At 40.4% G+C, this 144,179-nt stretch overlaps 1 protein-coding gene and 1 non-coding gene across 2 annotated transcripts; both read right to left on the bottom strand.

The window, feature by feature from the left end:
* Positions 1 to 9,232: 9,232 nt before the first annotated feature.
* Trnas-cga (transfer RNA serine (anticodon CGA)) lies at positions 9,233 to 9,309 on the bottom strand. The gene has a single exon. It is a non-coding gene; the product is annotated as a tRNA-Ser (tRNA).
* Positions 9,310 to 39,521: 30,212 nt separating this feature from the next.
* Positions 39,522 to 136,295, bottom strand: LOC126459326 (uncharacterized). The gene is made up of 6 exons (XM_050095853.1): positions 136,219 to 136,295; positions 118,190 to 118,264; positions 86,810 to 86,847; positions 78,584 to 78,722; positions 72,594 to 73,045; positions 39,522 to 39,962 (listed from the first exon to the last, which is right to left on the bottom strand). Exons 2-6 carry the CDS (start codon positions 118,245 to 118,247, stop codon positions 39,804 to 39,806), a joined length of 846 nt encoding a protein of 281 aa, XP_049951810.1. The 5' UTR covers positions 118,248 to 118,264; positions 136,219 to 136,295; the 3' UTR covers positions 39,522 to 39,803.
* Positions 136,296 to 144,179: the final 7,884 nt, after the last annotated feature.

The raw sequence follows: 144,179 nt of genomic DNA, 5'->3' as shown, positions 1-144,179 counted from the left end.
TCGACTCCCCCATTGATATAAATCAATGCCCACTGGCAGGTTGTTTCCTGGTCTGATAGACTGCAAGTGTCCTATATCAAATTGTTCGCCCGCCTTGATTCTCTCAACATACTGTGGTACAATGTAAAGAGTTATCATTTGCAGCCTATACAGAAAAGACTGGCAACCTTTGTGAATATAAATGGCAAACAAATGAAAACAGGACAGATGGTAAAAAGTAAGTGTCTTCATCTACATCTACATGGATACTCTACAACTCACATTTAAATGACTGGCAGAGGGATCATCGAACCACCTTCACACTAATTCTCTATTATTCCAATCTCGAATAGCGCGCGGAAAAAACGAACACCTATATCTTTCAGTGCGAACTCTGATTTCCCTTATTTTATTATGATTATCGTTTCTCCCTATGCAGGTCGGCGTTATCAAAATATTTTCGCATTCGGAGGAGAAAGTTGGTGCTTGTAATTTCGTAAGAAGATTTCGCCGCAACGAAAAAATTTGTTTTAATTATATTCACCACAAATCCTGTATCATTTCAGTGACACTCTCTCCCCAGTTTCGCGATAATACAAAACGTGCTGCCCTTCTTTGAACTTTCTCGGTGTAATATGTCAGTCCTATCTGGTAAGGAACCCACACCGCGCAGCAGTATTCTAAAAGAAGACGGACTAGGGTAATATAGGCAGTCTCTTTAGTAGAGCTGTTTCTCGTACATTTTCTAAGTGTCCCACCAATAAAACGTCGTCTTTGTTTTGCCTTCCCCACAACATTTTCTGTGTGTTCTTTCCCATTTAAGTTGTTTGTAATTGTAATTCCTAGGTATTTAGTTGAATTTACAGGTTTTGTATTTGACCGATTTATCGTGTAACCGAAGTTAATCGGATTCATTTTAGCACTCATGTGGATGACCTCACACTTTCCGTATTTGGGGTCAATTACCAATTTTTGCCCCATATCGATATCTTCTCTAAATCGTTTTGCAAATTATTTTGACTTTCTGATGAGTTTGCTAGTCGATATACGACAGAATCATCTGCAAACAACCTAAGACAGCTGCCCAGATTATCTCCTAAACCGTTTATACAGATAAGGGACAGCAAGGGTCTATAACACTACCTTGGGGAACGCCAGAAATCACTTCTCTTTTACTCGATGACTGTCCGTCAGTTACTAAGAACTGTGACCTCTCTGACAGGAAATCACGAATCCAGTCATATAACTGAGACGATGTTCCATAACTACGGAATTTCACTACAAGCTGCTTGTGTGGTACAGTGTGAAAAATCCTTCCGCAAATCTAGAAATACGGAATCAATTTTAAATTCCTTGTCAACATCACTCAACACTTACCGCGGGTAAAGAGCTAGTTGTGTTTCATAAGAACGATGTTTCCTAAATCCGTGTTGACTTCGTGTCAATAGATGCTGAGAGTGTAAATGTTGTGTCGGCTACTGTTAGAGTTAACATTGACACTAATAAGGAAGGACAGAAGTTGCGATGGCCGATAGTAGAAATCCAAAATGATCTGCACATTAAAATTTAAGATTAATATCACTTTAATTCTACAGAGAAGAGAACGATTATTTAACTCTGTTGTATGTGCTTCCGTGCCTCCTACCTGCAGTTATGTATACTGACTGTTACTACTCGCAGAACGCAGGGTAAGGAACGTCTTCCTATTACTGAGTACTGATGCTCTTGAAGAATGCGACCGAGCTGGCCGACCAGCGATGGGCTGCTGGTTATGTCAGAGTTGACAGGGGTCTCTGGACTCTGTCTTCCTGGAGGTATGGGCGGCCCGCTCTTTCCATTGGCGCGTGGGTTAGTGGGGTGCGCAATCGATGCTTTAGGACTGCACAGTAAGACCGTTGTAATCTCCATTCGGCGCAGTTGGATTATAAGTGACCGTGTAAACTAGTTTTGTAAACCACCACAAAGGTAATTCCTAGAATTAAAAATGGTTTCCCTTCTACAACCGTACGCGCTATTATTCGATCACTAATTCCTGTCAAAATTCACATCTTTCTACACCGGTGCAGCCATTCGTCCACATTCTGAGTCCAGAGAATCTACGACCAGCGCTTTTACAGAGCAGCGGGAACATCACATCTGAAATATGCAGATCAGTGTATTTCGGGTGCCTACATTGAGATACGATGGACGTGCGTTTCTCCATTAGCAGCCTCGTCGAATACACACCAGTAGGTTTGTGATCTGGCTTGCTAACGCAATTTCAGTTATATTTAGTTATAAGGGGAAATCAAATGAAAACGATACAGGAAAGAATTGGCCAGATGCGAGTAGAACTCGCAAACTTAGGATTCGGTAAAAACTTAATTATGTACGCAGAAAGTACATCCATCCCAGGAATCGAGAATCTCGACGATTTTTGCCTTTATCGACATTGATACTAGCAAGATATCGGTCCTGGGAAAGCTACGACCTTCGAGAATGTTCTCTGATAACCAGTTCAGTCATGATAGAACAAATCCGAAATGATATATTTGAACGATATGTGACAGCAGTAAGCTCAAAATTGTATTACAAAGATAAAATAACACAATATTATCTTTTCCGATGTGTAACTTTGAGCCATATCCTGTTGGAAAATCCACTGCACATCGGGGAAAACATCAACACCAGAGCGCGCCGAATCACAACTTCGTATTGATCAGTGTTCATTGTTTCCTGAATTAAATACAACCTTCCAACATCTTGATTCTCATTGCTCCTCACTCCATTATCAAAAAATGGTTTAAATGGCTCTGAGAACTACGGGACTTAACATCTGAGATTATCAGTCTCCTAGAACTTAGAGCTACTTAAACCTAACTAACATAAGGACATCACACACATCCATGCCCGAGGCAGGATTCGAACCTGCGACCGTAGCGGTCGCTCGGTTCCAGACTGAAGCGCCTAGAACCGCTCGGCCACACCGGACGGCCATTCCATTATCGATGGAACATGTTTCATGGTTCGCACAATGCAGTCAGGATACATCCTTTCATTGGGTTCACAACTGACGAACTATGGTCTGTCACTCATCATGGAAAATCGGCTTTCATCTGCAAATACCCCAATTGACCACTGCTCTTTTGTCCCGTTTACGTTTAGTCTGGCCCCTGCCGGTCTCTTTTCTTCATTTCAGCAGTTAAAAATTGATTCTTCTTGGCAACTCAGCCTTCATTCCCACTGCAGAGGCTTTTTCTAACAATTGATGCGTTGGAATCAGCTCCCGTTGCCTCTTGCCATGCCTTTACCAGTTCAGCTGAAGTAGAACTCCTGTTCTTTCAGCTTAGCCGACGACGTATTTTGTTCTCCCGGGGCGAAGAAATGCAAGGGCGCCCGCTTCGTGGTAAGTTTTCCATATTCCTTTTGATCATCAGCTTCTGTAGGTTTCGACTCGCAGCTAACCTCGAACAGTTTAATCTCTTCGCAATTTCAGGGTTAATTAGGCCTTCATTGTGTAAAACCTCGGTGCACCTTTTCTTTCTAGGGGTCAGTTCATGAGTTTTCACCATGACGGTAAATTCACAAACGCACAGTAGGAAGAAAATTTTAAAAATCCAGCGATACTTTCAGATCAGAGTTAGCGAACGCCAAACTACGGTTAAGACAGGAGTACATTCCGAAGCAGTATGAGATAACATTGTTGCTAGGAATTGTCGCTTTGTGGCAAGGAACCGCTCCCCCACCCCTTTTGCCTCAAAAATAAATACATTTACAGTTCTGGGGGAAGAGACAGAACAACGTTATTGCAGGCAAGTGCGTGCAGTACTTTGGAATAGTAGTGTATCCCCTGCCTTCCTAACTGTTCAGAAGTTCTGGTGCAAACCTTACTCGACTGGCACTCCTGAAGTAAAGGTTTTGCAAGTTACTTGTTTCTCTATTGCGAATATAAAACTAAAATTGAAACAAACCGACGATTCGTTCTGAAGATATACAAATCATCCAAAACCCACAAGCAAATTGACAGCATGTAACGTTACCTTTGCGTTCTTACTGTATTTCTGGCTTCTATGTAATGAAGTTGGCCAACAGTGTACAGGCTATGCAGCAGCATCAACTGAAACAAAAAACAAGCGTTTCACGTTACGACTGGCGTATGACAAACATCTACAAGGCGTCGGTTTCTGTTAACATAACGGAGAGATATTCACTCAGCTTTATTTAAACACACAAACTACACTACTGGCCATTAAAATTGCTACACTAAGAAGAAATGCAGATGATAAACAAGTATTCATTGGATAAATATATTAAACTAGAACTGACATGTGATTACATTTTCACGTAATTTGGGTGCATAGATCCTGAGAAATCGAACAACCACCTCTGGCCGTAATAACGGCCTTGTTACGCCTGGGCATTGAGTCAAACAGAGCTTGGATGGCGTGTACAAGTACAGCTGCCCATGTAGCTTCAACAAGATACCACAGTTCCTCAAGAGTAGTGACGCGTATTGTGAGAGACCTGGAGAATGTGCTGGTCAGGGCAGCAGTCGAACATTTTCTGTATGCAGAAACGCCCGTACAACACCTGCAACATGCGGTCGTGCACTATCCTGCTGAAATGTAGGATTTCGCAGGGATCGAATGAAGGGTAGAGCCACGGGTCGTAGCACATATGAAATGTAACGTCCACTGTTCAAAGTTCCGTCAATGCGAAGAAGAGGTGACTGAGACGTGTAACCAATGGCACCCCATACCATCACGCCAAGTGATACGCCAGTATGGCGATGACGAATACACGCTTCCAATGTGCGTTCACCGCGATGTCGCCAAACACGGATGCCACCATCATGATGCTGTAAACAGAACCTGGATTTATCCGAAAATATGACGTTTTGGCATTCGTGCACCCAGGTTCGTCGTTGAGTACACCATCGCAGGCGCTCTTGTCTGTGATGCAGCGTCAAGAGTAACCGCAGCCATGGTCTCCGAGCTGATAGTCCATGCTGCTGCAAACGTCGGCGAACTGTTCGTGCAGATGGTTGTTGTCTTGCAAACGTCCCCAGCTGTTGACTCAGGGATCGAGACGTGGCTGCACGGTCCGTTACAGTCATGCGGATAAGATGCCTGTCATCTCGACTGTTAGTGATACGAAACCGTTGGGATCCAGCACGGCGTTCCGTATTATCCTCCTGAACCCACCGATTCCACATTCTGCTAACAGTCATTGGATCTCGACCAACGCGAGCAACAATGTCGCGATACGATAAACCGCAATCGCGCTAGGCTACAATCCGACCTTTATCAAAGTTGGAAACGTGGTGGTACGCATTTCTCCTCCTTACACGAGGCATCACAACAACGTTTCACCAGGCAACGCCGGTCAAGTGCTGTTTGTGTATGAGAAATCGGTTGGAAACTTTCCTCACGTCAGCACGTTGTAGGTGTCGCCACCGGCACCAACCTTGTGTGAATGCTCTGAAAAGCTAATCATTTGCATATCTCAGTATGTTCTTCTTGCCGGTTAAATTTCGCGTCTATAGCACGTCATCTTCGTGGTGTAGCAATTTTAATGGCCAGTAGTATAATAACAATTATCAAGTGGATATATGTGTCCTTAAGACATTACCTATCGAAGGTAAGTGACTGAGTCCTGGCCAGTACATATTCTATGATTATGTTAAGAGGGGCTACTCAAAGAGTGATACCTAACTCACACAGTTGCCACTGGATTGAGAGAGAGAGACAGAGTGTGGTGCTGGGGGGGGGGGGGGGGGGGGAATAAACTGGTGGATGGTGGTGGACAGAAGAGAGCGTCTGCATAGCGTCCCTGGTGATGTGGCATTACATTCTACAGATAGGTACGTGCCAGGCGCTACAGTCTGGAACCGCGCGATCGCTACGCGTGCAGGTTCAAATCCTGCCTCGGGCATAGATGTGTGTGATGTCCTTAGGTTAGTTCTAAGTTCTAGGGGACTGATGACCTCAGAAGTTAAGTCCCATAGTGCTCAGAGCCATTTGAACCATTTGATAGGTACGTACCGTGGACATATTTCATTGAATTAAAATATTAGAAACCATATTGTCCTTCATTATAATGTTACTTCTCACTAATAGACAATCCTTCTGTAACAAATGTCTGAAATTTAATAGGCGAATGGATTTTGAATAAATTGTGTAGCAAAATTGTCAAAATTCTGTAGTTACGCGCAAGACTTTATAACAGTAATGTACGTGCCGATAAATGAAAACTTTGAGTCGTGTCGCAACTGAAGCTTAATTTCCAAACCAGCAGTCGGGCTTATAAATTAAGGATGCGAGAAGTTATGTGACACTGTACAGCGAATGTGGCGAGGTATTATTGTTCGAAGATTTCCCGCAGCAGGGCGCACGTCCCTTTGACGCGCACTGTCTGCGGTCGCGGGCGGGGCTTTGCCGGTCTTGCCGCCCGTGTACTGCGCAGCTGCAAAGACAATAAAAAGCGCGCACACCGCCGGCTGCCCGGCCGGGTGCACGCATCTCGGCGTCATCGAGGCACGGCGCGCGCTACCCGCGCCGTCATATTTTTCCTTTTTTGTTGCGACCCGCTTTTCTCTTTCCTTTTCTTTTCATTTTTGTGGACGGCGGTGCGGCAGACAGGGGGCGCAGTGCGAACCAGCGCTGCAAAAGGCTCAGCGTGACGCAGGCCGGGCGGAGGTGGCGCCGAATCTCATATTTAATCTCCTGTCGTCATAGGAGACATTATGGCCGCGAGTATTTATACTCTCAGTCCTGGCAGCAGACACAATGTGACTTTTTGAGGCCAAATCCGGAGAAAATAATCCGAATATACACTGGATGATAAGCGAGTTGTGGTCTCATGTCTTTGTGTGTGTGTGTGTGTGTGTGTGTGTGTGTGTGTGTGTTCGTCGCAGCTACGTAAGGGCTACGAGCCGATTTCAGTATCCATCTATTTGCCGTTCGTTGTGCATCAATATTGTTCCAGCACTCCACCTCGTCTGTTTTTCTTTCTTCTTTTTGTTACAAGTTCACCCGCGGCCCTTTTCTCTTTTTACCATAGAGTCGTATTTTTAGCACAATCGTCATGAAATTTTTTTCTTCTTAGTAAAGTATTCGAAGGTTTTTCTTTAATTCTCTGACAATTGTCGTTCGTTTTTATTCACAGAGTTGCCACAGTATCTGTTTTTTTTTTCGTTCTTTGCCAACTTAACCACACATAATCTTTGCGATACTAAAGCTTCCTGTCGAAATAAAACTGTATGCCTGACCTGCACTGCAAGCCGATTCACTGCCTAGGTCGCGGACCCACCCACACTTTTAATCTGATGGTCAGTTTCAAAACATTCCGCTTCAAAGTGAAATATTCACCATGAAATCATTTCTTCTGCTACATTTCATATTTTTACGTTCTTTAACTTCTCTGATTCCCATTCGTTCGTGTTGTGCTTTTTTCCCGAGCTGCTGAAGATCTGTTTCATTCGTCCTTTGTCATCCTTTCCATCCAATTTTAGCAGAATCAGTTGGGCATTATTTCTGCTTTTATTAGGTTGCTGCGTAAGTTCGTAACGTTTTTGTTTCACGTGTTGCTATTCCCGATGCTATGGGTTTATTTATCGACAGTCACTTTTTATTCTTACATGTACCTCTATATCTACATCGATACTATGCAGTCCACTTTACAGCGCGTTGCGGAGAGTACTCTGTACCACTCCTAGTCATTTCCATTCCTGCTCCACTCGCAAAGAGAACGAGGGAAAAACGACTATCTATATGCCTCCGTATGTTCCCTAATTTCTCGTACCTTATCTTCGTGGTCCTTACATGCAATGAACTGCTTCGATGTCTTCTTTTAATCCGACCTGTTACGGATCCCAAACACCCGAGCAGCACTCACGAATAGGTTGCACTAGCGACCTATGAGTGGACTCCTTTACAAATGGACCACAAATTCCTAGAATTCACCCAACAAACGGAAGTCGACCATTTGCCTTTCCTATCACAATACTCACACGCTGGTTCCATTTCATACCGCTTCGGAACGTTACTCCGAGATGTTTAAAGGACGTGACTGTGTCAAGTAGGACACTGCAAGTGCTGTAATCGAGCATTACATGTTTGTTTACTCTACACATCCGAGTGTAGTTCACAGTTGCTAATTGGTGATAGTGAGTGCAGCTGCAGACGCTAGAAAATGGAATGCCAAGTGGATAAATCGGAACATGCATGACGCTTTAATTTATTACTTCTTTACTACTGTAGTCGCAAAACATTTCTCAGTGTCCACATATATCACAGGACACACCTACAAAATTATTTCATTGTACGACATACAGTTCAGGAGATACAGTATGATAATCATCTGCGTGAAAACAGAACTGCAGATCGAAATTCGCTAGAGGTTTATGCGAAATACGTATAGACCTACAAATATATGCACAATATGTATTACATATAAGTGAAATGTATGAGACATGTGCGTACGCAGGCAAAGCTGTGGTTAAAAAGTTCGTCCCAAACCCTGGATCAATTTCAATCAGCCTTGCTACACATATTACTTGTTGTTGTTGTGGTCTTCAGTCCTGAGACTGGTTTGATGCAGCTCTCCATGCTACCCTATCCTGTGCAAGTTTCTTCATCTCACAGTACCTACTGCAACCTACGTCCTTCTGAATCTGCTTAGTGTATTCATCTCTTGGTCTCCCTCTACGAGTTTTACCCTCCACGCTGCCCTCCAATGCTAAATTAGTGATCCCTTGATGCCTCAGAACATGTCCTACCAACCGGTCTCTTCTTCTTGTCAGGTTGTGCCACAAACTCGTCTTCTCCCCAATTCTGTTCAATACCTCCTCATTAGTTCTGTGATCTACCCACATAATCTTCAGCATTCTTCTGTAGCACCACATTTCGAAAGCTTCTATTCTCTTACTGTCCAAACTATTTATTGTCCATGTTTCACTTCCATACATGGCTACACTCCATACAAACACCGTCAGAAACGACTTCCTGACACTTAAATCTATACTCGATGTTAACAAATTTCTCTTCTTCAGAAATGCTTTCCTTGCCATTGCCAGTCTACGTTTTATACCTCTCTACTTCGGCCATCATCAGTTATTCTGCTCCCAAAATAGCAAAACTCCTTTACTACTTTAAGTGTCTCATTTCCTAATCTAATTCCCTCAGCATCACCCGACTTAATTCGACTACATTCCATTATCCTCGTTTTGCTTGATGTTCATCTTATATCCTGAAACTTCCTGGCAGATTAAAACTGCGTGCCCGACCGAGACTCGAACTCGGGACCTTTGCCTTTCGCGGGCAAGTGCTCTACCAACTGAGCTACCGAAGCACGACTCACGCCCGGTACTCACAGCTTTACTTCTGCCAGTACCTCGTCTCCTACCTTCCAAACTTTGCAGAAGCTCTCCTGCGAACCTTGCAGAACTAGCACTCCTGAAAGAAAGGATATTGCGGAGACATGGCTTAGCCACAGCCTGGGGGATGTTTCCAGAATGAGATTTTCACTCTGCAGCGGAGTGTGCGCTGATATGAAACTTCCTGGCTTTGCTCACCAGATGGTAGAGTTTTGTCAGGACTGGCTCTCCCAAGGCCGTCAGTAGTTCTAATGGAATGTTGTCTACTCCCGGGGCCTTGTTTCGGCTCAGGTCTTTCAGTGCTCTGTCAAACTCTTCACGCAGTATCGTATCTCCCATTTCCTCTTGATCTACATTCTCTTGCATTTCTATAATATTGTCCTCAAGTACATCGCCCTTGTGTAGACCCTCTATATACTCCTTCCATCTTTCTGCTTTCCCTTCTTTGGTTAGAACTGGGTTTCCATCTGAGCTCTTGATATTCATACAAGTGGTTCTCTTACTTACTCTGTGGAAAGAAATGCGTGGTGGTAAGAAGCAGCAGTGTGCTGTTGTTGTGATGAGGAAGGGGGTGGGGAAGAGAGAGGCGTGAGGAGGAAAACATGGGTGGACAGAGAAGAGGAAGGAGCAGTGGGACAGAGAGAGGGCGAGGGATAAATGGGGCCGGTCGGGGTGGCCGAGCGGTTCTAGGCGCTACAGTCTGGAACCACGCGACCGCTACGGTCGCAGGTTCGAATCCTGCCTTGGACATGGATGTGCGTTATGTCCTTAGGTTTGTTAGGTTTAAGTGGTTCTAAGTTCTAGGGGACTGATGACACGTCAACAGTTACGTCCCATAGTGCTCAGAACCATTTGAACCTTTTTTTTTTCTTATAAATGAGCAAAGAAGATGGGGATGGAGAGAGGGATCGGAGTAGGAGGTGGGCAGAGAGAAGTGGATGATGAACGGATCTAGAGGGAGTGAGGAAGAGAAAGAGGGGCAGGAGGAGATGGACATAGGAAGGGAGAGAGGAGGAGGACTCACAGAATTATGCATAAGTACACACCTTGGTAATGGCAGTTAGCCAGCTAGTTTCTACACACTCAGAGAACATATGGTAGTAACTTTTCTTGTTTTAGTCAGCACTTGAGACTGGTTACATATTGTCCTCCACATTTTTCTTGTGCTGTTGTATTCATCTCTACATGACTGCTATACCCAACACCCATTATGATCTGTAAGAATTTCTATAGGGACAGAAAAGTTGAAGATGATTTACTCCTTCCTCGACTTAGATTAAGGAGCATGATGCGATGGTAAGACATTCAAATCCCCGTAGGGCCACAGAGATTACTTTTTCTGTTGTTACCTATAATTGAGTTGGGCAGTGTTGGAGTGGTTCTTTTGAAAGGTACGTTACTGATTTCCTTTCCTATACTTCGACAATACGAGTTTTTTTCCGCTTCTAGTAACCTCGTCGCCAACTGGACGTTGAACTTTGATCTACCTTTCTTTGCCGTCGGCCTAGAAGCAACTTCCCTGTGCACAGCGCGGCACCCCGCCCCAGTAACTGGTTGGGACGCGCCACGTGTTTGCGCCCGGCACTTGCTGGGAAGGCAAATCTAGGACACCGCAGGATGAGGCCGATGTTTCGGCGCAACTTCTCGCATTATGCCGCGCCAGGCCGTCCTGCCGACAAGAATCGACACAAGAAAGCACTCCGGTCGCCCGGCGGAGGCAGCTACCGCCTCCTTACCAAGTGCGCCGCCAGGGGCGCGCGTGGCGACACTTGGCGGCGGCTGCACCACGGCAGCACAGACTTCTGCCAGTTCTCTCAGTGGGCCACCTACTTGCGCGTCATAATTTTGGATTCTTACTTCGCGAGAAATGCAACACCACGTTTCAACAAGTTTGTACTCTGCGACTTCTGAAAACTTCTGCCCTTCCTTCGTGTCTGTCACGTTTACAAAAAAGCGTCAAAGGTGAAAGAGACAATGTTACCTCCTTCTTTCGAAGGTATTGCATACAGATTAATAAAAAATAAATAAAGGAGAATCATACAAATAGATGGAAGACATAGAACGAAGAACTAAAGAAGATCGATCCCAATTTCAGGATATATGCTCCTTTGCAGGCAACGAACATGAGACAGAGATTCAGAATATAACAACACCTGACCTACAGGATACAGTTAAGTAGTTCAAAATGGCAGAGCACCAGAACTTGGAGCTGTATATGTATATGGAGTTGTTGAAGGCTAATGGATGCTTGCAGCTCAGTGCACCCGATGGGATTTTTTGTGATCCATCAAAGGCTTTTGATTCTGTAAATCACGGAATACTTCTAGATAAGCTGAAGTACTGTGGTATGAATGGTACAGTGCACAAATGGTTTAAATCGCACCTAACTGGAAGAGTGCAGAAAGTTGAAATAAACAGTTCACATAATATGCAAAAAACTGGTGATTTCTCAAACTGGGGAACAATCAAGAATGGGGTGCCACAAGGTTCGGTCTTGGGTCCTCTGCTGTTCTTAATATATATTAATGACTTGCCATTCTGTATCCACGAAGATGCAAAGCTGGTACTTTTTTGCCGATGATACAAGTATACCTATCACACCCGACAGACAAGAATTAACTGGTGAAATTGTAAATGATGTTTTTCAGAAAATCATTAAGTGGTTTTCTGCAAATGGGCTCTCATTAAACTTTGACAAAACACAGTATATACAGTTCCACACAATAAACGGAATGATCCCATTAATAAAATAGACTTCGATCAGAAATCGGTAGCTAAGGTAGAATATTCAAAATTTCTAGGTGTATGCATTGATGAGGGGTTGAACTGGAAAAAACACACTGAGGATCTGCTGAAACGTTTGGGTTCAGCTACTTATGCTATTAGGGTCACTGCAAATTTTGGCGATATACATCTGAGTAAATTAGCTTACCACCCCTATTTTCATTCTCTGCTTTCGTATGGCATCATATTCTGGGGTAACTCATCTTCGAGTAAAAGAGTGTTCATTGCACAAAAGCGTGTAATCAGAATAATTGCTGGAGCTCATTCAAGATCATCCTCCAGACACTTACTTAAAGAGCTAGAAATCTTCACTGTAGCCTCACAATATATATATTCACTTATGAAATTTGTTATTAACAATCCGAATGAATTCAAAGGTAATAGCAGTGTACATGGCTACAACACTAGTAGAAAGGATAATCTTCACTACTCAAGGTTAAATGTAACTTTGGCTCAGAAGGGGGTAAATTATGCTGCCACAAAAGTCTTTGGTCACTTACCTAATAGCATCAAAAGTCTGACAGATAGCCATATAGCATTTAAAAGGAAATTAAAAGAATTTCTTAATGGCAACTCCTTCTACTCATTAGATGAATTTTTGGATATAGTAAGTGGGTAATTTCCCAACCCCACAAAAAAATAAAAAATATTCAGTGTCTTATGTAATACCTTGTATAGACACCTTTTATTAACCTGACACGTTCCACATCATTACGAAGTGTCGTATTCATGATCTATGGAACAAGTACTAATCTAATCTAATGTAATATAATGTAATCTGCAAGAGCTGCACGTTGGTGAAGTATTACTCAGTAACGACTGTCATGTCAGGCATGTTTTTAATGTTATGTAAGTGAAATTTTATACAGGGTGTATCAAAGAGTATTAACCGATTTGGCACGTCTATATTTCTGAAACTAATAAACATAAATAATGAATTTTGTTTTATGATGAACGGGAAACTCAAATAGTTTTTTTTCATAACTTTTCATAGGTGTTCAATATGTCGCCCCCCCCCCCCCCCCCCGATATGCACGGCATATATCAACGCGGTATTCAAAATGTTCCCACACTGTAGCGAGCATGTCTTAAGTTACAGCTTCCACAGATGCTATTATACGATGTCGCAGACAGTTCATTCATTGTTGTTGGTAATGGAGGCACATAAATATAGTCTTTTATAAACCTCCACAAGAAATAATCACATACAGTAAGGTCCGGTGACCTTGGAGGCCAGTAACGCAAGGCTGAATCATTCGGTCCAGCGCGACCGATCCATCGCTCAGTAATCCTTTGATTTAAAAATTCCCACACTTCCAGATATCAGTGTGGTGATGCCCCATCCTGTTGGTAGTTGATGTCGTTCGAATCAGTCTCCAACTGTGAGAAAAGAAAGTTCTCAAGCATATCGAGATATGTGCTTCCTGTAACAGTTTCCCGAAAAAAAAAAATGGACCATACACCTTTTCCCTTGAAACTTCGCAAAACACATTAAATTTTGGAGAGACCCTCTCATGTTGTACAACTTCATGTGGTTGTTCTGCACCCCATATTCTCACATTAAGTCGGTTCACCTTGCCAGCCGTAGTGGCCATGCGGTTCTATGCGCTACAGTCTGGATCCGCGCGACCGATATGGTCGCAAGTTCGAATCCTGCCTCGGGCATGGATGTGTGTGATGTCCTTAGGTTAGTTAGGTTTAAGTAGTTCTAAGTTCTAGGGGACTGATGACCAAAGAAGCTAAGTGGCATAGTGCTCAGAGCCATTTGAACCATTCGGTTCACGTTTCCGTTTAAATGGAATATTTCCTCGTCACTAAAGACCAAGCGTGGAAGAAAACTGTCATCCTCCATTTTGCCTAGGACTAAATTACAGAACTTCACACGTTGTTCTTTGGCACCTTCACGAAGAGCTTGCAGTAGCTGAATTTTTTATGGTTTCATGAGTAAACGTCGACGCAACACACGCCAGACGGACATTGGGGACATATTGAGCTGTCGAGCTGCACGGCAAAAGGATTTCAGCGGACTTGTGAAACTGTGGCGGATGCGTTCGATGTCTGTGTCAGACACTCGGAGATGGCCCGGCGATTTGCCTTTACACAAACAACCTGCTTTTCGGAATTGTTCATGCCATGGTCTAATGCTCTGTGCTTAGGAGAATCCACACCATACCTAGTATGAAAGTCATGCTGAACAGTTATTACTGACCGGCACTGCGCAAAACATAGAAAACAAAATGCTTGCTATTGTCCCGAGACTAGTTTTACTAGAACTGAAGTGGGCGCACACTGCTGCTATCTAGAGGAAACCATGTAGAACTCAAGAGTTTGCTCTTTCCAATAGTAGTTCTTCACGCACATATCTCAAATAACATAATAGTTATGATTTTTTTTTAAATCGGGTGATTCTTTTTGATAGAGCCTTTATTTTACTGTCGCCTCTCCGCTACTTTTTAACCTACCTCCGCTACGACAAATAACCAACTTGTCACTAATATCCTTCTCAATATGTTTTTATAAACGCTGAAAAAGCATGATCAAGGAGTTTGAATATACCTTCGATTTTGCAACTATTTGGCTGCTTATTATTTCTTCACGAAGACTATTTTCTTCTTTTACAAGTAGGCGTTTAATGTGCATATTTGTTCCTTAAACACTGTAAAGCTGAGCTATACTAATACAATTCAAATTTTATGTTAAAATATTGTGTGTTATACGAATATACAGGGTGTAGCAGCTGCGACAGGCCACTCTAAATATAAACAGAACGAATAAATCTACCGAGGTGCAGTTTCCACCAAGTTACAGCGGGCAATATGGCGAATTTCCTAACGTTAGCAATTCGTTTTACAATGCCGATATTGTTTTATTTCTGGGGCATTTGAAAAACGCTTCTAGGAGAACTTCAACGACATTAAATAGATGGGACCTGGTCAAATGGTATCAAGATAACAATGCCGCAAATTATTCTTCTGCTGTCAGGGCAAGGGGTTCCACGAATGTCTGCCCTATTATAACCAGTTGTAAGCTAACACGTAACTCAGGTACGGCATCTGTGCACCCGAAGCCTATCAGTCTGTGTCCTGCTATTGCAGCAATCAGATAACTTGATCGTAAAGGTATTGAGATATTTACAATGCATAAAACAATCGAGAAGTGAATATCCTTAATGGCGAATGCCGCTGTAAAACAGTGGTGCGGTAGTATGCCGAAGAGTATCCACATCGCGCAAATCACTCTTTGTCTTTGCAAACATTATAAAAATAGGAAGGACAAATAGATCAATTGATGAAAGAGATGGAGCTAAAATTTTAGCAGCAGTAACACACAGTGCTAAAATCACTAAGAGGCATCTCGGAAGTACTAGAGTGATCAAGCAAATGACTGCTTTGCGAACATTTCGTTCTATCGCATTTCATCTCTTCACATGTCGCTGCATATACAGCTACATAGTTATGACTTCCAGAAGTGGTTACAGTTCTTCGAATGCTATCTACGAAAATTACAAAGTTATGTGGTACACCTAAGCCAAATTTTCCCTCATTTTGCTTTCACCATTGACAACAAGACTGCACTTTTACCTTTTTTAGCCTTTTACCTTTTATCGTTTTCACTTTCCTGAGATGTCAATTAGTCTGAAAGGACCACATTCGAAACAAGATACTGATGACCTTGCTATTTGGTCCCTTCAACCCCAATCAACAAACCAACCAACCAAATTTTGTTTGGGGTAGAAGCATTGTTTACAAACGAGGTACAAGTCAATCTTCGGAATATGCACTAATCGTCAGTTGAAAATCCATGTTGACTCAAAGAAGTGGACAGAAACAATGCTCTTGGTCTGTCTACGTTTGGTTCGTGTTTTTCAAGACCCACATCATTGGTCTCTGTTTTATTGACAGGAATCTAAATAAACTCACGTGTCGAGCTCCTAAGATATACAGATGCCACAGGTATTGGAATACATCCCACTGGACATAAGGCAATCACTGTGGTACCAACACGACGAATGTCCATCCCATGTCGTCCATGTAATGACACATCCTCTTAGGAGAACATTTGGAGAGCATTGGAATGGTCGTTCAGGAAACGCAAAATGGTATGGAACTCCGTACTTAGATGCATTTGGTATAATAGGGCAGACGTTCGTGGAACCTCTTCTCCTGATTTGCGGCGCTTTTATATTGATAGTATTTGATCTAGACGCATACTTGTCATGTCGTTGAAGTTCTCTTAGAAGCTTCTTTAAAATGCCACAGAAAAAGTATTATTTCCATTAGAAAAAAATGTCGGTGTCATAAGTAGGTGACTACAAACCACGAAAATTACTCACGAATGTCAGAAAATTCGTCATATTGTCCGCTATAACTGGGCGAAAACAGCAACTCGAGATATCTCTTTATTCTGAATGATGAAACGACTCTATAGTCTGGGCATCCGCTGTAGTGGTAGTACATTTTGTAGCAATAACTCCCTAAACAGCTGTATTTAAACCAATTTTAATTAGTGTAAGAATATGAAGATGGTATCTGTTCTTTCGGACATGTCCGAAAGAACAGATACTATTGGTGATCTTGCAGCGCTCGAAGAATGAAATTACAATGAAATCCAGACCATTAGCTGCTTACCGGCGTTGATAAATATCAACGGGGACAGTTGAAAATATGTGCCCCGACCGGGACTCAAGTCCGGGAGCTACTGTTTAGATGTCAGAGGCTCTATCTACATCTACATCTACATTTATACTCCGCAAGCCACCCAACGGTGTGTGGCGGAGGGCACTTTACGTGCCACTGTCATTACCTCCCTTTTCTATTCCAGTCGCGTATGGTTCGTGGGAAGAACGACTGTCTGAAAGCCTCCGTGCCCGCTCAAATCTCTCTAATTTTACATTCGTGATCTCCTCGGGAGGTATAAGTAGGGGGAAGCAATATGTTCAATACCTCATCCAGAAACGCACCCTCTCGAAACCTGGCGAGCACGCTACACCGCGATGCAGAGCGCCTCTCTTGCAGAGTCTGCCACTTGAGTTTGCTAAACATCTCCGTAACCCTGTGACGAAACGCGCCGCTCTTCTTTGGATCTTCTCTATCTCCTCCGTCAACCCGATCTGATACGGATCCCACACTGATGAGCAATACTCAAGTATAGGTCGAATGAGTGTTTTGTAAGCCACCTCCTTTGTTGATGGACTACATTTTCTAAGGACTCTCCCAATGAATTTCAACCTGGTACCCACATTACCAACAATTAATTTTATACGATCATTCCACTTCAAATCGTTCTGCACGCATACTCCCAGATATTTTATAGAAGTAACTGCTACCAGTGTTTGTTTCGCTATCATATAATCATACAATAAAGGATCCTTCTTTCTATGTATTCGCAATACATTACATTTGTCTATGTTAAGAGTCAGTTGCCACTCCCTGTACCAAGTGCCTATCCGCTGCAGATCTTCCTGCATTTCGCTACAATTTTCTAATGCTGCAACTTCTCTGTATACTACAGCATCATCCGCGAAAAGCCGCATGGAACTTCCGACACTACCTACTAGGTCATTTATATACATATAAACATATACATATATACATATACATATATACATATAAACATATATACAACTGAACCATCGAGGACACAAGAGGATGGTGCGACTGCAGGGACTTATCTCTGGCACGCTCCCCGTGAGACCCACATTTCCAACCTAACGTCCACACACTACATTTGTAGTGCCCCTGCCAACTATACTCATTACTCGCGGCTCTGTCCTCAACGGCTCAGTCGGACGCCGGCACGGTAGTTCGGCGTGTTCGGCCTCTGTAATAAAAAACTGAATGAAAGGATCAACAACGAACTTCAACGGATATCGTGTGACGTCCGCAACTAATAAACACAACGACCGCCGCGCGGGATTAGCCGAGCGGTCTCAGGCGCTACAGTCGTGCACTGTGGGGCTGATCCCAGCGGAGGTTCGAGTCCTGCCTCGGGCATGGGTGTGTGTGTTTGTCCATAATTTAGGTTAGGTAGTGTGGAAGCTTAGGGACTGATGACCTTAGCAGTTAAGTCCCATAAAGTTTCACACACATTTGAACATTTGAAGTTTTACCAGTTGTCAGCGTTGTTTTTGTTTATTATAAAAAAGAGCGTCTGCCTTCTAAACAGAAGATTCCAGGTTCGCGTCCCGGTTGGGGCACACATTTTCAACTCTCCCTCCTTGATATTTATCAACGCCTGTAAGCAGCTAATGGTCTGTATTTCATTGTAATTACAATTTCAATTAGATTCAACCGGTTTCGTGTCTTATAACCACATTATCAGGTGCGTATTAACGTTAAAACATGTTACACAACGAGTCGAATAATGTAACAAGCGAGGGAAAAATTCTGAAGTAAGGATTAAAACAATGTTGGTTACGTTGTTTTGATGTTTATATGCAGAAGTTATCCCTCGACTAACATTTTAGTTATTGTCTATCAGCCCTAAGGGCATTATAGTCTTAATTAAGATCGTTGGCCCTTCTACATTCTTTGCCATGTTGCGTACCACAATTTAATGTTTATGTGCATCTGATGATGTGGCTACAAGCCACGAAACCGGTTGTCCTTATTAAATTTGGATTAAGTACAATCGTTTGTGGAGTTTTTATTTTAAAAAAAACATTCTGGATACCTTTTGGGTGGCCTGTCTTAGCTGCCTTATCGTTTATACCAATTCATGTGGAACTTACAGTCTCTTCTTCTGTCTAGATAGCGGACTAAAGGAAATTTAATACCAGCAAAGACGTGTTTCATCGTAGCAGTGCTATAGCTAACCTATATTTTTTTTATAACTCTTACCAAGACATAAAACAAGTTCCACTCGCTTCGAACATATATTTTTAAGTATTGCCCTTTACGTAGCGATATCATAACATAACTGCGCGAGTAGGGCTTAGTAAAATCCATTATAGGACTCAGTAGCACACGACGCCGTTTCCTTCGGTAAAACCCTTAGACAGTTTACAGATAATATTTCCTCTATCTTATATTCGACAGAAGCATGAATCTCTTTCATTTAGCACACGACACCGTTTTCTTCGATAAAACCCTTAGACAGTTTATAGATAATATTTCCTCTATCTCATATTCGACAGAAGCGTGAATTGCTGTCATTTAGTGCGAAACCAATCTGAGTAAGATGGGTTGCGGAGCAGAACGAGAGCCTCAGGGAGTTTCTCGTAGACCCTGGGGAACAATTAAGGCCTAACTGCGGAAAAGATTGTGGGGGAAGGAGTCTTCACCGGCTCCCTGGGCCGCAGTTAACTGAACGGCTATCACGTCGCAGCAACTTAACGTCACGTGACTAATTACCAGCGGGAAAGAAAAGTTGCGGTCCCGGCGCGACCATCTGTGCCGGACGCGGTTCTGATTAAAAACGGGCTCCCAGACGAGGGCGGCTGGACGCCAGGGATGTCTGGAGCACAACTTGGTCTCGGCTCACTAACAGAGGAACAATTTATTTCGGGAGCACGCTCCCAGTGAACCATTTATTTAATTACGCTTTTCGTCCACCAAACGCCTAACGTGTTTTACAGAAAAAGAAAAATAAAAGCTGTCCTGAGGGACATGATCACCCGGAATTGTGCACTCCATTTCCATTTACGAGGTCAAACAAAAGCATTCTCGGCATTAAACATAGATAGTGGTTATATTGAAAGGGTACAGTACCGCCCGACATTGAAAATAGGTACAACATTCTTCGTTATTCTTGTCAGTACAACATATTTTTTCTAATAATAACTCAATTTCAATTAATACAGCGAAGCCGGATACCAGGGTGGGAAAGAATGGCAATTTATTTATTTAATTGATCACATGTGCACTCTCACAAAATAAATCCCTACATCCAGTTTGGTGAGATCTGTGAAATGAATTGTATGGTCGTCTGCTAACCGCAGATAGTGAATGTGAATATATGATCATCTTTGAAACGATCTTTTGGTCACCTTTGGTGGAACCAAAGAGATGAAATTTACCGGAGCTTTGAGTGCCTGAAATGTGGCTGACCAATGGGTAGCATGGTCTTCCCCCACCTCGACGGAGGTGCGAGATGACCTGAAGAACGGCCATGTTTCAGCACTCTGCCGCTGGATCTAGTGTTGATAAGACCTGTCTTAGGTGTGCCCCGTAAAGACAAAAGAGTGGAGACATGGTATGGATGTGAAATACTTAAGAGTAGGTTAGAATAATAATTTCTCTATTTCAGGAACTTTTGTGGGTAGAATTAAATGTCAGGCAGGTAATATTAAGGGGATCGTATTAATCTTCGGAAGTGACCAACGGTCACAATGAAACCACGTGTAGCAATAAGTTGAAATACATCCGAGTGCTTAAGTTAAGCTGAATTACTAGCGTGTGCACTATAAGTTGGAAATATTTAAGAAATGGCGCGTGCAGGACTTGAAATTAGAGACGAGTACTTCCACGTTGAGAGTACTGTGTGAGTCTCAATCTGTGTATGAGACAAGGGATAAAGAGAAGTACTCGTCCATGGTATCAGTTGAGGACTCACGTGTGTGATGAATATGTTCTTGATATTACTTTGCGTGTTATGTTTCCGTGTGACGCTTGATTCAAACTATAATACTCTGAGAGAGAAGCAAGGTGAGTCAGCCGTGTATCCAGCAACGCCACGTGCATATATCCTCCAGAGTTCGTAGTAGGAAAGAAAAGTTACGAAGTGGGGCAGTGTCGTGTGAAACTGGGATGAATACTAATTGAAGTGGGAAAGCTGAAAGTGATGTGAATATAATGTTGTGACTATTCCTTGTGTTGTATTCCATGTTGCAGTGTGGTGTATGTCATGTAATTTAAGTATGTGTGGTTTGCATGGGAGAGTAGCAAGGTAGTTTCAGAGGTAGTGGGTTATGCATGTTCCTTTTGTACCGCTCGGTCTGGAGGAAAGTTTCGTGATGATGGTTGTGAGAGTCGAAGTGTGAGATATAGCAAAAGATCGACCATCCTATCCAGAAAGTGCACTGTAGCGTTAAATAATTACGAGACCATAAGATAGAGAATCACCAATGTAAAGCCATCCCCTCTGGGCGGAATTTCTCATGTGTTATTGCTGTAGGTTATAGAATTTGTGTGTTTAGGTTATAGAATTTATCGGAATAAATAAGATAGTGAAAAGAAAAAGATTGGTGGCCTTTTCCTTCGAATTGTATGTTGTCATGATATCAAGAATTTATAATGTGTGCGCCATTCATATTCAGTGCGATGGCCACGTGTTGATCAAAGCCGTTAAATAAAAAAGAAAATGTGGTATTTCCAGTGCGTAGTGAACATTCAGAGTTGTGTAAATTACTAATAGTCATATGTGCGTTTCCGTTGCGTAATATTAAAACAGGAGAATAACTTGTAACTTAATTGTGAGTACTAGAGTTCATGTTACTTGATAAATAAGAATGAGTCCGCTCGCTTGGCAGACCACTCATCTTGCAAGCCTGACTGCTTGATGCCACAGTATGAGCAAGGCATGTGGTTACCTCTCAATATCAATGAAAATCTGTTTATATTTTGGTAAATGCTGAGCAGTAAGGGAGTTACATGTCATTAAGATATGTTGAGTTGTTTTCTTTTCTTTTTTAAAATGTAATCATACTGTGTTTTGAAACGAAATAACATATTCGGAAGACACACAGATGTCTCCCCTTTTCGTCACTAGAAAGCAGTATCGGGTGACGGTGGAGCTCGATCGAGTGGGAAGCATAGATTAATCGAGATGGAACGAGAGATCGGGAGGAGAAGCGATAGTCGAGTATGAAGAGTCGCATGACAGGCTGAGTGTGGTAGAGAGTCGTTGTGTAATGAAACGGAAAAGGCCACGAGCCGAAATTTTTTGTACATGTATTTTGATACTTTGCGCAGTTTACAAATAGTATGGTTTTCCCATATGTTTCTTATGGAGGAGTGAAGTCGGAAATGAAACTGACAATTAAGACTTGTCGCCTGGCGTACCGAAAATGCATAAGTTATTATAACACGAAGTTACTTTTAGTTAATTGTAGCAGCTTACGAAATTCTGATTTTGTAAGAGACTCGAATATAGTGATTGCATCAACTGTAAAAAAAGAGTGTTCTATATAAATTTACATTTTCCGTATTATTATCAAGATCCTGACAAATTTCCAGTTTTGTCAAAGTTAAGCAATTAGCATACTAAAAACGTACCGACTGAGCCTGTTCAACACTGACTGCAAACAGAAAATGACTCTTATTTTGTCTTGTGTTGCCGGTAATTTTAAACATTACTTAGATCGCATTTCCCAAGCTACATATATTTTCCTCCAGTGTAAGAATTTAAAATCTGTATGTTCATCTGTGTTAATGCCAATAACTATGTTATGACCTATTTTAAAACCAGAAGGTAAACGTTCCCAGAAAAGGTAAATTTTCTGTTATATATTACTGTCGATTGTCTGGAGAGAAACTTTAGTTCACTTTGGAGTGTTCGGGTGAGAGCATTGTGTAGTTTGGTTGAGTCTAACTACTACCAAACTCCAAGTGATGGTGATCGTTCTGTAGGACTAGATGTTTATCAAATTTAGTTTACAATCAGCACCTGACTTTGGATTAATATTATTTGAGTATTAGTGATTGTAAAGTGAATTAATTATGGAGCCATCTGCGGAGAGTATGGCACTTACGATGCAAACGATGAAGCTGATTCATAAGGAAATGTAGGAAAACTGTAAGGAAGTACTATAACTAGTAGTAGTGTCAAATGAGAACATCGTTAAGAAAAAGAACAAAATATATGAAACTAATAAATGACTCGATGAAATGATGAAACAGAAAGATGATATAGTAAATAAAGACAGTGTGAGTACAAAATAGTAGTTCTGAGGCAAGTGAACTGAAAGAAAGTTCAAAAATGGTTCAAATGGCTCTGAGCACTATGGGATTTAACATCTATGGTCATCAGTCCCCTAGAACTTAGAACTACTTAAACCTAACTAACATCACACAACACCCAGTCATCACGAGGCAGAGAAAATCCCTGACCCCGCCGGGAAAGAAAGTAAAAGGCCGATTAGCATAAGTAAAGTGGGTAAGAGTAGATCTTATACTTAAAGTTTCCTAAAGACATTTAAGTCTCATCTTTTCTACAATAATGATGGAGGCTGAAGAAATGAATTAAAATTTGTACCACAGTCGGGACGTGAACGCAGGTCTCCTTGCTAACTGTGCAGGAATGCTAACGATTATGCCACAACGGCACTATGGCTACAATTGCAGCACAGACGCCCCAGTTCTGTTTCTGTTGTCAACCATATCCCCCCTAATTTAGATTGGCGTGCTGTTCAAGGATGAAGGAACCAATATTCACATATCGGATTCACGGTCATTAATGATTATGGTGATGAGCACATTTTTTTATTCCAATAAAATTTGTGTACAAGAATTTGTTTGATGTATGAGATAAAAATAATAAGGGACTGGATATATTAGAAGCTATCAGTTTAACTGAAGATGGTGATGTGAATAATTAAGTGGCAAAGCAGTCGTTTTACATGAGGAGAGAAGCGATTTGCCTGCAGCAGAAAATGAAATATTTTGTGACCATATTGAGAACAAAGTTTCAAGTAACGATGCATTAGAGACAAATACACTCCTGGAAATTGAAATAAGAACACCGTGAATTCATTGTCCAAGGAAGGGGAAACTTTATTGACACATTCCTGGGGTCAGATACATCACATGATCACACTGACAGAACCACAGGCACACAGGCACAGGCAACAGAGCATGCACAATGTCGGCACTAGTACAGTGTATATCCACCTTTCGCAGCAATGCAGGCTGCTATTCTCCCATGGAGACGATCGTAGAGATGCTGGATGTAGTCCTGTGGAATGGCTTGCCATGCCATTTCCACCTGGTGCCTCAGTTGGACCAGCGTTCGTGCTGGACGTGCAGACCGCGTGAGACGACGCTTCATCCAGTCCCAAACATGCTAAATGGGGGACAGATCCGGAGATCTTGCTGGCCAGGGTAGTTGACGTACACCTTCTAGAGCACGTTGGGTGGCACGGGATACATGCGGACGTGCATTGTCCTGTTGGAACAGCAAGTTCCCTTGCCGGTCTAGGAATGGTAGAACGATGGGTTCGATGATGGTTTGGATGTACCGTGCACTATTCAGTGTCCCCTCGACGATCACCAGTGGTGTACGGCCAGTGTAGGAGATCGCTCCCCACACCATGATGCCGGGTGTTGGCCCTGTGTGCCTCGGTCGTATGCAGTCCTGATTGTGGCGCTCACCTGCACGGCGCCAAACACGCATACGACCATCATTGGCACCAAGGCAGAAGCGACTCTCATCGCTGAAGACGACACGTCTCCATTCGTCCCTCCATTCACGCCTGTCGCGATACCACTGGAGGCGGGCTGCACGATGTTGGGGCGTGAGCGGAAGACGGCCTAACGGTGTGCGGGACCGTAGCCCAGCTTCATGGAGACGGTTGCCAATGGTCCTCGCCGATACCCCAGGAGCAACAGTGTCCCTAATTTGCTGGGAAGTGGCGGTGCGGTCCCCTACGGCACTGCGTAGGATCCTACGGTCTTGGCGTGCATCCGTGCGTCGCTGCGGTCCGGTCCCAGGTCGACGGGCACGTGCACCTTCCGCCGACCACTGGCGACAACATCGATGTACTGTGGAGACCTCACGCCCCACGTGTTGAGCAATTCGGCGGTACGTCCACCCGGCCTCCCGCATGCCCACTATACGCCCTCGCTCAAAGTCCGTCAACTGCACATACGGTTCACGTCCACGCTGTCGCGGCATGCTACCAGTGTTAAAGACTGCGATGGAGCTCCGTATGCCACGGCAAACTGGCTGACACTGACGGCGGCGGTGCACAAATGCAGCGCAGCTAGCGCCATTCGACGGCCAACACCGCGGTTCCTGGTGCGTCCGCTGTGCCGTGCGTGTGATCATTGCTTGTACAGCCCTCTCGCAGTGTCCGGAGCAAGTATGGTGGGTCTGACACACCGGTGTCAATGTGTTCTTTTTTCCATTTCCAGGAGTGTATTTTTGTTCTCAGTCACATGCCACGTAATTTAGATTGGCATGCTGTTCAAGAATGAAGGAACCTACGTTCATATATCGGTTTCACAGCCATTAGTGATTTTGGTGATGAGCACTTTTTTTTATTCCAATAAAATTTGCGTACAGTGCATTAAGTTATGATTGTACTTCATTCATAGTTCGTATCAGGCCACGTGCTATCAGCATGTCCATTTTGACGTAGTTCTATGTATCCCGTGGGTATAATAGTTAATGCACCCAGAGTGCAGTTTCTGCTGGAGTGAGTAATATCATTAGAATTTCTTGCAAATGGTTCAAATGGTTCTGAGCACTATGGGACTTAAAATCTGTGGTCATCAGTCCCCTAGAACTTAGAACTACTTAAACCTAACTAACCTAAAGACATCACACACATCCATGCCCGAGGCAGGATTCGAACCTGCGACCGTAGCAGTCGCGCGGTTCCGGACTGCGCGCCTAGAACCGCTAGACCACCGCGGCCGGCAATTTCTTGCATCTTCCAGATTGAACTTGTGCTTTGTACATCACCAACCACCATTTGTAACTTCATCCAGGAAACATTTCTAGTCGCTTTGGCTAAACTTACTGAATGAAACAAACCCTTCCACTATCACTATGGTAATATTTACATGAACTGAGTTCCAAAAAATTATTTTATTTTTACAGCTTGGTTCCGAACTCCATTTCTAACATCAGTTACCGTCACTGGTCACATCGTACTAACTTTCCGGAATAATACGAATCCCTATATGTACAGGGTGGTCCATTGATCGTGACCGGGCCAAATATTTCACGAAATAAGCGTCTAACGAAAAAACTACAAAGAAAGAAACTCGTCGAGATTGAAGGAGGAAACCAGATGGCGCTATGGTTGGCCCGCTAGATAGTGCTGCCATAGGTCAAACGGATATCAACTGCGTTTTTTTAAATAGAAACCCCCATTTTTAATTACATATTCGTGTAGTACGTAAAGAAATATGAATGTTTTAGTTGGACCACTTTTTTCGCTTTGGCGCTGTAAAAGTCACAAACATATGGCTCACAATTTTAGACGAACAGTTGGTAATAGCTAGGTTTTTTTAATTTAAAATACAGAAAGTAGGTACGTTTGAACATTTTACAAAAACTGAAACACCAGCGCAAGCTCTACGAAAATTTTGCAATTCCCTAGGATGATTTCAACAATCTACTATCCAACTATCCACTTCTGGTGTCGTGCAAATTGACGGAGTTTTCTTTCACTGAGATAGGACGCCTTTTCGCACAGTTTCACACATGCTAAGAACTTACATATTTGACGTACAAGAGACACAACAATGAAGTAGCATGGCCAACCGTTCTGCATGCTGGGGGCCACACCTGATTGTCGCTGTAACTACTGGGAGCGCTGCCGCCATTTGAGCTGTACATCTGAAACAGTATAAAACCTCCTAGCAGGCACACTCGCACAGTGCATGTTGTGGAAGTTAATTAAAATAGTCAATTCCACTCTCTGTACGCTTTCATCACGAACTTCAATAGTTAAATCACAATCTACTGGACAGTGAGTGGTGCTTCACAGTTGTGGACGAAAAGATCCTCCAATGCCAAAAAGAGATCCGTCTAATACATATAATTTATACTTTGTTATTTCTATTTGTGTAAATAAAAGTTTACAGGTATCCTAACAAAGAATTTGCTTTCAGAACAATCTATGTAGGCCGCACATTATTTTATTTTATTAATTTATTTATTTAACCTAATCTGAGTACGGCCATTAGATCTTCTCTTACATCGGCCAAGGAATCACACATACCGTACCTTTTTACAACATTGTTACCTAAGACCTATCAATTTTAATAAGACAGTGTTAAAATGATTTGAGTGTCTATAGTGACAATGTAAGTAATATTGACTATGAACTAATAAAGTTATTACTGGCAGAACTTAACTGCTGCTATTGCTGTCACTAACAGTGACTATATTAGTAGTAGTAGTAGTAGTGGTGGTGGTAGTAGTGGCAGTAATAATAATAATAATAATAATAGGGGCAGACACAAAAAGAATTTTTTTCTGCTATAACGAGTGAAATTTAAGGGCCGCACCAGCCAAGAACACCGGGAAATGAGGAAGATTTAGCTGGAGATCTACAAAGGTGCATACAGCGACGATGGTAATCATAATTGTTGCTTTACTAGGTATGTCATTAACTTTCTTCAGGAGCTGGAGATGTTATTCAGCTCTCTAACATACTGCAGGAGGTTATTCCACAGTTGAGTTCCTGCTACGGAGAAGGATTTCGAGGGATTTGCTGAACGATGAAACAGGACAGAAAAGATTTTGCTCTGATGGGAATAGGTGTTTCAGCAATGTTGTTCAGAATGTTGCTCAGACAAAAGCGTAAAGGTCGATGAGAGGCATTGGGACAGTGTATGCTGAAAAGACAGTAGACAAGACTGTTGTTGTTGTTGTTGTCTTCAGTCCTGAGACTGGTTTGATGCAGCTCTCCATGCTACTCTGTCCTGTGCAACCTTCTTCATCTCCCAGTACCTACTGCAGCCTACATCCTTCTGAATCTGCTTAGCGTATTCATCTCTTGGTCTCCCTCTACGATTTTTACCCGCCACGCTGCCCTCCAATGCTAAATTTGTGATCCATTCATGCCTCAGAACATGTCCTACCAACCGATCCCTTCTTCTTGTCAAGTTGTGCCACAAACTCCTCTTCTCCCCAATTCTATTCAATACTTCCTCATTAGTTATGTGATCTACCCATCTAATCTTCACCATTCTTCTGTAGCACCACATTTCAAAAGCTTCTATTCTCTTCTTGTCCAAACAATCTATCGACCATGTTTCACCTCCATGCATGGCTACACTCCATACAATACTTTCAGAAACAATTCCTGACACTTAAATCTATACTCGATGTTAACAAATTTCTCTTCTTCAGAAACGCTTTCCTTGCCATTGCCAGTCTACATTTTATATCCTCTCTACTTCGACCATCATCAGTTATTTTACTCCCTAAATAGCAAAACTCCTTTACTACTTTAAGTGTCTCATTTCCCAATCTAATTCCCTCAGCATCACCCGACTTAATTTGACTACATTCCATTATCCCCGTTTTGCTTTTGTTGATGTTCATCTTATATCCTCCTTTCAAGACACTGTCCATTACGTTCAGCTGCTCTTCCAAGTTCTTTGCTGTCTCTGACAGAATTACAATGTCATCGGCGAACCTCAACGTTTTTATTTCTTCTCCATGGATTTTAATACCTACTCCGAACTTTTCTTTTGTTTCCTTTACTGCTTGCTCAATATACAGATTGAATAACATCGGGGACAGGCTACAACCCTGTCTCACTCCCTTCCCAATCGCTGCTTCCCTTCCATGCCCCTCGACTCTTATAACTGCCATCTGGTTTCTGTACAAATTGTAAATAGCCTTTCGCTCCCTGTATTTTACCCCTGTCATCTTTAGAATTTGAAAGAGAGTATTCCAGTCAACATTGTCGAAAGCTTTCTCTAAGTCTACAAATGCTAGAAACGTAGGTTTGCCTTTCCTTAATCTATTTTCTAAGATAAGTCGTAGGGTCAGTATTGCCTCACGTGTTCCCACATTTCTACGGAATCCAAACTGATCTTCCCCGAGGTCGGCTTCTACCAGATTTTCCATTCGTCTGTAAAGAATTCGCGTTAGTATTTTGCAGCAGTGACTTATTAAACTGATAGTTCGGTAATTTTTACATCTGTCAACGCCTGCTTTCTTTGGAATTGGAATTATTATATTCTTCTTGAAGTCTGAGGGTATTTCGCCTGTCTCATACATTTTGCTCACCAGATGGTAGAGTTTTGTTAGGACTGGCTCTCCTAAGGCCGTCAGTAGTTCTAATGGAATGTTGTCTACTCCCGGAGCCTTGTTTCGACTCAGGTCTTTCGGTGCTCTGTCAAACTCTTCACGCAGTATCATATCTCCCATTTCATCTTCATCTACATCCTCTTCCATTTCCATAATATTGTCCTCAAATACATCATCCTTGTATAGACCCTCTATATACTCCTTCCACCTTCCTACTTTCCCTTCTTTGCTTAGAACAGGGCTTCCATATGAGCTCTTGATATTCATACAAGTGGTGCTCTTTTCTCCAAAGGTCTCATTAATTTTCCTGTAGGCAGTATCTATCTTATTCCTAGTGAGATAATCCTCTACATCCTTACATTTGTCCTCTAGCCATCCCGGCTTAGCCATTTTGTATTTCCTATCTATCTCATTTATGAGACGTTTGTATTCCTTTTCACCTGCTTCATTTACTGCGTTTTTATATTTTCTCCTTTCATCAATTAAATTCAATATTTCTTCTGTTATCCAAGGATTTCTACTAGCCCTTGTCTTTTTACCTACTTGATCTTCTGCTGTCTTCACTACTTCATCCCTCAGAGCTACCCATTCCTCTTCTACTGTATTTCTTTCCCCCATTCCTGTCAATTGTTCTCTTATGCTCTCCCTGAAACTCTGTACAACTTCTGGTTCTTTCAGTTTAGAGAAGACAAGGTATGGATATCACTGCCCTTGTCTGCAACCAACCAGGATGGCTGTGCATAAGACGATGAAATATTATGAAAGATATCCAAAGAACACAGACATTCGTAACCAGTTCCAGGCGCCATATGCTTTCCTTAGAAAGGCTTTACAGGGTAACATCGCTGTAATCAATAATTGGAAATTAAGTGTTTGTACACGTTTCTTCTTCAGGTCAAGAGAGCAGGGCACGGTGAGATGCTGATGCATTCTTGCTCACTGACCTTACATGATTAGTCCAGTACACAGTTTTATCTATTATTACTCTTAGACTCTTTGCTGACGAAAGGAAGTTGATAGTTGTCCCCTTGAAGGATAAAGATGGTAGGGCTTCTCGTTGATTCGGGCTAATGAGTCTAGAATGACCAACTAGAACCACCACGGTTTTGGATGGGGTGAGCTTAACCCTATATCCTGGACCCGTTTTGATAGTACTTGTAGATCGGTTTTGAGATTTTCGATAGATGTCTCCAGGTTTATTGGCTTTGCATTTCGATAAAACTGGAGGTCATCAGCCTATATACACTGTTTGCAGTAGGACAAACTGATGACACATTATTTACATACAATGAGAAGGGTGCAGAACTTGATGCCGAAACCTGGGTCACCTGTTACTACCTGCCTCCATTGTGACTTTATGGGCCGGACATGACGGATTAATGGCGAGGCACGAAGTATGAGCGAAATCGTTCCACTGAACGTGGCGAAAAAGTGAGGTTGATAAGTCTGAGAGTAAAATTTCGAAGTCGACAAACGCTTCCCTGAAGTCTAAGAAAAATATGGTAGTCGCATCTTGTGCATCCATCGCAAGTTTCAGGTCTTCTATTACTTTATTGGGGCAGACGCTGCACTGTTACGCAGTAGTAATTCTGTTGTATAACTGTTTCATGTAACATGGTAACTACAAACGCCCTCAGGCTACCGTGAGACGCAACAGCCTGGCTGCTATCGTTCTGGTCGACGACCTGTCTGTTAGGAACTTGGCCACTGAGATGGCTTCCACCATAGCCAACAACGAAAGAAAGAAACTGTGACCATCCTGCTACTGAGACTGCTTTGTGTATGGTACCACGGTGACATTACATTATTTAGAGAAAAAACTGAACTAAGAAATACTTGCCTTCATTAAAAATATATAACGCTTTTATCACACACGAAGAACTAATTACAAGAACTTGAACTGCTATAGAATAAATTGTTAAGAAATTGTATCAATTTTAGAAACTCGCACATTATGACAAATTGTTTTTCGAAGAACTGCACTTACGAGTCTTCACATCCGTCAAGTAAATCGTAATTGTTTCATTTTTCGATAAACAATAACATACGTCACTTGTAAAGCGTTAACGTCTGAAGACACCGTCGCAGTTTTCTCAGGTTTCCGTCGACTACTCCCAGATGAGGGAGGAGGGGAGGGCGGGGAGGGGGGTAGGGGGGCAAATGTTTAACTAAATAGTCCTGAACACAGCTAAAATTCCAAACGTTAACACTAAGTCATGACGTTTAATATTTTGTTATTAAAGGGTTAAGGGATATGTTGTGATCCACGACCGATTTGAAACGTAGCGACAAGAAAAAATCACTTAAAGTCGTGTGCCAACTGTGCCAGACGGAGACTAGTACAGAAATATATATAAAAAAAACTTTTTGTAAATATGTAATTTGTCAGAAAGCTGCTCTTCCAGGAACACTAACTAGCTGACATTGTGTTCATGTTATATTTTATATTACATTCCTGTGTCAATGTTCTGTGATGTTTTGATTCTCGAATTCATGAAATACTCAGGCCTTACAGTGGTGTGGTCAGCGTAGATGGCTACCATGCGGAGGACTCGGGTTCGACTCCCATTACTGCCAAGGATTTTTTCCTTGGCAGGAGGACTACTGTTGGGTTGGATGCTCTCAGTCTCGTTATGCCAATTGAGAAGCTGCTTGAGCGAATACTAGTGGCTTGAGGCCTGTAAAGTCTGCAAAACGGGTAGGATAGCGGTTTGCTGACCACACGTCCCTCAAAACCGCGTCGCATGAAGCCGCAAGGCAGAGGATGACACGACGGCTGGTAGACATCCCTCAGGCCTTCATAGCCTGGACCAGAAGCTGTTTTTTTTTATATTAATTGCAGCTCAATGGCGAAAACAAATTATTGTAAAGTTTGTCTCCACCATTCTAAAGGGCACTGTAACGAATCATTATTTAAAGCCAAGGATATAATTGTCCTCCAGACAGTACGTCATGAGCGTACAGGATAAAATCTATGTGAAAATGCGTGAGTCATCTGTTTTTCAAAAACTGATGTACGACTTAACCTTGTTTCGACTCTCGTCTTTTGCTTCTTATTCGCTCACTCGAATGGACGAGCAAGGACTGAGGTTCTGTATTTAATTCTGTAATATACTTAATAACTGAAAATGCCCTTTGTTTCCTTCATTCTCTAACCATTATGATGCCATCCTACTGACTGAGAACCGTTTATATATTTCCAGCTAATTAAGCCGTTGGAAGTGGTCGGTTTAGTGACGATCGTGCGTCATCACTAAGGCGTCGAATGTACAGTTTCACCAGTGGATCCTGCAGCCTAATTTTCATTTTACGAGTCCGATTATCATTACTATTATTACGCATATCATTTGTTACATTGCAATTATATTTTATCACGGTCCTGCATCACCTGGCTTTCCCACTCGCCGACGACAGCTTCTGTGCCTAACTGTTTGAGATCTCAGGTAACGGAATTTTATTCGACACAGCAGGAGCTTCAGAAAAAGACTCTATAGTTCTATGATACTGGTATACTCCCCATATCGTCAATGTGATGTGTCCCCGGTATCGAAAAGTTCACATTTTAAAAAAATCACTTCATCGTCTTATTAATATCATTTTTCAGAGAAACATTACCAATATTAAGGTGTACTCAGGAGCAAATATAGGTTCTGATCACAGTTTAGTAATGATGAAGAATAGGCTCTAGTTTAAGAAAATCATCCGAAAGAATCACTGGCCAAGGGAAGCGCGATCCTGGGGTACTGAGAAATAATTAGGTGTGTGAAATTCTCTACGGATGTAGATGCTGCCATAATGAATCCTACAGAATGCAGTTCAGTTAAAGTGAAATGTACGTCTCTAAAAAGGTCAGTCATAAAACTTACACAGATAAATGTAGGTAAAAGGAAGGCAGCTGCGCAGATACATTGGGTAAAAGAATAAATACTACAGTTGCTCGAAGAAAGAACAAAGTACAAAAAATTTCAGGAATTCAGTAATATAAATGACTTAAAAGGAAATGCACTGAAGTTACGATGAAATGGCTACAGGAAATATGCGAAGAACTCGAATAGTACACATTAAAGTCAACATTAATAACGTAATAGTAATTGTACTGTTACGCGCAAAGAAGAGAGCAGAGAACTGGAACGAATATGCTGAAGGCCACGACGAGGGAATGGACTTGACTGATGTTGTGACTGAGGAAGAAATGGGAGTCAATATGGAAGAAATGGGAGATCCAGCGTCAGAGTTTAACAGAGTTCTGGAGACTTGAGATCAAAGAAAGTAGAAGGTATAGAGAACATTTCTTCGGAGTTTTCGAGATAATTGTGTGAACTATTCAAGTTCGTGAGTAGAATCTATGAGTTTGGGAATATATCATTATATTTACGGAAAAATATCATCCACACAATTTAGAAGGAAACATGGGTGGATAAGTGGGAGAACTATCGTACTATCAGCTGTACGGCTCACTCATCCAAGTTGCTGACGTAATAATATACAGAAGAATTGAAAATAAATCCGAAAATCTGTTTAATGACCCTCATGTTGGCTTTCGGAAGGATAAGGGTATAAGAGAGACAGTTCTGATGTTACGATTGGTGGGGGAAACAAGGCTTAAGATAACTCAAGATACGTTCATAGGATTTGTCGATCTACAAAAAGCGTTTGCCTTTGTAAAACAGTGCAAAATGTTCTAAAAATGACTCTGAGCACTGTGGGAGTTAACATCTGAGGTCATCAGTCAAAGATGTTCTAATTTCTGAGAAAACAGGTATAAGCTTTGCGATAATACGGATAATGTACAATATGTACCAGAACTTAGGAACAAGTAGAATAGAAGACGAAGAACGAAGTGCTCGGATTATAAAGGATTTAAGACGGGATTCAGCATTTCGCACCTACTAATCAATCTATACATCGAAAAAAATGGAAGGAAATAAATGAAAAAGTCCGAGAATGGTATTAAAATTCAGGGTGGAAGGATATAATTCGTTGCGATATAAAGTCTTAGCTGTACAGTATTGTCGTTCAAAAGATGTCTGAAGACTGTGCAACCAAATCTGAGAAAATTAATGATGCAGAATGACACATTGCCTTTTAAACCTTTATATTCACATTCAGGGTCCTAACCACTACAACATTTCGCTATTCTGAGGGCTCACGAATAAATCTAAGACGACCTGCTTTAGGCCTGTTGTTGGCGATTGGATGTTTGAGAAAACTGCGATTCTTTTTCTGTGTTTATAGACGACAGCACTCGCAAATCTCCAGGTTCCAACAAACCAGTGGATTCTTAGCTGCCAATTTAAGTGAAGCACTCAGTTGATTTGGACAACGGATAAGAAACAGTGAATAACAACTCTTCAGAGTCTACGTCAATGGGAGCAAAACGTACCATTATTCTTCAGTATAAACTTTTCTATGTAAGTAGTCGGAAAAGAAGGAGAACAGTCCCAGGTGAAAGAAGTACAAGGTGCTATTCGACGTCAAAAACTTCCTCAGTGCGAAGCACACAGCATGCGGAGGATATATCAAAGATGTCTGCGCGTATCTGACAATTTCGACCTCTTTCAGCTTAGATCCGCACACTAAGCCAGTGAACATTATTCTATGAGAAACGGCAGTCGTATCGAACTGTGTTGTTTAGCTGAGTTTCGTCCCTAGCCTCTTCAGGTCTTTCGGAAGGTGTATTTCATCTCACTACCAGTTGGTACTCTTGAACCTACAGCAAAATTTGGAACCTAGTTCAGCTATACATGATGCGTGGAACTTGTTCAGCGAATTAGTCACACCGAGTGGTTCTCAGTGTAGTAGGCAGTCACAAACTGTTTTATTCTTCCGTCCAACCATTGCGTGCGTTTCCCTTGAGATACTCAGCATCGTGATACGGTGACGCGTCTTGTTGCACGGCCCACCTACCAGATGTGTAAAGCGGATTGCAGCTGTGTAGGAGTCTGAAGTTAGTCACACGGTGGCATCAAACTGCGGCCCACGGGTCGAATGCGGCCCGAATCAAGCATTCGTGCGGCCCGCGGTTCTTTGACCTATTTCAGCGTTAAGGGCTTCTAAGAGGGTATCTTTCCTGGCCAGTAACAAACAAAAGTACTTACAGACCAGTAACAGTTCTTAAAATGTACGCTACTGGCCATTAAAATTGCTACACCACGAAGATGACGTGCTACAGACGCGAAATTTAACCGACAGGAAGAAGATGCTGTGAAATGCAAATTATTAGCTTTTCAGAGCATTCACACAAGTTTGGCGCCAGTGGCGACACCTACAACGTGCTGACATGAAGGACGTTTCCAACCGATTTCTCATACACAAACAGCAGCTGACTGGCGTTGTCTGGTGAAACGTTGTTGTGAAGCCTCGTGTAAGGAGGAGAAACGCGTACCATCACTTTTTCGACTTTGATAAAGGTCGGATTGTAGCCTATTGCGATTGCGGTTTATCGTATCGCGACATTGCTGCTCGCGTTGGTCGAGATCCAATGACTGTTAGCAGAATATGGAATCTGTGGATTCAGGAGAGTAATACGGAACGCCGTGCTGGATCCCAACGGCCTCGTATCTCTAGCAGTCGAGATGGCAGGCATCTTATCCGCATGGCTGTAATGGATCGTGCAGCCACGTCTCGATCCCTGAGTCAACAGATGGGGACGTGTGCAACTATAACCATCTGCACGAACAGTTCGACGACGTTTGCAGCAGCATGGACTATCAGCTCGGAGACCATGGCTGTGGTTACCATTGACGCTGCATCACAGACAGGAGCGCCTGCGATGCTGTACTCAACGACGAACCTGGGTGCACGAATGGCAAAACGTCATTTTTTCCCGAATGAAACCAGGTTCTGTTTACAGCATCATGATGGTGGCATCCGTGTTTGGCGACATTGCGGTGAACGCACATTGGAAGCGTGTATTCGTTATCGCCATACTGGCGTATCACCCGGCGTGATGCCATTGGTTACACGTCTCGGTCACCTCTTATTCGCATTGACGGCAGTTTGAACAGTGGACATTACATTTCAGATGTTTTACGAACCGTGGCTCTACCCTTCATTGGATCCCTGCGAAACCCTACATTTCAGCAGGATATTGCACGACCGCATGTTGCAGGTCCTGTACAGGCCTTTCTGGATACAGAAAATGTTCGACTGCTGCCCTGGCCAACACATTCTCCAGATCTCTCACAAAACTGAAAACGTCTGGTCAATGGTGGCCGAGCAACTGGCTCGTCACAATACGCCAGTCACTACGCTTGATGAAGTGTGGTATCGTGTTGAAGCTGCATGAGCAGCTGTACTTGTACACACGATCCAAGCTGTTTGACTCAATGCCCACGCGTATCAAGGCCGTTATTACGGCCAGAGGTAGTTGTTCTGGGTACTGATTTATCAGGATCTATGCACACAAATTGCGTGAAAATGTAATCACATGTCAGTTCTAGTATAATATATTTGTCCAATGAATACCCGTTTATCATCTGCATTTCTTCTTGGTGTAGCAATTTTAATGGCCAGTAGTGTACTTTATTTTAATTGACGTTTGTGAAATCGGTCGTGAGCTCAGTAAATTTGGCCGCTTACATGAGGGGCACAGAGGTTAGTGGTGTGGGGTTAGAAGATGTGAGAGGGGGAATGTTTTATTTTTGTCTTGCTATACTGACGACTCACAGTTATGCACGACTTATGCCAATCTGCTGCTGTGGTGTAAGTTCTGATACGTAAATTACGTAGATTCATGAATGCGCATTACAGACACTGTCGTATTCAAATGCAATACTTATTTGTAGCAAGAAACATTAAGTTAGTTAAGCCTGTTACAATAAAGCGCAGCAAGCAGAAGATAAATGGTAATTTAAATCATTGATCAAACTATTTTTGATGGTATCTTGCGTTAAATAGTGCATTTAAATAAAAGTACAAATACTATTATTAACCAAAGTCGTTCACATACATAAGGAAACCAACATAACTATAGTGTCACAATGTTGTTACATCACTGAGGTTGGCAGCAATCAGAAACAGACTAAAATCAATACGAAGCGTTCGCAATGGGCCAACCTTATAACTATCAGTGCTTGGGGTCCGGTGGCCAACTTATTGTATTCTTACTATGGCTAGTAATATAATAATTTATGTAGGTTACCAATTAGTAATGAGATCGGTACATATGCAGCCCGAGATCGCCAGACAGTGTCAGTATTGGCCCCTTAGCACACGCGTGTGACAAACACTGGTCTACCACAATGGTTCTCAATCTTTCTGAGATCATTAACCCATGAACTAAATCAGATATCAGCTAATAGTCTCCTCCACCCACCCCCTACAACTAACTAAACATTAAAAAGGAAAACAAACACCAACGCTTCTCTTTTTGTGGTGGTTATAAGAAATATTTAAAAATCAAATAAATCTCAAGGTTTTTTAAGTTTAAGTCAACAAATAATAAGTCAATGAGGAGATCAGTCCTACTTAACTCTTATTTATATTTGGTCTGGTGTCAGACAATGCACGGTCTAAGTTATGTTGCAAATTCATTTGGTTCCTCGCTTTGGTTCCCATTGCTACCGTACTTGAAAGTCTTTCTCCACATCTGTAAGTTGTGAAGAAGGTAATCGCTGTTCTTAAGAGACCTGTCAATTGTAGTAAATACTAATCAAACCTCATATGTCTTGAAAATGAAAGTCCACAGTCGGTTTGTAATACCAGTTTGCACTTACGAGACTGAGAGGTGAACTTTTTAACCCCAAGACCTTTCAACTGAGAAGGAGAGGTCCCCAGCAGTGCGATCGATTTTTTTAAACTGTCTATACGGTGATGTAGATTAGATCCCAGATTCATCCTGGTGGGTCTTCGTTTTTGAGTAATTTACGAAAACTGTTCGGAATTTTGTGTGTTACTCAATTGCGTTAAACAGTTTACATAGTATAGTCTGGTTGTGTCGTGTAACGGGTAGGATAACAGGTTCGCATGCAGAAGGTTGTGGGTACGAATCTCATCATGTGCAGTAAGCTATTTTTTTTATCTTTACCGAAATGACTTTGATCATCATTTCTATTCAGTTAATTGATTTAAATACAATTTTTATTGCTGTTCCTTTGTCACATCATTTTAATCACCGTATGATTTTTTTCATTTCTTTCATTTTTCTTTCTATCATTCTTTTCCCAATCGGAATTTATATGAATATGAATTTAATGATATGTATGTATTATAATACTCTGAAAATTCCGATCTATCGGTTAAAAAAAAAGAGACGAAATAATCTATATCTGTGCAATGGTGTTAAAAAGGCATTTTCGTTACTAGATGTGGAATGTTTTTTGCATAGTAATCGTAATAGAAACATTTAAAGTCTAACCTAACTATCTACTGCACTATGAAAAAATAACACAGATGAAAATTTAAATGGAAGACAGGTTTATAAGTAAAACGAAATTCAAGGAAAATGAGAAACAGGTATAGTGAACGCAACAATGTGGACGTAGAAACAAGATGTTAAAACAAAATAAATTGAATTGAAATTAATACACAAAATAATTAATGTTCATGTTGCATTTTCCTTTACGTAGCTCCAGCAAACCTATTTCCAAGTGAAAGCATACATTTTTGCGGCTAATTGGTACTTGCTAACGGTAAATGAAGAATGACAATACATCATTTCGTAGTATGTAATACGGTTTCTTTAAAAAATCAAATGCAGAAGTAGTGTCTCAATTAACTCATTCCCACTACATTCTTTCTTCAGCATGTATTATTCCAGCAAGAAGTGGGAAGGTTCGTAAAGTAGCTTACTATTAAGCATGACTGAATGGTACAAGAACGTTACCTGCGAAAGGTGAAGATTCATGTTTGATTCGTGTCTTCCATTAGCTTTTATTTAGTTAGGAATGTTCTTCATAAAATTTGTCCTTATGTATTTCTTTCAGTCTCGGCCATTATCAAAATCTCAGGAAGTATTGCATTGATTACACACTATAAAACAAACGTAATGAATGGCCTGGATACGTAACTCCACAACAAACGATTCGGTCGCATCTATGTGATGTGTATTACATCCCTTGACGAGTGAATCCGTACCAGATCTCTATTACCTTCCACTCATACCATCCAACTGCACAGCCCTCTTTGTTACAATTACGATTCATAGTATGCTGAATAACATTCAATTGAAACCTATAATTATTAGTGCCATTTCTGCTCTACAACATAGATACCTGAGCAGACATGCTCTACTTTGGATTATGTACATTTGGCTCTGACATGCTGAAATTAACATATTTCCTATTCATTAAAGCCCAGACGAATTACAAACGGAAATATTAATTTATTTTTGGAAATATCGCTGAAGTTCTCAGGAAACCAAAAGTAAGAATAATAAACATGTAAAACTATTTTACTTCAAGGGAAAATTTTTAAAAAAAGAAACACCGTGAAAATCAGTAACGGAAAAAATGAGCATAAAAGGAAATCATTTAAATGATTTATTCAGAGACAATTGATATATACAGAAGGAGGAATAATCCATTGTACTGTATACATTTGCAGCGATGAGACAATACTGTACTGGAACGCTTAAGCTACAGTTACAATTACGTTATAGAGACTACCACTGTCCATCACAGCAGTTTCGGAAACTATTTTATCAGTATTTAGAATCAGCAAGTGTCATTGTGTCATTTGCAGTTGGGATCCATTGTTGTCTTTGTTCGCATAACAAACGGACGAACAACGGACGAAGTTGTCAGCTACACTAGGCGGAACTTCCTCCAGGCAACCCAGGCAGCGACGGCAGCCCCTGGAATAGGTTTGGAGCGCCCTGGAAGAGGTTGGGCGCCCCCTGGAAGAGGCTAGCGCCGGCCTGCATCATGGACACCAGATCCGACGCGGACGGCATCGGCATGCGCATCAACTGCAACACAACAGCCTACGATTAATCGTCACATACCAGAGAAATCAAAACAACTACAGCAACAGCACGTAAGTCTTAATGAAGAGAAATCTCCAGCCGTAAAAGTCACTTCTTGCCTACACCCAAGGATTGTTATAGCACCATTACTGTCCACAGTGACCCGAGAGTAAGCAGCACCGTTAATTTAAGAGGGAAAAAAGAGAGAAGCTTCGAGGAGAAGAATGCATGACAAATTAATTATAAATGAAAACCACAAAATTGTGAATATTATATAGTATTAATTTATGTTACAGTGCAATCATCAGACTTTAACTGATTATCGTAGTAAGCGTTGATTCAGTATCCACGAACAATATTGAAAAATATATTACTCATCGAGAACGAGGTACAAACATGAGTAAAAGTCATCTTTTTGACGATGATGGTCAGCTGAAGTCTGATGATGGCCTTGTAAGCTGAAAGTCGATTATCAAAATAAGTTCATGGTGTAGGACATTCCAAAACTGTACTTTTTTATTTGTGATTATGAAGTTTTTCCACCAAGAAGGAAGAATTTGTTAACGTGTTTGTCGCATTGCCCATTTACAGAAACTCTTCACAATATGGTCATTTTGTATGCTGTAATGCAGGGAAATGCCACCCTTCTATTAACAGTATTCACTGATATCTCTGTACACTTCACTTCATTAACGCTATGGGTATCATCACTGTCAGTATTTTCATATTCTCCAATCATCCAGGTCATTGGATATATGACGCTTCTTCAAGCTTTTGATAACAGAATCTGGTAATAGTGTCCACTATGAAGAGAGAATCCACTGACACTTCAAGCTGATTGGTGGCTTTTTAACCTTGCCACTTGGAATAGGTGTATGTTATTCTTCTAAATGTGCATCAGAGTAGTACATTCGGAGACGGTCTTTAAAAATGGGCGTTTCGTCAGCGTTGTCGAGCTGGTTTAGAGGACGAGTGTGTTGTTGCCGCATTTGGATTACGTGCCTCTGGAAGGTGACGAATTTTTCTATAAAATCTGCCAGTATTTCTGCTACTGAAGTTCTTCATCGGATAGAAGCCTATTCTATGCATCTAGCAGCTGCAGCAACCGGTGTTCACACAGTATTCTGTGGCACAATTATTTATTCGAGTCAGAAGCAAATACAATACATGGTGATTAGCATTAAAAACAAAAGAGAGAAAGAATTGTTAATCGATGTTACCACTGCCCAAAATCTTTCAGCATCAAACGCGCTCGGAGTCACGAGCAAATATATTCTATGCAAGATGCACTGCTTAGCTGACAGACCAGTAGGTGACCAATGGTGCCTTCTTCTCCGCAGTCTCACTGGGTTGTATCCACACGGAAGTGCCATTTCTAGAGATTACGCCTGGATCTTCGAGCTCCAGATCGAAGATGGCTGAGTGCTGGCTGAGTGCCCTCCACACGATCCAACTCTGTTTTATGTTAAGGTGGAAGGGTTTCCAAAGAGGTGGGTCAGGTAGAGCTATTCTCAAGTCGAGAAATCCACAGTTGTTTCCTTGCTGCAGCAGCTGTTGTCTGCAACACTGAAGTGGTCTTGATGAAACTTCTTTTGGACCTCAACCTCGGAGCTGCTGGAATGTGTCCATGTAATGTGCCCTCCGCCACACACCGTTGGGTGGCTTGCGGAGTATCAATGTAGATGTAGATGTAGAATGGATGGTTTTCTTGATAAGCCTGATTTGTTCTCTTTGTATTGGCGCACCAACTTCAAGACGAATATATGATGGCGCTATGCCTGTGAGCTGATACAGTTTTTTACCAGTGGCTTAGGGGCTAAACAACCTATAACAATCTTTCAATGAGTGCCTTGTCAATTTTGTGCTCGGGCCAATTTCTATCAAACCAGGCGCGCGCGCTCTGCAGCACTGTGGCATGCTCCTAGTGCCGTCGTTCTCAGAGTTTGTGGTCGAGGGCCCCACGTATTACACGTGATACTGCGGAGGATGTTATTTCTGGCTTCCACCTTCATTCTCATATTCTCGAAGTGCTGCTTGTACGTCGGAGTACGATCCAGAGTGACTCCCAGCTAACTTTGATGGGCCGTATTTACTAATTGTATCCCCTGTCATGTCGTGTTAAGTTTGCAATTTGTCTGATTGTGCTTACGATGAAAAGCACATAGCTGCATATCAGGTGGCTTTGAACGAAGTTGATTTTTGGAGTAATGGACACTCAACTCTCTCAATGTCTCCGACAGGTGGATTTCGACGTGTCCAAAAGATTACCTTCGACTCGCTAATGCCAGATCATCGGCATAAAGGAAACTGCTTGTGTTTGCCGGAAGTGGTTGACCATTGGTATAGATGTTGAATTACAATGATGGAACGACACTTCATTGTTGCAAGCCATTTCTTCGACAACTCCATCGATTACGCCGACACTGGAAATCCACATAGTCTTGTAGTAAACTTTGAGAACGTTTGGTGAATCTATAATATTTTGTTATTTCGTGGATTATCTGCGACAGTGCATGGTGACTGACAGTGTCAGAAGCAGCCGTCAGATCGATAAAACCTACTCCTGTAATTTTCCGGGTATAAAAGCCATTCTCAATTAATTGCATGAGATTGAGGACGTGAGATGTGCAGCTTTTTTCCCTGGCCTGATACCTGCTTGTCCTTGAAATACATAGAACTGGTTCTACGACATGAAAGAAACGATTGAGCAACATTCGCTCAAAAATTTTGATCAGATGGCACAACAAGGATACCGGCCTGAATCTTTCTGACTGAGCTGACAATTTTCCAGGTTTTAAGATAGAAATTGCACGAGATTTTCTTCAGTTCCTGGGAAAATTGCAGATCCTTATACAGTTGTTGAAAAGTACCAAAATCCATTCTCTCGCTTCATCACCGTATTGTTTCATCTGCGCCGGCCAGAGTGGCCGTGCGGTTCTAGGCGCTATAGTCTGGAACTGCGAGACCGCTACGGTCGCAGGTTCGAATTCTGCCTCGGTCATGGATCTGTGTGATGTCCTTAGGTTCTAAGTTCTAGGGGACTGATGACCTCACAAGTTGAGTCCCATAGTGCTCAGAGCCATTTGAATCTTTTTTTTCTTTTTTTTTCATCTGCTCCATCTTGACGTCATCTGCCATTGCTGCTTTACCAAGCTTACAACTGTTTGCGGCTGCATTTAGTTCTTGCATGAAAAAAGGATGATAAAGTTCGCTAGGCTCCAGTTCCTCTCTCTACAGAGTTTTGTAATGTGACTTACGTATAGGATTGTCCGGTTTACCGTTATTTGCAAGCTGTTAGTAATCTGGTTAGCTATTATACATTTGCATGTTTCTTTGTAGGTGTTGGGTCGCAGCTCAGACGCTATAGAAGCCTCCGGGCTTTGTGGCTACCTTTGCTCTATCTATCTACATCAGTTTACACCAGACATCTTCCTTATTTTTGAATATCGTTGTCAACAGATCTTCTCCGGCCTGTAAGATCTCTTCAGTCCAAAGATCATTATCGAAGAGATCAAGATAGTTTCCCAAACGCTCCTCTGCTTCTTTATGCATTGTTGTTCGCAACCTCGTGGGACTGAGATTGGGAGCAATCCTTTACAACGTTTACGAACTCATCGTACGATTCTGGAACTAGATTTATGCTAAGAGTGCTCTCGTCCGCAACAGAGCAGAACTTCTCCCAGCCAGCTTTCTTAAAATTGTATCTCCTTCGAAAAGGAACTGTCTGAGGTCGGATTGTAGATTATATCTGGCATATAAAAGGACGGTGTTACGTGCGGGGTTTGCGTGTCCTGTTTATTTATTTGATAACGGAGATATTTGTTCGCTGGCGAAGATGAGATCTGGATTAGAACCGCGACTCAATCTTGTACTATTGAAAGATGCTGGAAGTTTGGTATTATGTACTAGGTTGAGATCATATGAAACTGCTCACTTTGCCACAGGTTTTCAACTTTTGTCGGTATTAGAGTAGCCCCACATAATATTGTGGTTATCAAAGTCGCCAGCCACAAACTTGGTATGTTGATGCCAGAAGTTGCTAAGTTCCACAAATCTAAATTTAATGCCGGAAGCTCATAGAGAGATGTTTCATAATAATTACTCAGCTGTAGTGTGGGAATTTCAGTATCGACCTTCAGTGATATTCCTGTGAAGAGAATCTCAATCTGAGGCCTAACAAAGATGGCACTACAATATTATCGGTAGGATGTTCAGTCACTAGACTCATCCCTTTGATTTTAGGCGATGAAAGATTAAGTCACTGTGGGTTTTTCGAATTCATATTAAATCACAATTTTGTTCGTGCTACAGCTTACTAATTCTTGATCATTTGGTGTAATATATTCAATATTCAATGAGGTGCAGTCATATTTGGCTCCCAAGAGCGCCGTTTTTTATTAATCATACTGAAGACTAAATTTCTTCCGAATTGCTGATCTTCAGTTCAGAACCTGAATATCTAAACCAGGGGTACCACGTGCAGAAATCATCTTCTGTAGTAGGTTCAGAGTATTTGTAATTTCCAAAGCCGTTAACTACATCCTGTGTCTTAAGACCCCTTAGTTCCTTTGTAACTTGTACAAGATATTTTCCATCTTCTGAAATGTCCAACTTTCCTCGAGGAAATGGCAGTTTGAAGCTTCTTCTCCAATAACATACAACGCTGTACATTACATTTTTTGTCCACAACATACATTTTCACAGCCTCTTTACTGAATGTACTCTTTGTATAAAGATTTACTGTAAACACAACTCACGACCCGTCCATACAGCTTTACTTCCGCCAGTACCTCGTCTCGTACTTTAAACTGCCTGGAAGTTTCATTTCACTGCACACACCCCCGCAAAGTGAAAAAATCATTCGGTAATAACAGCAAGATTGAAATTTGCATCATAACTGCCCCGAATTCCAAAGTTTGTAGATAATTTTCTTGCGACGTTACCACTCATCGGTGAAAATTGAAATTTACATTCGGTTAAAATGTTTGCCTCTCCTGTCGTTTGGAATAACGAAACAGTGAGCATGGTAACAGCCAACACGGATTTGTCACCAGTCAAAGACGGTTACATTGTCATCTCATGCACAATGCTTAATTTCCTAACTAATAGTGTTGCTCCGTTTAGAACTAACAAACAAACACTACAGTTACAGTGTCTACGATATGAAATCTAGTAGGAGTGTATAAATAAGACGCACCCTAATTTTTTGCGGCCAAATTTTGGGAAAAACATGATGTTAGCTTTCGAGCCATTACTGATTAAGTATAAATGACCTCCCAGATATCGACGGAAGCTCCTTGAGTCTGTTCGTGGATGGTGCTGTTTTACATAAAAAGTAGCTTAGGGCACGCTACTTGCGTAGACTTTAAAGTCTGCACACATTCTTTTATTAAAATGTTTACACTATTCAAAAATTGCAACGTCTTTTAAACTTTTCACGCTAACTATGGCCATAGAAACATGGTCTTTTCCCACTGCACTTCTGACAAAAAAGCGCTTCTGGCAGCTGGAGTCGGAGTGCTTTGTTAATCCTGTCTTTTCAGTTCTTTTGGTCATATTTCCATAAAAACTTTCATCCATTACCACATATTGTTTTAGAAGACAAGTACCAGTTTTTCTAGATTTTGCTGTAAATGTGTTTAAAAATCACGAAATATTTTCATAAAAATTTTCATTCCATACTTAACCCCCTTAGGGGTTGAATTTTCAAAAAACACTGAACATATACTTCCTTTTATTTCCAACCGAAAATCCAGAGTCAAATTTTCAGAGTTTTACTGTCAAAAATACTTTCGTAATTAAATATCTCCATAAAAATTTCCATCCCCTATTCCACTCCCTTCTGGTCTGAATTCCCAACAACACTGAAACGCGTATTTTTTTTTTTTTTTTTACTTCTAACCGAGAATTCAAATGCCAATTTTGATAGATGTAGCTTAAAAATTTCTGTAGTAGTACTTTAATAGTGATTTACTTACAAAATAAACTTTCACGTACTATTCCACCCTTTAGAAGTCGAATTTCCAAATTTACTGAAACATGTTTTTTTTTTCTATTTCCGACCGAGGAACTAATACGAAGTTTCATAGTTCTAGCTTGAAAATTGCCTTAATAGCGCCATATTTTGAACAAACCTTTCATCTCCTATTTCACTTCCCTTAGGGACGCAGTTTCGAAGAATCCCTTACTAAACGATATTTTCAATATAAGGTGAACACCCTCCCCAGATACCAAGTCTTTATTCGTAGCAGTTTGGGCTCGGCGGTGATGAGTTAGTGAATCAGTCAAGCCCTATTTCACCTCCTTAGGGGTTGAATTTCCAAAACACTAAAACATGTATTTTTTTATTTCCAGCCGAGAAGCAAAATTCAAATTGTCGTAAATTTAGCTTTAAAAATACTTTCATTATGAAATATTTCCATAAAACGTTTCATCCCCTTAGGGACTGAGTTTCCAAATATACTGAATCACTTATTATTTTTATGAAGTATCGGGATACCTTTTGAGGATCTGCTCTTGTTGTAGAGTTTGGCAGTTGGCCCTCAACACATTTTCACTCGTCGCCGCAGATTCCGCTGAAGTCCCGATGCTGCCGACAGCACTAGTCCCTTACCTTTCCTTTCCTTTCTCCGCTCTCTAACTTGAATTTATACATAGCATATTATTTAATTAGTAGCCGAGAAGTCAAATACCAAATTTCATAGACGTAGCTCTAAAAAAGCTATAGTAGTTCCTTACTAACAGTTAATTTTTAAAAAGTTTCACCTACTATTGGAGCTCATGAGGGTTAAATTTCCACAAAGGTTCTAGCTCCAAAATTGCCTTAATAGCGACATATCTTCAAAAAAACTTTCATCTCCTATTGTACCATCTTAGGGATGGGATATGGGAAAATCTCTTCTTAAACGACAGCTTTCAGTGGGAGAAGATGATTGAATGAGTGAGTGAGTCAGTCAGGACATTGCATTTTGTACGTATATAGAAATGTCACAGCATTAGATAATTGTAAAGAAGTACCGGGACAGCGCTGAGGATTGGTGGTTGGTGTAGAGTTTAGCAGTTGACCCTCAAAATAAGCAGATGTGATGTATTGCACATAAATGCACGGTAAGGCAAGTTATTTTTGATTACAGGGTTGCCAAAAAATCACTGCAAGCAGTGACATGCATTGAATATCTGGAAATATGTGTAAGGAGCGATTTTGAGTGTAACGACCACATGAAAAGAATCGTGGAAAAGGCAGATGTCAGACTGAGATTCATTTTAAGACTCGACTGAGAGTGTAGGCCACCCATGAAGCGTAGAACTTACAAAACTCTCTCACGTCCTATCTTTATCATTCGTCGGTCTGGGACGCTGACCAGAGAGGACTGATTGAGGAAACACAGAAGGTCTAAACGAGATCAGTGCATTTCGTCTCAGGTACGTTTAGTTTGCGCGAAAGCGTCGCGAACATGCTCAGCCAACACCGGTGGCAGACGTCAGAAGAGAGACGTTGTGCATCACGCTGCGGTTCACATTTAAAATTCCAAGAAGGTTCAACCAACATACACTGAGATGACAAAAGTCACGCAATAGCGATATGGAAACATGCAGATAGTGGTATAACGCATTCATAAGGTGTAAAAGAGTAGTGGGTTTGCAGAGCTGTCATTTGTACTCAGGTGATTCACGTGAAAAGCTTTCCGACGTGATTATATCCGCACGACAGGAATTAACAATCTTTGAATGTGGCATGGTAGTTGGAGCTAGACGCATGGGACATCTTAATTCGGAAATCATTAGGGAATTCAGTACTCGGAGGTCCATAGTTTCAAGAGTGTGCCGAGAATACCACATTTCAGGCATTACCTCCCACCACAGACAACGTAGTGGCCGACGGCTTTCACTTAACGACCGACAGCAGCGGCGTTTGTGTAGAGTTGTCAGCGTTAACAGGCAAACAACACTGCGTGACGTAAAAGCAGAAATCAATGTGGAACGTAAGACGAACGTATCTGTTAGGAAAATGCGGCGAAATGTGTCGTTTATGGGCCGTGGCAGGTGAAGACCGGCGCGAGTGCCTTTGCTAACAGCATTATATCACCTGTAGCGCCTCTGTGGTACTCGTGACCATATCATTTGGATCATAGACGACTGGAAAACAGTGGCCTCGTCAGGTGAGTCCCGGTTTCGGTTGGTAAAAGTTGATGGTAGGATTCGAGTGCGACTCAGAGGCCCTCCCTCCCCTCCTCTCCCCTCCCCTCCCCTCCCCTCCCGAAGCCCATGACATAGGGTATCAACAAGGCACTGTTAAAGCTGGTGGTGGCTCAATAATTGTGTGGGTTGGGTTATTTGGGGGAAGAGACCAAACAGCGAGGTCATCGGTCTCATTGGGTTAGGTACGGATGGGGAAGGAAGTCGGCCGTGCCCTTCCAAAGGAACCATCCTGGCATTTGCATCGAGCGATTTAGGGAAATCACGTAAAACCTAAATCAGGATAGCCGAACGCGGGATTGAACCGTCGTCCTCCGAACGCGAGTCCAGTGTGCTAACCACTGCACCACCTCGCTCGGTAATAATTGTGTGGGCTGCTGTGGGCTGCTGTGTTTACATGGAATGGGTTTGGTCCTCTGTTCCAATTGAACCGATCATTGACTGGAAATGGTTATGTTCGGCTATTTGGAAACAACATGCAGCCATTCATGGACTTCTCGTTCGCGAACAACAATGGAATTTTTAAGATTGACAATGCGCCATACCACCGGGTCACAGTTGTTCGCGATTGTATTGGACAACATTCTGGACAATTCGAGACTGATTTGGCCTCCCAGATTGCCCGACATGAATCCCATCGAACATTATCGAGAGGTTACTTCCTACAAAAAATCCTGCACCGGCAACACTGTCGCAATTACGGACAGCTACAGACGCAGCATGGCTCAATATTTCTGCAGGGGATTTCCAACGTCTTATTGATTCAATGCCACGTCGAGTTGTTGCGTTACGCTGGGCAAAAGTAGGCTTATCGGCAATCGCTCTTCAGGCGCACTGTACGGAACCTGAAAAGGAAAGGGAGGAAGTGATAGTGGTACACAAAGTACCTTCCGCTACACATCACACGGTAGTTTGCGGAGTATAGTGTCCTTTTTCCGAAATTTGAGTCCAGTTTCTGCAGCTTCAAATCATAAGCAATAAAACAGAACATTCTGTCAAAATCATGTAACAGATACGATGCTTCTATTTCATTCTACAGTATTGACACAAGAGTTTGAAGCGCTTTGATTGATGCTTTGATAGATGCTTGCGCTTGAGACGGACGGCTTAGAACAAACTATTAGTAATATACCAGAATGAAATTTTCACTCTGCAGCGGGATGTGTGCTGATATGAAACTTTCTGGCCGCTTAAGACTGTGTGCTGGACCGAGACTCGAACTCGGGACGCCGGCCGGTGTGGCCGTGCGGTTAAAGGCGCTTCAGTCTGGAACCGCGTGGCCGCTACGGTCGCAGGTTCGAATCCTGCCTCGGGCATGGATGTGTGTGATGTCCTTAGATTAGTTAGGTTTAATTAGTTCTAAGTTCTAGGGGACTGATGACCACAGATGTTAAGTCCCATAGTGCTCAGAGCCATTTGAACCATTTTGAACTCGGGACCTAGTAGAGCAATATAAACTAAAAGCCCATCAGACTTCTATTCGAAATATACAAACAGTCACTCAAAGTATGGTCAAAAAACTGGATTTTTCTGAGGTAGGTGAACGAGAGAATTTCTTAATTAATGTATCACTATAGACTACCTGCAAATTGCCAACGAAAAGTCGTCACTAACAGATGATATGAAACAAGGCATTCTTTCGATATTCCACGTTAATGTACTGTTGAATACTACGTTAGTATACTGTAGAACTTAAAACGACTTCTTCGTTAAGACAAATGGAAATAGTAGGACTGATTTTTACACACACACACGCACACACGCACAAACATATATATATATATATATATATATATATATATATATATATATATATATATGTGTGTGTGTGTGTGTGTGTGTGTAAAAATCAGTCCTACTATTTCCATTTGTCTTAACCAAGAAGTCAGCCAAAAATACTCCAAACCGACATTATTCTCACCAGCACTAAAGGAAATTTTGAGATCCACAAACTGCGAGAAAGAAGGAGAACGTGTTAATGTGACACACTTGTACTACTTCCCTCTTGGTAACGATACTGTACTTTCTGTATGTACAATGTGGTCACAATTATACTTTCGATAGCTGTGAGGGCCTGTGGGACAATGAGACTTCTTGGAAACATTTACAAGACATACGGAAGCGAAATAACGAATAAACCGTTGAAAGAAAGGCATTTTAATTTCCAGATGAGTATGTAAAATTTCTTAATTGCCTACCATCTTTAAATTCGAGGCTACAAACTTTGCTCAATGTAAAGACCATCTGCATTCACAAAAGCCTGGAAGTAAGTACGAATACCATTTCACAACAGTTTACAGCACTTTTCCAACGGTGGATCATGGAATTTTCAGCTGTATTGACACAGCTCGTGCAGTGCATGAAGATCGCACATTGCGCCCAGCATTCCCAGTCATGGAAACGGTAACTTCTTCAACAATTTGTGGCGCAATTAGCAATCGTCCTCTCCTAGGAGCAATTCCAAAATCATCAGTTTATTCAAAATTTGGAATCGTGTTCTTCAACCTCAGTGCGGAAAGAAGATATCTTTGTATTCCTTTAACCGTTCCAGACACACTGGTTACAAATGAGTACATTTACGCTGAGAGTCTATTAGCTGTAACAGAAATCTTTTTCCTCAATGGAAAGCTTACGTACACATCTGCGAATGTTCAGTCTTTCCAACATGCACAAGTGCTGCCACCTGTTGAGCATCACTGTGAAAATATCAACAAATGAACGTAGCAGTGAGCAGCAACTTGTGACCACCAGAAATCACGGAAGTTGTTGGTTAGTTATACTCCAATATATAATTGAATACCATTTTTTTACGTGGTAACTATGGAATTATCAATGTATTTATTACAACAATGAATCATTTTAGCCCATAAAAGAAGCCAAGTGTACAAAACGCCTATTGGAAACGGGTACATATATTTGTATAGATGTTGCATCTAAATTCATTGAAAGATCACCTAAGAGCATTAGAAAATGAAGAAAAATTTTCCTTTCTCCAGAAAAAAATCAGATCTGAAAGGGTTTATGCGTCGATATTCGCGAAGAGCAACAGCACCGCTGCTGTTGTTTTGGTAAAACAGCTTTACTATTAAAGCCCTGCTCATCTTGTTCACACCCATGTTGACTGCAAATGTAACGCACACTGATGTTTGTGTTTCAACACTTTTACGTTGCCGTACCAGTACCGGCACCTAACGGTAAGTGACGACACTAACACCAGTAATAACGAAAATCCTGAAGCGCAGAGTCTGAACTTTCCGCCTACATTGGCTCAAATAGCGAAAGTTTAATTAAAACCACTCTGTGGTTCAAATATGCTTAAAAACTGACGTAAAAATAATGGAAGTATATTAGCAATAATGGAAGTATGATGAGGTTTTATTGTTATTACTATTTACTGCAGCTGAATACGACGAGCGGCAAAAGGAACGAATAGGACGGTGAAAGGGACTTGGAGGGCTTTCCTCAAATCAAATTGTGTTTCTAAAAAGGAAATTTTATAACCAGTGTGTATTACGAGTTTTGATTAATGGGGAGTGAGACAAAGGTGTTTATTCAAAACCTTTGAGTTGCTCGCCAGTCAATGGGTAGATGAATGTTGGGATTTACTAGTAGGGAAGAGAAGACGGGCAAATGAACTAGGCAATGGAACGGTGTAGAAGATTTAGCGATGATGTAACAAAAATACGGATGAAGGATGATCCAGTGAACTTCTCTGATGGAATCGAAGAGATAAGGAAACGTCCAGAGAACGTCCTAATGTAAGATGGGTGGATGACATTTGGAAACGTACGGGACAACATACAGACCTACGCTGAAAACCATAATGCACTGAAAAGTCTAGAAGAGTGGGTATCGAGTGGCTGCCTCTGATGATTGCTTTCAAGAGTCGTAATAATACACTCCTCGAAATGGAAAAAAGAACACATTGACACCGGTGTGTCAGACCCACCATACTTGCTCCGGACACTGAGAGAGGGCTGTACAAGCAATGATCACACGCACGGCACAGCGGACACACCAGGAACCGCGGTGTTGGCCGTCGAATGGCGCTAGCTGCGCAGCATTTGTGCACCGCCGCCGTCAGTGTCAGCCAGTTTGCCGTGGCATACGGAGCTCCATCGCAGTCTTTAACACTGGTAGCATGCCGCAACAGCGTGGACGTGAACCGTATGTGCAGTTGACGGACTTTGAGCGAGGGCGTATAGTGGGCATGCGGGAGGCCGGGTGGACGTACCGCCGAATTGCTCAACACGTGGGGCGTGAGGTCTCCACAGTACATCGATGTTGTCGCCAGTGGTCGGCGGAAGGTGCACGTGCCCGTCGACCTGGGACCGGACCGCAGCGACGCACGGATGCACGCCAAGACCGTAGGATCCTACGCAGTGCCGTAGGGGACCGCACCGCCACTTCCCAGCAAATTAGGGACACTGTTGCTCCTGGGGTATCGGCGAGGACCATTCGCAACCGTCTCCATGAAGCTGGGCTACGGTCCCGCACACCGTTAGGCCGTCTTCCGCTCACGCCCCAACATCGTGCAGCCCGCCTCCAGTGGTGTCGCGACAGGCGTGAATGGAGGGACGAATGGAGACGTGTCGTCTTCAGCGATGAGAGTCGCTTCTGCCTTGGTGCCAATGATGGTCGTATGCGTGTTTGGCGCCTTGCAGGTGAGCGCCACAATCAGGACTGCATACGACCGAGGCACACAGAGCCAACACCCGGCATCATGGTGTGGGGAGCGATCTCCTACACTGGCCGTACACCACTGGTGATCGTCGAGGGGACACTGAATAGTGCACGGTACATCCAAACCGTCATCGAACCCATCGTTCTACCATTCCTAGACCGGCAAGGGAACTTGCTGTTCCAACAGGACAATGCATGTCCGCATGTATCCCGTGCCACCCAACGTGATCTAGAAGGTGTACGTCAACTACCCTGCCCAGCAAGATCTCCGGATCTGTCCCCCATTGAGCATGTTTGGGACTGGATGAAGCGTCGTCTCACGCGGTCTGCACGTCCAGCACGAACGCTGGTCCAACTGAGGCGCCAGGTGGAAATGGCATGGCAAGCCGTTCCACAGGACTACATCCAGCATCTCTACGATCGTCTCCATGGGAGAATAGCAGCCTGCATTGCTGCGAAAGGTGGATATACACTGTACTAGTGCCGACATTGTGCATGCTCTGTTGCCTGTGTCTATGTGCCTGTGGTTCTGTCAGTGTGATCATTTGATGTATCTGACCCCAGGAATGTGTCAATAAAGTTTCCCCTTCCTGTGACAATGAATTCACGGTGTTCTTATTTCAATTTCCAGGAGTGTATATGAGTAGCAGTTTACAGGTAAGACAACTGAATAAATAGGTAATATGTGAGGTTCAGTTCAGTTATTTCTACGTTCTGGCGCAATTTTCGATGCACAGGATAGTGACTGTAGCTATTGTTAATAACGGTGATGCAGACCAATCATTCGGTATTATTAGTAATTCGACAAGCACTATATGAACTCCAGCCACTTTCTTTAGGTAATGCCACATATAGTAGGTCATGATAAGAAAAATAATGAGTGGTACCATTGGACATTGCACTGCGTGACAAAAAAGTGAAGCGACAAGACGGAGACGGTAAAACAAAATGAAACCTCATAGGTTGAGGGGCTGTGTGACGTTATTTCAATGATAACAAACTATGACGTTTCACCCCCTCTGACCTGAATACATGCACATATTCGGCTCGGTTGGAAATGGTGCCTAAAGCCGTTTATCGGGGCTATTGGGATCTTGCTGGCCACTGGAGCACCTCAACATCATACAGTCCTCTCATAGGGACACGTGCCATGTTGGACGAGCATTGTCAATGGCACCACGATACTATTGCATTACAAGTAACACTTTAGGTCTCAGGACAGTGGCCGGCCTTGGTGGCAGAGCGGTTCTAGGCGCTTCAGTCCGGAACCGCGCGACTGCTACTGTCGCAGGTTCGAATCCTGCCTCGGGCATGGATGTGTGTGATGTCTTTAGGTTAGTTAGCTTTAAGTAGTCCTGAGTACTAGGGGACTGATGACCTCAGATGTTAAGTCCCATAGTGCTCAGATCCATTTGAACCATCGGGACAGTGACGTACCGTTGTGCCGTCAGAATTACCTTAATTACTGCCAGCCACGACCTGAAAACATACCCGATGGCCTCCCAAACCATGACACTAGGAGCAACGCGGTCTGTGTCTCTCCAAAACATCAGAGGAGTGGGACCCTTCCCCTGGTCGCGCTGTGCTCGCCGATAATGATCATGCGCGGAAGTGCAGAACCGAACCGTGATTCATCGCTGAACACAATGCAACGACATTCATCACCAGTCCATGCTCCCTGGTCATAAGCTCCACTCCAAACGAAGCCGATTGCATTGTGGTATTGTTTGGCAGCCTACCCACGAGACGGTAATTCCCTAGTCCGGCTGCTGATTGTTTCCCGCCAATGGCGCGGAGTGACACAGAAAGCTGCAGGGAGTCCGTGACGTGTTCTCGGATGGTGGGCGCAGATGTGAAGGGGCTACAGTGCGCTCACTGCACAACAGAGCGACCCTTCCTTACGTTGGTCAGACATAGTCGACGGGAACCTTGACGACAAGTATGCCTGCCCCCACGTTCCCATGCAGTTCACTATTGCGCCACTCTCACTTGCGAATCCCCCACACATCTGGATATTGGACGATTCGAGTATCCAACAAAATGGAAGCACACAATAGGCCGCTTTTACTGTCAGGTGCTGATAACGCCGTCACATACTACGGGGGTAATCCCAAAAGTAAGGTCTCCTATTTTTTTTTTATAAGTACAGAACTCTGCGTGGCAGTTCGTCACATTGTTATGAAGAGTGATTCACGCGTTGTGTGTAAACATACAAACGCCGCGCTGAGGCGCCCAGTCTTCGCTTGGTAGCCGTTGAGAATGGAGCTCCCGTTGGATGTTACCGCCAAGTGCGAATTGCGAGCATTTATTCAGTTTTTGAACGCAAAGACACTGTACCAATTGAAATCCGTCGCCAATTGACCAGAAGTGTATGGTGAGTCGTGCATGGATGTCAAAACTGTTCGAAGTGGTACGAGAGTTTGCAGCTGGTCGGACCGAAATTCACGACGAACAAAGGAGCGGGAGACCGTCAATTTCTGAGGAGACAGTGTTGAAAGTTGAGTAAATCATGCTTGAAGATCGACGGATCACCCTAGATGATCTCTGCATGTTGGTTCCTGAGGTTTCCCGAAGCACTGCTCATAGAATTTTAACGGAAACATTGAACCAGGAAGGTATGGGCAAGATGGGTGCCACGCATGCTGACTGAGGACCACATGCGGCAACAAGTTGATGCTTCCCGCGCATTTCTTCACCGCCTTGCAGCCGAACGGGAGAACTTCCTGGACTCAATTGTCACGGGTGACGAAACCTGGGTATACCACTTACACCTGAGACCAAGCAACAATCACGCCAGTTCAAAATGGCTCTGAGCACTATGGGACTTAACTTCTAAGGTGATCAGTCCCCTAGAACTTAGAACTACTTAAACCTAACTAACTTAAGGACAGCATACACATCCATGCCCGAGGCAGGATTCGAACCTGCGACCGTAGCGGTCGCGTGGTTCCAGACTGTAGCGCCTAGAACCGCTCGGCCACTCCGACCGGCAATCACGCTAGTTCTTAACTTTCTGAACAGCATGGCGGCGAGCTGGTATGACATGGACATACAAAATTCCCACAGCGTCTCTAGAAATGCATCGACAGAAATGGTGATTATGTCAAAAAGTAACAAAACGTTCAAGCTGTAAACTGATGTAAACCATTGTAGAAATAAACGGATCTATGTACCTACAAAAAATAGGGGACCTTACTTTTGGGATTACCCTCGTAGTTCGCTGCATCTCTTTGTCCTTCACAGTGATCACTCAACATTTGACATTGTTCATAACTCTTATATACCCTAAACCAGGCCTGGTACCAACACTAATCATTAGCAGTACCAATGCACTCTGGTGTCCGTTCTACCTGTTACAGGAATTGCAACTCTGATTATTTACATACCTTCTGATGGTGTTTACGTGCACGAACTTACACTGATATCCAGCCTTTCCTTATCAGTGCTTAAAGTTTTTTGTCAGTCAGTGTGTTATTAAATGTCAGATGTGTATCCTCACAAATGTTCTCAACTTAATCCTCATACCGCCAAATCTGAAGATGGGGGCCAAGTTCCCGACGCAGTGTTAATGCAACGTTCGCGCTACCTTCATCGTAAGTTGTGAGAGTGGCTATTTAATCCATATTTCATATATCATATCCTAGAGAAGCATATTTACAATAAACTCGATAAAATGTATTTCTATTGCTGTAATCTTAATTATATACTTTTTCATTACAGTATATTAGCATAATTAGCGGGCGTTCTGTGTAAAGAGAAAAACTGTATCTTTCTCTCTCTGTTTGTCCGGTTTCCTTATGAGAAGGAACGAAAGCTATTAACTGATAAAAGAAAATTACGTTTACCAGCTCATTTCCAAGAAAAGAAAAGATTCTTAGATATGGAGTCTCTCTAGCAGTGACAGTGGTCCAGAGAACTTACAAAATTCCTAACCGATGTGTAATTTTAGCGTTGTATAGCGGTGAAAGATAATTGGAAGATTACTTTCTGGCGTATTTTAGCTGTATTTATGAGTATGCGCCACTCGGCAGGTGAACATTTAGCGGATAATACTCGCTCTGTCTTGAATGTGGCAGCAAGGAGAGTAAGAGTAAATATAGCACTGCTTACTAATCAAAATTAAAGTATCTGCAGATAAATAGGAGTATACACCGCTGCATTACATCATAGACATTTTTAGGAATGATTTCATCACTAATTTTTTTAAAACTACGCGGTTTATTTTACTATGCTGGAATGACACCTTTCCAAATCAACAAAGCAAAATTTAAGAGGGTCAGATGAAATCGAACAACACAGTTTCTAATTAGTTGTTAATTGCAGTATGCATAAGATGAAAAACGGGAATCCTCATACCTAAATTAAGGAAGAGAAACATAAAAGCAATTTTTAAAGTTTATATGTATAACATAAGTTTTTAGTAAAGTTCAAGCATACCTAAGAACAAAAGAGGGAGATATTAACTGAGAATGGAATGACACGTTGTTGTAAGCAATTTCCCACGTCATTCAATCTGTACAGTGAGCGAACTGTAAATGAAACTAAGAAGAAATTTTAAAAAAAGAAATGAAATAATCTTCTGGCAGAAGAAATAAAAACTTTAAAGAGTAACGTTTAACTCTGTCAGAGACAGCAAATCACCTGGAAGATCAGTTGATGGAATTGAACAGTGGCTTAAAAAAAGGTTACAGGGTGAACGTTAACAACAGTGTAACAAAAATAGAGGAAAGGAAGGGATCAAATGAAGCGAAACTGATGGGGATTAGAGAGCTAGACGTTGAAAGTAGCAGATTAGTTTTGAAATAGAGGCAGAAAAATATCTAATGATGACAGAATATAAAATATTGACTGGTAATACGAAGAAAAATGTTTTTGAAATAGAGGAATATGTTAACATCTGACACAGGCTAACTGATAATAACAGTGAAGCGCGCAGAGGAGTTTGTCGGATGTCAATGTAACTTAGAACACGTTAACCTCATCGGCCACTACGTAAGTGATCATAAGTGCAATTCTCTGTGACTGGCACGCCAGCCACTAGAGTGCATTAGTGTTGTGCGTGCTTAGTGTTGTTACCAGGCCTGGTAGGAAATACAGGGGTTGGCCAAAAATATAGAAACACCGCCAGAAAAGGATGTTTGGCCATAAATTCAGATGCTAGACAAGTCTGCAGACTGTGCTGGTGTGTTTGACCACGAACGGCGCCTATGCTGTGTTCTCAAATACGTAGCAACTGCCATTCGCGGTCAGAAGAGTGCTCTGTGTAGTTGTGAGTGCATATGTCGGAGCTACGTGAATCCGAACTTGGGCAACGTGGTGTCGTATGGTGCGTGATTCCGTAACCGAGAGCGCCGAAATGGTTGGTGTTTCGAGAGGCACCTATACCGTATACACGGAAAGCGGAAAAACATGATCCTGTAAGTCAAAACGCAGACGAAAGTGTGTGTTGAGTGATCGTGACAGACGATCATTGAAAAGGACAACAGCTGAAAAAGTCATTTCAGAACTGAACGTCGCACTCACAATCTCAGTCAGCAAGAAAATAAGACGAAGGGAGCTCAATAAGCAGGGAACTGCAGTGCGACCTGGAATTCTAATAAAAAATTCTGAGTAGGTGCAGCTCATAGTACAGTGTTTGTTCCGTAATGATGACGCTGTGTTCCATGCCGACAGGAGCCCCGTTCAAACAGCCTCACCGTTCAGGACAGATTTTGTGTGCGCGACGAATAATTGTGGCAGCTCCCATGGCCACCACCGTTACCGGATCTCAGTATTATTCAGCCTTTGTGGGCTACTTTAGAGAGGAGGGTACGTGATCGCTGTCCTCGTCCATCATCGTTACCTAAACCTGTCGCTATTTTACGAGACTCATGGTATAACGTGCCGTTGAAAACCATGTAGGAGCTGTATTTATCCATCCCGAGACGACTGGTAGCTGCTTTCAACGACAACGGGTATCCTCTACATCTACATCTACACTCATACTCCGCCAGCTACCTGACGGTGTGTGGCGGAGTGTACCTCGAGTACCTCTATCGGTTCTCCCTTCTATTCCAGTCTCGTATTGTTCGTGGAAAGAAGGATTGTCGGAATGCCTCTGTGTGGGCTCTAATCTCTTTGATTTTATCCTCATGGTTTCTTCGCGAGATACACGTAGGAGGGAGCTATATACTGCTTGACTCTCGGTGAAGGTATGTTCTCAAAACTTCAACAAAAGCCCGTACCCAGATACTGAGCGTCTCGCCTGCAGAGTCTTCTACTGGAGTTTATCTACCATCTCCGTAACGTTTACGCGATTACTAAATGATCCTGTAACGAAGCGCGCTGCTCTCCGTTGGATCTTCTCTATCTCTTCTATCAACCCTATCTGGTACGTCTCCCACACTGCCGAGCAGTATTCAAGCAGTGGGCGAACAAGTGTACTGTAAACTACTTCCTTTGTTTTCGGACTGCATTTCCTTAGGATTCTTCCAATGAATCTCAGTCTGGCATCTGCTTTACCGAAGACTATTTTTATATGGTGATTCCATTTTGAATCACTCCTAATGCGTACTACCAGGTAATTTATGGAATTAAGTGCTTCCAGTTGCTGACCTGTTACATTGTAGCTAAATGATAAAGTATCTTTCTTTCTATGTATTCGCAGTACATTACACTTGTCTACATTGAGGTTCAATTGCCAATTCCTGCGCCGTGCGTCAATTCGTTGCAAATCCTCCTGCATTTCAGTACAATTTTCCATTGTTACAACCTCTCGATATACTACAATACCATCCGCAAAAAGCGTCGGTGAACTTCCGATGTTATCCACAAGGTCATTTATGTACGAGGCCTGTTCAGAAAGTAAGCTCCGATTGATTGCCAAATTGAAACCACAGTGAACATCAGAAATGTTTTACTTGTAACAATTAGCTACACCTTTCAGCTACTTCTCTACGTAGTCGCCGTTCTGACTTAGACTTTTGTCACAGCGTTGTACCAACTTTTCAATAGCCTCATCATAGAAGGCAGCCGCCAGTGCTTTCCACCAATTCTGCACGCTGGCCTACACCTCGTTGTCTGTGTCAAAATGTTGTCTTCAAAGACAGCGGTTCATGTGACCAGAGATGAAACTCAGGGGGAGACAATTGCGGACTGTATTGTGGGTAATCTCACATTTCCATTTGAAAACGATGCAGGAGCATCTTCATTGCCCCTGCAAATTGCGGCTGAGAATTGTCTTGAAGAAGAAACAGCACGACAGTTATGTAATGTTAGCTGCATAGCTTCAGGCGAAATTTCTCACCAGGCCCTCGTACTTAGCGGCAGGCACTATTTTCTAGACATCTTTACGCACTCACTGCGAGCTCAGAAATGAGAAGAGCGACGTGATGCTAACTGGGGTTATACTAGAGACACTACCCAACACATCTGTGCAAAGCTTTATCGGATTTTCATAGTCGTTTCCATTTCGCGACCGATCGGAGCTTACTTTCTGAACGCCCCTCGTATATTGTGAACAGCAACGGTTCTACGACTTTCCCCTGCGGAACACCTGAAATTACTCTTACTTCGGAAGACTTCTCTCCATTGAGAATGACATGCTGCGTTCTGTTATCTAGGAACTCTTCAATCCAATCACACAATTGGTCTGATAGTCCATATGCTCTTACTTTGTACATTAAACAACTGTGGGGAACTGTATCTAACGCCTTGCAGAAGTCAAGAAACCCGGCATCTACCTGGGAACCAGTGTCTACGGCCCTCTGAGTCTCGTGGACGAATAGCGCGAGCTGAGTTTCACACGATCGTCTTTTTCGAAACCCACGCTGATTCCTACAGATTAGATTTCTAGTCTCCAGAAAAGTCATTATACTCGAACATAATACGTGTTCCAAAATTCTACAACTGATCGACGTTAGAGATAAAGCTCCATAGTTCTGCACATCTGTTCGATGTGTGTTCCTACATCGTATTAGGCACGGTAATGTGTTTTTGATGTTCTCATATTTTTTTCCAGCCCGTGTATAAGGGACGTGAATAGCGTGAGATGTTCAACAATCAGTGTTAAGGACAGGGGGTTGCAACGCACTGATGTGAGACAGCGTTATCAACATCTGACAGAATCTGAAAGGGGCCTCATTGTGTGTAGGTCTCTTTTAGCCAGCGTGTTGAATCGCAAAATGTTCATATTTGTCAGGGATTCGGATTTGACAGCAACACCATGCTGGACTGCATAAATACACGAAGACAGGCGTGCTCATCACGGTTCCGGTCGACCACGTCTGACCACCAAAGTGGAGAATCGCCTTATTGTGCACCAAACACATCGTAATCCCTTCACTCTTACGCCTACCGTTCAAGAACAGGTAGTGGATTCTCTACCCCATTCTGTGTCATCCCGCACCGTTCGTCGGCGACTACGAACAGCCTAGCCGGCCGGTGTGGCCCAGTGGTTCTAGGCGCTTCAGTCTGGAACCGCGCGACCGCTACGGTCGCAGGTTCGAATCCTGCCTCGGGCATGGATGTGTGTGATGTCCTTAGGTTAGTTAGGTTTAAGTAGTTCTCAGTTCTAGGGGACTGATGACCTCAGATATTAAGTCCCGTAGAGCTCACAGCCATTTGAACCATTTGAACCAACCAACAGCCAGACTAGGGAATTGTCGTCCTGTGTGTAGGATGTCTTTAACACCACAGCACAAACGGCAGCGTTAGGGGCGCTGACGTGGCCCTGGGAGTATGTACTACGAATGAGTAGGGTCGCATTGTTTTCAGCAATGAATCGTGGTTTTGCGCTATCCCGAATGACCACCATCGCCCGTAAGGCCGGGACCTCGGGAGAGATCACATGCTTCTCATTTTCCAATGTTTTGGAGAGATGTAGCAGTGTTGGTCCTGGCGCCAAGGCATGGAGAAAAATCGGGTACGAGTTCAGGTCACGGCTGGTAGCGATTGAGGGTACTGTGGTGCCATAACGGTACGTCATGGACATCCTGCGTTCTCATGTGTCTCCTCTCATGCAATACTGTCACGGTGCCATTTTCCGTTAGGAGAATGCTCTTCTGCAGATGGCAGTTTCTCTTGGACTATTTGCGTGATACTGAGGTACTCCCAGCGAGATCCCCAAATGTGTCCCCAATAGAATATCCGTGGACCAGTTCTGACATCCTCATCTACGTCCCACACTGCCAATATAGTCACGCCAGTTAGCGGAAGGGGGGGGGGGGGAGGGGGGCAGCTTTTCTCAGGACGGAATAAAACGCCAAGACACACTTCCTAACCGAATCATTTCATGCTTCCAGGCAAGAAGGGGTGCAACGTTATCTACATCTACATCCACTGACTACTCTACAATTCACACTTAAGTGCTTGGCAGACTATTTTTCTACCGGTCGAATTTCGAACAGCGCACGGGAAAACGAACATTTAAATCTGTCGGTGGGAATCCTGATTTCTCTTATTTTAATACGAGGATCACGTTTTCCTGTTTAGGTAGTCGCCAACAAAATGTTTTTTTTTTTTTTTCATTTAGAGGAGAAAGCTGGTGATTGAAATTTAGTGAAAATATTTACCCTCAACGAAAAACGCCATTGTTTTAAAGATTGACATCTCAGTCGCGTATCATTCCCGTTATACTCTCTCCCATATGTCGCGATAATACAAAATGAGCTGCCCTTCTCTGAACTTTTTTAATGTCTTCTAGTAGTCCTATCTGGTAGGAATTCAATACTTCGCGTTTCCCACATTGTCTATTTGATTGTTCCACTATAAGTTGTTCGTGATTGCAACACCTGTGTATGTAGTTTAATTGACAGCCTTTAAATATCTGTCCTTTATGCCGTAAGCGTAATTTCACGGTTTCTTTTTTTACACTAATACTTATATTTAGTTTCATACTATCAAGTTCTTTGCAAATTTGACTGGATATTATAGCCACTGCAGTACCACCACATACCCTGTCAACCCTTGAAATTTCGGTTGTTTTCCTGCTCCCCTTCTAGGTGCATCACTTATTTTATTACCAGTGTACCTTAAATGCTAGGATGCCTTTTCTAGCATATTTGTAATGTAGTCTTATGTGTAAGACTTACATAAAAAATAAATATGAGTAGATCCAATAGCTGACGAAGAGATACTGAATCAAACTGGAGAGAAAAGAGTTTTATGGCACAACTTCACTAAAAGAACTGACAGGCTGCTAGTAGAGAGATACCAAGATTTGAAGAAATTTGCAAGATTCAGATCGATGTAGAATATAGCACCTATGTAGAAAAAAAGCTTTATTCTAGATAGACCAGCGAGGACAAATGATCCCACCAATCTTTTGAGTGATGACTACTAAACAACAACAGTTATTGGTTACATACTAAAGCAGTTTCTTTCTGAATATGTATTGCATTTAACCAGAACTGATTGCTCTGATTCCACGCTAGCGGCATATGTGTGACATGACAAAGAAAGTAAGGCATAGAAATATCAAACCGCTAATGGTACGTTTAGAAACAGGTAAAATATGTGATGAATACTAAAATTACTTCCTCTTAATAAAACGTAACAGTAGTTGAGTTGACCTTCTACAGATAACGGTTTGGGAAAAACGCAAAGCAGTTGCCATCACTGTTGTTAATCGTGTTTTCAGTAAAAATGAAAGTAAAACAAAGCACTGCGTCTCTTTAACAGCAGTATATTGGACTCAACTGAATTGCAACCTAGTGACAGTCTATAAAATAAGCATTCGACATACTGCTTCTTAAAATAACCGAAACGTATCTGTATCTTCCTCCATTTTCTTTGTCATCAATGGCTCCCTCTAGTATAATGCAAGTTATTACCCGATGGTAAACATACATCTTAGCATCTATCTCCTCTCTCCTTGTCAGTATTTTGGCCCGTGTGAGCGTGTTTTAGCGAGTAATACCCTCTTTGCCTGTATTAATCTGCTTCTCATATTCTACGTACTTCACCCGTCATATGTTATTTTACTTTTTCATCTGCCTTTGGTTTATTCTCAGTCCAGTCTACGTTTGTGATCTTTAATTTTATTCATTCTACTCATTAGGTCCCGTACCTCTTCCTCACTTTTATTGAGAATAGTAGTGTCAACAACCAATCTTATCATTGATACCGTAGCAAATTTAATTTTAATTCCACTCCTGAATCTCTCATTCACTTTTGTCATTGTTTATTCTACGACCTAACCCTCTAGGTCGGGGATGAGCATTGTGCTAACAACTTGTTTCATAGAAAGAAATCTGTTGCGAAACGCTACAGTAACAGGACAGCAGTGGCAGTAATTTCTTGTCAGCGAACTGATGACAGGTAGCTACTATAAAACTGAGAGGTAGATTCGCAAATATAAGAAAAATTGCGCTACATGCGCCAACTGAGGTACCGGAGAATGAAACGTAAGGGTAATCAGAAAGACACCAGGAAATGATATGTAGCTCAGTATTGGAGACGTCAAGTCGACAGGGAGACCATTTGCAATGGAATACCGGGGACAGAGAGCTTACACGCGGAAAGTAATGGTAATGGAGTGAGATTTCTTAGCTGTGCAAACACAGCCAGCCTAAGAATTATGAGGACATACTTTCCTCGGAAGGACATTCAAAACACAACCTTGGTATCGCCAGAAGCTGGAACAAAAAACCAAATAGACCATGTGCTGGTAGAGCAAAGGCACAAAAGCAATGAATGTAAAGACTGTAAGAGGAGCCGAGGTAGGCACAGACTACTATCTAGTCACGATAGACGCGCGACAACGAAGGGCTATAGAAAAACCAAAGGAAGGAAATAGTAAGGAAGAATGGACTACTGACGCTTACAAATTGGAAGATAATGAACAGGCGCGGGGATTTGTCACTAAGCTTCAAAACAGATTTGAGTTTTTGACAATGGAAGACAACCTCAGCATTAAAGGCCAGTGGGAAATGCTAAAAACAAATGTGGAAGAGGCAGCAGTAAAAGTTTGCGGGATGAGAAAAAGAAGGAAGAAAAATCATGGTTCTCGGAAGAATGTGAGTAAAAGTGAAAGAAAGAAGAGCAGCAAAGGACAACCACCTACAGGACTATTCCATCGAAAACAGAGAATGATATCAAAATGCTATCATGGAAACCAGACATTTTCTCAGAAAGGAAAAGAAAAGGACATATACCACGGACGTATGGCATTAAAGAAAAAAATGGCAAAACAGTTTTGGAAAGGACAATAGGTGTGGTAATTTGCAAGGAATACTTTGAGGAGCTTTTAAATGTTGAAATAAGGGAGGAACAACATAAATATCAGAATATAGGGCCGGAAGCTGAAACGCCGATATTGAAAGAGACTGTAGATACAATCAAAATACTAAAAAGCAACAAATTTCTAGGCAGAGATGTAATAACAGCTGAACAGTTTAAGAATGGGGGAGACAGAATAGCGAAACAAGTACACAAACTCGTGACCAACATTTGGAAAGAAGAAAGAATGCCATCTGAGTGGAAAGAAGCAGTCATAGTACCAGCCTACGAAAAGAGCGATAAAGAAGAATACAGAAGTTAAAGAAGCGTCTCATTGATTAGAACTGCGTACAAATTGTTCTCCAACATTCTCTAGGAAAGATTGGAAACATATTTAAAAGAGGTAGCAGATGAGAAGCAAGAGGGATTTATGAAGAATCGAGCCACCACCGATCAGATATTTGTACTGAAGGAAGCCATATTAAAATATTGGGAAGACAACAAAACAATGGCAATATTCTTTTAGCTTTTAAAAAAGCCTAACCATACCATAAACAGAGAAAAGTTGTGGGAGAAAATGCTGAAGTTTGGAATACCAAAGAAGATTACAAATCTTGTAGAAGTTACAGTCAGGGATAGTGGAAATATTCCACGGCTTTTGACATAAAAGCAGGAGTCAGCAAGGAGATGGAATATCATCACTCCTGTACACTGGCAGCAACAAGCGAAACAGAGGACTTGAGCATAGCATAAAAAATGAATGTACTGACTAAGAATTTTTAACATGTTGCAGCCCTGTCAGCAACTGTGATAAATTAATATGTCAAAAATCCTTCTCAGTTGCGAAATGTTACTGGTCTTTACCCAGGTTTCAGCTAGAGTAATGTAGCCTTCTTCAGAAGATAAAATACGTACATGCCAGAATAAGGCACGGTCATAAATACCGTGGTACCATGTCAAGCTACGTTACTTAGCTGAGGAACAGCTACGGTCCCACTTCGTGGAAAGCGGTTGGTTAGCCGCGGACGCTACGTTGGAGTTCCAAGAAGGCTAGATTACTCTAGCTGAAACCTGGGTAAAGACCAGTAACATTTCGCAACTGAGGCGGATTTTGGACATACCGTGGTACCATGTCAAGCTACGTTACTTAACTGAGGAACAGCCCCGGTCCCACTTCGTGGAAAGCGGTCGGTTAGCCGCGGACGCGGACGATGTATCAGTAATTTCCGAAAATTTATATGACCTGAAAAGACTGGCAAGAAAGCTATTGCAAAAAGCTAAGGAAGGTGGGTTACAGGTTAATGGCGAGAAAACGAAATTCATGAGGTTATAAAGAAACTACACAACAAAAAGCCGAGAAACATACAGATGACCATGTATTTAATGAAGCAGAGTAGTTAAAAAGTCTACCATTCGGAATAAATAACAGAAATGATGAGAAACAAGAAGCACAATCGAGGACACAAACGGCATCCAGAGGATCGTAATCACTCAACAAGCTACTATGATCCAAATTTCATCAAGAGTAACCAAAATAAGAATATATAAAACCATAATCCGTCCTGTGTTACTGTATGCGGCAGAAATATGGAGAGTAGATAAGTACGCACAGAGAAAGTTCAAGGTTTTTGAAAATGAAATCCCACGACCGATTTATGAGGGACGAGAACGGCGCAGAAGAAAAAATGGGGAGCTCATGGAGGTGTATAATGAACCACATATAGTTGCGGGAGCAAAGCCAGGGGGGCTGAGATGATCTGAGCGTGCGTCTATAGAAGAGAGGAGGGATCAAGTCTGAGAGAAGTGTTTTAGAAGAAACCCGAAGAGCGAAGACTTTTAGGCAGACCGAAAATAAGATGGCGAGACCAGGTGGCCAAGGATCTTTAGACACTTGGAGCAAAGTAAGATGATGCTAAAGACAGAACGCTGCGTAGGAGGCTGCTTGACGAGGCCATAAATCGACTGTGATTTGTGAGGCCAGAAGAATAGGAGTAAGTAAGTTATTTAATGTGTAGGTTTAAAAGCAAGGAAAAAACTGCAGCCCTGTCTTATATCCTTTGTAATCCGAATAAATTCCTCTTAGTCTTCCATTTTTATTATTCCCTCTTTGTTCTATTACGTACTTCGTGTTACCCATTTTCCCCTAAAGCTAATATCTAGTTTTGTGAGAATTTCAAACATCTTACAGCATTTTAACGCTGTTTCTAGTTCAATAAATCCTATACAAGATTCTCTGTTTTTCTTAAGTCTTGCTTCTATTATCGAGCGCAGTGTCAGAATAGCCTTTCTGGTGCCTGTACCTTTTCTAAAACCAAACTTATCGTCCTCTAGGTCCTCAATCTTTTTTCCCCCGTTCTTCTGTGTACTATTGTCGTGAGTCAGCTGCGTGCAGGAAATGTTATCATGATCGTGCGATGGTTATCGCACGTATCTGCACTGGCTGTCTTAGGAACTGTTTGGCTGACATTTTCCGAAAGTCTGATTTTCTCTAGGTTCATAGACTCGATACTCTGACCTGAATAGTCATTGAGTTACCAGTTCCCCTGAAGATTTTAGGGATTCAGAAGGAATGTTATCGATTGCCTGTGCCTGTTTTTATCGCTAAATTTCCAAAGCTCTTTCTAGCTCTAAGATAAATCCCCTAGATTTTCCGAATCGACTCCCATTGCTTCTTCTGTCAAGTCAGGGCAGTTTTCCTTGCCCCTCGTTAAGTCCCTCATAGTACTCTTTGCAACATCCGATCCTTCCTTTGCATTTAATAATGTGAAAAATTGCCGTTACCTCTTTCATACACATCTCGGTAGGAAAAGTTAACTGAAAGTAATTCTTTCAATTATCTAATATGTTTAATACTGTATAAACTCTAGCGAGGTAGGCTAAGTGAAACGTTACTGCTTGGTCAAGTACACATTAGAATTAATCTGAGAACTGGTTCATTACTTCTGCACTCCCCAGCACTTCAGCTTCCTGGCCTAGTGCTTTGGAAATTAGGGCAAGCAATCAGATCGCGGCCCATGTATTAATAATGTAATGTCGCGCAAAGGAAACATCTTCTAGCGAGAAGGTGCTGCAAGGTAGCGTGGAAGTGGGGGGGGGGGGGGGGGGGGGGGAGTGGTATGCTTTTGCACCAGCGACGCGATATTTGTATCAATTCCAACATATCTTTATTTCACAATTAACTAGTTGAACACGCATGACGTGCATCACACAGGTGTTCACAAACAAGGAATGACTACAAAACATTACATGGCGTAAGGAAATTGTTATGTATAAACAAGAAAAATATTATTCTCTCGCATACCTTGAAGTCACTCTCGTCTGAAACTATGCCTTACTCTATTTGGGGCTGTACTACGTCGTAAGTGCCACTCTCACATCCGAAGAGAGCGGGCAGAAGCCTGTTCAATCATTTATCATGTAGGTGAGATAGACACAATGCCGTCTTCCATTATTTTAATTTACAGGCCTTTACATGTAGCCTACCCGTGGACACAAAACGTCATGCCTGTTCCAGAATGTTTAATCGTAACACTATGTCAGTTCAGAAAACATGAAATATGATACAGACTTCGATGCATCTTGTGAGATCGAACAGCTGGATGACATGAAATTTCTCCTACAGAACAGCAAAAATTTTCAGACCGCACAATACTAACATTACTTTCGTAACACCTAACAAACTACACGTATACGAAGCAAACCACTTCGCAACGCTGCACGGACAGCCATACCACACCTCCCTTCTCAGTACAAATTTACATTCACGCCCCAGCCCACTTGGTATTTCCACTAAACGCGAACAGTACTGCAGAGGCTTTCCAAATGATACAGGTGATCCTGCCTGAAATCCAGGTACAGGTGATTTAATTAAATGAAACTATACGGTTCCAGAGACCTTTTCAAGTCTGAAACATCTGCGATCTACATAAGGAAACTGAAGCGTCGAATGAAAATTTGTAACAAGGCCAGGATTCGAAACCGGGTTTACTACTCATTAGGCAGAAGAGCTAACCACTATGCCAGCCTGGCGCTCTTGCTTTGCCCAACTGCTCGGTTATCCATAGCACGCTTTCCTTCTCAATCCGAATTCCCATTCACGCCTCATCCCTCTTGCTATTCCACCTGAATTCGAACAAAGTGTAACGGAAAACAAATCTCTGTTTATTGTCTTTCTGGAATCCTCTGGAATCTCAAATATTAGAATCAGTATGTAGTACTCGCCTATGAGCTGAGGACTTGGCAAGTAGTACATCAGTGCTGCTCGAGTTGCGATAAGATCAGTATCGGTCAGCCGCCCGCTGTGACAGAGCTGTTCTAGGCGCTTCAGTCCGGAACCGCGCTGCTGCTACGGTCGCAGGTTCGAATCCTGCCTCGAGCTTGGATACGTGTGTTGTTCTCAGGTTAGTTACGTTTAAGTAGTTCTAAGTGTAGGAGACTGATGACCTCCGATGTTAAGTCCCATAGTGCTTAGAGCCATTTTTTAGTATCGGTCGGATTTGTTCCAGAAAGGAAGAATTATACTTATTTGTTGAAAAACAGGTAATCGTTCGGAAAGATGAAGGTATCCGCATAATAACGCGAAATATTTGTTTACAGGCTCATTTTGAAGTGATTATAAAGTGAAACGATAAGTGACGTATTTTCCAAACTTTTGGCTTGAGTACGAACGTCGTTTTCTCAGTTGTATAGTGGAAAGTCTGTTTAGTGCGGTGCTTACGGCTGAATTTTTGAAACTTTCTCTTCTTTCCCTTCTTTTTTATTTTAATTTTTGCAATCTGTGACAAAATAGCGAAAGCGAGTAGTAACTATTTTTTACTTTTTGCTCTCTCTCTTGACCGAGGCTTAGAAACTTAGGTTTTGGGATGTTTTTGTTCGATCACTACATAGTTTCTGGTAAATAAATCATGCTTTTGATTTATATTATAAAAACGTGGACTCTGTATTTGTTAACTGATAGCTTCATTTAAATAACTACAGTTTTTTAGTAGAAATAGATTACGTAAATCAGGGGCTTGATTAGAATTAAAAATGGAAAAAAATGTTCTTAGGTGTAGATACATTATTTTTAAAAAAGAAAGAAAATCAAATTCTGGATAGAAATACAAATTATTATGTGTGAAATTAGCGCCAACCAGAGATAAAAATAGTAGCCTGTTGAAAAGATAATTGGTAAATTTTAACAAATAACGAAAGCTTCAAGAGGGTAAGATATTTATATCAAAAAGAACTTAATTTGATATTAGAACCACTTAACTAACCGAATACTGATGTAATTAATATTACTCGTGCATTAAAATTACACCTCGGAGCTCCTGCAATACACTTTCTTTCAGCTGAGTCGGGCGAGCGAAAAAACATACTTAAAACGCAGAATTGGTGTTACTGATTTATGATACTTCAAAGGCTTTTATGCACAGGAATTTAACAGGTAATAAAGCCAGGTTTACGCCGGAACGAATGGATATGAACACAGTCAAGCGAGCATTCGCAGAGGATACGCTAGTGTTCACTACCATATGCCTGTATCAAGCTTTTACCCTAGAGCGAGCGAAAGAAAATACGCGATAACGAGCATAGCCCGTAACGCTGCGATATTGTTTTTTGCAGCTAATAATCGGCTCATAGGATACAACATTATATAGTTGTGGGAACGATATAAAATTCTGGTAGTCAGAGTAGATTATTTAGTTTAGCGAAAGCACTGTACTTGACGAAGTAAACAAAAGAAAAGTTTAGGCATCGGAACATGAACGTAAGCGTGAAACGTTTGGATATTGTGCACGTAACACTGAACTACATACATCTACAGTTTTCCTCAGCATTTTTCCAAATCTTGTGCTTATGCTTTCCTCTGGCTTCTCATTACAATTGTGGAGGAAATTTAGAAGCAGAAACTAATTACCAACGATCAGTATTATTTGGAGAAAAGCTGGCAGTTAAAATCTGGTCGTTAACAACTTTAGTGACTGATTTTACTAAAGAACTTGTAAGGAAAGCAGTGACAGAAAATGTGATTAATGATAAATGATACATACATACGGTCTGTCCCATAGGCCACTAATAAAATCTGCTTTTTAGATGTTTAGAGAGCAAATAACGTGAACAGGGTAAAACCACTTTTATTTATCATCAGAAATCTGTAACATAACAGCGAAATATGTAATTCTAGCTACCATGAATGTACGCAGCAATAATGATCACGTGTGTTTTTTATTTTATTCATCATTATAGATGCATATTCGCACTTGCTTACTTTCCCAGAAATTTAATGCGCTTTTACTTTTTAATAAAAATAAGTACACAGCGCGTGCATATTCTCTCCGTTCGCCCCTGGTGCAAGACTCTAACAGATTTATCGTCTTTCTCATGTCCCCAGTTCGACGTTTCGGTACTTCTGCAATTTTCTGCCAATCACATTTCTTTTCCTTCGATGTCTGTGCTGTGCATCTCTTGGATCCCAAGGGCACCTATAGCATCTACAAGATATCCCAGGAGAAATTGTCAATATTCAGGGATATGACAGAAACGAACATTCGAAGCAAAATAATAAAAAAAAGTAAGTTCTAAAATGCGTACCTTAAGAGTTAGGAGCACTTTTTCATGTTCGCTACTGTGAAACAAGTCTCTTTGTTTTCCATATTCTGAGAGGACCAAATCAAGGAAAAATTTCCCAGGAAACATAGGCTCTAAAATGCATACCTTAACAGATATGAGCACTTGTTCAGTGGAAGACATGTGTTTCATATTAGCGAAGATGCTCATGCCTCTTAAGGTATTCATTTGAGAACTTTTTTTTGCTTTGAATGATCGTTCCTGTTACATCGCTGAATAACGATCACTCTTCCTGTGACACCTCGTGTATTGTTCTATCAGTTCAAAAAATAGTTCAAATGGCTCTGAGCACTATGGGATTTAACTGCTGTGGTCATCAGTCTCCTAGAACTTAGAACTACTTAAACCGAACTAACCTAAGGACATCACACACATCCATGCCCGAGGCAGGATTCGAACCTGCGACCGTAGCGGTCACTCGGTTCCAGACTGTAGCGCCTAGAACCGCTCGGCCACTGTTCTGTCAGTAACATTATCTTTTTCTTCACACCACTCCATCGCTGATGCAACTTACGTCAGCAAAACAAATTGGAACACGGAAGCTTTCCGTAAATATAGCACCAAAAGGGAAGGATGCAAGCTTGATGGTGCGCTAAAAAGCCTAATAATTATAATAGAGCAGTGGTGTACAACCTTTTTGCTTAACTGGGCACATTTGGACCGCACATAATGCCTTAAACAGTAACAATAACTGCTGGAAAAAAAGGAACGGGAAGAGCCAATGAGTGAATAGTATCGTGTGGCGGGATTATCAAATTGAAAATATTAAATTTATCATAACTTTACATAAACGCAATTTCATGATTTTTTTTACCGAGCTGTGACACATGTTCAGTTCTAGCGCCGCAATGGTCCGCTTGCGGCCCGTGGGTCACGTGTTGGACACCCCATCATTGCAGAGAATTGTCGGTCGCTCGTGTTCGCTCCGTATTAACAAGCTGATACCTGAAAACTTCCGAGGAAGAGCGTGGGCACGTTCTGCTGCACCGCACCCGCGCCGCCTGCGTTCCCGCCACCCCCGAGGGACAGTCCGGGCACGGAGGGCAGGCCCTGAGGGATGAGCCCGGAGAAGGGCAGCCCGCTGCCACCGCCCCCGCTGCTGCTGCTGCTGCCGCCCCCCGCTCTCAGGGACCCGCCACTGCCGTGCGCAGCCACCGGCGCCGGAGCGACGGCGTCCGCAGAGGACGCTTTTGCGCCGTCACGGTGTGTCTCCGCTGCTTGCAGACTCTCCTCTGCCTCCCCTGCTTGCTGGGTGGCCGTGGCGGCTGGCTCGGAGGCGGATGCCACGGCGACTGCCGATGCCGCAACTGGTGTCTCAGACGTCTCCAAGGGCTCTGCTTCCACACCGTCGGGAAATTGGACAGCCTCGCTCCCTTCTGGCGACCTTGACGTCCTAACTGAGGATAGGATAAACTCAAAATAAACAGTCGCAGTTACGATCGAATTTTTAACACACTGTCATAAATGGCTAATGTTACACTACGATCGCATTGTCTAAACGCTATCAAACTAATGCTCCAGTATTTCCATGCTACTGGATATATTGAGTAAAATTTCATCCTTTTCTGAGCTACTTTTAAGCAGTTTCAGTACAGAAAAAAGCTGTTCCTGCAGATCAAGATTTGCGTTACTATTCTACAGTCCATAGCTCCCTCTAGTACCATGGAAGCTATTCCGTGATGCCTCAACCGATATCCTATCTTGCAGTCCCTTCTTCAGGTCAGTGTTCTCCACGTATTCCTTTCCTCGACGATTCTCCTGAGAACCTCCTCATCCCGAGCTTTATCAGTCCATTTAATTTTCAACATTCTTCTGTAATCACCACATTTCAAATGCTTCGATTCTCTTCTGTCCAGGTTTTCCCAAACTCTGTGTTTCACGACCGTACGATGCTGTGCTCCAAACGTACGTTCTCAGAAATATCTTCCTCAAATTAAGGCCTATGATTGATAAAAATAAACTTCTTTTGGCCAGGTATGCCCTTTTTGCCAGTGCTAGTCTGCTTTTTATGTTCTCCCTGCTCCGTTGCTTAGGTAACAGAATTCCTTAACATCATCCACATTGTGGTCACCAATCCTGTTGTTGAGTTCTGCGTTGTTCTCATTTCTTCTATCTCTCATTAATTTCGTCTTTCTCCGATTTACTCTCAGTCCATATTCTGTACTCATTAGACTGTTCCTTTCCATTCAACAGACACCGCAATTCTTCTTCACTTTCATTGAGGACAGCAATGTCATCAGCGTATCTTATCATTGATATCCTTTCACCTTGAATCTTTCTTTTTTTGCATCATTGCTTCTTCATTGTCTCGATTGAACAGTAGGAGCGAAAAACTTTATCCCTGTCTTACATCTCATTTTTTTAAAGTCCGAGAACATCGTTCCTCGTCTTCCACTCCAGTTGTTCAAAAAACTGTTCAAATCTCTCTGAGCACTATGGGATTTAACTTCCAAGGTCATCAGTCCCCTAGAACTTAGAACTACTTAAACCTAAGGACATCACACACATCCATGACCGAGGCAGGATTCGAACCTGCGACCTTAGCGGTCGCGCGGTTCCAGACTGTAGCGCCTAGAACCGCTCGGCCACCCCGGCCGGCTCCAGTTGATCCCTCTTAGTTCTTGTTGATAAACTGAAGAACTAAAAAGACTGGAACACCTGCCTAATATCGTGCAGGGCCCCCGCGAGCACGCAGAAGTGCCGTAACACGACGTGGCATGGACTCCACTAATGTCTGAAGTAGTGCTGGAGGGAACTGTTACCATGAATCCTGCAGGGCTGCCCGTAGATCCGTAAGAGGACGAGGGGGTGGAAATCTCTTCTGATACGATCAATAATGTTCATGTCTGGGGAGGCCAGCGGAAGTGTTTAAACTCAGAAGAGTGTTACTGCAACTACTCTGTAGTAATTCTGAACGTGTGGGGTGTCGCATTGTCCTGCTGGAATTGTCCATGTCCATGTACAATGAACATGAATGGATGCAGGTGATCAGACACGATGCTTACGTAGGCTCAGCTGTCAGAGTCATGTCTATACGTATCAGGTGTCCCATATCACTCCAACTGCACACGTCCTACACCATTACAGATCGTCCACCAGCTTCAACAGTCCCCTGCTGACATGCGAGGTCTATGGATTCGTGAGGTTGTCACCATACCCGTACACGTCCATGCGCTCTATACAATTTGAAACCAGATTCGTCCTACCAGGCAACATGTTTCTACTCATCAACAGTCCAATGGCGTTGTTTACGGGTGCAGGTGATGCGTAAGCTTTGTGTCGTGCAGTCATCAAGGGTACACGCGTGGACCTTCGGCTCCGAAAGCCCATGTCGATGATGTGTCGTTGAATCGTTCGCACGCTGACACTTGTTGATGGCCCAGCATTGAAATCTGCAACAAGTTGCGAAAGTCACGTTGAATGATTCTCTTCAGTCGTCTTTGGTTCCGTTCTTGCAGCCTCTTTTTCCGGCCGTAGCGATGTCGGAGATTTGACGTTTACCGTATTCCTGAGATATCCGCGTATTGCAGAATGGCGGCAACCCTAGCATAGAAATACTTTTACGAAGTGACGTAACAAAGAATTACAACGCTTCAGTGTTTTAAAAGATTACAGGTTTGCCTGTCATTTCTACGAAATAGTAAAAGAGGAATAAAATTATGGTAACAGTAATAAATTAAAATCTTAACAAGAATTCATTCATAGTATTCCATAAGAATTGAACGTAGCTGATCTCCTGGCTGTGTCTACATAACATGCCATTATCTCCATGTAGCCCTAGAAAACGGACAAAGCGCTCTTGAACGACAGTTTTCACCCTTTCGCACTGATTATTCGACATGCCTAAATAGTGGTACGGTCGTGACATAATATGATTTTTGAGAAGTGTTTCAAAAAATTAGAATCAGTACTATAATACTGAGGATTTTTTGTAGTATTCAACGACATAAAGTAGCGTTCAAAAGTATTTTGACAAACGTATTAATTGAATTAATTAAAAGCAAATATGAAACATGAAAATCAGTACTTTATTTGATTTATCCATATTCAATGTTCTACACAGTAATGACCAAGCAACCCTTGTTCGCAACATAATAGAGTATTTTTTTTTTTAATCGGGACAATGGTGGAGAAAATGTGTTTTGACATTATTGAAGAAACATTTTTGAACACATAACTATCATCTACCGTAGTAAGAAAATCAATGTTTAGCGGAATATCCCTTGGGTTTTGTGACGGCCTCACACCGCTCCGGCATTGAGTCGACCAATTTTTGAAATCCGTCCATCGGCATTTTATAACACTCATTTCGGAGAGTTTAAAAAAAAAGCGTCTTTTTCGAATAACTTTTTATTCTTATTCTGCGATCCAACTCCTCCCACAGATGTTCTGTACGATCAAATCTGAACCTTTACTTGGAAACTCCAAAACCTTGTCTTTTTGCGTTTTAAAAAATCACTAATGTACTTGGACTTGTGCTTGGGTTAGGTTAGGTTAGTGTTTTTTAACGTCCCGTCGACGACGAGGTCATTAGAGACGGAGCACAAGCTCGGGTTAGGGAAGGATGGGGAAGGAAATCGGCCGTGCCCTTTCAAAGGAACCATCCCGGCATTTGCCTGAAACGATTTAGGGAAATCACGGAAAACCTAAATCAGGATGGCTGGAGACGGGATTGAACCGTCGTCCTCCCGAATGCGAGTCCAGTGTGCTAACCACTGTGCCACCTCGCTCGGTACTTGTGCTTTGGGTCGTTATCTTGTTGAAAATATCATCCAGCTGCCATGTGATGTTTAGCGTATGGTAACATTTAAGTCTTCAATACTTTTTCGTAAACGAATCGATCCATATTACCTTCAATTCCAACTAACGGTCCAACTCCAGAGCGTGAAAAACATCCCCAAACCATCACACTGCCACCTTCCTATTCGACCTTGGGAATTTGCTACTGAATGCCATATCTTTTTACTTACAGGAAGTCGAATATACTTGATACAATGAGATGACATTAAATTAAATTTGTTCTCGTCACTCCACAGAATTTTAGACCTGTCTGAACCTGACCATGATCCGTGCTGTTTTGCCAACGCAAGTTGGGCCTTCATGGTTTTCGTAGATACTAAAAGATTTTTCGTCGGTCTTCATCCATGTACTCCAAAGCGTTTCAAGCGTCCTTTGACAATGGAAACGTGATGTCGACTTCATATTTTTCATTCAGTTCTCTTTGTATCATTACAGCCGACTTGCGAACATCACTTGCTGATAACTTTTTTATGATATGATCGACTTTAGGAGACTTTTTTTATATCCACTGCCAGGCTTATTTTCGACAGTCTTTTGTATATTATAGAATTTTTTCTATGTACTAAGGACCTGACGACACACTTTAAAAATACTCGTACAAGCAACTTCGGCTTGTTTCAGTCCCTGCTTTAGTGCATTTATCACGGCATATCTGAAGTCACTTGAATATTCATTACGTTTTGGCATATTGGAATAATCACTGTAAGTAAATATCACTAGACATCAGAACTAAGAAGAAAGTAACGTCCACGAATTGACGGAGCTAACAGCGTGTCACAATGCTTTTGAGTTCGCTGAAAGTCGCATTCGTGCGGCAGCGCAAAGTGTAAACTAACAAGTCGCAACCTGACACATTCAAATAATCGCAGTTACACTGCTCTCCACTATACTCAAGACATTGTCCGATAATGTTTATTCTAAGAGAAATAATAACGAATTTTATGCTGTCGAAACACTTTTGAGCGCTATTGCATCACATTTCGAGAGAAGTAGCGGACAATGGACGGACTAAGCTTTCTTTTATTTGCCTATTTAGTTTATTATTTTGATTCTGAATGCTTAAAAATCAGAGAGTCAAAATTTTCACGCTTTGTTCGATTTCTACGGTTTTTACAGTAAACATTTGTAATAAAGAACCGAAAATTGGTTATTACAGAAACCGGTTATTTTGATAGGATTTAGCAGTCAAGTTAAACTGGCGTGAAAGATAATGATATAACCGAAAACCGGTTGTTTCAGCGATAACCGCCATGTCTGGATGGAACAAATCTCTACCCGACAATAATGAAAGAGATCGCTTGTAACCCATTGAGCAGATCACCTCGCCATTCACAATGAGTGATTTCGGAAGACCACGAAACCCTTCATTCTGATGGTACACGGCGGTGTGAAGTCCGCTTCCAGCAAATACAAGTCCGTTGTGTTAACCACTGCGACACTGCGGCTTCCGCGGTCTGTGCGGTGGCGTTACGTTATTTATACATACGCTCCGGTCAACACTATTTGCCGCGTGTCCTTCCTCCACACACCGTGCCCACCAATCCACTTGCAAGACACCTGCAATCGAATTCGGACGAACAGAATAAATTTAAAAAGAACAGAGGTTACAGGGGACTCCGAAACACACGTGTCGTACACCACTGTCGTACGCCAGTGGCTGCAAGAGGAGACTGAATTATTGTAAATAATGTGCTTTTTGACTTCAGTGTTGACTTACACAGATCTCTCTAGCGCTGCGATACAAAAAGAAACAGTTCTGTTCCAACAAGACGTGGAGTAGGTGATTATTTTCCTTTAAGAATATCGCACATAGTTTAAGAAACTGTCTTTTAGCTACAATGGATTGCTAATTTGTTGCACTTCAGATGTTATTGATGAACTCATTGATCTATTGACAGGGAAAACACTAGATAGAAAGAAAGATGCATATTTCATTTGTAATGAAAATAATTTTCACTAAATGGATAAATTGTAGTTTTTGTATAAGTGCTACAAACAACTGACAAGAATGAACTGTGTTGCGCATTTAGTCGCGGCAACAAATCTAAATCTTTGATGAACAAGAATAAAATCACGCATCTGATCAGATAATTTCTAGTATAATTTGTATATTATAGACAATTGAAAGCACTTACACTTGAAACGATCTGCAGCGCGGCTTGTGGGCAGCACGTGAGCACCATCTTGGTCTAACGTCCTGGAATTTTCCAAGAATTCCTCTTCCTCGATTTCTGGCAATATGGACACTGCTGCAAATTTTGGCATCTCTGTGTCCTGCGGCCAAACGAACAGAAAACTGTAGCTACCAATTTGCTGATTGCTCATTTAATCATTAATTGATCATTTCCGGTTGTTACCTCCGTCTACAATCCTCGCAGACAGAAACACTATTACACTAATGTCGTGAAACAATAACGATTTCCGAATTAAACAATAGCCACGTTTGGAACGAATGATCTCCCTACAAAGAAATTAAGACATTTTGTGTTAATATCCTAGCATCACACCTGAATGAAATTTTCTGACCAAGCGTGCCTACAAAACTGGGCTCAACTCAAAAGCACTGCTGCTTTTGTAAGAATTGACAGATACAAGTTAAAAAAGAGAACTAACTATTCATGGATTCTTTTCTCACTTCCGTTGCCAAATATTATTGTGGGTACATACGGAAACAAAATGATGAGACTCTAGTGAAATACGAGGTGCGATAAAAAAGTAACGAGACTGATGTGAAAAAAATGGTGCTTGCCGTTTTAGTTAAATTTAGTGTTGTCTCCTTCAAATTAGTTCCCATCTGGTTGCACACACGTTTTCCAGTGCTTCTGCCATTGATGGTAACATTTCTGGAACTCATCTTCTGTAATATCCTCCAAGACTCTATTTCTAAAATTTATTTGTAGTAATATTGGTTAACTGTTTGTCCAGGATTCACCCACTCTTTATGAACAATTCCCTTGGAATCAAAGAAGCACACAAGCATGCATTTCACTTTTGACTTTGACACGCGAGCTTTTTTTGGTGTGGGTGATCCCTTTGAGCGCCATTGCGAACTTTGCGTTTTGTCCCTGGATCGTATTGAAAAAAACCAACTTTCATCACCAGTGATAACTCCGATCAACAATTCTGGATTGATTTCCGTTTGCTCTAACAGATCGCCCGCCACATTTTTCCGTGTTTCTCGCCGTTGTGGTGCGACATTTTTGGAGACCATTTTTGCACAAATCTTTCTCATATCAAGATCTTCAGTTATTCTTAGACGAACCGTTTCTCGATTGATGTTCAATCTTTTGCCATCATTTTCACGGATAATCGTAGATCAGATCGTACCAGTTCACCCACCCTGGCCAATTTGACATCCGTCCATGAGGTTGATGGTCGTCCACTGCAGTCTTCATCTTCAACATTCGTTCTGTCTTCACTAAACATTTCATGCCAACGAAAAACTTGAGCTCTTTACACAGCCTCCTCTCCAAAAGCCTTCTGAAGCTTACCGTAAGTTGTCGTCGCGTTTTCACCCAATTTAACGCATAAAGAAATGGCATACCATTGCGCAATATTATGCGACTCCATTTCCGTGACGAAAGACACCAACACGTATTAACTTGTTACAGCACAACACACGACTGAGCAGTTAGATTGATGTACTGCTTGGACTAGAAGCAGCGTATAGACCAAGGTCAAAGATATTGTGCCTACGCAAACCTGCAGGGTTGCCACATCTTGCAAAGAAAATCTGTCTCATTACTTTATTGTCACACCTCGTACTCTTATGAGACAAAACAAGACTACGTGCTTAATTATCATGTTGGTCACCCTTTAAAACGCAATACAGCAACGAAACTGTGTAGCATGGAAGCGACAAATCCTTGGGGTATGCAGCTAAGCGGCACCAGATGTCTATGCACAGGTCATGCAGTTCCTGTAGCGACAAATCCTTGGGGTATGCAGCTAAGCAGCACCAGATGTCTATGCACAGGTCATGCAGTTCCTGTAAGTTGTAGGCCGGTTGTTTGTGGGCATGAGGCTAGACTGGGTAGCTCCCGATAGTGTGTAAGATTTCATTTTTCGGACTCAGGTAACGCGAATTTGAATGCATGTAGTCTACAATCACTTTGACGTAGTCGACAGCTGCCATGGTTCTTTCTACAGGGGTCACACAGAAATATGGAAACACCGCGAGAAACGCGGGCTTAATCCTTGCATCATATCTGGAATCTTTTTAGACCCCAGGCTAGTTTAACCACAAATAAACAGTTTTAATGTGAGTGTAGACTACTCATCCTCCAGATACGCTATTCACAGACTTTTTATTATAACTGGGTAAAATATTTATGACGATAATGTCACAGTTTGTATTACAACAATTTGAAATTTTTGTAGTGGGGTCAGAAAATACCCCAGATATACAATATGAGATTTTCAGTGTTATATATAAGTTTTGTTACGAAAATAAATCTTGGCAACAATGCACCTTATAAACCGACATTCATTTGGAAATTAATGTAAACAATGAATAGAAAATACATTGATGTGCATTCTTATGACAAATTCACAGTTTCGAACTGAGTTTTGTGGAAGGAAGACGTGGTGCTATAGTTAACTCGTCATGGACGGTGAAATACGTTTTACAAGGCGCTACAGTCTCGAGCAGGCTTTGGCAGATTTACAGAAGAGTGATAACGACAGTGATAATGAATCAATTTTTGGAAACTAAGATGGCAGTGATGCTGATGGAGATATGATAGAGGTAGGTATACCGGCCATAGAAGAAATGGGTATGACTGACTGTGAAGAAGATGATAATGGTATTCAGGAAAGGAGAGCACCTACTTTGTGTCTAGAAGTGAACAGATAACATACAACACAGTACCATCTGATGTGTGCAAGCAGGTTTCAAGGAATGTAATACATGAAACTGCGCATATTTCAGGTCATCTTATACCACAATTATAAGCAAGCGCAGATTGTTTCAGACTTTTTATCACCAATCACATGTAGAGTGTAATAGTAATGGATATCATTAATCATGCAAAAGATAACAAAATTCTGTACCCAACTCTTGAACGATGGATTGAACTTGATTCTTCAGAGCTGCAGTCATTCTTTGGTCTACTAATAATACCTGGCTTGGATAAGGCACGTGGGATGCCTTTGAGTTTATTTTGGTCAGAAGAGTATGGCTTACCTATTTTTCGAGCCACAATGAGCTTTTTAAGATTCGTGATATTTTGATGTGCCTCAGGTTTGATGATAAACTTGCAAGGATCAAAAGCTGAACCTATAAGGGTTGTGTTTGAAATATTCGCAGATGCATGCATTTCGTCTCATGTCCCTGGTCCTCATATTACAGTTGATGAGCATCAGTGTACGTTCAGGGGACAGTGTCAATTCAAAGGGTACATTCCTTCGAAACCTGGAAAGTATGTGATAAAAGTGTGGGCTACTGTATATTGTGAGAGCAATTATGTCATAAATGCACGAGTGTATATGGGGAAATCTGCTGAAGGAAGGGAAATAAATAAAGGGAAACGAGTGGTACATGATATAGCTGATCACCTGAAGGGAAAGAGTAGGAACATTACTACTGATAACTTTTTTACAATTTTTGATTCGGGACAAGAACTTCTTGCTAGTAAATTGACACTTGTGGTAACTCTGTGGGTCAAGCGAAAAGAGATACCAAAAGAAATGTTTCCATCAAAACAGAGGGTATGCACAGAATACTGTTTTAGCTTTGTATGTTCCTACACAAAATAAATCAGTCATTTTGCTGTCTACTCTGCACAAAACATTTGATGTAAGTGACCATGAGCACAAAACACCTTACACAATAATGTTCTACAACTCAACAGAGTCAGGAGTTGATACAGTTGATAAGATGGCTAGACATTATTCAGTGAAATGTGGAACAAAAAGGTGGCCAGTTGCTTCATTTTTTTTTTCAAACCTCACACTGAACAACGAATCCTGTCGCCCCAGTGCAGAACACAATGCTTTCGTTCAGAAATAATATCTTCGGTCTTGAAGGATCTTCGAAAGGAAAAACAACACAATAACCAGGAAGCTGTTTCAAATCCGAACAGAAAACAGTGTGATTCCTGCCCAAGGTCGAAGGACAAGTAAGTGAATCGACAATGTAATGGGTGTCACAAGTTTGTCTAAAAAGAACATGCCAGAATAAGTGTGTTGTGTAATGATTGCTCGTCATATGACACAGAGAGCGAGTAGGAATGTATTTATAATAAAATTCCATGTAAGTGATATTACACATAATATTAATAAATTACAGTATTGTTACATAGTGTATGGGTTATGAATATTTTGTGTTAAAATAATTTTTGGCACTAAACAAATATGTTTCCATATTTCAAACAAATGTAGTAAATAATTACAACTTATGTGTAATTTAATTATATTAAGAAATATATCAACATAGTGCATATGTTTCTGAATAAATTATAATTACTTTTGTGAACATATTTCAAACTTTATCACTATAAAGTTGCTTGAATCAGTTTGGGTTCGAAAAAGACCCCAGGCATACAATATCTTTTTCCAGAGCTGATACCATGCGAGGGTTAACATAAACGTAAACACTAGCCAAGTCTGTCAGGTGCACTGTTGTTTCTGAGCAAGAAAGAAATCTTTGTAACGTCCTCAAGACGTTTTAAGTGTCAGTTGTAGTCAGACCAGTGTATTGTATAGCTGTGAGTGAATTACATCGGAGTTAAGATAATGCAAATGTGAGCAAATTGCTAGCTCCTACAATGGGTGCTTCTGTAACCAAACTAGCGAAGTCTTTAGTGTTTCAAGAGGCACCATATCGGAAACTGGCAACGAATACAAGGAAAGTGGAAAAACATCATCTGCTAAGTCACTGAAGAGGATGTGGATAAATAAGTTGACGACAGCAGAAGTGAATGTTCCACCAATGAAACCTGTCAGCATCAAAAGAACTCCAAGGGAGCTGCGTAAGCTGGGAACTGCAGGTAGAGCTGGAAATCCAAATCCAATCATCAGTGAGGCGAATGCCTGTAACACAAATACACGATGCCAAGGCCATAAAACCTGTGCTACGGAGTAACGGAAGAAAGTCATTTGATCGCCTGAGTCTTGCTCCACACTGTCTCCAACTTTTGGTCATGTTTACTCCCTCCATAGCGCTGGTTCGATGATGATTTGGGCAGCCATATCGTTGTATCGTGGCGACTCTGCAAGCTCACATTACTGCCAAGGATTATGTGATTATTTTGTTCGATGAGGTCCATCATGGTACAGTGATGTTCCACAATGGTGATGCTGTGTTCCATGACATCTGGGTTTCTGTTCACACAGCTCAACTCGTCCAGGACGGGTTTTGCGAGCACAATGATGAATTGTCGAATCTTCCCTGGCCACCACAGTAACATCTCAATATTACTGAGACCTTGTGGACAGAAGGCTGCTTGATCGCTGTCCATCTCCATTATCGTTACCTGAAGTCGCCAATATTTTACAGGAGGACGACATAAGATTCACTTGAAAACTGTACGGGATCTGTATTTATCCATTCCCCTTTACTGATTCTTAACCCAGCACTTCTTTCTATATCTTTCTATTGTTCCTCTCCATACCACAACCAAATAACTCCAATAATCATCATCACGTGGTCCCTGGGACTAGATAGTTGAAATAAAGTACATTTCAGGTTTGAACTAATGTAGAATTTTTGCTAGATATTTACATAGACAATTACCAAATGCAACTGCCGCTTATCAGAGTTTCAAAGATTACAGTAGCCACAAATATCCTATCACAGCAAGCTACAGACAATTTATTTTCGCATTGAAAAACAAAGTTACACAACTTTAGTAATAGTAATATTATTTCTTTTTACCATAAAAATGTATAAATATTAATAAAACACAATGTTGGCTAATAAAATTGAAAAAAAAACATAAGGAAAGCATGTAACAAACGTCAAACTGGCATGAAGTGTCCTAAACACTTCCATATTCAAATGATTATCATGCCAGCAAGGCCAAAGAATGACTTTAAAAGCAACGGTTTCTATATCTATTATAGATATAAATCAGAGTTTATGTGTGTGTGTGTGTGTGTGTGTGTGTGTGTGTGTGTGTGTGTGTGTGTGTATGTCTGTGATCTCGTCCCGAATCCCTGGATCGATTTCACCCAAATTTGGTGCAGGAACAGAAGGTCTCATGAGTATCAGTTCTGTGGGGTTTATAATCTCCAAGCTCCAATAGAAGTGTGGATATGGTCAAAACACCCATCCCCTGGTATGCAGTCCTCCAAATCGACCTGCTTCATGGGCAATCTAACTGTATACGGCAAGAAACGGTTTTATGGGCCCTGTCATGTAGGCTGCCCTGCATGACAGGTATGTTGTAGGAGTAGTATTGGCCTGCTTTATTGAACTGTATTGCAGGGATCACATATGCTGATGGCTGATAGGTATGGCTGGGGCTAAGCTGACATTCACAGTATGAGGAGGAGGAGGAAATAGACAGAGAGAAGGGGAGGAGAGGGAGGAAGCTGTGAAGGAATAGTGGGAAGGTGCGAAAAAAAGAGAGAGAGGCAGAGATAGAAAGAGAGAGGGGAAGGAGGATACAGTCAGAGGGAGGGGGAGAAAGACATGATCACAGAGAGGGGGTGGAGGAAATAGACAAAAAGAGGGGGAGAAGGAGCTGAGGAGACAGAGAGAGTGGGAGGGATGAGATAGTTAGATGTGGCTGGTTGAGGTGGGCAGCCAGAGGAAGAGGTAGACAGAGGAGGATGAGGAACAGTGCAGCAATGTGACATGGCATAGCTTCAAGAAGTGTTGGAAGTACCTTGCATAAATATTGAGCCATACTGCCTCTGTAGCTACCCATAATTGCATAAGTGTTGCCTGTGCAGGATTTTGTTCATGAACTGACTCTTCGGTTATATCCCATAAATGTTCAATGGGATTCATGCTGGGTGATCTGGGTGGCCAAATCATTCACTCGAATTGTCCAAAATGTTCTGATATGGTGCATTGCCATACATAAAAATCCGATTGTTGTTTGGGAACATGAAGTCCATGAACTTCCGCAAATGGTCTCCAGGTAGCCGAATACAAATATTTTCAGTCAATGTGCAGTTCAATTGGACCTGAGGATGCAGTCCATTCCATGTAAACAGAGCCTGCACTGTTATGGAGGCACCACAAATTTGCACCAGTGACTTATAGGCAACTTGGGCCCATAGCTTTGTGGGGTTTGCGCCAAATTCCAGTCCTACCATCATCTCTTACTAACGAAAATCGACACTCATCTGACCAAGCCACGATTTTCCCGTCGTCTAGCGTCCAAACGGTATGGTCACAAGCACAGGAGAGGCACTACAGGTGATGTCATGCTGTTCGAAAACGCATATACATTGGCCGTCTGCTACCATATCCCAGTAACGCCAGATTTCACTCCACTGTTCTAAAGGATACGTTCTTTGTATGTCCCACATTGATTTCTGTGGCTATTCCACACAGTGTTACTTGTCTTTTTCAATGGCAAACGTCGTCGCTTTCGGTCGTTAGGCGAAGCAGGTCGGCCACTGCTTTGTCCATGGTGAGGGATAAGGATTGAAATTTGATATTCTCGGCACACTCTTGATGCTGTGAACCCTGGAATATTGAATTCTCTAATGATTTCCAAAATGGAATGTCTCATGCTTTTAGCCCCAACTACCATTTCGTATTCAAAGTCTATGCCGCCATAATCACGTTGGACATCTTTTCACATACATCACTTGGGTACAGATGACAGTTCCGGCAATACCTTGCCATTTCACACCCTGTGTACGTGATACTACCTCAATCTCTATATGTGTGTAGGACCGTCCCACGACTTTTGTTGCCTCAGTGTGTATTGTTTGTGTTGTTCTGACCTACCATGATACTGTACGGAGATTGGTCGACTGTTGCCCTGGCCGCCACGCACACCACATCTTTCACCCATTGAAAACACCTGGACATGCGCTACCGAGAGAATGGCATGTCACCTTTCCCCAGCCACTACGATTGCTCATCTGGCATAGGGTGTAGTACTCGTATGTGTCTTCCAGACTCAATTCTACTCAATGCCCAGTCTGTATAGAACTGTTTCTGGAGGTGACAGTACTGTATGCTTTATAAACCCATATCAGATATAAATTTAATCATGTATTCTTCCTACTGTATATTCATAATAATTAAATTTCATCATTCGCCATCCTTCCCAGTACCACACTTTTAATCGCCAGCAGTGTACAAAAAAGAAAACTGCACAAAGAGTAGAAACTGATAAAAGTGGTAATTCTTTCTATGTTTCAGTATGTGAGATGTTGTAATGTTTCATACTCACTTCTCTTAAAGGGATGACAGTGCACCATACGTTGGATACTGAAACACAAAACGACCACATCGTAAACAAGCAAGTGATGATTAGCGGGATATATATTTAAATAAATAATTGTTTTCACAGAAACGAAGTATCACAAAGCTAAATGTACAAGCATTTCCTTTTCTAAAGACAGTACTAACTCTGAAATTAAACGAGTGTTGGCTTCTGCTGCGGTTGTCATATTCAGTAAAATGTTTCCGAGTACGTGATCGCGTCAGGTTCTTTATAGCACCAACGTTTTAGTCACTATTGTAAATAGCCTTCATCATGATGATCTATATACGTATTCACTGTATGTAAAGCACCATGGAGAAGGCCGCATTCAACAACGGAAGGAATGTTGGTCTTACACACAGCATGACGACGCAGTCACAACGGGGAAATGCTTTACTGAAGTGCGAAATTAAAGTTTACTTAAGTGACTTTTAATTACCAAGTCTAAGCTCTGCCCACGTCAGTGCGACGAGAGGAGCTGTGCACAAGAACTGAGGGCGGAATGGATGAGGAAGGGGAGGACGGCCCATTGTCTTCTCGGAAAACATTATGACTTTCACATTTACAGAAACAAATTCACCATTAGCGGATAGTTATTTGATGTTTGCCCTCCCCAAAAACCAAATCAGCTTCTCAAGTACAAAGTGCTACGTCATACAGCTCCTTAAGGGGAGCCGGACGTGCCTGTGCTGCCCATGTTAAAATCACTAAGTTTGAGGAACATTTATGAATAGACTACCAAATAGAAAAATTTGAATTTTTTTTACATATGGGATGGTTTAGTATTGCAGTTATGACAGAGGGATTTTGGAGTATCCTTCTAGTTCCCTTCCAATTATTTTTTTTTATTAATGGCCCAAATTTTTTTTACAAATAATTGCTTTATAATGAAACTGAAATGAAACTACTGAACATATTGCCAAATGGCTGTGTTACAATGTAAGTTTGACCACTAGGAGTGCTGTATAAAAATTTCGTCTCTCTAGCTTGAGTGGATTTTGTAAAAATGTTCCTTATATTCGAAAAATTCTAATTTACGGGAAATGGCTATCAAAGTTTCTCAATATATTCCTGCACTATAGGATGGATTATCAGGCTCTTCTTCTTCAACCTCCAAAAGCTTCCTCTTCTGTCTTCTTTTCTGGCCTGTTGTTCCATCATACTTCATATGCCCTTCTCTTCTTTCTGCTCCTCTTATGCTTTCTCTCTCAATATTTCTTACTGCTCGTACAGTGTTCACCCCAGCTGTAGATGCTAATGCCTTTAGAACTTCACACTTCACACAGTTCCCTTGGTTTTAGGTTGCTATTTCATCATAAATGCCAAAGGGCAGTGTTTTTATGCTTACAAACACCCTTTAAGAATCACTTTCCAAATCAAATTGTTTACGCTCTCATTAGGATTCTGCGTCTTTCCATGTAGACATTTGTGTAACAATTCTGGCTGTGCTAAGTCATGAAAAATTGGTTTTATTGTTCCCTCCTGATTCTTGTACATACTGCATATTACCCGCATTACACAAGAAGTATAGGGCTAATACTACCAACAACAGGCGCAACACTGAACTAATTCGAAACGGTAAACAGCAAAGAGACGATGTTCCGCGCTCTTATTCATTGTAGTATCGCAACTTGGTATTAGTGTTAATTTTCTTTTCCCTACGTTCTTCCTCATCTTACATACACGGTTATTAAAATGTGGCATCATAACCAGAACACAAGTGTACGACAATATTAAATGGAGCAAGATGTACGAAATTCTGAGGAAAATAGGAGTAAGCTGTAAGGAAATACGGGTAATATTTGTCACAGAAAACAATGTAGCCAACCCCTGCACAGTCGCTGTAAGCGTAACATAAGGCGCTGTATGCGTAACAGGCCGAGAAAATCCCAAGCAGTTCGCCAGGAAGTCACGATAGGGTGTTAGATGCATTCATCGGTCGCCCATTTCCTCTGCAGGCGTGGGGGAAAATGGTAATAACTCCACTTCTATGGCGAGTAGAACAATAATTCAAAGTTTACATTAAAGAGCAATGTTCCAATTAATTTTCGGTAGCAAAAAAAAAAATCGTAATTTTTTGGATTTGACTACCTCCGGCTCCCCTTAACGACAACTTAAAAAACGGAACTGGGAATAAATTTGTCTTTTCACAAAAGACATTTAAGGTTCGCTGCAAGATGCAAAAGTATAAGGGCATATGAGAGAAACTTTCCATGTAGACAGTTTGCTGCAGTTTAATTTTTTCTGTGACACTGCCGCGTCTGACAGTTGCTAGCAACAAGAATACCGTAATAAGGTCACCATTTTTAACGCCAAACTCACAGACGTCGTTCACCGCCAACTATAACAACTGCATTAGTCCTACTGCGTGTGGTACACTTGCCTCCACGATAAAGAGGACAAATCTAAATACAAAGAAGATAACAAAATAACTTTGAAGAAGTCTTGAGTAACAGAAGAAGTACATCAACTGATCAGTGAAAGAATGAGGTACAGTACAACACTGTTCAGGAAAAGATAGGAATACAGCACACTGAAAAGAGGAGGAAGTGCAGAAAAGCCAAGGCGAAATGGTTCCAGGAAAAATATGAAGAGATCGAAAAGGAAATAATCGTCAGAAGGACTAAGTCAGCATTTATAAAAGTCGAAACAATCTTCCATGAAATTAAAAGCACAGGCTTCTACATTAAGACTACAAAAGAAATTTCACTGTTAAACACAGAGAAAAGATAGGCAGTACGATTGCACTAAAGACCTCTAAGGGGGGGGAGAAACTTTCTGATAAGGACCATAGAAAAGAAGTGGTAGCCAATATGGAAGACATATGGGACCCAATATTAGATTTCAACTAATGTGTGGAAGATGTGTGATTAAATAAGTTGGAAGGCATAAATGACATGCCTGTGAAGCTTGTAAAATCGTTCAGGGTAAGTGGCAATCAAATGACACTTCAGATTGGTTCATTGACTCCGTGTACTCATATCAGAAGATATATCGTTTGAATTTCGGGAAAAAAATCTTCCGCACAATCCCAAGACTGCAAAGCTGATAAGTGTGAGAACTAATGCATAGTCAGCTCAACATCTCAGGCATTCAACTGGCTGACAAAAATAATATACAGAAAGGTGGAAGAGAATGTGACAGACCTGTAAATGACGATCAGTTTGACTTCAGAAATGTAAAAGATACCAGAAAGGCAATTCTGACATTCCACTTGATAATGAATGTGAGACTTAAGTAAAAACAAAGCAGGTTAATAATATTTGTACACCCAGAAAAAGAGTTCAACAAAGTGTAATGATGTAAGATATTCAAAATTTTCAAGAAAACAAATGTAAGCTAATAGGAATATCATTGGTCAAGATTCACTAGGTCGGTTGATCCGCAATTTTCTTCTGCTACTACCGAAACTCTTTTGAAATGACTGAATTTTTCCAAGCACCTTTAAAAATAAATTTACCCGACTATAATGAATAAAACTAATTAATTTAAAAAATCTAATAAATTTTTTGCCTGATAAATTAGTCTAAAACAGCATGATTAATGTATGGGATGCATTAATATTTGAAACAAATATTTTTATTGAAAGAAATAATAAACCAAAACAGGAATGAGATGAATACAAGCTTTTTAATCACTATTTTGCACCATCTTTAACTGTAGAACATTTGAGAGAAGAAATACATAATGAGGTTATTGAGTTTTTTATGGATTAATATGAAGAAGAATTATATGTATGGAAATCTTATAATTATGATGAAACAGATAGAGATATTTGGGAAGAAAATATGAAAACATATTATCTCTTTTTTATGACTCTAAAACACATATAAAGAAACATAGATATTTGGAAGAAATTAAAATATCGAACTCTCTCTTATTTAAGAGAGCAAGAAATATAACAGATTACTATTATTATGGGAAAACATATGTAGTGATAAATTATAAATTTTATAATTTACCAGAAATATTACAAGATTATACTTAAGTTTAAACATTATTTTGACAGTTTTCTCATTCATCAGTTGAAGAAGATGAATATTTTATCTTTGATGGCATATTTTTAAAAGAGTTTTGCCCGATAACTGGAGACTCTGAATATTACTTTATGTATTATGCAAAGAGATATAGTGGAGAATTTACAAAGAAATATTAAAAGATTATACATTATTTTTCACTCAGCATCCAAAAAATATAAAGATTTTAAATAGTATCACATAATATTTTACGTAGACCACAGTAAGTCAAATTCTTTTTTCTATAAAAAAATTATATAAGCTAAAGTGTCATTAGGTATTTAATGATTAAAAGTAGCAGATAATTATATAATAGTTTTTTGTGTTCCTACATTATTTTTTCTTTGCATCACACAGATTTGATAATTTATAATGAAATTACAAGGATTTATATCAATGGGTCCACTGAATTGCGTTACTCATTCAAAATCATGAAATGAATCATAAACTTTTGAAGCACTATTTGGAAGGTAAATTCCTTATTTCTTTGAGGAGAAACTTCTTTGCTTCCATTTTTTAAATAAATATTCTGTAATATAACATTATGAAATAATTAAGAATCAGTCAATTGATTATCTTTAAGATTCGTTTGGAAAAAAACAGTAAAACGTTTCAAATTCTGTTAAATTGTAATGATTTGTTTTGTGTACCTCAAAATTATTTTTACTACTCAACGCAGCGTTCTCTATAGTTTGTAATTCATAGAAAAATATTGGCATTTTAGGATGTTTTGATCTTTCTTGCTATAATTCATGTTCATAATGAGGTTGATATTTAACTATAGGTACTCAAATTGTCGTATTTACAAAACCAATTTCTCCTTCTTTTGATATTAATCTTTTATTCCAACCCCATTACTATTTTTATCAGCCCAACGAAAAATCGCAGCATCTGAACTTCACCTAAAAGTAAAACTGAAAGTTAAATCTCCTTCCCAGATTACTTCTTTATAATCTTTAAAAAAACTCCTAATATTTCTAAACATATGCTTCAGAGCTTTTATTTTATATTTTACTGTTATTGAGTACATGCCCTTCTATATAAGTTATATCAGGAAGAAATGGTGTTCAGTTTAATAAAACTGATGATGAAATAAAAGAAGTCTATGCTTGAGAAAGTACTAGTTCATTATTTCATAGTTACAAAATGAAATAACTTTATAACGTTGACCTCAATTAACTTTTATTAGATTTTCCATCATACGTAGGACAGTCTGAACCATCAGCTTGAATACTTTTGAGACACCTAGATAACTAAGTATGATTTGGATAGCCCATCCGACTAGCCACGCAGTCTAACACACTGCTTCCTGAGCGGAAAGGTGTGTCGGTTCCCAACACGAATCCACCTGGTAGATTAGTGTCAAGGTTTGGTGTGCCAGCCTCCCTGTGGATAGTTGTTAAGGCGGTTTTCCATCTACCTTGGCCAATGCAAACTGGTTCACCTTATTCCAACTTAGTTACAAAATGTTAGCGATTGCTGTGCAAACACAGTCTCCATGTACACATACACCATAATTACTGTACCATGCAAACATTTGAGGTGTACTCATATGGTATGAGACATTCCTGGGGAACCACTAGGGGCCAAATGGCACAATAACCCTGGGTTTGGTGTGGGGTGGCAGTGGGGTGGGTGGACTCCTGTGGCCTGTTGTGGGGTTGTGAACCACTGAGGGCTATGGCGGGACAAAGGCTCTCCATCAGTTTCAGGTGCAAGTTCCGAACACAATACACACAATGATTTGGACAAACCCAGCCATCACGTATATTTATATTAATTTCAACATCTTTGTTAGAAATATTTTAATTACTTTTACTTTTCTCATTCTTTGGAAAAGTATATAATTGGTAGCTTTTATCTTGTTGGTTTATAAAGAAAAGATTTATAAGATTATAATTCATGAACACTAATTTTCTAAAATTAGCTACTAACTAAAGCCTGCTTTGGCAGAAACTATTTCTAAAAAACTATATTATAAAATTATTTTTTGATACCCAGTTATTATAAGAATCATTAAAATCAAGCAATTTAACTAAAGCTTTATCATCTTTCTTTTTATAATTTTTTCTACAAGATACATATCTGAAAAGTTTTTTTCTAGTTTTTCCTCATAAAATGTCTTTTTATATCTTTTAATTTATATATAATTGGATCAGAATAAATAATATCTTAAATTCGAAAAATTTTTGTTCACCAGCTAGATGTAAAGCATTTTTCAAAAATTCCTTTTCATTTACTGATTCAAACTTCATCTCCTGCTTCATATTTTGATTTATTATCATACACACTGAAATTTTTTTATAATTTTTTCATTAACTTCTATTAGCTTCAGTTTTATTGGTTTTTTAGTGTTCTACTACATCATTCAAAATCTGAAGACTTTAGGTCTCTACAAGTTGAATAGTGGTAAATTTTTCTGTTTTAATAAGTTTTTGAAAAAGCAATATTATTAAATTTTTTACCATTTCTTGAATACTTCAGTTTCAAAATTCTTCATGAATTTCTCCTGAACCCATTTCTACTAAATCTGCCTGGTGTAAATCAGCTATAGCAAAAGAAATAACATTTATACTTTTTAAATTTTTTTCTCAATGTTTTATGTAACTTATTAATTATTTCTTCATGAATATTATTACCCTGGGCACAGACACATACAAATTACACCAGATGAAATTATATTTTTCTTGAAATATGTGAGTCTTAATTTTATCTACAATAAAGAGAGAAAATTAAGAAATGAATTAAAATGTGCGCTATGGTCAGGACTTGAATGCAGGTCTCCTACATACTAGGCAGATATAACGGCCATTACACCACCTTAGCAATATATGGCAAATAGCTTCATGGACTACACTAGTCTAATGTCTTCCATAATACAAACTTCAGTTCACGCCTTCAGCCCATTTTCCCCAACTTAAATCGTCAGTATCGCCATGTCATAAATTTTAATTCATTTATTCAGCTTCTAGCATTACTTTCTTAGCCTTACGAATTGAACTAAGACCTTTAATTCTCTGTCTTCTATTTTTCTAACTGGATGATGCATGTTAGTAATTTTTTTACATTTCAAGCAATAGATACGATTATCCAAAAGGAAAACATTGCATGATTAGGATTATCCAATTACATAAGAAAAAGTTCTCAAAATTAATTTATTTTTAAATCTAGTGGAACAGTTTTAACATTATCTTGTAATTTTATAGTTGCAAATGGTCATTAATGCAATAATTTTATTGACTGGTCAACAGTAAATATTTTTAAGAGATACCAAACACTCCTGATGAAGTTACAAAATACATAAATGGTAAGTCTTTATACATATTTCTGTCGATAACAGAAACTATTTTAAGGGTAAATACATACTCAAAACTATCTCTTTTTCTCATTGTCAGCCATAAAAGTAATTTCAATTACTTGTTAATCACAAACCTTAATTTTTAATCCATTAAATTCATGATTATATTATATTCATGTAATGCAAAATTAAATGTTGAATTGAAGTTGTTTACTTATTTACTTTTAAGACTTTTTCTATATTATTTTTCGCAACATAGTTATTAAATATTGCCAAAATATTAGTATATTCAGCTTTAGTAATCAGATTTTACTTATGTTTCTAAACACGCTTTGTTCACTTCATCTGTTTAATCAGTTGGCTGATTTACAGCTATTAATGTTTTGTTATTATAATCAATACAAACTTTAGTTAATTTGTAATTATTTGAGTACACTCTCTATTTTAATATAACTCATGTTTATTAATTTTTTATATTTCTTTTTGGTCTTTTATTCTTAATTTTAATTTTTATTAATTTTTTATTCTAATTGTTCATTAATATCTGATTTGGGTGCTGATTTATGTTAATTAATTGTTGTATTAATTTTTTCATTTAATTCGTTCTGAAACTTCGATTCCATTCCTCTTCAATTTAAGTTTTCGAATCCGTGCTTATTAATTATTGATTCTAAGATTTTTTTCTTAATTCTCATATTTTGTTTCATTTCAAAAAACGTCCATTAATTAGATTTAAGATATAATTAACTTTATAATTATCTGATAATAGTCTTAGCACAACTAAACATAAGAGGTGACAACAAACAAATTCGTCAAAATCTTGTATTCTTTCAGTATTTCAGTACAAATCATTTTTTCCCAAAACTGAATTAATTCATTATATATTTTTTGCTTTATATTAACTATACCAAGATGTACCAATATTACCAGAAATATCTAAATTCAGCATGACACATTCAAAAATTTTTGAATTATTAAGTAATTCATCAATTAAAACCGCCTTTAAAATGTTTAATTGCTAATAACTTAGCTACACTTTCTATATCAAGGTTAGATCAATGTCTATTATATTTTTTAATTATTTATTGGAAATTTTCATTTCTCGATTATTAATCCAGTGCCTTTCTCCTCAATTGCTAAATTGTGTCTTTTTATTCTTGTAATTCTTTGTCACATTTTAGCTCATGGATTACGTTTTTACAAACTGCTTTATTGGCAGCAGCTAAATATGGTAGTGCAACCAATAATAAAGGAAGAGTTCACCAATTGCACCAATTAAAACATTACCAACATTTTATAATTTACCATTGTTAATTTTAATTTTAATTACTTTAGTTCAAATTTTATCACTTGGAAGTAAAGTGTAATCAACTGCAAAGTTTTTACTTATATAGATTGGTATATTTTATATATCTAATATAATTAATATTAAAAACATTATAAAATAAACATATTAAAAAAACCTCATTTTCAATCAGGTCCACACCCAATTTTCTTTTAGCAGAAATTATTCCTCTAACTGATGTAGCTGCTAATTATTGCCCTAATGAAACATCTTCAGCATATATTCTTTCTTTTGCAGGTAACTGAACTTGTTTGTATGCTTCATTCTTTATTATCTCTGTAAAAAATCATGTTTTTACAAGGTTCAATGATTTATTTATTTCTTGATGACTGCTAAGTAATATTTCTCCTTGTTTTGTACCTGGACAGTAATAATTATATCCTGGTAGATCCATTTCAAAGGTAATTTACTAACTAAAGTATTCACATAAACCTTGCAATTATTTCTGATTTGCAAAATGGTAGGGAAATTATTCAAAAATCTGATTAAATAAGGTATACCTTTTGAATTACAATAACAAAATTTTGACATTATTAGAATTCATTTTTATAATTCCAATAATTTTTGTCAGTCCAACTTTTTCATTACAATAAACTTTATTTCCAGCTAATTCTACTCAATTATTGGTAATGTATTGATAAATCTCTAACATCATTCATCCAGATATATTTAGTTTGCTCCTCTGTATATTTTTCATTTAACCTTCAGCAGTTTTCTGATTTACACTTGAGTACTAATCTACTGATAATTTTGCAAAATAAGTGTTGACAATTTTTTAATCAAATTATTGTATTTATGCCTTTTCATTTTGTTTGGATTTTTGTCAGAATGTATTCCTATAGAATGAAATAATGTTGTTGTGGTCTTCAGTTCAGAGACTGGTTTGATGCAGCTCTCCATGCTACCCTACCCCGTGCAAGCTTCTTCATCTCCCAGTACTTACAAAACCCACATCCTTCTTAATCTGCTTAGTGTATTCATCAGAATGAAATAATATATCTACCTAATTTGATACATCAACAGAATTAAGTTTTTTTACCCATATCGTCCATAGTAATCTGGTTTTACTGAAAAGATTCATTAATCCATGTTTATCTTTGTAAGTCCTATCAGTGACTGTTAATTTATCTCCATTATGTTTCACTGGTAATTTCCCAACAAATTTCAGTGTCCCAGTAGGTCATATTCCAAAAACTTGATCTGCACTATATATTCCAATAATCCTCGACTTACACTTTTTTAAATATATTTTGTTTGTCTTTTAACTTTTTTCTGTTCTGTTCTCCTTTGTTTAACTTTTTTCTGTTTTTAAACTGCTTAATATTTCTGCAACGAATCCTGTTTTTCTGATTTGCTTGGTGTATAACCTCTTTTATCACTATCATACTGCTTAATTGTGGGTATGTTGTTAAATTCTTGTAAATAGTTGTAAAAAGAAATTGCAGGAAAAATTGGTTTTTTTCTGCATCTCTGTTTTCATTTTGCAAGGTGTTGTCACACTAAATTTCGATTCCTCATTCGAATTTTTCTATTTTATCAATAACAGATTGTCATGTTCTTTCAATCTGTTTTTGGTTGTTCTTTCCATTATTTAAAAATTGTTCGTTTCATTCTTTATTTATCTTTCTATTTCGTTTAGCCAATATAAAAAGTATATCTACAGTTAAGATCATATGATCTTTAAATAACAAAAGTTGGTCTTAAATAATGATTTTCAGTTTGTCATACAGTATGTGGTAGTATACTATTTATTGGTTCAGTTATTTCATTTAAAATTTTAATAGCTATACCAAAATGTTGAACTGATTTTTGTACACATCTAGCCTTAATTTTAATTCAGTACTTTTAAATGATTTACTTGATCTTCATCCTTTCTTTCCATACCTTCTATATGACCTTTACATTCCTGTATTAATTCTTTTTTATTTTGTATTCTCCATTATTTGGTATTGATGGTAAAAACTTCCTGTGTAGCTCGTTTTCTGAATTTTTGGCTTCTTCCTTTTGTGATTTAAAAATTGAATGCCATCTGCTAGGTAGGTTGATAAATACTGACGATTTTTAATTTTTTTTTACCCAGATAGCACCTTGAGGTTTAAATTTTGAAGTATAATGTTGTTTTCCTTATTGACACATTATCTAATCACATAGCCAGTACCTCCACATTCTCAAATTTCAACAAAATCTTTAGCTTGCAACGAAGTATTACTGTTCCAACAATATTCATTAAAATGGGTGTTTCATTATGTTTCTGTCTGTTGTTCACAAATCTGTTGTTCAATAAGTCCATATATTATTAAAGAATTTTAATTTTTTTTATATTATTAAAATGTAATTTTCTTATTTATTGTTCACAATAAATTTTTTCTAAGTAAAAGATTTGTAAAAATTGTGGGGTTGAGAAATCAACTGATAATTTTACTTCACATAAATATACAAGAAATGGTTATAGAACAATATGCAGATATTGTTTAAGTGAACCTCAGAATAAATGTATGATAAAAACAAAATTTTCAGTATGTATGTGAAACATGCTTCCAAATATTCTCACAATGAACATTTAACGCTAATTCTGATTAAAGAACATATTCTGATTAAAGAACATTCAAGGATATTACTACCAGTTAAAAAAGACGATAATATAAATTTAAAGAATGTGTGAATATCAAGCAATGAAACATTTAAACTGTTTTTATAGAAGTTCAACATCCAAGGACAAATAAACATGTAAATATAAAGAATGTTATTTTTCTATATAAATGGATCTCTTTAAAGTTTTGGAACAGTTCAAAAATCGTCACATAAAATTTATTTTAAAAGAAGTATCAAAAATATTACTCAATAAATGTATGAAAATGTTTATTGCCATATACATATTCTCTTCATGTACATGTTTAAATTGCTTGTGATCACTGTATAAATACAAAAATTTATTTTCTGGTGACTAAACAGATACAAGGGGACAATTGTACTGCTTTAGATGTATTATTAATTAAACAGTGCTGTGAATAATTTACTAATTTTTCTTTATTATTAAAACGTAATAACCATAATTCAGAAACATATTTTTGATGCCCATTTTTATTTATTTGACCTGAAATAAGTTTAGATAAATCTTTCACCTAGCAATAGTGAATTTTATTTTCTTTTTTAAAATATAATAAATTCATATTCTTGTTCTTTTTTAGATTTTGTTATTTTTAATTGGTACACCTGATATTTTACATTAAATTAATAAACATTAATAGATACATTAATGGTAGTCTTAGTTTTTTTTAAATATCATCAATTTCAGCAGTAAACGAAATAATAGGTATTTTTTCTTCAATGTCTACAGGAAATTTTTTATAATAACTTGTTCTGTCTGGATTTTTAGATTTCTGTGTAAAAGACTTAATGCTGAAACTGCAGACCATAGAAAACATTTTTTTATCAATATTTTTATTTTTCTGGCAGTTCAATATTAGATGAACCTCTTAATGTAACATATATATTAACTTCCCACTGTACTCAATTAGTTCTACTTAATGTCCAACCAGTTCAATGAGCTTGAAAGTTTGATGTTTGTGTTAAAATATTTTGTTTCCATTTCTTAAAATTGTTGGATATATCATTTCCTCTGGTAATCCTATAATTTTGAATATTAAATTCCATAAGTTTATCTTTTGTCTTCTTTGTGCACTCACAAAAAATATAAAATTTATTTCCAGTTCATAATGTGTTTTCAGATAATATTTCCCAAATTCAGAATTTCTATCTTTGATGCTTTCAAGAAGAAGTTTGGACCAAGCAATTGTACTAATTTTGAAATTTATAATTTCAGTCCTTTTTAAAAGCTTTTATTGATGAACTATTTTCTATTTTTGTTTTTTTCCAAAGATATATTGGTAGTAAATGTAAATATTTCTTTTAATTGTTTACCTTTATCATTTACAATAACTTCATCACTATTCTCAATATTATAATAAGGTAAACATTTCCATCTTGTACTTTCGATTTCTCTCTGATCAATGATGACATGTTTAATCATAAAATTATTTAAATAAGCTTCTCTTAATTTCTAATATACCCTCAAAACTTTTATTTTCCAAGAGTGACAAAGTTGAGATACTATGAAGTTCTTAAATTCTTTTCTCATTTAAAGAGGAAAAATACTACCACTTTTTTAAGAAATTAAAAATAAAATATTCAATAGATTGAAATAAAAATGAAAAAACAAGTGAATAAAGGTTGTGAATACTTGAATAGAAGATTTGGGTAGAGCTAATTTACAAATTGTATTTTTTTTATTTATTAGATTTTTAAAAAATTAAAAATAAACATTTATTAGATTTTAAAAATGAAAACATCTTTACATTTTTAGTTTAAAAATTCTGTGTTGTGAACCTTATTATTTTTAAAGTTTTTTTACTTTACATTTCAATTTATTATTACCTAGTTCAAATAAATTATAATCATGTTCATAAATTAATTTAATGAAATAGAATTGTTAAGTTTCTTAAGAAAGGAATCCATTTTTATATAGAATTCTCTTATTTTTAAATATTTTTATCCCTTCACTCTCAAAATTTTAAATTTTTTGTGCATGAAGATTTTTAATTCAGTTAAGGATTTATATGTAACTTATTTTCAATTATTTTTTTATTCAGTTAAAAAATTTATACTTAACTGATTTCCAAAATACTTTATATTCAGTTAAATTTATACTTTTCGTGGCTCCTGAACTAAGCAGATTCAGAAGGATGTAGGTTGCAGTAGGTACTGGGAGATGAAGAAGCTTGCACAGGATAGAGTAGCATGGAGAGCTGCATCAAACCAGTCTCAGGACTGAAGACCACAACAACAACAATGTGATCACCAAAAGCATCATCATTAGTTCAGAACCATTAATATGCTTGCTTTAGTTAAAGCTTGTAATGGACTACAGATTTCTGCAACCTGGACTTGCATTCAGGAGTACCACAGTTCAGATCTCCGTTTGGCGATACAGATTTAGGTTTTCTGTGATTTCCCTTTCGTTTAAGACAGATGCTAGGATGGTTCCTTTCAAAAGACACAGCTGATATCTCTTTCCCAAATTTCTCTAATTCGATCTTGCGCTGCTAACCGTATTTCCTCACAACGGTTTTGGAAGAAAGTCCAAATGGTTTCGTCCATAAAATCCATGGAAATTATTTGACAGTACACATAATACTAGACACTGCATATCAAATAAGCGCAGTGTTTACAAGGCTAGATAAAAACGACGTAATGACAGGGTTTAAAATTGAATTTAGTCAACTTGAGTTTGCAGATTCGTTTGTCACCCAGCACATCACTTCAAAAAAATGCCACCGTTATGTCGCAATCCATCATCCAAGATGATCTGCGTGGCAGCCGTGAAAATTGTGTATAGTGCAAGGGTGGCACTTGTTTGTTGGTAATTAGAGAAAGCTGTGGACAAGATGGAAGGCGACAGTCAAGGACAAAGACGGACCACGTCGTTTTTATGGAAAGAGGGAGTCAAAACAATAGATATTCATAAATGTTTAAACCAGGTTTGATTCCCAGCTGGGTGTGGAAATTTCTCTGTCTGGGGATTGGGTGTTTGTATTGTCCTCATCAATTCATCATCATTATCGTCATCATTTGTGAGAGTGACTAGATTGGTTTGTGAAAAGAAAATGGACTGTAAAAATTGGGCCTTTGTATGGGCGCTGATGACCGCGCAGTTGAGCGCCCCACAAACCAAACATCATAAACGCTTAACTGTGGATTGTGGTCAAGAAGCTCTTGCACAAAGACTGTTAACAAATGCACCAGTGCATTCGCTAGTGGAAGAGAGTCTTCATGCAAGAATGTGAGTACTGGTGGTCCATCAACTTCGTGGCCTCCGGGAAACATCGAGGTTGTGTCAACAGCAGATTTTACTGTGACACTCTACCACAACTTAGTCGCAGGGGTCAGCAGAAACGACAAGGAAGTAGTCGAAAGGAGTGTTCCTCCATCATGGCAATGTGTGGCCTCACACAATCAATGTCACGACCACAAAGATGACCTCAATGAGTATCAAACATGTTATTTGGGTAGTTGTCAACAACACAACAAAGCTGTACTGCCGTATTTTATTGTACCACCATTTTCAATTACAAACCAGCATCTGGTGCCAGTATCATCGTAATTAGGACACAAATCATAAATGTAACTACAATCACAAAAATAAGAAGTAAGTGATAAGAACAGTTCACTGTAATTCCTACAGAAATCGAACAAATATGTCTCACATATTATGGAAATGGAAACATGGGAACGCTGCTATTGCCAGCTATTGTCAGTTGCTGCATTCCTATGATTCCATTTCCATAATATGTAAGAAGTATTTGATTTCTGTAAGTACTACAGTGTATTTTTCTTGTCATTCACATGTTCTTTTTGTTATGGAAGTTTTAATTATGATGATACAGGTACCAGATGATGGTTTGTAATTAGCATTGGCAGATCAAATTCACAAAATTATCAAACACTACCTGTCGAATGGATTTGCTGAGCTGAGGGCTGAGGGTGAACACAATAAAACAATTATATTTACTCTCGTTAGTTACGTGTTTCATCAAACTTTTCTTACATTTAATATTTTTGTAAAAGTAGTTGCTTGTTGGAAACTTCAACTTACAATGAATACTTCTGATTTTGTCATGCTGGAAATGAATTATTGACTTGATTTTGCAAATCAATAAAAAGTTAGTAATATGAAAGGAATTCTAAAAATACTTGTGGGGACATCCTCTAAGATATGCATCACTGATTACTATGAGTGCAATATCTTTGACTTGACCAAAGACTTCAGTTAGTCCTTCACATCTGCAGTGAACAGTCGTGTATCTTTTTCCTGTTTACATATTCATCCAATAAAGTGTAAGTCTACCATAACATGTAGTGCCTTATGTATATCATTCCCGATTTCTACGTACTGAACAACAGATATTTCCGAACACAGTGGTGAAATACCGAACAGTTTGGTGAAAAAAAATCACTTTTCACCAATTGTACAATAGAAGAATCCAATACAGCTTTGTGTTATGAATTTCATGAATCACTGGGGTTCACTGTTGTGCCGCACCCACCATATTCACCGGATCTCGCTCCATCTGATTATGCTTTATTGGATAATATGAAGGACGCCATAAGAGGTAAAGAGTGTCGGGCAACAACAAAGATTGCAGACAGCTGTCCACAAGTGGATGCGTAGTACTAGGGATGGCGGTTATCGCTGAAACAACCCGTTTTCGGCTGTATCGGTTTTTTTTCACGCCTTTTTAACCTGACTGTTAAAAGCATTCAAAATAACCAGTTTCTGAAATAAACGATTTTCGGATTTTTGCGTTTATTATTTCCGTAATAAACGTATAAAGCAAATAAAGAATGAAAAACTCTGACTTTTTCAGTTTCAAGAGAAACAAAATCGAAATATTAAATGAAACAGGCAAATAAAAGAAAACTTCGTCCGTCTACCATTCGCCGCTATTATCACAAAGCAGTAAGTGGTTGAATACTAGATAAAATCATAAGTATTCTCCAATTGGTTGAAATTTTTTGAAACTCTGATTAAAAATCATGTTATAATCAGGAATCGTGTCAGCATTTGGGCATTACGAATAGTCAGTGCTAAAGGATGAAAACATAGTTTGAAAAACTCTGTTTTTCATGCTAATTTGTCGGTTTTCAAGGGCCCCAAGCGCACGAAGACATATTATGTAGACACAGCAGCAGATCAGCTGCTTTCTACATTTATTGTGCATTGAGAATGAATAGTTGTTGAATTTCAGTTTATTTCTGTTAGCATAATCTCTTCCCTTTCATTATTTCATAGAAATAGAGACCAACTTTTTAATCTTTTGAAGCATATAAAGCATTATACTTTATTCTTAGGTCACTTTGTATAAATATTTCCCGTCTAGTGTTGGTGCCCTTATGCAGTACAGCGAGTGTCCAGCGACAACAAACAGAAATTACCGTATAGACCAGTCGGCGGCAGGTCTTTCACATTGCCCATACACACGTATCTTAAGCCACGACACAGGGCAATGGAAACATTACTGTCTCAGCAATGCTGTCTCAAATCTTAAGCCATATGTTTGTTGCTCGTTTCTGTCAGCATTATTATTAATATAGCACTGATCGCTTTTCTCATTTGTTGTATTAACAGAATATTTCTAAATAACGCAAACTGTAGGTACAAAAATTACTTCTTTTCTAAGAAACGTTTACTTAAAAATGAAAATGTTAGCGTGGTTGCTATGGCTCATTGATATTTCGGTTTTCTTCTTCAGTTATTGGTAAAGAATACAAAGCACCTGTTATAACCAGAACTAAACTAATGCCGAAATATATCGGTCATTCAGAACTAAAATACCGGAATCGGTTTGAACCAGTTGGTTTTGCCCATTCCTGCATATTACCACCTAATGATGATTCCGTGACGCAATAATGAAGTCTCCAGGAAGGTAGCAGCATTGTGCTGACGCCGGTAGGGGGTATATTGAAAGAACCCATGTATACTGATTCTTATTCATCAATAAATAAGGTACAAAAAACTATCATTTCAGCCTTAGCTCGCTTCTTGATTCTTTGAACTGCTGGACATTTGCCTGCAATGGCAATAAATTGTTTGTGAACAGGACGCTGATTTGGGTTAGCAAATACATCAGTACGTGTTTCGGCGATAAGTTCGAATTCCGCGAAAACCGTGACCTTTTTTTCGCCCATACCTGCAGTCCGCGAAAAAGACATAAACAAGCGCAGTGGTAGCGGTATCGCCAAAACGGGTGCCGATAAAAGAGCAGGGCAGCCCCTCCCCTCCCAGCCCATTATCACCCCCTCACTCCCCCCTCCCTCCTCCCCCCCCCCCCCCCACACACACACACAATTAGCGCGTACCGTTCGCTAATGCGGCCATCGCACTTTCTAGCAGTAGCACGACTTTCTACACAGATAGGCAGCTACCGTGCGCCGGCCTTATCTCTTGGCAACCGCTCGGCCGGCAGCCGGTGCGTTTTGGGAGGATTTGTGCGCACGCACGGTTTGGCGGTGTTGTTGGGACTTCATGAGCGGTACCCTAAAGCTTTCGGCACTCCCAGGGCATCAATGGCTCGCCAAGCCACAGAGAGAAACTACAACAGTCAAAAGGTCACAGGAAACTAGTTAATCAAGATTGTATGCATAAGCAGCGAGTCCGTGCTCAACAAATAAGACACTCTGTATGTCATATCAGAATTAAATACGTGCAGAATTTTTTTTTCAGCAGATTCCCAAATTAAAAAGTAAATCTCTGACAGCTGTAAGCTGAGTATATACTGATATGACAAAAGCCATGGGATAGAGATACACACATATACAGATGGCAGCAGTGTCTCGCACACAAGGTATAAAAGGACAGTACATTGGCGCAGCTGTCTGTTCAAAATGGTTCAAATGGCTCTGAGTACTATGGGACCTAACTTCTAAGGTCATCAGTCCCCTAGAACTTAGAACTACTTAAACCTAACTAACCTAAGGACGTCACACACATCCATGCCCGAGGCAGGATTCGAACCTGCGACCGTAGCGGTCGCGCGGTTCCAGACTGTAGCACCTAGAATCGCTCGGCCACTCCGGCTGTCTGTACCCAGGTGATTCATGTGAAAAGATTTCTGACATGATTATGGCCACATGACGGTAATTAACAGATTGAACGTGGAATGGTAGTTGGCGCTAGACGCATGAGATATTTCATTTCAGAAATCAGGGAATTGAGTAGTCCAAGATCCACAGAGTCAAGAGCGTGTCTACAAAACCAGATTTCAACCATTACCTCTCACCACAGACAAAGCACTGTTTGCGTAGAGTTGTTAGTGTTAACAGACAAGCAAAACATCGTCAAATAAGCGCAGAAATCAATGTGGGCCATTCGACGAAGTACACGTTATGAGAATGAGGCGAAATTTGACGTTAATGGCTATGGCAGCAGACGACCGACGCGAGTGTCTTTGCTAACAGCACGACTTCGCCTGCAGCGCATCTCTTCGGCTCGTGACCGTATCCGTTGGACCCTAGACTACTGGAAAACCATAATCTGGTCAGACGAGTCTCGATTTCAAGCGGTAAGAGCTGATGGTAGAGTTCGATTGTGGCGCAGACCCCACGAAGCCATGGAATCAAATTGTCAAAAAGGCACTGTACAAGTTGATGGTGGCTCTTTAATAGTGTGGACTTTGTTTTTATGTAATGGACTGGGTCCTCTGAACTAACTGAATTGGTCATTTACTGGAAATAACCTTTTGTAGCCCTTCGTAGACTTCATGTTCCCAAACAACGATGGAATTTTTATCGATGACAATGCGTCATGTCACTGATCTATAATTGCTCGCAATTGGTTTGAAGAACATTCTGGACAGTTCGAGTGAATGATTTTGCCACCCAGATAGCCCGGCATGAACCCCATGGAACATTTACAGAACATAATCGAGAGGTCAGTTCGTGCAGAAAATTCTGCACCGGCAACACTTTCGCAAGTATGGACTGCTGTAGAGGAAGCATGGCTCAATACTTCTGCAGGGGACTTCCAATGACTTGTTGAGTCCATGTCACGTCGAGTTCCTGCACTACGCCGGGAAAAAGGAGTTCCAACACGATATTCGGAAGTGTGACATGGCTTTTGTCACCTCAGAGCATGCTGCAATATACACTATCTGATCAAAAGTATGCATACAACTCTATGTAATACGGAAATGACTATGGGATACTACGAGAGGCAGACCCGCCAAGTATTATAGGAGGAGGGGATGGGAGGGGATAATGGCGTTGTCAGTATGGAAGCAGTAACGGCAGGACGGACGCAGCCAACAGAGCTCACTAACAACGAACACGGACTAATTGCTGAATGTCACTTAACTAACAATTCCATCACGAGCGTTTCAAGTCTTATAAAATTACGCAAATTTGCTGTTGATCCCTGAGTAATAATTTCATCAGAGACATTTGAACTCTTCTAAAACTGATCAGGTCTACTGTTGACGACGTGACTGTGAAGTGAAAGCCCAAAGGAATAACCACAGTTAAAACAAAACCAGGAAGACCATACGTACTGATGGAGGGGGGGGGGGGGGGGGCGACACGACGAGCATTAGCGGATATATACGGTTTGCAGTGCCTGTGTTATTCTGATTACGATGCACATCAGAAGAAACACAGACAATCACTCACTGGTCATACCGAACTCGGGAGTCCATTACCGCAGCAATGTATTTTCGCCATCTGTCCCTCTCTTGGGCTATTTCCTTCCATTCACCTTCAATACCTAGGCTCCTCAAATCAGCCTTCACATTGTCCTCCCATCTACGCCTCGGTCTCCCCACAGGATGTTTTCCCTCTAACAAGCGGAAGCCGCCAATTGTGAAATTCAGATTCGATTCATACTGCGCATAATAAAAGCTCTTGGCCAGAGGTGTAATGTGGCAAAGCACCAAGATGCACTTCTCAGCCGTCGGCGAGAAAACCGACAGTTAAAAGAAACCGTTGCGGTGAAATACTCTCTACGATTAAGAAGTTCCTACAGCGTCGTGGCGTAGCGGTAAGCGCTCGGGTTTGTAATCCGAAGGGCGCAAGATCGAATCTCGCGCCATGCAACCTTTTTTTTTTTTTTTAGTATTTGTTTTTTGTAATTCAAATGGGTGTCTATATTATATATATATATATATATATATATATATATATATAATTCCCGGCAATCAGTTGCAACAATTATGCATATAATAAGTTGTTGAAAGTCGTTTGTCGTGGAAAAACTGGCGACTTCGAACATCATTATTTTTTCCGCAGACAAAGTTGTATTTCACAAATGTTACTAATTGTCTTCATAATGTTTACCACGTATAGTTAACGGAAGACGTAGAAACGATATTCCGAAACGAATACGTACAGCGTAAGTCAAACGTTCGAATTAGAATAGAGACCCCACGAACACAAATTAGCTGTGGCAGGTATGAAATATAAACACCGTTACTCGCTCGTTACACTTGAAGAACAGACGTTGAGTGGGCCGAAACGAACCGCCGCACAACAGCGTAGATGCCTGCTAATTTCGAAAGAAGGTAGATGCGGTCCCTAGCGGAACTTATAACATCGTCGAAAATCAGTGCGGACGTGAGAGCTTTGGTACACCCTGTTAAACAAACGGAAAAATGCAGGCGGTACAATTGGAGAGCGATCCGCCTTCACCAACATGCATAAGCAATTCATTAATAGTATATATATATATATATATATATATATATATATATATATATATATTTGAATTACAAAAAACTAATAATGAAACAAAGTAGCATGGCGCGGGATTCGATCCGGCGACCTTCGGATTACGAACCCGAGCGCTTACCGCTGCGCCACGACGCTGTAGAAACCTATTGATCGTAGAGAGTATTTCACCCCAACCGTTTCTTTTAACTGTCGATTTTCTCGACAACGGCTGAGAAGTACATCTTGGTGCTTTGCCACATTACACCTCTGGCCATGGCTTTTATTATGCGCAGTATGAATCGAATCTGAATTTCACAATTGGCGGCCTCCCCCTGTAAGTGCCCTACCAGTACTCTGCGCGCTGCCCTGCCCTTATCCATTCGAGCTACGTGACCCGCCCATCGCAGCCTACTTGATTTAATAATACTGATTATGTCAGGGCTTGAATAGAGTTCGTGAACCTCTTCGTTATGCAGTTTTCGCCACTCTCCGCTAATGTCATCCCTTTTTGCTCCGAAAATTTTCCTCAAAATTTTGTTTTCAAATACTCGAAACGGCTTTTAATTTTGCACAGTGAGAGACCAAGTCTCACACCCATACAGCATAACCGGTAGAATAATAGTTTTGTATATTCCAATCTTTAAATTCCTAGACAATATCCGTGATGAAAGTAATCTATTCAGTGAGAAGTAGCACGCATTTCCCGCCCGTAATCTCTTCTTCAGTTCGGATTCAATCTCATTTCTCGAAGTGATGTCCGCGCCTTAAATGTGTTCACTTTTTCAAATTGCATGTCTCCAACTGTTAACAATTCCTGATCTACTGCTGTTGTCATTATAGTAGTAACCAGGTATTTAGTTTTGTCTTCACTTATCCCTAGACCTACATCTTCACTAGCCTTGATTAACGCATTCGCATTTGGTGTTACAGATCCTTTCCTATCGCTAATGATGTTTAGATCCTGCATACCCTAATATCTTAATATTTCCATTTAACTCCACACCCTCTGAATTATCTGCTCCCATTCGTACAATATATTCTAGGACTAAATTAAAAAGTAGCGGAGACAGGGCATCTCCCTGCTTAAGTCCGTTCTTTGTTACAAATTCTTTTGACTCCAATTTCCCCACGCGTGTTTTTCGAACTCGCTTTTAAATGTAATATACTTCTCTGGTATTCCAAGTTCCAAAAGAATTCTGTACAATTTCGATTGCAATACTGAATCATATGCTTTTGTAAAATCTATGAAAAGATTATGAACTGGTTTATTGTATTCATATTTCTTTTCCAAAATTTGACGCAGGGTGAATATTTGGTCTATAGTTGATCTGTTCCTCCGAAAGCCAGCTTGGTAATCCCCCACAATTTCATCTGCATATGATGTAAACCTGTTTAGCAGAATATTGGAGAAAATTTTGGAACATACTGGTAACAGCGATATCTCTCTATAATTACTACAATCCATTTTGCCACCCTTCTTAAATATTGGGGTCAGAATCGACTAACAAACAATGAATATCGTATTTATCTGCCGATACCGGGCAAGCGACTTTCATGTACAAGGTCGGACCGGGGTGAGAATATACGTAATGGATGTACGAGTACAGGTCGTAGACGTGGGGTTGATGACGTATGGGAGCTTGGGTCGGGCCGTGAGTCGTGCACGAATAGCCAAGTGGTAAGGCGACCGCTCTCAATAAGCGAGAAATCCGGGTTCGAGTCCGGGTCCGGAACAAATTTTCACTGTCGTTATTCCATTCTACAGGTGATGGTTGTCCTTATTCGCAACTGAAAATGGATTTCATGTATATAGAGCATTGCGGATGGTGGCAGTAAAAAATCGCATGAAATCCGTGATAGGAATCACTCATGAGTTCCAAAGTGCTAGCAGTCCATTAAACACGTGAGTAAGGAGTTACTAAGAATGGTGTAAAATCGCCGAACGTATCATCATAAGGCACACATTTCTGTAATCAGTACCAAGTGACGCTTGATGTGGTGTCAAGGAAGAAGTCACTGGACAGTGCATGACTGGACACGAGTGGTTTGGAGTCATAAATCGCGCTATACTCTGTGGCAATCCGATGAAGATGTTTGGGTTTCGCTAATGCCTGGAGCACGTTACCGGCCATCATGTGTCGCACTAACAGTGAAGTACGCAATAGGTGGTGTTACGGCTTGGAGCTGTTAAGATGTCGTCCCATTATGCTAAATGCGGAAGAATACGAGCATATTTTACTGAATTATGTACTTCGTACAGTAGAGGATCAGTTCGGAGACTGTGAATGCATTTGCATGACAATTCTTCTTGTCATAAAGCAGCATCCGTGAGGCCATGGTTTGTGGGAAATAACATTGCTGAAATGTACAATTCCTTCCACTCCATGCCGTATCTGGTGCAGCAACTGTGGGGAGTACTTCGAAAGAAAAGCAATCTTAGTTGAAAGCGAAATTTTTCATCGACACGCTTCGCCCTTCTGGTGCATTTTAACATGCTGAAAAACTTACATTCGTCACATTTGTGGGGACCGTTTGTGTACCTTAGACTCTGCAGAGTCAAAAAAGTTTTCGACAGCGCAGAGCCACTGTCATGCAGTATTTTTGAAAAGAATAAACTGCCATTTCACTGTCATGCAGTATTTTTGGAAAGAATAAACCGCCATTTCACTGTATAGTACTGTATTTTTGTTCTGTACTGTACGGCTATCGGCTTTTATGCCATTATCGACTACAATACTAAAAGTTCTTAGATCATTAACACGCCATATCTGTAAAGTCAGTCCGAAGCAGGTACGAAGCAGTTAACATCTGCAAGGCATATGTTAGTCTTGTGGTGTCACCGCCAGACACCACACTTGCTAGGTGGTAGCTTTAAATCGGCCGCGGTCCATTTAGTACATGTCGGACCCGCGTGTCGCCACTGTATGATCGCAGACCGAGCGCCACCACAAGGCAGGTCTCGAGATACGGACTAGCACTCGCCCCAGTTGTACGGACGACTTTGCTAGCGACTACACTGACGAAGCCTTTCTCTCATTTGCCGAGAGACAGTTAGAATAGCCTTCAGCTAAGTCAATGGCTACGACCTAGCAAGGCGCCATTAACCATTTTAAGATAGAGTCTCACTTGTATCATCAAGGAATGCTGTATTCAAATGAAGGATTAAAAGTTAAGTATTATAGCAGCTACGTACTTTTCTTGCTACCATTCATTACGTATCCTGTTTCAGACCTCTACCTAGCCTACGTGAGATTACGCGTGCCTTTCGGCTACTTCAGTGTGGCCTAGCTGTCTTGATACGCCACAACAAGTCTTGTTTACTTGCTTTATACTTACTTTACCGGATACGACGTATTAATGGTCTAAGAACTTTAGTATTGTACACGATAAAGGGATAAAAGCCTAAATCTAGACAGTACGGAAGGAAAATACAGTACTATAAGTCAAATAGCGATTTATTCTTTCATAAAAAAACCTATGGAGTCAGTTGAAATTGCGTTTTCAACTAAGTTTTGTTTAAGGCACACGCAATCGTCCCCACAGATGCGCCGAATGCAAATTTTGTAGTAAATTTTCTGATGATGCCCCCGAAGAGCGAAACACGTCAATAATAGCATTATTTCCCCAGCCACCAAGGCTCATTTTCTTTCGGGATTCCTGAAATGGACTGGCTTGCCCGGTTCCCCACCTGCGCGCAATACCTTTAGGATGAGTTAGAACGTCGACTACACTGTTGATCCCAGCGTCGGACATCATTACCTACACCGGTCTCTGCTACCGAGGAAGAATGGGCTCTCATTCCTCCACAGACGTTCAGGAACCTCGTTGAAATTGTTCCCAGCAGAATTCAGGCCGTCATAAAGACGAAGAGTGGGCACGTCCCATTTTAAAGTCGACTAATAGGTGTCCAGATACTTTTGGTCAAATAGCATACACTCATGAGCCAAAACGGTATGACCGCTGTAATGCCTTACTTACTTACTTACTTACTTACTTAGTTCCTGTCGTTCCCTCTGGAACATAGGGCCGTGACGAAATTCCTCCACCTGGTACGATTTCTAGCAAGTCTCTTCACTCTATATGTTCCCATCCTATGCAGCTTCTCTCTCGATCGTCCTTTTCCACGTCTGTTTGGGACGACCACGTTTTCTACCTTCTTGAGAGTACCAATCCAAATCCATCCTTTCAATAGCATCATCTGGTTTCCTCAAAGTATGCCCAATCCAGTTCCATTTCTCTTCTTTGATTTCTATATTGACTGGTTGCTGATTTGTCTACATCCAAAGATCTTCATTTGTCATTATATCTGGCCATCTCACATTTAAAATACGCCGGAGACAGCAATTGATAAAAACTTGGAGCTGGTTTTTGATGTGGTTAGTCACCTTCCAAGTTTCGCCACCATACATCAGAACAGCCTTACATTGCTATTGAAAAGCCGTAGTTTGGTCTTCTTTGAGATGTTCCTATTTTTCCAGACAGAGTACAGTTGTACAAATGCACCATTTGCTTTGCGGATGCGACTACGAACGTCCTCCTCAGCGCCTCCTGTAGTCGTGACTATACTTCCGAGATAGAGGAATGGCCAGCCTACTCGAGGTGGTCGAATTTATCGGCATTTCTTTAGTTTTGCGAACATTTATCTTGTGGCCTGCAACTTCCGCCTCTCTCTGTAACCTGACCAGTTTCTCTTCGATGTCTCGATATCGTCGTGGTGCCATTAAGCAAATGTCGTCTGCGAAATCTAGATCTTCAAGCCTATCGCGCATCCCCCATTGCACACCGCTCTGCCGTCCCCCAATCACTCTCTTCATCACATGGTCCAACACCAAAAGAAATAGTGTTGTGGAAAGAATACACCCTTATCGTACTCCCGAATTAACTTGGAAAGGCTCTCTTAGTTCTTCATTATGTAATACTTGGCATTCATAGTCTTCACACATTTCCTTGATGATGTTAATAATCTTTGTTGGAATGCCATATTTTGCAAGAGTATCCCACATGACTTTAGATTGACAGAGTCGAAAGCCTTTTCAAGGTCAGTGAAGGTAAGGTAGAGGGTGTGTTCGCTGTACACTAAGAGACTGAATAACGCCTGGTGTTGTGGGCTACCGAACTCGTAAGCAAAGCAAACAGGCAGTATCAATCTAGTAAAATGAAATGATCGTATGGCATTGTTGGCCGGAAGGCCCCATGCGGGGGAGTTCGGCCGCCGTATTGCAAGTCCTCTTTAGTTGACGCCACATCGGCGACTTTCGAGTCAATGATGATGAAACTGAGGCTGAAGGACACAGACCGTGCTGTCGAATGTCAACGTTCAGCGTGCCGAGTTCAAAGGTTGCTGAGCGCTCAGAAACGGTGCGACTTGTGCACACGGTACGTGGGCCCCATCGTGGTATGCGCGATCGCAACGCGCTCCAGCGGCAGTTGTCGGCTGCATCTGGTCGTAAATAACACTGTGTACTAAATGGACTGGCGCAAAATTCCCATATTAGCTCTATTAAAACGTGTTTTTCTCCCATGTCCATATGCTAATTAGGTTGTTCTGTCTACTGTATACGTAAATAAAAGCTTAAATAACAGCGAAAATATTATAAGGCAAAAAGGGAAATACCACGTCCAGTCAGTTAGGACATCGGCTTATAAAAGTTCCATTACAAACAGTGCGATACAAATTTACCATAGTTCTCCACATCAGATAAAAATTATTTCATCATTCTCACTGCCGGACGGGGTGGCCGAGCGGTTCTAGGCGCTACAGTCTGGAACAGTCGCAGGTTCGAATCCTGCCTCGGGCATGGCTGTGTGTGATGTCCTTAGGTTAGTTAGGTTTAAGTAGTTCTAAGTTCTAGTGGACTGATGACCTCAGAAGTTAAGTCCCATAGTGATCAGAGCCATTCTCACTTTTTAGTAAAACCCTAAGGCCATTCTTATTTGATCACTGTTCCTACTCAGCAGCAGAATCTCTACATGTGAATTACAAGACTTAAAAGAAAAACATTGCAAAATATCTTACTGCAAGTTGTGCAACGTGCCCTGTAGATTAAGCCAATCGAACAAACTCACTCCTCAAAAAGAGAGCCCTTGCATTTTCATTACATGGAATATTATAGAATATACTTATATCAAACTAATCAGAACCCAATATCAAACTAATCAGAACATATTAAAAAGCGAAGGTTAGAAGAAAAAAATTGAGATAAGTCGAGCACGAACCACGTACTCTTCAAATGCTCGCTACGAAACAATAAAATTACCCAATACACTACCGACATATAGTATTCTGCTAGAGTGTATCTAGCTTGTTACCGTTCCCTGAAAGCTTTGACTGTAGCTATATTAATAATTGAAACTTAATTGTAACAAATTGTATCAAGAACAACGCATTTTTGATCGACGCTAATCATGCTATTGATTTCAAATGGCCGATTCTCATAATATGCAAGTTACAATAATTCTTTTACCACGAATATGACGTTTCTTGTCTTTTTTTTTTTTTTTTTTTTTTTACAACCAATCATACAATTAACGGGAGTTTTCGAGCTCCCCAATTTGCAAACTCTGCACCGAAGGGAAATGGAGTGCACTTGACGTAGGTGGCGTTCTGGCATCTCACTGGTCAACGTTCAGAATATCTGACATGCTAGATATTGCTCTGCACGTTCCGAAAGAATTCCCAACGTGCTGTTCCACGCTGTGAAGTCAGAAACTCGGCACGCTCAACGTACGGATGCACGGTCCGTGTGCGGACGGCTCAACACATTGACTGCCACCTGAGCCAATGGTGGCTCACAGTTACACGTGTTGTGACGCCACGTGAGCCATATTTCGTTCACGTATACATTGTACTGTGGGCCGAGTGAGCCATAACTGGCTCACATGCAGAGTTGTGTTTAGAGGCCTCGTGAGCCTCATAGGGCTCATAGATAATGCGTTTCAACTATGGGCCTAAAATTGGTGGCTCCACTGAACGCTCTCATGTTCGTAGCACTCAATGTTTTTACAATTGGTAGCCATAGTGATTCCTAACTTCGCCATACCGTTAAATGGCACAGAAAGATCGTTTTTGAAATCCTTTTTGGATCATGTTTGTAAATGTTCAAGTGCTGTACAACTTGGCAAACAAAGGACCAGAGTCTCACATACAAATGATTTCTTTCAGGGGGCGCTTGACACTACTGCTATTGAATGCCAGAGATCCACAACCACGAAGATAACAGCCGTTCCACGAAGATAACAGCCATCGCCTTGTGACACTAGAGGGACCAAAGCAGAGCTATCAAAGATGATGTTCGGACTGTTATAAAAGCCTACGAAGAACAGAAGAAAGAAACGATGCTACTAAGAAAGTGAAGAGGGTGTGTACTAAATGCAATAAATGTGACAGTTTTATGTGCAACGAGTGTTTTAGTGACATTGACATTGCTGTGTTGAAGAAGTAGAATATTCTAAAATCTTTATTCTTGAACTTTGTCAGTCCAAGTAAAAGATTGCAAACAATATTATATGTTGCTAATATAAACGAAGTGTCTGAATCATTTCTTGAAAAACGATTTTTTATACCTATGTGGTTTTAAATCTTGTGGGCCACATGTGGTTCATGTGACCACAGATTATAATTGTGTTAAAATGTTGTTATTGGGCCACGTGAGCCATATATGGCTCACACCTGTTATTAGTCTAGATCAGTCATAAATTGACATTTTATCACGTAACTTAATTCTACACGTTCAAAAGAAGACATCTGGTTAAAAAAAAATCAATTTGGCTTCAGAAGTAATATTCGTTATTTCAATGTGGTATAGCAACGCATGGCCCAAATTTCATCACGGCAGTCAATGTGTTAAGGGCCTCAAATGGGGAAATTTGCTGATGTAATCGACTTTGACGGCAGATTCTTATGCCTCAGCGCCAAGGAAATTAGTCTCCGAAGCGGCGGATCTGGTCGATATTAGAGTTGTACTGGCGTGAGCATCTGTGGAAAGGTGTTGAAGTACGGTAAAATCACGAGTAGGAAACTAGCTGTTTGACGACCATGTCTCATTATAGAATGTGGAGGTCGGAGCTTGCCTGCTCTGTAAACTGGGATACCCGGCGACCCGTGGCTGACCTTACGGCAGAGAACAGGCTGGTGCAGGCACGATTACGTTTCTTATTACACCACGTTATCCTGGCGAGCGGCGGCTCGACAGATGACCACGACACTAACTCAGACTGGTGAGGGCATTTGCTGTGGGGCATGTTCACCTTTCCCTCAATTGGACCTGATATAGTAACCGAAATCACCATGACAACTGTGGACGTCATTACGAACTACCTGCATGCCTTCGTTCTTGGTATCTTCTGCGATATCGACGGCATTTCCCAACAGGATAACAATCCGTTTCATATGGGCAGATTCATACTACAGTGGTTTGTGGCGCATGGTAGTGAAATCGTGTTGATGTTCTGGTCAACAAATTCACCTGATCTGAAGGTAAGGGAGCACATCTGGGACAATGTCATGTTGGCTACTCCGCGCCAATGAACCACCTACTGTAATCTACGGGAATTACGTGATCCGTGCTTAGATATTTGCTGCCACATACCTCCAGAGCCCTAGTAATTCGATAACGCCGACTAGAGACTAAGATAGGTACCGACTATGCAATACTGGAAGCCTTCCTTGCAGCCCAAAACCTTACAATTCTTTCTCTGGCAGTCTGTCTTTTTTGTTCTTTCCATACGCTATTTAGTTTCTGTTGCCCATGCAAATTCCTAAAGTTGTCAGTCACTGACTTTACTTTCGCCAACATGAGCTGTCACCTCGATTCAATTCATACCGTTCAAGATCACTTCTCAAATCTTCGAACTATTTCTCCCAAATCTTGGGTCAAGTACATTGAAAATTTCTTATATTAGCCTTTCTTTATTCACCTAAACAGATGTCCGTAAATGTTAGTCTTCTTTTCCTCATAGGCTCGATTAATCTTTCATTATCCGTATATCTTTCCTTTCTTGTAACCTCTGCTGTCCATTCACGGTCTCTGGATCCAATCGCGGTAGATGTTTGTGTTGAATTACTTGGCTTGCCTTAGTCTTCACATTCCTGTCATTCGGAGCCATTCACTAGCATGTAAAAACACTACTTTAACTGCAGTGTCACGCTGCCATAGTTTAGCTCGCCTTTCTCTCTTGTATAGAGAGTGTGTTCTACAAAAAGTGCTGGACATCTTTTATCGCAAAGTATTGTTGGAATTTCTATCGCAGTTTTCAGTTGTACTACTTCACCAAAATATTTAAAGCTGTCAATTATTTCTGTCTCACTGTGCCTTCTTATGGTGCTTTGATGCTTGTAATTTTTTTCTGAAAGAAAAATTGAAGCCCATCTTTTTCTTATTATTGTTTTAGAATATATATCTGCTCGGCAGTCGTGCTGTGTTCGCAGGGACGACACGGAATGATCATCGAATGCAAGTCAGCTAATCTTCATATCACTTTTGGATCCTCCAAAGCGCACCTCGATTAGAAGCAATTTGCTGTCTAGTGCTTTTTCCTGTCCATGGATGATATCCAAAACACAACTGAAGGGAAGCAGAGACAGTGCATCACGCCGCCTGACACCTAATTTAATGTTAAACTCCTTGGAGACCTACTCCATATATTTTACCTTAAAAAGGGCTCTCGTTAACGTCTATTTTATTGTTTCCGTTGTTTCCACGTCCACTCAGATTTCTATGACTTCTCAGTCGACCGAACGGTACCTTTTTTTATGTCTAGGAACACTGCTACTTGACAGTTGCAGATATAGTTTTCTAGCACTCTTCAGATTTCCGAGGGTCAAAGTCGACTAGCTCACTCCTGTTAGACAGGTTTACCTGACATTGTAAAAAATATACAACTTCATATTTATGTCATATGGCGTATACTGCCGAATGTGCAGTTATTAACCGAGTCTTGGCGCGGAAAGTTTACTTTCTTAAGACTGTCCAGAAAGTGTAGTTTCCCTATTGTAACTACATTCCCAGGAAATCCCTATAAACGTCAAAGTTCTTAATTTTTAATAAGTTTACATAATATAAATCGCAATTCAGGGTAAATTAGATGGTCCATTGGCCGTGCTTTATGGACGAAGGAAGAAAAGAAGAATAGTGTCATTCGAGACGGTTCAGAAGCTCAGATAATCGACCGTGCTCTTGCAAAGGAACCATCTGCATTAGGGAAATGACTGAAAACCTGAATCTGGATGCCATACTCGTTTTCGCGAAAACAAGTCCATTGTCCAACCATTACACCATCTTGCCCTGTGGTGCTCTCTGCAGAAGGCACGTAACTACCGCATCACTTGTCTATGTGTTTGATTTAACGTTTCACAAAACAGAAAGAACAGACGAAACATCCAACTTTAAAAAAACCTAGTCTATATAATGTAATCAGTGGTATGAATTAATTACCTTGGAGCAGGACTATACCACTTATCAACATCGTCAGCAAAGACCTCTCGGAGCCCATGATCAGCAAGCAGGAACCTGCGAAAGAAAGACGTATTATTTGACAATTACAGAAATTATGCCAAATAAACAGTCTAATGGAAGTCGGGAGAATTACTAGCTCATAATGACGTATCGCTGGATGTGAATATGTGCTACAACTGAAATGCAGTTACAGTTGTTGACGCTGTGGATCACTTAAACGTGCGTGTAGTACATTTTAAATTTTTATTTCTGTTTGTATATGTTTCACGCTTGTTTCTTGATTAAGGGGCGATTAAAAAGTACTTATTTGACGGCATAGCTGCAGCGTATACGAAACCCAGTGTGACTCTGGCGTGGGTTTATAATCACCGACGTACAGAGAACGGGTTAGTGTGCCTCCGAACGGAAACTTTCTGATCACTCTTTATATGTTGTACCTTTACTAGTACTCATTAATTTAGCTTATACTATAGTTATAAAATTCTGGAAACTTACTTAAGTAATAAGATAAAAACTGAAAAACAGTCGTTGCAGTCGTACTAAGAGACACCAGTGATGGCGTGTTTCGAAAATAATTTCTTGTCCGACACAATCGTAACAATTTCAATACGAAAGTATTGGCCGACTTCAGGTCATAAGGAGGGTACTGTAGTCCTTTCCCATTGCTGTGGAAACAACATTGTCAATGACATCAATCAAAAACATTGACATTTCCGCCGTAACCTCGGTGGGCCATCCTATCCTCTCACGACCGGAAGATGGCCAGTAATTTCGTACTGAAATAGTTGTGATTGTGCTGGACGGTAAGTTATCATCAAAAAGGAAAAGTATAGGACTATCAGCGATTTAGTCTTCAAAACTGGAACGGTTGCTTTAAAATTTTTCGACTCGGCCCCAGTGCCACCCTATAATCTCCCCTAAAGGCCACAGTAGATAACGAAATTCACTTGCAGAGAAGAAGACAACCAAGAGTCACTAGTAGATTGATTTCACACTTGAGACCAAGAAAAGAATGAATCATTAAAAAGAATATACGTACAAGAAGGATAATAGGTTGTCCACGAAAAGTTGTAGATCTTAGATTAATATTTCCTTTTTATTTTCCGAAAGCACTGACAAGAACGAATCGAAAAAATACTTTTGACTTTCTATGGAAGTGGATGATGGGAACGCAGTGATAATCATTTATCACCCGTGAACTGGGCGGATGGGTACTAACATACATATCGTTATTTTCTTCCTTTACAGACCTCAGAGGACAGCATATTAATTTCAGTACCACCCCACTATTTGTTTACTTTTAACCAATATTGTTTCATGATTTCAAAGTGTACATTTTTATTTCTTCAAACCATTTCACTCCTGTTACCTTGCTCTCTATACTTTTGGAAGTCTTGTATTATTAACATTTCTACTTCTAAGTAACTGTTTTCTGTCAGACCTTTTTCTTTTATACTGTATGTTTATAAATATTTTTCAGTGTTTCCCATTTATTTGACATTAATGAGCTATACTGCTTGATAAATCAGTATCGACTATAGTTGCAATGAAACAATAAATGTATTTATTTGGTCTGGATGTTCATCAGGTTTCTTGATTTTTGTCACGTTTTCAGATTCACGGTATATGTATTTTAGATTTAGATTCAGTATCCATCAGCATATACTATATTTTTTTCATTCGTAAACTATTCTGTATAACAAGTCCTTAGACTTGGAAAGTATTTTAGCCTTCGAGCGGTTCGAATCTCCTACGAATGGCTTCATACATCGAAATCTCATTGCACTGTCTTCACACATGCTCCAACTTTTGGACCGATAAATTCCGCTGTTGAGTGAGTTTGATAAATCGCTGGAAGGCTTAGGACTCTCCGAAGGAATTTAGCTTTTACAGGGACAATTTTTCTAGTACATTCGTATCGGCATATCAGTTTGATAGCAAAATGCAGTCAATGACTTATATTTGTTGTTACTGAAACCGTCACTTATAGGTGAGTTATTTGTTACTTCATATAAACAAATTCACCTTGTACACATTTGTAATCAGGGTTTGGGAACCAACGTAACCACCATTGATACAACTTAAATAAAAAGGTCTCAAGAGGCAAAGTGTCAATCTTCCGATAACTCTCTCAGTTTATGATGCTCATGTGTTGATATTTTATATCACAATGATTTATTGCAGTTTTGATTCAGACCATTACTTACCTATCGTCAAATTCAAGACACCGATCAAGGTGGCGCAGTGCTTAGCACATTGGCCTCGTATTCTGGAGGACGACAGTTCAAACCTGCGTCCGGCCATCCTGATTTAGGTTTTCCGTGATTTCCCTAAATCGCTTTAAGCAAATGACGGAATTGTTCCTGTGAAACAGCACGGCCGACTTCCTTCCCCATCCTTCCCTAATGCGATGGGACCGATGACTTCGATTCCCCCAAATCGACCAACCAACCAAACTCAAGATTAGGTGAATATTTAGAAAAAAGAACCAATACCAACCCAAATAGTTTACCGTACAGAAGTAAGAATACCTATATGTTGGGAACAGCTTCAAAAAGACATTATTCAGACTGCAGAAGAAGTTATGCTCAAAGCCATCAACAATTGTGTAAATCAGAAAAATCAGAAAACAACTTATAATAACAAAGCATTAGGAGAAATAAATACAGCTGCTAAATATGGAAACACTCAGTGGCAGTATTATTGCCTAACAGAAATTATAAATTAAGTTTGAACAGGCACCTTACCATCAGAATGGTAACTGGTCTCTTTTCATGTACCAAGTAGACTTTTCTGAGCACTGTAGTCTTCAGGTACTAACATTACTGTTCCGTAAGTCCATTTAAAAGCCATTGTTACGAAACTTGACGCGAAATAAGTGCATTTTTTCAGCTAGTCATGTAGCTGTGTAAATGCATAGTTACGTTGTATGAGAGACAGCAACATTAAAATACTTTGCTGAATTGTGTGAGGTATTGAGCAAAAAATTTAACACTCATGTTATTTCGTGAATGCAATTTCTGGCTTCAACTCTCTCTTGTGTAGGGGCTGATGTTAAAGTCCATGTTTGTTGAACATTAGTCGAGAAACTTATTCACATTTGATCGCACTTTCTTTTACTTCCCATCCAGGTAGACAAAACAAATTTAGGCATCAGTTTTCTGCAGTCGCTAAAGAGAGTTTCTTTCGAACATATACGTATTCATACTGATCACTGCCCTCAGTCAATAAGTTGATAAAATATTCCGAGTGTATTTTAAATACCAATTACTGTTTCCAACATAAATAAGTGATACTTGACGCACATTCTGTCCGCAGCATAAAAACTAACTTACAGCTCAACATCCAGACTAAGACTGTACGAGTCGAGACCATAACAAAGACTAAATATCTTTTGGCATGTATGACAAATGATATATTACAGCAACAAGTTCTAGATTCTTCCAGAACAGACAATTGGTCGGATTAGCATTTGTACATAGTTTTCTGCGTCCATGAGTGAACAGTTATAACGAAAACATGCCTCTTGAGATCAGTAAAATTTATAAAATTAAAATAATTGTGTATTATAGTAGAACATTGTTAAATAGAGTTTTGTAGAAACTATGGCATATTCCACATCACCAAAATAAAAACAGTTTATATTTTCTCCATGTGACTGTTTTTCATGAAAAATTCAGCGTGCTTTAAAAAATTATAACAGTTCTTGATTTAATAGATACTGAAATGTTATGAGAAATTTCGTAACTAAAATATTGCAATGTGCGGAATATATGTCACTTAAGATCAAATGAAACAAAAGGGATTTGTAGGATAATTATCTTATTTTAAAGTCAGAAATCAAAATAGTGCCACAAAGTATCACAGAAAAAATTGGAGATGTGTGAAATTTTAACAAGTGTTTCCATACAGTAGACCAATCCCATAGGGTCGCCTACAACTGATATAAGATTCCCGCAATTCTGGTTTCAAATAAAACTTACTAACTCGTTTATGACTTAATTAGTAATGCAGCTTACAGTTTTTTTTGCTATGTATTGATTACACTATACTTTAGTCTTATTGTAAGCCCCTTTCCGAAATTGCTCCCCTAAATTCATCAGTTTCTTATATATATTTATATATAACCAGAAAATACAATGTCATCATAAAACGAATATAATTCAGGCGTTTTCCATTAACATACATTCCTTCAATTTTCGCAGATTGGGATCTGAAAATTTCTTCTATTGTTGCTAGAGAATTTGAAAATGAGCCTTACGAAAATAAAAGATAATGCCTTCAGTGTGCAAGAAAACGAAAACAAAAACCAAAACAAAAGCAATATGTTCGAAAGCGAATAGCTTTGCAGATCTGTGAAGTTACACTCCGTTGTTGGGTGTTATTCATTACAGTGTTTGACCAGAGTTTGTACTGTAAATTGCTTGTATCTTCCTTCACCTGTTCTCCACGAGCTGTTCGAGATATGACTCAGTCTGTCACGTTCTTTGCAAGGTTTTCCCGATGTCATACAGTGTTTGCGAAGGGATCTTGCGACGATATCCTCAAAGATTCCACTGGTCCCATGTAGGCCAAATCTGGTTCATGTCTGTAGTCCATTCTCTTTGGTTGCTTTCTGCCTCCTTGAGGAACGTGCCGAGCAGTCGGTCTTTCATTATCGCCCTTAAAGATGAATCCATTGCCTAATCGTTGACTATGAGGCTCGGCATTACGCTAAAGGATCCACTCCCGATACTGCGTAGCTCTTGAATTACCTTCTATGGCAGTGATACGTGTTTCATGTTCGTTCATCATAACAGTGCAAAACACGACTGGCCTCTCCTTGATAAGCCAGCGGGACTGCATGTCCGAAACACGCATAGGTCCGCCTCCATACTCTTCAACGACGACCATCTGATGTAAGACAAATCCTGCAACCAAGTCCACTGATCCAGTTTCCATTCCAAGCGTTCACTTGCCAACCCTCTTCTTCCAGCACCACGTTGCTGAGGGGTGTTCGTACTGTTGCTCATAGTGGATACCTATACGCCAAACAGAACGTGTGGAGAGGTTTTCGCACTATCTGGAGTCGACACAGCCAACTACTCTCCCCCGAAGAAGCAGTGAAAAGCACAGTTGCATTTTCTTCAGGCTATGTACGAGCCTATATCTTTTAGGTAGAGGTCATCAGCTGATGTAGTTGGCAGCGGGAAATCAATAAGAGGCACATCTCCGATGTTTTGTGTCTCATAAAAGGACTGAATCTTTGGAGAACGTCGAACTACGGTGTACGCCAATTCGGTGGGTGATTCGCTGTGCTGACAAGGTTCCTCTCCGTAAAGTGGCGATTCTCCCAATGAAATGAATTTTCGAAGCATTACATTGGTTAGACGAACTTTTTGTTGCATAGATCCATAGCGAGACGATCCTTAAATATGTAGAATATGTCATAAAACAAGATGCATAATACATTACGAAAAATGCTTGAATGGATACGCAGTAGTTCATTTGTTAACATCGTATCAGTTTTTGCTGTCAGTACTGTAAAGTTTGTCATTCAATAAATGTATAAATCCGGAATACTATGAATTGTAACAGCTCTGTTAATTCCGATCATGTGATAATGCGAAACTCTTTGACGCTATTTTTGTGGTGCATTTCCAAAAGAAATATCGTACAGCGTACAGTAAAAAAAGCTTGAAAAGCAAATGGAATGCAAAAAATAAGCAAGGAAAATCAACTAAAGAAAATGAGCGCATTAATTGAATCTAATGGTTGTAAATATTATGTCGTATGAACGTCTGAAAAACTAGAATTATTTAAATAACTCCCGGACACAGATTAATGGTTATCGTTCGCCACAGTTGAGTACAATTACATGTTATCGATTCATTATGAAACAATTTTGTGATTAAACCGAAAGACAAAAAAAGATAAAATACATTATGTGTATGTTATTCTGTGCTGCACGCTTCCATTTCACTCTTTTGATTATTATGCAAATAGGATGCAGTTACGTTTACTTAGTTTCCTCAACAACGTAGATGTATATTACAACAGCAAGTGTTTTCCGGCAGTGAGGGAACGCAGAAAAATACTGCGTAGCACATTGCATGGTATAATATTGATCATTCTCAGTGTTAATACGAAACATCACAGCAATATTTAAGGTACGTTAATTATATCACAGCCATTTTCGTTTAATGAACATCATCAAATGGTACTGAAAGTCAGCCATTGTCTTTGTAACTAATCTGAATTACTAAAAAGCTAATCCGGTTCATGGTTCGGTCCAATTGCACGATTCCAGTTGCAGGGAGCCAATCCACCGGCTTTCAGGGGCAAGATAAATTTGAACTTCAGTATCTCGTACCAAATTTAAAAATTTAAAATGATGTTATGATCTGCTCATGTAAAGGTTATGCTAACGGTTTAACGCAGTAAAACAAGTATTACCTTTAAAAACTGTCTTGAGGCATCATAACCCATGCCGCGCAAATTACCCAGATAATATTCATCCAGTGTTTCAGAATGACAACACTTATAGACTTCCAACAAACTTTAAACATAATTTCAAAACTTTTACTCGCTGGAAAACCCCACAAAATTATTAAAGGAAAAAAAAGGTCTTCGCTTACTACATTTTCACTGTTCAAGCAGTAAAACTTCAGCGTGCAGCATGATGTTATATTACTTCTTTGCTGCTAACTCTGTATGGAGACAGTCCAGAAACATAGCATTTTACGACACATAGGTCAGTAGATAAGACGTAATAAACATTGAGATGCGTGAGAAATTAGCTTTCACTTAAATTGGAGCTCAAATTATACAGACTATATGCATTAAGTGTTTGATAATGAGAGCACTTCGCAACTTACAACAAACTTTAAGCATAGTTTCAGAGCTTTTCTAAACTTTTTCTCGATTACATGCTTACTGTCAAATATTTAACTGATTTACTCATTTGTAAATTAATCAGACGTTTGAAGCTGTTTTATACATGAGAGTGCGGCACTTGAAAGAATCGGGGGTTTACTGGTTCGTTGAGAATTAGTTGCAAAGGCTTTTGGCGAATTTTCTATGTTACCTGATGATGTCCACTGACGAAATCGTGTCCCTTAGAAAAACATAATTTCAGTACAGTTGTGGTCGGTCATTCCTATTAACATTAATATTGCAAAACTTCCTTCATCTGAGAAATTCCGTTATTAGAAAACAATCGAAAAGCGACAGTCATCAATAAAACAATAGTTTAAAGCCACATCATAGTCCTCTCTGAAATTGTACTAGATCATAATTGTGGCACAGATATGAACATAGAGCTATACACTATTCCTTCAGTATAGCAACAACGTTTGATACATGAAGACGCTTCAATAAGACAGTTTTGTAGATGGGGAAAAAGGTTTTACGCTGTCTGGCGTGTTGTATTGTATTAAACTGGGGACATAGAAACGACGGAGAGGCTTCGTCTCCGCCGTAGTCGTCAATGGTTCACAACCCCACAACAGTCTACAGCAGTCTTCTCACCCCACCGCCGCCCCACACCGACTCCAGGGTTATTGTGCGGTTCAACCCCCAGACACCCAGTGGACCCCCCATTCCGCTCCCTCACCCCCCCCCCCCTCCCCACCCCTCCCGGGGAACGTCTCACTCACACCAGACGAGTGTAGCCCCAAATGTTTGCATGGTAGAGTAACTATGGTGTACGTGTACGTGGCAACAGTGTTTGCGCAACAATCGCCGACATAGTGTAAGTGAGGTGGAATAAGGGGAACCAGCCTGCATTCGCCGAGGCAGATGGAAAACCGCCTTAAAAACCATCCACAGACTGGCCGACATGTGAACATGTGTTTTGAAGATGTGGGAAGACAACTGCACATGTCTTCATCATGTTGACATTTTCCCGCAAGATCTACCAAAGTACCGTTAAGTGGATGTTAAGCTTTTCATAAATCTTCTATACATGGCCTCACTTCCCATCCTGGAGTTCTTTTCTGGCTGTATGCTGGTGTTTGTGATAAATGGTGCTTTCGGGTTTAAGCGTTGTACTTCAATGGCGACCCTGATTTCGGATTTGGATCTGAGCGTGGTTGCGACTTGAGATTACCTAAACAAGTACTGACAATACGCAGGTTTAATTTCGAAGTAACTTCCTTACGGGGAATAGGACCCGCAACCGCTTGAAACAGTCTGAATAATAACAGCCGTGTTGAGCGATATTTGGTGAATTAGCACATCCCTTTATTTTGCTTTTATTACTCCACAGTAGGCATTTTGAACTGATAGTATACTATTACCCATCAACATGTACAAACTTGTGTTGCTATCCAAGCATTTACCCAATAACACAATTTATCAATGTAAGAGGACGCCCGTACTTTACAATTAAAGACATGACACCAAGTGTTTTTTGAACACCAGTTGTGTAGCATACCACTTACAAGAGTGAAAAGAGGTGCAGTAACACCTCACCGACAGTTGGTGAGAGATTAGTTCAGTTCTGATGAGTTCTAATTTAAAATGATGTAAAATGACTGCGAAACTGAGCAGCAACGAATTCAAAATAAAGAAATGTTTTTAGGGAAGTTCAGTGCCATACCCTGATTACGTTAAATTTAACACATTTCTATCTGATTTTCTCAGTAACGATCCAAGGTAATACATTCACTGATATACTATCAAGTATCTATCTTTGTTAGGAATCAAGAAATGAATTTTTAATGGAGGTCTTAAAAATATATAATTTCAAAAAAAATAGTTTTTATGATCAAACTAATGTTTCTATCTGTACCATTGTATTTCCACGCAAAGACAATACCGCTGTCAATAAGAGGTAAAAATTTCATAGCTTTATCGTAAGTAGCTTCTGAGATAACGGGGAACATCTGCAAAAAATATTTTTTTCAGAATTCGCACTTGGAAGTCGAAGGAAAGGAAAACTCACTATTGTATGAAGAGAGAGCCTAAAACCCTCCAGTTCTGTAATTTTTATCATCTTGAGTATCAACCAGACGCAGTCTCCTTCTCAGCCAGAGGTATTTTGTAGCTTCTGTTGTATTTTTGACCATAATTTCTGCTTTGGAGACTCGATGTCTAGCCAGTTCTTGTATAATTGCTTCTGTATTATGGCCAAACTTAATTTAGAATTGCTTCAGAACCTTGATTATGTCTGAATTTCTATCACTGAAGGTGATCCCAGTATCGTTGACCACAGTTTTTTGTGTTTTCAACTCCATAAATACGTTTTTGTGCTCCCTGGTCCATACAACGTTAACGAAAGACTCATTTACATTTTGAGTTTTTCCTTGAGGAATTTATTCAGATGATCTGTATGTGTAGATCTCTGTATATAGGACTTTACTGCTGCGCCAACAGTTTCTGGGACGATTTTTTCCATTGGTGTATTCGGTTTCTGCAGCCATAGCTTTGCGGTATTCACACCAGTCAACTGACCCAAGTTATGTAGTGGCAGCTTCTCATCACTTGGAGTCTTGTGGGAAAACATTGCCCACACTGCCATTCTCGTTCTTTCCAGGTTCTTTATATTCTTTCTAATGGCTTGGCGATAGTATTCACTTAGCTGATTGATTGTTTCGTCAGTCAAAAGTCCTCTAACTGTCTCGCCATTTTCAACCTTTTTGCTGGTCGGGCACACATTCATCTCTGCACATGACAGACGCATTCCTACTTTTGCGGTCTTAGGACATCATAGCCCCTGTAGCCAATTATTGATTCGAATGAATTATAGTTACAATCACCACTGAATTTATCATAGCGACACCGATTTGTTCTTGAGAGCGCTTAAACCTCTTCACAGCTGAGGTATTTTCCAGTTCTCCACTGGATCCATCATATGTTTTCTGATTGTTGTGTTCATGCAGTTGTTTGTTTTCATTATTGGTACCCACTTTTGTGATCCATGGTAATGTTTTGACAATACTTCGACATCCAGCACCTTCCTGATATCAGTACTTATTGTAGCTCAACAAGAATGCTTAAATTAATGGATTCTTTCCTGCCATGATCCGTCAAATTGTATGCAGTTATTTCCACCATTTTCTCCAGCTGCTTCCATTGTTGTAAATTTCATTAATTCTTTTACAGTTACTTTTACTGTTTCCCCTAAGGCCTTTGTATATCTTGAAACATTCGTAGGAGGCATGACAGATTCTTAACATCACATAAAACTTTTCCTGCTCTAGGTCCTTTACCAATGCATCTCAGCCCACAGAAATATTGATGATCGTCTCAAAAAGATTATTGTTTTTATATTTTTCAGTTTTTATATTTTTTCAGTTGCCCAGAGTTCTTTCTCACTGTCACATCTCGAACTATAGACTTCATTACTGTTCACAAGCTTCTTCTTCGAAGCACTTGGTGATGAAGAACCCTGTTCAATGTTACTTGCCCTAACCTCATTCTCTGAATGTAAGCTTCCAGCAGGACATGTTCTGTAAAATCTATTTCTCTTGCTTCTTCTCTTTTTTTCCTTTGGTGGAGTCAGATCAAAGTGAGAAACGCCATTCAGTGGGCAACGCGTCAAAATACACACTACAAATGGTGTAATGTGCCTAACAGAACGCAGATGATACCATGCATTATACAACAAGAAGGAAGAGATATCTACCAACCATTGTAGCAGCAGGATGTTCACTACAAATCGACATATATAGCCGCCTTCTAGAGCAAACAGTTTCCGAGATATCTTGTTCTAACTGAACAATTGCTCATGGGACCTGTATAAATTACTTTAGCTGTAAATTATTTCAAAATACCTTTTTTAGGGTCATCCAAAATCAGCGACACATGAATTAGATTAAAGAGAAAACTCCAAATAAAAGTTTTCAATAAAAAAATAAAAATCGACATTTTACAGCCACACTAATTTTTCCCTTCCCTTAATCCACCGAATGCCAGTATGGCAGAAATTGTTCGCACAGTTTTCATAAATCAAGTAAACGCACATCACTGGAGTCGAATGTACACAACCCAACCATCAATGGGTCTCTGTGCAAACCGCTGTAGCTTGATGATTATAATGGTTAAATCACAATCATTGAAAACTATGACTACTAACAATTTGTGATGGTTTCAACCTTGTTACCTGCCATTTGTCACAACCCGTTAATCTCCAAAATCAGGCACTACTGTTTGGAAGCTCTTTTCCCACTGAGGAATATATTCGTGGCAAATCGTAGATGCGTGCACTTACCTTTACTAAGGTGATAAGCTCTTTTCACTGGGTACTGGCATTGTGATGATGACGTCTACTTTGACATAATCCCGATATTAACAAATTGAGAGGTTAGTTTTTCAGCAAACAGACCACTTTTTTAGTGGTCCGTTGTTGTTCTAACCATTCTCGGTAGTTGATAGTTGGAAACAGACCTGTGATATCGTCCAGAGATCGTGGTGCAACACCAAAGTCTGCAACGCACATCGACACCAAAGACGTAAGCGAGGTCTCACTGTAACCCGCAACGAGGAATAGGAGACACACCTGAAGACTGTGCCTCTCTCACAGCACAGTAGCACTCTCTCACGGAGGCCAATATAACATGGAACGGCTCTATACAGTTCATGACCTCAGCTGAAGCAGCCAACATAATCGAGTAGGACTAACATGTTGTTAAAAATCTCAGATTTATTTATTTTATTTATTTATTTAATTATTGTTCCGTGGGACCAAATTAAGGAGAAGTCTCCATGTTCATGGAACGAGTCAATACATGAAATTATAACACGAAATTAGAAACAGATAAAATGAAATATAAAAAGAAACATATTCAGGTGACAAGTCGTAAGTTTAAATAAAGAAAATCAACAATGTAACACTGGAATTTGCTTAATTTTTTAGCTCTTCCAGGAGCTCCTCGACAGAATAGAAGGAGTGAGCCATAAGGAAACTCTTCAGTTTAGACTTAAAAGAGTCTGGGCTACTGCTAAGATTTTTGAGTTCTTGTGGCAGCTTATTGAAAATGGATGCAGCAGAATACTGCACTCCTTCCTGCACAAGAGTGAAGGAAGTGCATTCCACATGCAGCTTGGATTTCTGCCTAGTATTAACTGAGTGAAAGCTGCTAACTCTTGGGAATAGGCTAATATTGCTAACAACAAACGACATTAAAGAAAATATATACTGTGAGGGCAATGTCAGAATTCCCGGACTATTGAATAGAGGTCGACAAGAGGTTCTCGAGCTTACACCACATACAGCTCGAACAGCCCGTTTTTGAACCAAAAATACCCTTTTTGAATCAGAAGAATTACCCCAAAAAATAATACCATACGACATAAGCGTATGAAAATATGCGAAGTAGACTACTTTTCGTGTTGAAGTGTCACTTATTTCAGATACTGTTCTAATGGTAAATAAAGCAGCATTTAGTTTCTGAACAAGATCCTGGACATGGGCTTTCCACAACAGCTTACTATCTGTCCGAACACCTAGGAACTTGAACTGTTCCGTCTCGCTTAAAATATGCCCATTCTGTCTGATCAAAATATCGGTTCTTGTTGAATTGTGAGTTAGAAACTGTAAAAACTGAGTCTTACTGTGATTTAGCATCAAATTATTTTCCACAAGCCACGAACTTATTTCATGAACTACATTATTTGATACTGTTTCAATATTACACACAATATCCTTCACTATCAAGCTGGTGTCATCAGCAAACAGAAATATTTTTGAAACACCTGTAATACTAAAAGGCATATCATTTATATAAATAAGAAACAGCAGTGGCCCCAGCGCCGACCCTTGGGGAATGCCCCACTTAACAGTGCCCCATTGGGACTGAACATCACTACCACTCTCAATATTGCGGATAATTACATTCTGCTTTCTGTTCTTAAAGTAAGAGGCGAACCAATTGTAAGCTACTCCGCTTATTCCATAATGGTCCAACTTCTGCAGTAATATGTTTTGGTCAACACATTCAAAAGCCTTCGTTAAATCAAATAAAACACCTAGCGTTCGCTACCTTTCATTTAATCCGTCCAAAACCTCACAGAGGAAAGAGAATATAGCATTTTCAGTTGTTAAATCATTTCTAAAACCAAACTGAACATTTGAAAGCAAATTATGTGAATTTAAATGCTCCAGTAACGTTGTATATACAAACCTTCTCGATAACTTTAGCAAACACCGATGGCATAGAAACAGGTCTAAAATTGTCAACATTATCAATGTCTCCCTTTTTATAAAGTGGCTTCACTACCGAGTACTTTAATCGGTCAGGAAACTGACCACTCCTAAAGGAAAAGTTACAGATATGGCTAAGTACTGGGCTAACATACATAGAACAATACTTCAGTATTCTGCTAGATACCCCGTCATATCCATGAGTGTTCTTGGTCTTTAGTGATTTAATTATTAACTCAATCTCCTTCTTGTCAGTATCATGGAGGAGCATTTCAGGTAACAGTCTCGAAACACTTTTTTCTAAGAGCGCTATATGATTCCCTGTTGGGACTAGGTTTCTATTTAGTCCACCTGCTATATTCAGAAAGTGATTATTAAATACTGTACATATATGCGACGTATCAGTAATACGGACATTCCCACTACGCACTGATTCTATATCCTCGACCTGTCTCTGCAGACCAGCCACTTCCTTTACGACTGACCATATGGTTTTAATTTTATCCTGAGACTTAGCTGTTCTATCTGGCTACCACATACTTTTTGCCTTCCTAATAACATTTTTAAGCATCTTACAATACTGTTTGTAAAGGGCTGCTGCATTTAGATTTTGACTGTTTCTAACGTTCTGATATAATTGCCACTTTGTTCTGCAAGATATTCTTATCCCTCTAGTCAGCCACCCAGGCTGCCTGTTTGTGCTAGTACCCTGTTTTGAACGTTCTAACGGAAAGCAACTTTCAAAGAGCACGAGAAAAGTCTTGAGAAAAGCATTATATTTATCGTCTACTGTATCAGCGCTATAAACATCTTGCCACTTTTGTTCCTTGATAAGGTTTACAAAAGTCTCTACAGCAACTGGATCAGCTTTCCTAAACAGCTGATGACTATATTTAACACGTGTTGCAGCACAAAAATCTTTTAGAGTTAAAATTTGTGCATCATGATCTGAAAGGCCATTCACCTTTTTGCTAACAGAATGCCCTTCTAGTAATGAGGAATGAACAAAAATGTTGTCTATGGTTGTTCTACTCTTCCCTTGCACTCTCGTTGGAAAGAATACGGTTTGCATAAGATTATATGAATTAAGGAGGTCTACCAGCATCCTCTTCCTTGCACAATCACTTATACAATTAATATTGAAGTCACCACATATAACTAACTTTTTCATTTCCTATAAAGTGAACCAAGAACCTCTTCTAGCTTTAGCAAAAATGTTGTGAAATCGGAGTCTGGGGATCTATAAATAACAACAGTTAGAAGTTTAGCTCCGTTAAATTTAACCACACCTGTACAACCTTCAAACACCTTTTCAGTGCAGTACTTTGAAACATCAATTGACTCAAATGGGATGCCGTTTTTCACATACATAGCTACTCCCCCACACCGCAAAGAGCTCCTAGAAAAGCTGCCAGCCAACCTGTATCCTGGTAAAGGAAGCCTCTGAATTATTTCCTTATTTAAGAAGTGTTCAGATATACCAATAATTTCAGAGTCAACATCTATAAGCAGTTCACTAACTTTATCTCTAATACCTTGTATATTTTGATGAAATATACTAATTCCCTCATTACTCGGATACCTAAGCTTTGTCAAAAGTGGTTCCTTTGTTAGAGAGACTTCCCTTAAGCAGGAATACCTATCAGCTGACTTCAATCTAAAAAAGGTGAAGCTCTAACACCCACTACTACAGGAATTTTTCCATGAGTGGTCCCACCAACGCCACCTATGCTGTCACCTATAAGCTTTGCCAACCTCCACTTCCCATACCTGTTGAGGTGCAGGTCATGTCTACTGAAACCCGTCCTGCTGATAGACTCCACCGACACCACCGAAATGTGACCCATGCTTTCTGTCATCAGCGCACCCCCAAGTCTCATGTTATTACGCCTGACGGCTGTATCAAGATGAGGTCGATCGTGACGCAGAAACAGTTCCACGAAATGCACATTCGTGTTGCCAGTCTGAGTGGCTATCTTTTCCAGGTCACCATCTATGTCACACTCCCCATCCCTATCAATACTATCACCAGCCCCACCCACAATCACTACCTGATCCTCTTTGGTAAAATCCCTACATAACCCCCCTATGTTAACAGTCACCTGAGCCAATCCTGCATTAGGCTTCACAATGCTGGTGACCTGGTACTCACTCCCCAGCACTTCCTGCAACTGCTGGCCTACACCTCTGCCATGAGAACTACCTAACAGCAGAACCTTCTTCTTCCTCTTCGACTTTGCAACTGTTCTAGGCACAGTAACTACTGAGGTCTGTTGCATACTTCCTACATCTACAGCTACTAGAGATTCCTCTCCACTAGACTCTGACAGTTGGTCATATCTATTGTAAACACCAATAGTAAAACTATCTGAAAATCTTCTTCTCCTACCAGATCTCTTGCCAACAGCCAGCTCCCATTCCCCAACCCCCTTCTCCCTCCTCATCCTATCTAGCTCCTCCTGTGCGTTTTTCAACTGCACCTGAAGGGCACAGATCTTACGCTCCTGCTCCTCTATCAACTTACTCTTGCTACATAACCTGCAGTTCCAGGACAGGATCTCACCAGAATGCCCACTGGCTTCCCCACTGCATTCCCCCCAGTGAAATACTTCGAACATGTACTTTTGTAAATAATGTGTAAATATTTAACACTGTACTTAAAGAGAAGAGTTTTCTAATAAGTGCACCAAGTGATGCTTTAAGGGGGGGGGGGGGGGGGTAGGACGTCAAACGGGCCGACTTGGAGCAGGAGAGTCAGCACAGGACATTTTAATTTCTATTGTCCATACATTTACAAATAAATTCATAAAACTTTGTCACCATGACCAGAAAGGATTGAGGACTCACACTCAACGCAGTGTAAGTTCAAAAACGTAGCAAAATACCTCCTTTTTACATGTGAAATTTCATCATTTTTTCACTTATTACTGGCTGCATTTGTTGCTATAGGTATACTTTTCTTCCTAAGTAAGAGAGATTCTTCGATGAATTTTTCATAGCCTACAAACAGTAGTTACAGGTGTATGAAACTCTAGAATTTTCCAAATGTATCAAAAAACTGTGGAAAAAATGAGATAATTAACTATAAAACTTGAGTTTTTTATAAACATGAAGTTTAAAATGTAACAGTTCATTCATTTTTTCATAAATTAAATAACTTCTAGAGTTTCATACACCTGTAACTATGGTTTGTATGCTGTGCAAAAGTCATCGAAGAATCTCTCTTACTTAGGAAGAAATATGTACCTATAGCAACAAATGCAGCCGGTAGTAAGTGAAAAAATGATGAAATTTCACATGTAAAAAATGTGTTTTGTTACGTTTTTGAGCTTCCACTGCTATGAGTATGAGTCCTGAATCCTTCCTGGTCATGCTGTTAAAGTTTTATGAATCTATTTGTAAAAGTATAGACAGTGGAAATTAAAATGTCCTGTGGTGCCTCTCCTGCTCCAAGTCGGCCCGTTTGACGTCCTACCCCCCTTAACAGATAATGAAAGTTGTAAGTTATCAAGTAACCCTGTGGTAAAGGGCTGTATCAAGTTAATGAAATCTTTTTATCATTCATGTAATAAAGTGAACTAATATTTCATATGTTGTTCATATGAGTCATCTCCCAGAGCAATAAAAGAACAGCACTTACGGCTGGACATTGTAGTTTCGTCAGGTCAATGGCATGGTTCGAATGGCTCTGAGCACTATGGGACTCAACTTCTGAGGTCATCAGTCCCCTAGAACTTAGAACTACTTAAACCTAACCAACCTAAGGACATCACACACATCCATGCCCGACGCAGGATTCGAACCTGCGACCGTAGCGGTCGCGCAGTTCCAGACAGTAGCCCCTAGAACCGCTCGGCCATCCTGGCCGGCTCGTCAGGTCATATCAATTCGTTGACAAACACCTTCTACTTCTATATCTACATTTATACTCCGCAAGCCACCCAGCGGTGTGTGGCGAAGGGCACTTTGCGTGCCACTGTCATTACCTCCCTTTCCTGTTCCAGTCGCGTATGGTTTGCGGGAAGAACGACTGCCGGAAAGCCTCCGTGCGCGCTCGAATCTCTCTGATTTTACATTCGTGATCTCCTCGGGAAGCAATATATTTCATACACGCACACCTTCCCCCAATATAGCTTCATTCTTTTGTGAGCTTGATGATACATCAAGGATTTTGTGAACAAACTTCATATCCGAACCTTGCCACACTTCGAAGAAGGATAAATGGAGCTATCCAAAGTACTCAAGTTGTTATACTGAAACGCCTCTGGGCGGAAGTATGGTGTCAGCTCTGACGGCACCTTGAGTAAAAGGCACTGACATTTATGAATAAAACTAGTTCTTCTGTTAATAGGGAATACTACGTGAATTTGCACAGGTACGTACCTTACAGTTACAGGTTGAAAAGGTAAAAGGACTCTCATGTGACACACACATTTTAGACTAACACAGATCAGAGGAAACTGGCACGTAGGTTGGCATTAGTGTCTTAGCGAAAATACAGATTTTTACTGTGTAGCTTTCAAAATAATATACGAAATACGTTCCTCTGTAAGCAAAAGAAAGCATTATTTCCGGGCCCCGAGGTGTAGCGTCACAGCTAGGTACCGATAGCGCAAATACTGCGAAATACTGTTGACATTTGTTATACACAGTGGCTAGCATGACACTGACAGTTGGGGAAGGACCGGTTCCCTCTGGCATATTTACATGTGATAATGGGCAGCCCGAGGAAGCGCAGACGACAGGTGCGCACACTGACAGATGTAGTGCACATATTTTGTCGCCTGTTGGTATATCTCGTTTGCCTACGGCAAATGATAATGAGCCTTTCCAAACTTCCGGTGCCGGCCAGAGGCCTCCGGAGCCACTTTCTGTCACTCACCTGTAACTTCGCTGACGGGGTTTGCCAGTTCTGCGCTGCACGAGACCGGAACGAAGGCGGCGGAGAGACTTTATACCAGCTGACTGCTACCTTGGCCGTGCAGTATTCAGGGCGATGAATGCAAGGAGCGACGCGAAGAAAAGAAAGCATGTAGTTTAATCTCCAGTGGAATCCCCGATAAGCCTCGTAGCCACGCGACGAATACGTAAACAGTCCACTCGACTGTATTTCTACGTCGCTCAATATTCCTTTCACTTCAGTGCGCACAGTAACCCTAGATTGTGGGCGGAAGACAGACCGCACTTTACCGTTCAGTAGTGACAATACTGGTCGCAAAAAACTAGTTCCTTCATGAATACGACGGGAGGACGCAACAATTGTCGAAGAAAATAAAGGCTTTCTTTGAGCACACTTCGCAAACATACTGTTTGATCAGTGCTATCTGAGGCATGAGTATCTTTTAAATATATAAAAGAAAATGTCCTGGTGGATTCACTGACTCATCATCGCCCAGCCCAAACCCGTAAGAACATAAATTTAATATTTGGAGAGTTTGTTTATCTTATACTGTACACACCGTTTAAGAGTGGATTTCTCGAAATTCAGCGACTAAGAACGTAAAACAGGAGAGAAGATGTTTTATAAAGATATTTAGTTATGAAAGCATTTTTAAAGCTAAATCTATGAAAATTTGTATTTGGCTGTATTTGGCCCCTCGGTTGGAAATAAAAGAATACATGTTTCAGTGTTTTTACAAGTTGAAGCCTTAAGGGGGTGAAGTAAGAGTAGGAGATGAACTTTTTATGGAAATATTTCATTATGAAAGCAGTTTGGAAACTAAATTTATGAAAATTTGTATTTTGCTTCTCGGTTAGATACATAAAAATATATGTTTCTGTGTTTCCGGGAATACAGTCCCCAAAGGGGTGAAATAGAAAAACTCAAATGGCGCTGAGCACTATGGGACTTAACATCTGAGGTCATCAGTCCCCTAGACTTAGAACTACTTAAACCTAACTAACCTAAGGACATCACACACACCCATGCCCTAGGCAGGATTCGAACCTGCGACCGTAGCAGCAGCGCGGTTCCGGACTGAGGCGCCTAGAACCGCTCGGCCACAAAGGCCGGCGGTGAAATAGCGGATGGAAATTTTTATGAAAATATTTCATTACATTAAAACATTGTTAAACCTAAGTCTACGGAAATTGGTATTTGACTTCTCGTTTAGAAACAAAGAAATAAGTGTTAGGGGATGAAAGTTTTATGTATGTAACATAACAAGAAATCAAAAGGCCGAATTGACAAAACCCTCCGACTCCAGCTACCAGAATCGCTTTTTGGTCAGAAGTACATTCGGAAAAGACTATGTTTCTATGGACTTAATTAGTTTGAAAGGTTCAGAAAGTGTTGCAATTTGCAAACTAAATCAAACAAATCTATTTTACAGTCACCATGACAAAAAGACATGGTCAGAATTACAGAAATAAGAAAGGGATCTTTAACACATTAATTTTTCACCAGGCCTAATATAAGTTTATAAAACTACGTAAATGCAAGCGAAGCAGCGATCGCTAAGCTGTATGTGACCCGCCAGAGGTGGTATCGCCCAAAGTGTCCTTCGTTTGGTTTCCTCAAACCTAACAAACATATCTTTTGCTCACCTAGCTTAAATTTATCACTTCCGAAAAAGGGTCATTTTAACTGGTAATAAACATTTCAACAAGTTGGAACTGACAGACCCACGGATGTCTGTGTATTATCGCATTTAGCTCTTGCAAGTATTTGAATTCGCTGCCTTCAATACCAATCAACTCTTCTATTTCAAGGTGTTTGCTTTCCATATTTTGGGAGGAGGTAGTATGGACCAAAATAAGAAAAAGAGTCTAGTAAACATGGGTTCTAAAATGCATACCTTAACAGCTATGTGCACTTGTTCTGTAGAAGATATGTATTTCACACAAGCGAAGGTGAACAACTGCTGGTAACTCATAAAGTATGCATTTTTAGACGATCTTTACTGGAAGTTATACTACCTCTTCCAAAATATGTAAATCAAAGTCCTTGCAGTAGAAGAGATCTGTTTCATAGTATCGAAGATGAACAAGATATGCGTATTGGAGCCCATTTTTACTAGACCTTTTCCTTTGTTTTGGAGTAAGCAACCAATCCTTAACACATGTCTTTTTATTGGGACATCCTGGTGTAACAGGTGTAAGTGCAAGATCTTTCTGTTCGTGATTGAGGACTGTGTACTGAACAACATTATAAGAGGCTATACAGTTATTACAAATCGCATGTTTTTAGGTTGGATTGTACCTCCAAGAACATTGATGCAGATTTTTCCGCTGGGCTGTAGGTAAAGTGTTGTATCGTGGACACCTGGGTGCGAAACGGCTAGTCTATACTGGCAGCCGTAGTTCACTTAGTGGTGCAGTTACGCCCATCTAGAAAACAACGGGTACTAAAGTTTGTGACCTGTCTTTGGGAAGACTGTTCGACGGAGAGAAAAAACAACCAGCGTACTGATGTGTGTACATACCAAGGTATCACATGTAAAAATATTTTCATTTTTACTCGTTACACCCTGTATGTGCGTGTGTGTGTGTGTGTGTGAGAGAGAGAGAGAGAGAGGGGAGAAAAGCGGCTTCTGACACAACCTGACTAAAAGAAGGACTCGATTGATAGAGCACATCCTGAGGGCACTTCGGAATGGGAGAAAGGAAAGGAGAAGAGAGGGGCAATTAAAGAGGGAAACTACTAGGGTGTCGGGTGTACTTACTGCTTGCCGTGCTTCCGCAAGGTGGTCGTCAGAATGTTTGTACGATCATGATTTCAAAATTTTGCCTCCAGGGTTACAAAGGATAGCTAGACCTCTTATATCATGATATTGACGCAACCCAGTAAATTGGTGGTGTTGTAAGGAACGAAAACCGTCTTGGTAAAATAAATCAATAAATGAGTATCAATACATCTGTACTGGTTGTCAATAATCAGTAATATTAGTATCAGCTGTGAATCTCAACGTGAGCAAGGTTGTCAAACTTACTTTCCCAAGTAATATACATAGAGTAAAATACCGAATGACTACTTCTGCTGCTTTATTTGAAGTATGTTCCACTGACTGCATGAGTACTGACAAATCTTATCACGTTCATCTTTGTTATCAAATTTAAACCATTGTGGAAGTCAGTAACTTATAAATGAATTGCTTGTAACCATACAAACAAATCAGTCGTGTAGACCTAGCCTGTGAATTGGTTCGGTCATACCTTATCAATGGAATATGAAATTAACTGCCTTGGCATACAGGCATGCAATTTCGCACATATCTCATAATAAGGTAATAAAACCGATATTGCTCACGATCTCTGCAAAAACTCATGTACGAGGTGTTCGCACATTTCTTAGTTGCTTATGAGGAAGGGATAGAAAGAAACTACTAATGGCTTACGAGTTGAGTCCTACAATATTGACGAAGTGCCAGCTTTACCAAAACAGAAACTTAGCTCCATTCCTCTATCATCCTGTTCTATACCGAACTGACGACAGACCGTTGCTTTGTCCTCTGTCTCACACATTACTGAACTACAAAGTAACACGTGGTCAGCACGCCATAATTCCGTTGCCATGGTCAGTTTTTGAAACTGGAGCTTCGGCTTCTCCGTCAAAGAGGTCCTCAGCCGTCCTTACTATGATCATTAAGCATTACAATCCTCACATCACGAATTATTCCTTGAATCGAACCCAACCGTTCCATCTACTGATATCTCTCAGCATGAAGCTGCATATCTATATCTACAGTCATGGACGGCTGGCGTAAAGATAAATGCCGTCCATGGGAAAATTACAGAGATCTTTGAGCAAAACAGAATCAGCTGCATGAATATCAAGAGCTCAGATGGTAAGCCTGCTAAAAGCAAAAAATGGAAGTCAGGGAGGAAATATATAGAGTGGCTCTTTCAGGTAAAATAATTTGAAGAAAATATTATAGAAAGAGAAGAGGAGGTGTTAGTCACTTGATTGGGAATAATTTGACAAAGCACTGAAGGATCTAAGTGGGGAAAAAACATAGAGTGGACGACATTTTCTCAGAATTATTGACATCCGTGTGAGAGCAAGCCATGAAAAAGTTATTTCACTCGGCCTACAAGGTAAATGAGATAGGCAAAATACCCTCATACTTCGGGAAGAATTTAATAATTCCAATTCGAATGAAGACAAATGCTGATAGATATTAATACTACCGACCCTTCATTTTACTAAGTCATGGTTGCAAAATATTGACGCATATTCTGTGCAGATCACCGAAAAAACTGATAGAAGCCGACCTCGGGGGAGCTCCATTTGCGTTCAGGACAAATGTAGAAACATGCGACCAAAACAGACCTATCCTAGGAGATAGGTTGAAGAAAGGCCAACCTACGTTAGTAGCGTTTGCAGATTACGAGAAAGCTTTTGACAACGTTGATTAGACCACGCTATTTGAAATCTTGAAGGGAGCAGGGATAGGCCAGAAAGCGAAAGGTTATTTACAATCTATACCGAAACCAACTGTAGTTATGAGTCGAACGACTTTGAAAGGAAGCCACAGTTGAGAAAGGTGTGAGATATGGTTGTAACATATCCCCGAAGTTATTCGATCTGTACATTGAGCAAGCAGTTCAGGACGCCAAGGAGAAATTTGGAAAGGGTATTAAAATTCATGGAGACGAAATAAAAAGTTTCAAATTTACCGATGACATTTTAATTTTGTCACAGACGGCAGAGAACTTAGAAGAGCAGTTGAATGGAATAGATAATCTCTTGAAAAGAGATTGTAAGGTAAACATCACCAAACTCAAATCAAAGGTGGTGATATATAGCCGAATTAATTCAGCTGATGCTGAGGAATTAGCTTAGGTAGTGACGTACTGAAAGTAGCAGATGAGTTTTGGTATTTGTGCAGAAAAATGACTGAAGTAGTGACAACATAAAATACACACTAACATTAATACCAAAAGCGTTTCTATAAAAGCAGCACTTTAAGTGTTAGGCAGTCCTTTATGAAGCTATTTGTCTGGACGGTAAGCAGTTCAGAAAAGAAGAAAATAGAAGCTTTTGATATGTAGTGTTATAGAAGAATGCAGAGGATCAGGTGTATTGTTCGAATAACAAAAGAGAGATACTGAATCGCATTGGGGAGAAAAGATATTTAAGGCAGAACTTGACTAAAAGACGACTAAAAGATATCAGACATGGTTAAGGAAGGAAATGGGGGGGGGGGGAGGGGGGGATGAAAAATGTAGGGAGACCAACGCTTGAATACAGCAAGCAGGTTCAAACAAACAAAGGTTGCGGTAATTAAGAAGAGATGAAGAAACCTGGCAATGATAGATGGTATGACGAGCTGCATCAATCCAGTCTGCAGCATATTCTGCAAGCTGAGCGAGGTAATTGCTACTTCGCACTAATATCAGTGATTTTCTGTCCTGTTCCATTCGCGAGGGGTCTGATCTTCCCCGAGGTTGGCTTCTGCCAGTTTTTCCGTTCGTCTGTAAAGAATTCGCGTTAGTATTTTGCAGCCGTGACTTATTAAACTGATAGTTCGGTAATTTTCACATCTTGTCAACACCTGCTTTCTTTGGGATTGGAATTATTATATTCTTCTTGAAGTCTGAGGGTATTTCGCCTGTCTCATAAATTTTGCTCACCAGATGGTAGAGTTTTGTCAGGACTGGCTGTCCCAAGGCTGTCAGTAGTTCTAATGAAATGTTGTCTACTCCCGGGGTTTTGTTTGGACCCAGATGTTTCAGTGCTCTGTCAAACTCTTCACACAGTATCATATTTCTTCCATTTCATCTTCATCTACATCCTCTTCCATTTCCATAATATTGTCCTCAAGTACATCTACCTTGTATAGACCCTCTATATACTCCTTCCACCTTTCTGCTTTCCCTTCTTTGCTCAGAACTTGGTTTCCATCGGAGCTCTTGATATTCATACAAGTGGTTCTCTTTTCACCAAAGGTCTCTTTAATTTTACTGTGCGCAGTATCTATCTTAACCCTAGTGATATATAAGTCTACACCCTTACATTTGTCCTTTGGCCACCCCTGCTTAGCCAATTCACACTTACTGTCGGTCTCATTTTTGAGTCGTTTGTATTCCTTTTTGTCTGCTTCATTTACTGAATTTTTATATTTTCTGCTTTGATCAGTTACATTCAATATTTCATCTGTTACGCAAGGATTTTTACTAGCCCTCATCTTTTTACCTACTTGATCCTCTGCTGCCTTCACTATTTCATCTCCCAAGGCTACCCATTCTTATTCTACTGTATTTCTTTTTCCTGTTCTTGTCAATCGTTCCATAATGCTCTCTCTGAAACTCTCTAAAACCTCTGGTTCTTTCCGTTTATCCACGTCTCAGCTCCTTAAATTTCCCGCTTTTTTGCAGTTTCTTTGGTTTTAATCTACAGTTCATAACCAAAGGATTGTGGTCAGTGTCCACATCTGCCCCGGTAAATGTCTTAAAATTTATAACCTGGGTCCTAAATCTCTGTCTTACCATTATATAATCTATCTGAAACCTTCCATTGTCTCTAGACCTCCTCCACGCATACACCCTTCTTTCATGATTCTTAAACCAAGTATAAGCTATGATTACGTTATGCTCTGTGCAAAATTGTACCAGGTGGCTTCCTCTTTCATTCCTTACTCCCAATCCATATTCAGCTACCACTTTTTCTTAGAGAGAGAAAATACAAGGGTAGACAAAGAATAAGTATGTTAAACAGATTGTAGCCGAATTTGGGTAGCAAATCGGTACACCAGCTGCTTAAGGATTAAAACCACAAGGTGGTTACAGAAAAATAGTGACATCAAACCAGCCTATAGACGAATTTAAACGTCCCCTTAGAAAAATTATAAATGACTGTGCTTAAACTGACACATAATATTTTTAGCGCATCGCAGTCTGACTTTCAAAAATCCCTACAAAATGAATGGCCCTGACTAAAAATAACCTATACCTTTCATGAATCACTTACCTCACAAAAATCTTCGTTACTCGAACTACTGCAATACAGCGTGCGCCGATACTGCCAGCTGAATAAAAGATTCTAACTACTGAAGGCACTAACTACTTATAGGCATAGTTAGCAAATGAAACATTTTGATAGAGAACAAACAATGTACACTCCTGGAAATTGAAATAAGAACACCGTGAATTCATTGTCCCAGGAAGGGGAAACTTTATTGACACATTCCTGGGGTCAGATACATCACATGATCACACTGACAGAACCACAGGCACATAGACACAGGCAACAGAACATGCACAATGTCGGCACTAGTACAGTGTATATCCACCTTTCGCAGCAATGCAGGCTGCTATTCTCCCATGGAGACGATCGTAGAGATGCTGGATGTAGTCCTGTGGAACGGCTTGCCATGCCATTTCCACCTGGCGCCTCAGTTGGAGCAGCGTTCGTGCTGGACGTGCAGACCGCGTGAGACGACGCTTCATCCAGTCCCAAACATGCTCAATGAAGGACAGATCCGGAGATCTTGCTGGCCAGGGTAGTTGACTTACACCTTCTAGAGCACGTTGGGTGGCACGGGATACATGCGGACGTGCATTGTCCTGTTGGAACAGCAAGTTCCCTTGCCGGTCTAGGAATGGTAGAACGATGGGTTCGATGACGGTTTGGATGTACCGTGCACTATTCAGTGTCCCCTCGACGATCACCAGTGGTGTACGGCCAGTTTAGGAGATCGCTCCTCACACCATGATGCTGGGTGTTGGCCCTGTGTGCCTCGGTCGTATGCAGTCCTGATTGTGGCGCTCACCTGCACGGCGCCAAACACGCATACGACCATCATTGGCACCAAGGCAGAAGCGACTCTCATCGCTGAAGACGACACGTCTCCATTCGTCCCTCCATTCACGCCTGTCGCGACACCACTGGAGGCGGGCTGC

The sequence above is a fragment of the Schistocerca serialis genome, chromosome 1, assembly GCF_023864345.2.
Source record: "Schistocerca serialis cubense isolate TAMUIC-IGC-003099 chromosome 1, iqSchSeri2.2, whole genome shotgun sequence".
Lineage (NCBI taxonomy): Eukaryota > Metazoa > Arthropoda > Insecta > Orthoptera > Acrididae > Schistocerca > Schistocerca serialis.
The sequence above is the reverse complement of the archived record's forward strand: the minus strand, read 5'-3'. Positions and strand labels throughout refer to the sequence as shown.

Bases quoted from the DNA above. Each gene is read 5' to 3' on its own strand.
- LOC126459326 (XM_050095853.1), bottom strand. From the start codon at position 118,247: ATGGGCTCCGAGAGGTCTTTGCTGACGATGTTGATAAGTGGTATAGTC. The intron at 86,848-118,189 runs GTAATTAATTCA...TTTGTGTTTCAG, and splicing joins TGGTATAGTCCTGCTCCAAG to TATCCAACGTATGGTGCACT. The intron at 78,723-86,809 runs GTGAGTATGAAA...GTTTGGCCGCAG, and splicing joins CTGTCATCCCTTTAAGAGAA to GACACAGAGATGCCAAAATT.